General features: G+C 28.1%; 6 protein-coding genes and 1 long non-coding RNA gene across 10 annotated transcripts; 3 read left to right on the forward strand and 4 right to left on the reverse strand.

Moving 5' to 3' along the window:
* Positions 1-2,845: 2,845 nt before the first annotated feature.
* LOC136085562 (uncharacterized) lies at positions 2,846-3,493 on the reverse strand. The gene has a single exon (XM_065806882.1). It carries the CDS (start codon positions 3,491-3,493, stop codon positions 2,846-2,848), a length of 648 nt encoding a protein of 215 aa, XP_065662954.1.
* A 44,194-nt stretch (positions 3,494-47,687) lies between these two features.
* Positions 47,688-95,183, forward strand: LOC100208140 (nuclear valosin-containing protein-like). 4 transcript variants are annotated; one of them, XM_065806013.1, is made up of 26 exons: positions 47,688-47,817; positions 48,762-48,912; positions 49,400-49,479; positions 59,472-59,542; positions 60,281-60,421; positions 60,501-60,588; positions 60,752-60,851; positions 62,141-62,181; positions 62,257-62,605; positions 64,638-64,702; positions 64,819-64,953; positions 65,103-65,322; positions 65,736-65,874; positions 66,725-66,862; positions 77,165-77,219; positions 77,408-77,432; positions 77,568-77,650; positions 79,154-79,276; positions 79,393-79,497; positions 84,342-84,404; positions 86,307-86,429; positions 89,164-89,263; positions 89,388-89,494; positions 94,287-94,363; positions 94,477-94,774; positions 94,943-95,183. In XM_065806013.1, the coding sequence occupies exons 3-26, from the start codon at positions 49,408-49,410 to the stop codon at positions 94,988-94,990; spliced, it is 2,766 nt and encodes a 921-aa protein (XP_065662085.1). In that variant the 5' UTR covers positions 47,688-47,817; positions 48,762-48,912; positions 49,400-49,407; the 3' UTR covers positions 94,991-95,183. The 4 variants fall into 4 exon arrangements, with proteins under 4 accessions (XP_065662085.1, XP_065662086.1, XP_065662084.1 ...); XM_065806014.1 differs by lacking the exon at positions 47,688-47,817 and adding an exon at positions 48,057-48,326; XM_065806012.1 differs by lacking the exon at positions 47,688-47,817 and adding an exon at positions 48,123-48,619.
* A 2,053-nt stretch (positions 95,184-97,236) lies between these two features.
* Positions 97,237-104,683, reverse strand: LOC124810933 (uncharacterized). Its single transcript, XR_010641102.1, has 3 exons — positions 104,236-104,683; positions 103,907-104,015; positions 97,237-97,786 (listed from the first exon to the last, which is right to left on the reverse strand). It is a non-coding gene; the product is annotated as an uncharacterized LOC124810933 (long non-coding RNA).
* Positions 104,684-111,784: 7,101 nt separating this feature from the next.
* On the reverse strand, positions 111,785-112,273 carry LOC136085563 (zinc finger MYM-type protein 5-like). The gene has a single exon (XM_065806883.1). It carries the CDS (start codon positions 112,271-112,273, stop codon positions 111,785-111,787), a length of 489 nt encoding a protein of 162 aa, XP_065662955.1.
* A 2,639-nt stretch (positions 112,274-114,912) lies between these two features.
* Positions 114,913-116,238, forward strand: LOC136085564 (uncharacterized). Its single transcript, XM_065806884.1, has 2 exons — positions 114,913-115,395; positions 115,513-116,238. Exons 1-2 carry the CDS (start codon positions 114,913-114,915, stop codon positions 116,236-116,238), a joined length of 1,209 nt encoding a protein of 402 aa, XP_065662956.1.
* A 9,613-nt stretch (positions 116,239-125,851) lies between these two features.
* Positions 125,852-127,177, reverse strand: LOC136085565 (uncharacterized). The gene is made up of 2 exons (XM_065806885.1): positions 126,695-127,177; positions 125,852-126,577 (listed from the first exon to the last, which is right to left on the reverse strand). The coding sequence occupies exons 1-2, from the start codon at positions 127,175-127,177 to the stop codon at positions 125,852-125,854; spliced, it is 1,209 nt and encodes a 402-aa protein (XP_065662957.1).
* A 2,631-nt stretch (positions 127,178-129,808) lies between these two features.
* On the forward strand, positions 129,809-130,297 carry LOC136085566 (zinc finger MYM-type protein 5-like). Its single transcript, XM_065806886.1, has one exon. The coding sequence runs from the start codon at positions 129,809-129,811 to the stop codon at positions 130,295-130,297; it is 489 nt and encodes a 162-aa protein (XP_065662958.1).
* Positions 130,298-144,179: the final 13,882 nt, after the last annotated feature.

A 144,179-nucleotide genomic window follows, 5' to 3' on the forward strand; every position in this document is an offset into this window, starting at 1 on the left:
CTATTTGTCAGTCGATGTAGCAGCACTCCATTGCAAATCAGGCTATAAGATAGTCAATCTAACAACACTCCGTGCATGATTTACAGTAAAAATAAATAAAAATAAAAACATTTTATCAAAAAAATAAAAATAAAAACATTGTTCATATTATTAAAAACAATCAGAATATTTTAAAAACATTCAGAATGTTTTTAAATCATTCTGGTCAATTAAATTTGCGCTTTTTTAAAAAACGAATAATTTGTAATTAAACTTATTTTTTAACTTTCTGACAACACGCAAATGTTGGACAAAAGTCAAAAGTAATTAAAGGTGACGTATTTGTTGGCATAAGAATCATTTTTTTCCTTCCGTACTCCCAAATGCAACAATCTCTCTCTCTCTCTCTCTCTCTCTCTCTCTTTTTTGCTTAAGTTTGCTTAAATTTGCTTAAGCACATCCTTTGTTTTCAATATATACATTAGCTGGTACTCTTAACTTAAAAAAAGCTGCTCATAAGTTTAGCATGCTGATTCTCTTTAAAGCTTTTATCTTTTATTGCTAAAAAAAATTGCAAAATAGTAAATTAAACTCTCCTTTTTAATATAATATTAAAACTGTATTTAAAGTAATATTTTGTATATAAAAATTTTGCTATGATATAGTGATTTTGAATGTTTGTTTTAAATTCATTCATACTTCTTGTTTAGTTTTTGTATAAAAATTTGCCATGGGAAAAAAAGCAATTAGTCAAGAAATCAAACAGCGTATTATTGGCCTTAATATGGGAGGTTACTCTAAAAACCTCGAAATTTAAAGCGTGTTTCACCTTCATGTGTAACTAGAACTATTGCCAAATTTAACGAAACTGGTAGTACTGCTGACAAAAAGCGCTCTGGGCGACCAAGAATAACAAGTACAACTGATGACAATTCTATTTATAGAATCGCCAGAAAAAATCCTAAATACTCAGCAAAACAGATTGCACAAGAAATAAACCTGGCATTAAAAACCAAATATCAAGAGAAACCGTTAATAGAAAACTAATAGACCATAAACTTTGTTGCTGTTGCTGCCAAAAACCATTATTAAAATCATCAGACCGTTTAAAACAAATTAAATTTTGTAAAACACTTTTAAAAATGGGTGACTATGAATTGTTTTTAGCGATGAATCAAACTAGAAGAATTGTTTTTAGCGATGAATCAAACTACACCATCCTAAATCGTCAGAATAAAGTAATTGTCCTTAGGCACCACAACAAAAAGTATAATTGTTGCTTTATAGTACCAAGGCTACAAGGTGGAAGTGGCTCAGTTGGTATATGGGATCGCATCACATATGATGGCCCAGGTATACACATGTTATACAATGGTCAAATGGATCAACATAGATAATATTGACACTCTTGAAAACTATTTAATGCCTACCAAAGACATTTTTTTTGGTAACGAACCTGGGTGGATGTTTCAACAAGATGACTCTCCATGCCATAAAGCAAAATCTGTAACAGGATGGTTTGAACAAAACAATATCAAAATACTTCAGTGGCCAGCTAGATCACCTGATCTAAATCCAATTGAAATTGTTTGGGCTGTGCTAGACCAAAAACTTACAAAAGAACCAGTAATTTCAGATAATGATCTAAGAGAAAATTTAAAATCATCATTTAACGGTTTAACAGTTGAATATTGTCATAAACTTTTTGATTCTATAAGAAGAAGATGTGCATTATGAATAAAAAATAGAGGTGGTCACAAACCTTATTGAGGTTTGGCCTAAAAACCATTTAAAAACTAAGAATGCTAAACTTATGAGCAGCTTTTTTTTTCTTATTTTATATATGATTAACTTTTGACAAAAAAATAACAGTGTTATTTCATTGTTTTTTGTTTTTTTTTATATTCCTTATATTCTAAAAAATAAATTTTGCATTTAAAATAATGAAAAACTAATTTTAACTTCAACTTTTTAGGTTTTTTTTTAAAAAAAGTAAATTTAATTTGGCTGCGTGCTAAACTTTTGAGCAGCACTGTGTATATATATATATACATATATATATATACATATATAAATATATATATATATATATATATATATATATATATATATATATATATATATATATATATATATACATATATATACATATATATACATATATATGTATATACATATATTTACATACCGTATCATCCCAGATAAAAGCACTGGGCTTATAATTCATTATTAAGCCTTTTTTAGACTGATAATCGGGTGAAAATATATCCGGGTGTATAACAATTTGTGTCAAAATATATTAACAAGTTTTTATATTTTTCGGGTATACATGCAGTGGCGTACCTAGGGTAAATAGCGCCTGGGGCAAACATCGATATCTCGCCCCTCCTCCCCCACATAAAGTTCTTAATTACACATTTTTAATAAATGATGACACAAACTTTTAATAAAACTTTATTATTCATTATAAATAAACAATTTGTTTATTTTTATTATTTCATTTATTTAACACCCAATGTAATTTACAAGGTAAAAAAGAAAAATAAGAAAGTTATTTCTCGTGATTTTCACTTAAGAATTTTTTCTTCCAGAATTTGTTTAAAAATTCCTCTTTGCTCTTTCGCATTCCAGCACTCTATTGCATGTTTCAAAGTTTGTTCAACTTCGGAGGGAATTTCACTTTTAGAAAGTGCTATTTTTATCTTCTTTTTATTTTGAATTAAGTTTTGAAAATTTAGCATCCGAAAACGGCATAGGTCCTGAATATCGCCAACAAACGAATGTTTAAATAAGGGGTGTTTCAGTTGTGAAAAGATAATGTCTGCGATAAGATATCTGATGAAAAGATAATGTTATGTAACATATATTACAAATTTATTTTTCTAGCTTTAATTGCTGCAAATTTCTTAATAACATTGTCAAAATTAATTTCTTCGGTATTTTCTCGCTTTAAGCTTAGTAAAGCGAGATCACAGAGACGGCTTTGGTCCATCGAAGTTCTCAAGTAAGAGTTAATCAGTCTAATTTTACTGAATGTTCTTTCACAACTAGCTACAGACACAGCTATTGTTAGCAATATTTGCAATGCTATACGCATATTAGGGAAAACATTTTCGTCTCCATATTCAACTATAAACATAAGTAGTTGCTCGGGACTTGATACTTTTTCCTTACAGCTAGTAAGCAGCATTCTACAGTCCAAAATTTCTTCGTACAGTTCTCGTCCATCCACATCAGAACTGTAGACTTTGCCAAATTTTTTACATTGATCTTTTAAGTATTTGATTTCCGTATTGAAGCACAACTCTTCCATATCAAGAAGAAATCCAAATTTTTCATCAATTTCCATTAATCGAACGCTTCTTGTTTTCAATTCATTAAAAAGACGGTCAACAGTTCCTTTTATTACCCTTTCCATTTCTTCTTTTGCTGTTAACCCAACATCTCTAGACATTTCGCCATCCATTCTTTTTTTTTCTTCTTTGACGTCTTGCAAATTCAACACCCCATTCATTGCAAATTTAAACTCCTTCTTTTATTGAGTCATTAACTAAGACTTCTCTCTTACTTTGGAAATAATCTTGGAGCGATTTCAAATCTAAAGCTGCATTATGAAAGTTCATTTGACGCGCTTTCATCTACTATAAAGTTCTGAAGAACTTCCACTATTTCATCAATGTAGGTGTGCACAGGTTTTACTGATTCTGTTTTGGCGCTCCACCTGGTATCGGAATCGGACTTCAAAGTAATAGGCACAGCATCTTTAAGTTTTTGCCATCGCTGAGTTAATCTTACATGATCATTGTTGAGTTGATCATGTACGCCTACCAAATTAAGACTATGATTGTCACAATTGACAAATATGGCAAGGTTGTTTTTTTTCTTTATTCTTTGATGCACACCACTCTTGTGGCCAGCCATAACAGCAGCATTGTCATAGCATTCTGACCTGCAATTTTCTACATTCATATCGTCTTTTTCTAATTGATCCGATATTGTTTGGGCTAAGCTAGCTGCATCCTTATCACTGAGTTGGATAAAGTCATGGAAAGATTCTTTTATATACACTGTTTTTTTCTCGAAATTGATCTTGACATAACTAACTACCTCAGACATTTGTTCGCGATGGGCTAAATCTGGAGTTGAGTCAAACATTAGCCTATAATACTTTGCTTTATGTATCTTTTCAAGCAAGTTAGCACGAACAGTGGATGCTATGATGTAAACCAAGTAAATTTCCTGAGTTAGCATTTGATTGAAGTGATTCTCGTTGTCCTCGCAAAGCTAAATTTTGCATTGCAAGGTATTTGATGCAGTGCAACAGCCTTTTTAAAATATCACACCACTTTTGATTTTCTCTTTGAATTTGTTGTTGAATTTCTGCATCAACTATTCCTCTATTGTAAAAAAATTTCTTTCCAATTCTTTCCATTGGGTAAAGCATTGTCGGTGGTTTTTTGAACTTTCATGTACATTGATTCTCTCAGGTGCTTTCCAATGATTAAATCCGCTTTCTTGTTCCAAACTAGATTGGTTTTCGCATTTTAAAAAAAGAAGACAGCAAAAACAAAAGGTAGATTTTTTGGAAGGCGAGTAAACCAACCATGAACGCATCACTTGCTCACCGTGACCATTTCCTAACTTTTAAAGAACCAAGTTTTGTTCATAGAACAATTGAGGTATTCCATGAGAAAGTGGGACAGGCACGTAACCCACCATCTCAGATTTTCTTCATACTTTGTAAAAATGGTCACCTATATAACATAGACTACCTTGCAAAATTTTAGCACTAGTATTGAATAGGTTTTGGAGATATTGTTATTTTAAAATCAGCAGTTTTTAGCAATTTTTTTATGTTTGGCGGTCATTTTGATTTTACTATAGTTTTTGTTTTACAAGTTACTGTTCAACTAAACATGTAATTAAGCTGAAAATTAGCACCAGTATAGCTTTTAGGACGAGGAATCAGAATATGACATTTGTTTTTAATGAAAATATTAAAAACTATATCAAAATTGGGATTGTACTTCACCTACAGATATTTTTGAAATTTTAACAAAGACGGAAAGGAGGTCTGGTAAACATGGTAGGATTAATTTTTTGTAATTTTTTTTTGTTTTTATTAAAATAGATATTTTAATGAGTGTTTTCATGCAAAATTTAGAGGTGGGTATTTTGAAATTTTTTGTAAAAATATATAAGTAATATGTGAAAAAATGAGCTTGATAGGTCAGTGTTCATAATTTTTTTAAAATAATTGACATTGACAATTTCCATTAGTCATCAAGACTTAGTATTGTTCTGATATTCTACCAGCTGTTGTTTCTTCACTGTACCTAATCATTAAATTAAAAAAAATATATAAAATAAAAGTAAAAAAATAAATAAATACATATTATCATATCTAAAAATACTAATGATAAAAGTTTTTTCCATTTTTAATAAGTGTATATGTCTGTGTATTTTGCGTTTATTTATAGCTAAATAAAAAATTGAAAAAAATAAAATGAACAAGATTTTGTGTACAGTTGGTATTTTATCAAATGATCAATGTCATAAAATGGTGCACACGAAATCAATTGGATTGAAAGATTTATCAAGCTATTCAGAGAGAAATAGAAAATTATTATTATGGAGATCAATATATAACGTTAATGTTAAAATCTGTTTACATCATGAGCAAAATTTTACTTAATGGCTTGCAAACTCCCAGAAAATTTGCATAGACCCATTTAAAAGGCATGAAACTAATACAAAAGGTAAATTTATATGTTTTTAACTCCTTGTGCTGTCTTTTTTACAAAAAATACTTTTAGTACTCTTTCAATTAGCTTAAAAAACATTAATTTTTTCATTTTATTTCTAACATTATTGTATTATCTAAATTATTATTCCCTAATTTTGGCAAATTTTATTCATTAATAATATATTTATAGGTGGTTTGCGAGAAATTGATATTCAACTAGCAAAAAATATGTGTTCAATTGGTATCGAAACAACACCTGGTTTTAAAATGTGTCCTTTGTGTTGAAAAGAAGTTGTAAAAAAAATAGATGATTGGTCTACTTTACAGGACCACAATAGTGAAGATGATTTACTGGAACAAACATTTTTTGATGAAGATATAGAAAATGCACAAGAAAAAGAATTTATAAACATCAGTTTTGATAAATTAGACGTATCACCAGTAAAATTTCATGGGGTTCCGCAACATGCTAAAATTTCTCTAGGGAAAAGAAAATTAATGCAAGCTACTGATGTTATGTCAAAAAAGCTATCAGTTATCCTCAATGTTAACGTAACAGACCTGAAAAAGGATGTTACTGAGGAGCCCAATGTTGAACATCAAAAGAAAGCTGAAGATCTAGATAAATTAATACTTTCAATGCAAGAAAAGCTAAAAACAGCAAATAGAAGAGAAAAGATTCAGATTTTAACATTGGTTCCAGATTCGTGGTCTTTAAGGAAAGCATCTGAAGTATTTAATATATCAAAGTCAACCATAACTAAAGCAAGAAAACTTAAATTTGCAAAAGGAATATTAACACTTCCAGAAAAAACTAACATTGTTAGAATTGAATTAAATATCATTGATAAGGTGGAAAGCTTCTATTTTAATGATCAGTTTAGTCGGCAGTTGCCAGGTGTAAAAGATTTTGTAAGCGTATCCAAAAATAAACATGTATTGAAGCCATTACTTCTTTGCAATTTAAAGGAATTATTTATCGAATTCAAACTAGAGCACCCTCAATCCAAAATAGGATTTTCTAAATTTGCTCAGTTAAAGCCAAAATGGTGAATTTATGCTGGTCAAAAAGGAACCCATGCTGTTTGTATATGTGTAATACACCAAACCTAAAGCTTATGCTTAGCGCAGTTAAATTGGAGAAGAATTACCAAGAACTTATTGAGAAGATTGTTTGTAGCAGAGAGTCAAGGGAATGCATGGTCTATAGATGTAATTGTTGCCCTGGAATTCAAAATATTATAAATTATATAACTTCAAATCTATTGCAAAATGAAGGATAATTTGAAGAGAATGACAAAGTGGATGAAGATGAAATAATCGAATACAAACAGTGGAGTACAACAGATAGAGCAGAGCTTTTATGTTACACATCTACAATAAGCGAATTCATTGAAAGTCTTAGTGAAAAACTTGATAGCATAACATCTCACTCTTATATTGCTAAAGCACAAAGTAAATATTTAAATACATTAAAATCATCTATACCCATAAATGAAATTATTATTTTGGTTGATTTCGCAGAAAACTTTAAATTTGTCATACAAGACGAAATCCAGAGTTACCACTGGAACCAACAGCAATGCACACTACATCCTGTAGTTATTTATAACAAAAACGATGAGGGCGCTACTAAAAGTCAACCAACTTCTTTATGTTTTATATCTGATGACTTAACACATGATGTTGGATTTATTTATTGTATAGTAAAAAGAACTGTCCAATTTGTACAAGAAATATTTCCCAATACCACAAAAATCCACTATTTCTCTGATGGTTGTGCTGGCCAATACAAAAATTGCAAACATTTTTTAAATTTATGCCATCAAGTTGAAGATTTTGGGATGCAATGTGAATGGAATTTCTTTGAAACATCACATGGAAAGTCGCCATGTGATGGCATTGGTGGAACAGTTAAAAGACTTGTTTCATGTGTTAGTCTTCAATGTCCAATTAACTTACAAATTCAGAACGCTGAAGAAATGTTCAATTTTTCAAAAGATAACATATTTGGCATCCACTTCTTTTTTTTAAAAGGCGAAGATATTTTATCAGTCCGTAAATCGTTGGCTCTCCGATTGAATAATGCAAAGACTTTACCTGGTACAAGAAGTTTCCACCAATTTATTCCGCAGGATGCATTAAGCATAAATGTCAAAAGAGTCTCTGAGCAGGAGGAATTTAATCTAACATTCAACCTTACAGGCTCAAATCAATATCTTCAAGAAATCATTGCAGGAAAATATTATATCTGCAAATATGATATGTTTAACTGGGTTGGTTTAGTATTTGAAGTTGATGAAAGAAATGAAGACGCCCTTGTAAAATTCTTGCATCTTCATTTACCTAACACTTCATTTTACTGGCCAAGTAGAGATGATTGTTGTTGGGTTCCTAAGCCTCATATTATAATTATGATAAAAAAACCATTCTCTTCAAGAACAGGGCACATATACCAGATAGACACAGATGATTTTCCCAAAATCCAATCTTTAAATTAACTCAATCATATAACACCATTTTTCTTTTATAAGCAATTTTCGAATTATTCAGGCGCAAGTTCTGGTTTTTTATTGACTAGTTTTTTATTTAAAACATGTATTTGTTTGATTATTTTGACTCAATAAATGTAGTATACATTTATTATGAATTTTTTATTTTAACTATTATTAATGGTTTTTTTTTCTTATAATTGACATTTTCAAAATAAGCAACTTCTTAATAAGTAACATAAATATGTACTTTTTCATTATAATTTGTTTAATTATTTATAAAAATCCTCACAAAACCCACCTCTCAATTTCGTACCAAAAAACTCTTTAATATATCTATTTTAATAAAAACATAAAAAAACTCTCAAAAAATTATTGCTACCATGGTTACCAGACCTCCTTTCTGCCTTCGTTAAAATTTCAAAAATAGCTCTAGGTGAAGTAGAATTCCAATATTGATAAACTTCTAACTGTTTTCATTAAAAACAAATATCATATTCTGATTCCTCATCTTTAAAACTATGCTGGTGCTAATTTTCAGCCTAATCACATGAATAGTTGAACTGTAACTTGTAAAACAAAAACTATAATAAAATTAAAATGGCCGCCGAACAAAAAAAACTGCTAAAAATAGCTGATTTTAATGTAACAATATCTCCAAAACCTATTCGATATCAGTGCTAAAATTTTGCAAGGTAGTCTATGTTATATAGGTGACCATTTTTACAAAGTATGAAAGGAATCTGAGATGGTGGGTTACAAACCTTAAATAGTTGTCACACTTTCTCATGGAATACCTCAATTGTTAGTCGGCAGAAAAGGACCTTTTCTGACGTTTTGGAAATGTTTAAAACCATGTTTAATAATTTCACTAAACATAAGAAATCCGATGTTGTGTTCTACAATAGTTTTAGGTATAGGATATTTAATAACTTGGACATTTTTCGGATATCAAGTCTTTATCTTCAACGTCATCAATCTTCATTTCTTTGTCAAACTCAGGCCCAACTTCTGTTTCTTCAGAAGTAGCAAGGATTTTGGAATTATAACTAAAACTCTCTGCATTGCCATCAATAGATGTCGCAAATAATTCTTACTTGCTTGAACTTGACCCATTATCTTCTAATTCTTGAGGCCTTGCGCTTGCAGAATTTTCTGGATTATCTGAAAAATTTTTGAAAAAACATCTTGAAAACTTTGCTGCTTTTTTCTTTTTTCTCTAATGAACGTCATTTTCGACCTGCAGCCCCACTTTCCTTCTTTTTCTCAAAAGAACGATTTATGGTTCTCAGCTAATCATTTTTAAAATTATTAAGAATTTGCTATATATAATTGACAAAAGCAATATATTTTTTAATTACCTTAATATATTTCAACAAAATATTTTAGAATATATTTGTAGAAGATGAATCCAGTGATTCAGAAGGCGCCCATGCAGGCAATACCAGGCGCTAGTGTGTATTTCAGTTTTGATTTATTTAAGGTGGCTCACCCCCTTTAAATCTAACTTTTTATTTATAAATGTTAAAAACTTGTTTTTTGTTTTTTATATAAGAAAATTATGTTAAAACTTTAACTTTTTAAAAGAAAAATGAAATTTGCATTTTTTGATGCTGAATCAGCATAATTTGTCTAAAATCTTACCTTAGCTAAAACAATGATATCTTGACTAAAATAAGGACTAAATATACCATATTTTGCCAAATGGTAGCTAAATAGTTGCTCCAGGGCTGGAACTAAAATTTTTTCCAAATGTTAAAAATAACTAAAATGGCAGCACTAAATGTGCAGAAATTGATTTATTGCCTGTGTCAATCTGACAAACTACATTCAAACTAACTTTTATACTTGAAATATTATAATTCTAGTTCCAGTCCTCATAAATAAGTTAATAAATATTCTGTGAAAATTTGAAGATAAAAGCTTTATCCAAACTGAAGATATTAACGTTTTCGTGAGAAAAACATCAAAATAACAAAGTCTTAAAAAACACATTTAAAATAAACAATCATAAAAACGAAGATTTTTTTAAAATAAAAAGTTACTAAAAACTGCCACTAGCGTAAGAGTTCACATCATCTCTCTTTTCCAATGTCTAAATAGCCTTTTTTTATCGGTCTTAATAAAATTTTTTCATCAATTATTATAAGTAAAAATATCATATTTCTTAAGAAATATAATATTTTGCAGAACATTTAAAAAGCATAATAGATCTAACACTAAGAAATAATTCAAAACTTCAAGTGGAAATCTTCAAGAAGTTAAATGAATGAACTAGTTGATTACACGGTTGCACAGTGATCAGGAATAACTTAAAATTAGGCCAAAATTAATTTTGTCAAAAATATTTATTCAAAACTGCTGAAAATTTACTCTAAGATGTAAAAAAAGTAGACAAGGAAAGAATATTTTAAAAAGAGTTAAGTATGGTCAGGGGTAGCAAATTTTACTGGGCCCCCCTCCCCACCACCTTGTCCTTGTGCAATTTTTACTAATTAAGTTTTAAACTAATTATTATTTTGAAAACCAAATCAAAAATTATGAAAATAATTAGTACCCCAAGGATCAATACTAGGCCCTCTCTTATTCTTAGTTCATATAAACAACTTAAGTAATGCATCAATGAAATTATACCCAATTATGTTTGCTGATGATACAAATCTCTTTCTTTCCAACTATAGTAACAAGCAACTTTATGCTGACATGAACTTTGAATAAAATAAGATAAATGATTGGTTTCAAGTAAATAAACTCTCATTAAACGTTAAAAAAACAAAGTATACATTATTTTATAAAAAGTCGCAAGAAGTAAACCTTCCCCTCAAACTACCAGATCTTTTTTTAAATAATAAAGAAATAAAACAGTAAGACTCTTTAATTTACTTCTCTTTAATTCATTGTTTTATCAGTTATGCCAATATTACATGGGGCAGCACGCAAACTACTAAACCTAAAAAAATACTTAGTGTTCAAAAACATGCGTGTAGAATTATATACGGAAAAAAAAGAAGGGAGCACACGAAACCCTTAATGCTTGACATGAAAATGATGAATATTTATGAAATAAATATTTATCAACACCTAATTTTTATGTATAAGTTTACAAATAACCTAACTCCAGTAAATTTTAATTGCAAGTTTAAAAAAAATATAAATGAAAAGTATTTCCTTAGAACAAACCAATCAAATTGCTTTAAATTGCCTAAGAATCTAAACAAGTTTACAGAGTGTTCAATAGCATTTCGCGGACCAAAAATATGGAACTATTTTAAAAAAAAAGAAGCTAAAAAAGATAATATGGTAAAATCATTAAACTCATTTAAGTTGCTAGCAAAAAAACACATTTTTAATTCGGAGGAATTACAAGAACTCCGTTAACTTAACGGCGTTAAGTTTTATCAAAATAGTTTTACTTTTTTATTCTTTGAAAAATTAATTGTACATATCTTTTGTAGTTATTTATGCAATGGTGTATATATTTTAAATCCTTGAGTATTTAAACTTGAAGTTTTTACATCTTACTTTTATCTGCAGTTTATTTGAACATTTTGACGACATTTTATTTTTTCAAGGGGCTCTATGAAAAGATTGTGGTGGTATTTTATCACCCATATCTTCTTTGAGTCCCGGTCTGTTTTTTAAATTGTCTTATTTGTTTATATATTTTATTACGTGATAATCTTATGTAACTTATTTTATTGAACAGCAAAATATATTCTAAACTAAAAAAAAAAAAAAAAAAAAAAATTAGTTAACATGATCTATACGTTTTATATTTCATCTAAATTGAAAAATAAGCTTTAAAATCAATCAGCATTGTCTTATTCATTATGTTCATATACATCTTTGTAATCTATTTCCTCAGTAACTAATTCATAATTTTCTTCATCTTCGTCTTCATTGTCATACTCATTGTACTCATTATCAGTTTCATTATCACTGTGGATTTCGTCAATGGTATTTTTATTTGATTTTTTAACATGTTCTAGAGCGCTCATTGATAATTGAATTGTTTTAACTTTACTTTTATCTTGAGAAATTATTATAGTTGATATTATTGGATCACTTGCAATAAGAAGATAGTGAAGTTGGTCCTCAATTGTATGGAGTCTTGTATCTTTTCTTGAATGGTGAAGTCTGAATTGTATGTTATCTATATTTTTAGATTCTTGAGCTTCTTCTGAATATAATCCAATTGCAACAAGAACTTTGAAATTATTTCAGAACTGTGAAGCAATAACTTATGCATAGATACATGCATATAAAACCAATTATATTTTTCACAATAAAGCTTTGCTGTTTTAGTGCAATATTCACTGAATTTTATTGTATCTATCTCATAACTTGAATTTATTATGTTCAAAATGTTTGCTAAACGTTCTATTAATTCTTTATCTATGCCTGTAATAGAAGAAAATAAATCAAAATGTTTAAATGCTCGTCTGGCAGTATTACCATCATTTGAAGTTCCAGAACCACCTTGCCTAGGAAAATCTACTTATAACCCTAGTTCTTCGATGAATTTATTTTGTATGATTCGTTTTTTTTTCCACAAACTTCTTTGTCGTCATTACCACGAATTTGCCATTTTTTTATTTCAAGTCTGTAAGAAATGTGTAACAAACATTCAAAACACCTTATCCGATCATGCAATGGAGAAAGACCTAATTCAATGTTATCTATATTAGAAGTTGGAGTTGGTATTGAGCGACATGCAATAGAATTCATTTGTTTAGGAGTAGGTGAACATATATTACAAACTTGTTGTGAAGAAATTGAGCATATTGCATTGGCAGCCTTACCGTCAATCATCGTTAATTTTAAATTAAATTTAACTTTAGTTACAAATACTTCTAAACCATTTATCAACTCAAACTCTGAATCCTCTCGTAAACTTATTTGATTTTGAATATATTCTTTTTCAAATATCAAAATAGCTTCTGTTTCCTTTAAATATTGAACTTGTATTGGTCGACAAAATCTAATTGACGATGGTTTAGAGTTTGTCCAAACAGAAATGTTTCCAAATGAAAGATCCAAAGGAACAAAAGTGGTACTAAATAAATCAGAGTCTTTCGAACTATCATTGTCAAATTTTTGCTTATATTCACTTTGACCAAATGCACCATCAAACTTTCATTTACAACTTAATATTCCTTTTGTTTTATCGTTATTCTCTAGTTGCATAATTTGAGTTATGATTGAATCAATTTGAAAAAAACAAATTATTGTGTGATCAAGAAAACTTTGAAGTTTAATTTCAGCACTTTGCTCCCTAAATATAATGCCATCAGGATAGCATTCTTTTCTTGCTAATAAAATATCACTATACAAAGGATATACATCTGCATTTCTTTCCTTAGCAGTAATCCTTATTTTCTGATAAGCTCTTTGGGACAAACCAGCTCAGACCATCAAAGCCTAACCTTCTTTTGGAGATAATTTTATAATAGGCTTTTCATTTTTAATCATATAAGCTACTTTATTAGGTTGACTGGGAGAAGAAACCAATTGGTTTAAAGTAAAATACAGACTATAGCATTGACTTTTACTTGAACTTAATATAGCAGATAAAATCAACTCGTCATAAGTATAGTTTGTTCCCATTTTTTCACTCTTTCTTCTTTTTGTTCTGCTGCTTGATTGTTCCCATTCAAGGCATTTTCTTCCGAGTGTTTTCTTTTCATTTTGATACGTTATGTTATTAAAAGTTGACGCAATGGAATGTTCTTCTAATTTTTCTAGAATAACTAGATCTGATTGAAGCCAACTTGCTTCTTTAATTTCAAAGCAATCACATTGTCGATTATGATTATAAAGTTTCTTTTTTAAGTTTTGAATAAAATTTTCCATTATTTTTAGTATACTTCTATATTGTTTAGAAGTACGCAAGTCTGTCTGATTAACTTCCAAAATGTAATCAAAAAGTTAATTTTGAAGCAATTCATTTTTATCGACTAAAACTCTGTCTTTAATAACTAAATAAAGCTGATGTTTAATAAACTTAATATTTATTTTAAACTAAAAAGAGAGATAAATTATTTTAACTTTAGTATGCATATATATATATATATATATATATATATATATATATATATATATATATATATATATATATATATATGAATATATATGGAAAGTGGAAAAACCGGCGTTGTCACATTTAAAAAGTATTAAGAAAGTATTTATTGATCATTAATAAAAGTCTTTATTTAAAGCAAATGAAACTAAGCAATTTAAAAAAATTTATATTATAATTATTTTATTTAAAATTTATTCAAAACAAAACATTTTGTAATTTTTTATACAAAAAATTTTTTTTCTTTGCTTTAAATAAAGACATTTATTAATGATCTACAAATACTTTCTCAATACTTTTTAAATGTGACAACGCCAGTTTTTCCACTGAGGTCTTCATATATATATATATATATATATATATATATATATATATATATATATATATATATATATATATATATATATATATATATATATATATATATATATATATATATATATATATATATATATATATATATATATATTCTACAACAGAGATAACTACATAACCTATGTATTAGAATAAAATAAAATTAAAAATTTTGTTCAGACGTGTCAAGAAAAAATCGCAAAACATGAAAGTTGCTAATTTTTTCTATAAAATAAACTTTTTAAAACTACATTATTTCCGAATGGAGCAAGTTGGGGCAGCTAACTTTTTTGATTTCTTATAGAATGATACAAACTCTCTTTAAAAAAAGAACTGGCTTCGTGAAGAAAGTTTAAGGTAAAAAGTCCTAGCACCATAAAAAACAGTTTAAAATCGTTAAAAAAGCATTTTTCAAATGCATTTTTTACAACTTGTATAAATACATATTTAAATATTTTTTATAAATTAAAATATAATTATCTATTATCTTTGCATGTTATAAAAACTAAAATAAAAAACTTTGTATATAGGGAGAAAATTAAGTTTTAATAATGATAAAATTTTAATGATAAAAAAAAGCTGTTTTCGATCAATTTCTAACGTATATTAACGTTTAAATATATTATTTCAGTATTTATTTTTTTATACCATTAGAATCATAAGAAACAGTAGAAAATAGTTAGCTAATAACATTATTAAAATTACGCTACTCAAAAAACTATATTTTGGCCAAATTTTAAGTGTCTGAATCACTGTGGGTTGCTTTGGCATTGCTAAGGAGTAGGAAAGTGCATTGACAACAATAAATGTATTTTTTGTTACTTTTAAAGCACATAATATTAAAAATATATTATGAACTTCGTACTTCAATGTTCAAAAAAACATAATTGGAAAAAAAAAAAAAAATTTTTATTGATTTTTTAAGGGAGTGAGCCACCTTAAAATAAAATATAAAATTCTGTCTTACTTTTCTTTGTTAGTTTTATTAAAAGTGCATAAGTTGCACTCACTTGCGCATAAGTTGCACACACTTGCGCAAGTTATAACATAAACTAATAAAGTTTTAAAGTCTGTTTTAAAACTTTAAACTACTTTAAAGTTTTTTTAAAATCTTAAATTTTTAAAATATTATATAAAAAACTATATAAATTTAAAATTTTAAATTTATTTAGTTCTCGCTTATTGTATCGCAACCAAGCCTCTTTTGCGCCCCTTTCAGGTTGGCGCCCATGGCACGTGCCCTACCTGCCCTACCCTAGATACTTCACTGTATGCATGAAAGATGTGACAAAAATTTCAAAAATGATATATATATATATATATATATATATATATATATATATATATATATATATATTATATATACATATATATACATATATATTATATATATATATATATATATATATATATATATATATATATATATACATATATATACATATATATATATATATATATATATATATATATATATATATATATATATATATATATATATATATATATTATATTATAATATATAGAGATGTATTATATATATAGTATGTACATGTAATATACATATACTACTTTATTGCATAAATTATAAAATAAAGCCTCTTACCGAAAATAGTAATCGTCGTCTTATCTATTTCTGGTTAAACTTCCTATGCAAAAAAATTTCACATAAAAAAAGTTTTATAAAAGTTTTTTGTAGAAAAAAAACTGGCCCATCAGAGCGTAACAAAGATGGGTTATAACCATTAATATTGTGTTTACGGGTTTTTAAAATATCGTTATTATGGGTTAACCAATCTTTTCTACGTTCTATTGGCAATAATTATTGCCAATTTTCATAAGCAAATAATGATTTGCTTATTAAAAACTTCAGTTGTTAACAACTTCAGTTGTTAACAAGCAACTATTATAATTATAATAAGCAAATTATAACTTGTTTAATAACTTCTTAAGTTGTTTCCTAGTGGAAAACGTTAGTGAATTTTTCCCTCCCTCTCCCTAAAGAAAGAAAAGCCCTACTGGGTGTTGTTTAATTTGACATTTAAACGAAAATTTTTTCATTTCTTTTTTTTAAAAGTCACCGATATAAAAGACATCTTTTATACGTATGAAAAAAGACGTACAACCGATCGATATCTTTTCAACCTCTTTATTAAAGACGTCTTTTTAAAAGACGTCTTTTCCACGTCTTTATTTAGGTTAATTATAAAAAGACATAACAAGTCATAAAAAAGATGTCTTTTATTCGTCTAAAGATATCTTTTTTCCACTGGGAATGTCCAATCTGGAGCATTAAATGTCTTATGTGGAGTCTCGCAAGGATCGATTCTTGGTCCACTCCTTTTTCTAATATATATAAATGACTTCTGTAACTAACAAACTCTCGAAAACAAAGTATATACTATTTCATAAAAACAAAACAAGAGGAAAATCTGGTGTGGCGTAATAGTGTCGCAAAACTTTGATTGTCGCAAGTTTGATTGTTGAAAATGTGAAAAAGGAATAGTGTCGTAAATTTTCGCATGATTGATTATCGAATAACAGAATAAGCAATAGCGTCGCAAATAAATTTAATGAATAGTGTCGAAAATAGAAAAAGGAATAATGTCGCAAAGGAGTTTAACGAATAGTGTCAAAAAGAAAAAAACGGAGTAGTGTCGCAAATCAATTTAATGAATAGTGTCGAAAATAAAAAAACGGAATAGTATCGCAAATGAATCTAAGGAATAGTGTTGAAAACAAAAAAACGGATGGTGTTGCAAATAAATCTAAGGTAATATCTTTGTTCAAATAGTTTGACATTTTTTTTGTTTTAAGGTATTAAATAATTTTTGAAGATTTTTTAAGATCTTTTGTTACCCATTGTTATTCTTAGACGTTATTAGACTTTTGTTTGCTTTATAAAAGTTACATTTTGGGAAGTTTTTATCATAAACTTCAAATAAATGTTCCTTAAATGAAAAAACATTTGTATTGTTTGTATTATTTGTATAAAACGCTTTTTAACGACCTGTTTTTCCTGTAGTATTGAATCGGTATTATTATTCGAGGGGTTCAGTGTAAAAGTGGTTTAACCCAAATTTTAAAAATTTTCTGGGAAAATCACTCCCAATAATACATTGAGTTTGTAGTTTGTTGTGAAAAAAGTACCAAACCCCAAAACCCATCTATACAGTGCAGCTACCCAGTCTATAATCATATTTACTTTAATAGAAAAATAAATTTTGAATTGTGGAAAAGTTGTCAATTAACATGGCAAAAATAAACAGTTCAGATTTGGAACACTTTCTAATGAAAAAACATGTACTTTTTTATTCATCGTTATATTTTTTTTTTTGCCGTATACATTTAATCATACCGTAAACATATGTAACTACAAATAGCAGGGGTAAGAAGAAGACAAATTGTCTCATCGCCAAGTCCCTTAATATATACCGTAATACAAAATGATTAAAAATAGAAGTCGTAAAATATAAAACGTATATAAAACGTTTATAAAACGCATATAAAACGTTTTTATATAGAATTTACATTTAAAAAAAAGCTAGAAGTCGTAGGTCTTAAACATCCGACTTTAACTAAGATAATCCACAAACAAAAAAAATTTTTATATAATATAACAAATAATGTAAAAGTAATGCAAACAAATGTTTGCAATTGCAATTAAAAAAAAAAATATTACAAATAGACAAAATATAAATACCATAGTAAAATATTTAGTGTAGCAAATTTTTAAAAAGCATCCACGCAAATACTCATAATCCTGAAACTTTCTTTTTAAACCAGTATATACCTTGAAAGATTTGGAGTACATAGTAAAATTTTCATAAAACGTAAATTTTTAAAAAAATGGAAACTGAAGCAATAACAATTGACATAATTTTTTCAAAGTTTGCAAAGTTGATAATGACCTACGTTGGTTAGGTTTATCAGTACCAACCCGCAAAATTTGTTGCAGATTTGAGTATTGAGAATCAATATGTTGAAGAAAACGCAAGACCTATATATTTAAAAAACAGAACATACTATACCTATAGTATGTTCTGCTTTTGGCATTTTTCAATAATATTCCTATTTTCACAATTTCGGTTTATTTTATATTTCGATATTATTCTGGAAAGTCCCTTTTCGAGAATATTCTCATTTGAGCTATTTCGATCTTATTCTATAAACTATGACTGAGAAATGGAGAAAATGCCTAAATAAAAAAGGACATTTTGAGGCTTTGCTAACAGACCTTTTAAAAGCTTTTGATTGCATTCCGCATGCTTTGCTTATTGCTAAATTGAATGCATATGGTCTCAGCAGAAACGCATCAAAGCTCATTCAATCGTATCTTACAGAGAGTAAAAATAAATGATTGATACAGCTCTTACTCTAATATTTTGTTGGCGTTCCACAAGGCTCAATTTTAGGCCTATTACTATTTAATATCTTCATAAGTGATCTATTTCTATTTTTACCCAATGTTGATGTTGCAGGATATACTGATGATAACACTTTATTCAGTGCAAAAAATGACTTAAATTCTGTCGTGAGTGACCTGCAAAACGCTGCATTCTTCATGATTTGAAAATAATGGTATAAAAGCTAATCCAGATAAATATCATATTATTATTAGTAAAACAAGTTCTCTTAAAGTTAACATCTGTGATAGATAAATAGTCTCATCTGATAATGAAAAATTACATAGTAGAATGTTTAATAATAAACTTTCCTTTGATAACCATGTTAACAATTTATGTAAATCAGTAGGTCAAAAAGTTAACGCGCTCTCCAGACTCGCTTCTTTTATGTCTCTGAATCAAAGAAAACTTATACTTAACACTTTTATTACATCTCATTATTCTTATTGTCCATTAGTTTGGTTATTTCATAGCAGAAAACTTAACAATCTTATTAACAGAATACACGAAAAAGCCCTTAGAGTTGTATATCAAGACTATCAATATCCTTTTGAAGAACTAATTGTAAATAATGGTTCGAAAACTATACACCACAAGAATTTACATGTATTGATTACGGAAATTTTCAAACTCGATGTTGACAATATTTTCACAATATCATGACAAAACGTTTATCGCAGCAAAAACGTCGAATGGAACTTATACACTTCTAAACGTGAATAATTTTTTAATTAATTGCTTATAAATCATAGTTCTTATATAAATATTGATCAAGATAAAATTTTCTACCCAACCGTATAAAGTTTATAAGATTTTAGAGGTCTCAAAATGGACCTTTTTTGCCCTAAAATTGCCTAAATGAGATATTACCGTAGCGCAATCAACTGGATTTTTTTTTTACGCCCACTCAAAGACTGTGCACTTTCTCTCTGCCAAATTTCAGCATTATACTATTTTTGTCTGGGTTTGACCCTATTTTTCGCTATTTCTCTCCGATTACAATTCCATTTTTACTATTTGCGACACTATTCTGTTTTTACTATTTGCGACGCTATTCTTTTTTTATGTTTTCGACATTATTCCGATTTTACTATTCGCGACACTATTCCTTTTATTATTTGCGACACTATTTCTTTTTTTTGTTTTCGACACTATTCATTAAATTCTTCTGCGGCACTATTCCTTTTTTTATTTTCGACACTATTCGTAAAATTCATTTACGACACCATTCCTTTTTTTTGCGACATTAGGCCTTTTTAATATATTCGACACTATTCCGAAATTCATATTTCGACATAATTCCTGTTACCCGGAAATCTTCCTCTCAAGTTGCCTAACCTATTTCTTAATGATAAACTAATTAAAAAGCAATCCAATATAAAATTGTCTATCAGCATTTAATTTTCATGTATCGTTACAATTACAATATCTCTCCTAAAGGCTTTCATAACAAGTTTGAATTAAATAAACATGAAAACTATAGTCTTAGAGCAAATATGTTAAACACATATAAACTGCCTCGGATAATTATTAAATATTCGTATAATAAATAAATACTCAGAATATAACATTTCAAATCTTTGTTTTTTAATTTATTTTTCTTCAATCTTTACAAATTCGTAATATATCTTAGAATCTTTACAGAGTAAAAAAAATTAAAAAAAAAAATCACAAAGTTACGTTGTACAAAAAATATATAAAATAAAACTGTAAAGTATTAGAAATTACTTCAAAGAACGCGGAAAACTTGCAGAAGACAGACGGTCTTGTCATCAAGAAACCACATGTGTTACTAATATTTTTGGGTACTTCAATTTAGAATAAGTTTATATTAAAAAAAAAAATGTTATCAGTTTTCAGCAGAATGAAAATAAAAATACAAAATACAAAAAACAAAGAATGGAGACAAAAAGAAGTTTTTCATTTTTTTAATTCTATTTCAATACACGTAAATATAAGTAGGTACACGATTTGCTAAATAGGTAATATATAGTCGTTCAAGTGTTGATAAATAAGCCTATTATTTGTTTTTGCATTTTTGTTATTGCTGTTGCTTTTGAGTTATTTAGAGTTTTTAGAGTTATTAGTGTATACATTGGTTTCGGAACAAAGTTAGTTTTATGCATAGTTTTAAATGCGTCGGGGTTAATAAAAATTCATAAAGTTGTTATTGTTCAAAATGAGATCTTTTAATAACGTTTTCAGAGCATTTAAGTTATTCGATTTTTCCAGTTGAATATTTTTGGATATTAATTTGTTATATAGACAAGGACCACGGTACGAAATGGAAAAGCGCGAGAGATTAGTTTTTTTAAAAGGTACATTGAAGTTTACCGTTCCTCTGGTATGGCATCTATTTTTGCTATTTTGGAAGAAATTCTTTGAAAAGTAAGAAGGAACAAGTCCATGTTTATATTTGAGCATAAATAACAAATTTTGGAATATATTGATTTGATATACACTTGATGCTTTCAAATTTTTTAAAAGTGGCTCAGCATGAGAGAGTTATTCCTTATTAAAAACTATTCTTACCGCATGTTTTTGTTTTTGATACAGTGTGGTTAGTTTGGATTTATGAGTACTCGCCCATGCAACATTAACGTATATATAGTAGCTTTGTGTGAATGAGAAGTATAGGAACTTTAATTTATCAGGAGACAGTATAGAACTAGCTTTGTAGAGGATACCAATGTTTTTTGATATTTTGGTATTTAATATATCTATATGTGATTCCCATGAGATGTTCTCATCAATAAGTATCCCTAGAAATTTTGTTGCTTGGGTTCTCTCTATTTCTTTAGTATCTATATTTAGCAAAGGTAAATTGGGTGGTATTTTTTTAAGGTGTTTATATTTAAATGTATTTGGTTTTTTCTGTGTTTAGCGATAATTTGTTAGATTTTAACCAACTGTTTATTTTTTCAAGTTCAGTAATTGTAGTTTCATAAAGTTCTGAAATTGATGAGGATGCATAAAATAAATTGTCGTCTGCGAACATTATGACATCCAACTTACTTGAGGCTTTAGGAAGATTGTTTATGTATATTAAAAACAAAAGAGGTGCAAGAATGGAACCTTGGGGGACACCGCATTTTATTTTGAGTAATTTTGAAAATTTCTTTTCATGAGCAATAACAATAACCAATCTATGAAATTTAAATATTTCATAGATTGGTTGTTTTATCACCGGAAATCCAATTACAACTTTATAGCTACAAATGTCGTCTATCCCAGGGGCCTTATTTGTCTTAAGCAAGTTTTTTTGCAATTTCTAGTTCTTCATGGTTTAGTCCAGAGAAACTATTTAAACAGAAAAGTTGGTTTGTGATATAGATTTCGAAGGAGATATCAGGGCATTGAATTTTTGAAGCCATGTTAGGGCCTATGCTTGCAAAAAAACTATTGAAGTTTTTCAGCGATAGAAATTTTGTCGATATATTCAGTTTCGTTAAGTTTCGATAATTTTATCGGGTAAATAATTTGATTTTGTATGGTTTTTACCTATTATTTCTTTCAATATGTTCCAGGTTTTTTTAACATCACTTTTGCTTTTTTGTAGTTGTTTTGAATAGGGGAGAGTGGGGTATTGGCGAACACCTAAGCGGGAATGCAAATTAAAGACACCAGTTATACAAAATTGATCATATTTATTGCTTATCAATTAGTTTAACTACTCAGTCACAAACCCTCAAAAGGAATTTTTAAAAATCTTATTATAAAATAAAAATTTATGCCAGAAATAAAACCATTGGTGTTCGGAATTACCCTGCCTACGTGGGGTAATTCCGAACACATTGGGGGGCAATCACAAGCACTGTTGTGTAATAGCGAATAAAAAGCTAATTGTAATAACTAAGTTTAAAAACTATATTATGCAACAAAAACAAAAAAAAGGAGTGACTTTATTTCCATAGAAGCTACAACAGAGTGTTACTCAAGAAAAAAGTTGCATAAAATTATCAGAAAAATTTAAAATCAAATTATAGTGAACAACATCCGCAGCTTTATTACACTACTGCGCGTCTGGAACTGAGCATAGGATCCCTTCTCAGCAGGTAAAAAAAAATTGTCGAATTTATTTTTTTACAATGCTGTTTTGACCATGTTCGGAGTTACCCCGCGTTCGCAATTACCCCACTCTCCCCTAATATATTTTTTTTGAATTCTTTCTAATTTTTTCAAATAGATTTTTGTATTCCTTGTATGTAGTTAAGTTAGTTTCGTTTCTGTTTTTTAAATACTTGATATAGAGTTTTTGCTTTGTTTTTGATGATTTTCTAATCCCGTTAGTTATCCATGGGCAGTTTAAATATTTTAGCTTTATTTCTTTCTCTTCAACAGGGAAATGTTTATTGTAGTAATCTAGAAAAATATTTATTAATAAATTGTATGCGGAATTTGTGTGTCCAAGGTTACATTCTAGATACACTTCATCCCAATTTACTACCGATAGCGAGTCTTTAAAATTTTTAATAGAGAACTGATTGATTTTTCTTTTATAAATTTTGGTTTTAGGATTGTTATAGGTTCTTCCCAGTGGGCACAGGACGTAAAAAAGACGTCTTTTAAACGTCTTTTGAACGTTTTGGACGTCTTTTGAACGTTCAAAAGACGTCTTATTTAGGTCCTGTGCCCACTGGGTTAAATCTTGAGATAATAAAAAATAAATAGGAAAATGATCTGATATATCGGTTTTAATAATTCCTGCTTTTAAAGAGGCTTCTAGAAATGTATTTCTTAATATATTGTCTATAGTTTCTAGAATTGTATTTGTTAATATATTGTCTATAGCAGAGACGGAGGTTGGGGTTACCCGAATAGGTTTGTTGATGATTGGAAGGATACACAATTGAAATAGATTATCAAAAAAGAGTTTAGTAATCGCATTTTCTTTGTAGTTTAGACTGTTAGTATTTAAATCCTCTATAAAGAAAATATTTTTTCCCTTGTCATTTATTTTGAGAAAAATTTTATTTAAAAAATTTGAAAATATAATTATATCACCTTCTGGTGGTCTATAGCAAATGGAAATTATAACATTTTTTAATTTTTTACCCGTTATCTCAATAGTAAAGACTTCGCTATCAGTATCAGAGATGGAGAGGTCTTGTCTTACTTTAAACACTTGATTATCTCGGATATACGTTCCAATCCCTCCTCCCCTTTTGTTTTTTTTCTTTCAAAAGATATTAGTTTATAATTTGGAATTTGAAAATTTGAGTTCGTTTGAACTGATTCATCAGAACACCACGTTTCGGTTATGCAAATCATACTAAATGAGTAACTGCAATCTATTAGAAAGTGTTTTAGTTCATCAAAATTTTTATTTATACTTCTTATATTTATGTGTATTGCAATAAAATTATTTTTTGAAGTTTCAAGTTCAATTTTAAAAGTTCCTGTTTCAAAGTATTTCCAATCAAAATTATTTCTGTGAAAAATTTGCGCATCAGAGTCGTAAAAACTATTTAGTAAAATATTATTAGCAGTTTTGATGACGTTCAACGCAGCCTTTCAAAATCTTTTGTTTTGTTTTTGTTTTCGTTAGTTATTGCGTAAAGTGCAGTAAATTAAAACGTGCTAGCATAATAAAAAATGTACAGAACTATTTCACAAATCTCGATTAAGTATTTTGTTAAAATTAAAATTATTTACGAAAATCTCTGACGAATATTTTATCATATTTGATAATAGCAAATTTACCTTTCTTTCGAAATCTTTTAACATCTTCCCAAAGCATTTTTCTTATTTCCATCGTTTCGTTCGCGTATTCTTCGTTAATGAATATTCCGGTTCATTTGAGCTTTTTGATAGCGTTAAGATTTTATTTTTATTTCGAAAGTCTAGAAGTTTAATAATTATTGTTCTTGGAGATTTGTCTTCATTTATTTTCCCAATGCAGCGAGTTCTTTCAATTATTACGTCTTCAGAGATTCCCATTTGTTTCTAAATAGATCTTTAACTTTCTTTGCACAGTCATTCCAAGATTCCACGGGCAACTCAGTTAAGCTTTAAGTCCTAAAGTATGGAACACCTTTCAAAAGGATTTAAAAGTATGTTAAATTCGTTAAGTTCATCCAAGTTTATAACAAAAAAAGAAATTTTTAAAACTTTAGAAATGTTTTTGGGTAATGTTACTACTCTACTTTTGTTTGTTGCTTAGCAATCTTATTTACGAATTACGCATTTTATTACGATATTTATTACGATATTTAATTGAAATCTTATTACGTATATATTTTACGAAATTTTATTACGTATTACATTATTACATATATTGAAATTTTGTAAAAAGAGCTCTATGAAAAGAATAAAAAAAATATTCTTTTTTTTTTATGAAGTAAGAAGTTGTAAAATTATTATGTTATGTTAAAAGAAAAAAAGAAGATCTACAAGGAAAAACTATAGAAAATATTTGGCTACTATTATTTTTGTTTTATATGGAATAACTTCTGAAAATTTTATTCAAGTTTTTTTGATTTCTTAATTTCTTAAACGAAAGAAAAAGTTCGAGTTAACCGAATAAATTTGTGGTAAAGGGACGAAAAAATGGTTTGACTTAACAAAGTTCGAGTTATCCGAGGTTCAACTTAACCGTTAAAGTTTTAATAGAAATCAATAAGAAAACTTCAAGGGACCAAATAAAACAGTTCGAGATAACAAAAGTTTGAGGTAACTGGTGTTTATAAACCTGATCAAAGGAATGACACCAAATAATTACAATAATAATATCAATTTTAAAAATAATGATAATAACAATAATAACTTTATTCATTAATAGAGCAAAAGTAATAACAAAAAAAAATAGTATTTATAATAATAAAAATAGCAGTAATAAAAGTAATAACTAATAATGACAAAATCAATAAAGTTTCTATAAAAATAGTAAGAAGAAAAAGAAAAAGAAGAAAACTAAAAGAAGCTATTAATGATAAAAAATTGAAACAAAATTTTTTTTAGAATTTATTTAAATTTATTTTGTTTTAAATAAATAAATGAAAATAAATCATTTTAAAATTTTAATTTTTCAAACTCATTCACAATCTTTTAAAAAAATCAAAGCAACAAAAAATACATCAAAGCTAGTATATAAACACCCCCCCCCCCTCACCAGCTTTTTTGCAATCAGCACATATTTTTTTGCATTGTTTTTACAAGATTGTTGGAGATTTTGTTTCGAAACCTTTTCCAAATGGTATTTAATTCTTGCTCTAGGCTATTTATGGATTTGCACTTTGAATAATTCGTCAAACTTTAAATCTTGTTAAAATTGCCACTATTCGTTTCGATCAATGAAGATGTCAACTGATGGCACCGTGCAGTTCTCTAGCGTCTCTATATATGTATATTGATTGATTCAATCTGTATAAATGTTGCACACTCCTACTCCGTTAAATTTAAAGCTTGCTCAAATATCAATACTCCCGCTGCCACTTTGCAACCTCGGTACAACAAAGTGATTGCTATACTTTTCCAATTTAAATCTTTTAATAAGAATTTTTTTTTTTGTTTTACTTATTATTTTAAAGTTACTTTCATCACTAAAAATAACTTGCTTCCACTTCTCCAAAAACCACCTGATTCTCCTTAATCTTGTGAGCCGATCTCTGGCCGTCAACATATGTTTTCTAATAGCTGCATTGACATCAATTTTTTTTCCTTAATAAAATATTTTTAACTGTATTTTGCACAACAAGTTTCTCATGGTTTTCTATGAATGCATCGGGGAGTTCACGATTGGCTCTAAATTGACGAAATATAAGACTATTTTTCTGATCTTGCATGACGTTGGATGCCACCTGTTGTTTATATGTCTTTAGAGTATATCTGACGCAATTTTCTGAAATTTTTAATTTTCTTGCTACTTCTCTACTACTGAGTCATCTTTTATACCTAATACTTACTTTTTTTGTTTTTCATCGTTTTTCGTTGGGTTTTTTTCCGACCTATTTCTACGCATAATTACTTTTAAATCTTACCAAAATATTAAAAAAAGGCTTTAAATGTGACTAAACTGGTCATCATAAGTAATTTTATCCGACTTTTTATAGGAAATTGTCAAACTAATATATAAATTAATATAATAATTATGAATAACAGTAGAGTTGACAAAAAAGTAGAACGGAAATCAATTAAAAAGTGCGCCAATTTTTTTTTACAATCTTTTCCGGTATGTTTTCTGTATTCCTGAAAAAAAGTAAACTTTTAAAAAAAGTAAGTAAATAAATACTTGTTATTGGCATGTTAGTTGTAAATAAATAATTTTCCAGTCGTTCAAAAAATAAAATTATGTCTTTAGGAAATATCGATGGGCTTTTACGATGTTTTCATGCATGGGGGATTCTAGAAACAAAATAAAGAAAAAATAAAATTAGGAGTTTTTTAAATTCATAAAGCTAAAAATATTTATCAATAATAATGTAGACAGTAGACAATTTCTAAACAATTTTTTATTTAAATTAAATAAAAAATTAGTACGTTGTTTTGAAACTTCAGCATTGGCATTCTAGCAATTTCCGTTTCAAACAATTTTTTAATTTTAATGTTAAAGTTGTCAAAAAAGCCTTAAGTTATTACTATGTATACAGTATTGGACAAAGCATTTCCAACCAACATCGAACAATGCTTAAAAGTGTTCCTAATTTTGCATGTCTTAAAAACGAAACGAACTATACTACCACAGCAAACAGTTCAGGAGTCTGGAGTCATAGCATGCCATGACATGAACAATCAGCTGACAGGTGACAGCACACAGGCAGAATTTCGTTGACAAGTGCCATTTTGCAGCGGACAAAACAAGTGCAAATTTTTTGGTTTGTTTCATTATCTTAAGTCTGGTCCATGTCAACGTCACGGAAGTTTTTTAATAACTAAAGGAAGTATCCAGAAGTTTCCAGAAGCATGCAGAAGTTTCCAGAAGCTTCCAGAAGTTTCCAGAAGAAGCATCTGGAAGCATCCAGTAGCATCCAGAAGTATCCAGAAACATTCAGAAGCATCTAGACGCATCCAGAAGCTTCCAGAAGCATCGAAAAGAAGCATCTAGAATCTTCCAGAACAGATTCATACAGGTTCATTTTACTGTATAAGAGACATGTAAATCGATATGTAATTCAGTCAGTATATGGAAGTCAATCAGTCAGTGTTATCAAGACAGTTTATCAAAGTGAGTTTTATCAAAGTGTTTTATCGAAGAACATCAATACAAGAAGTGAAATACAACTAGTGTTTCATTACATCAATACAGTCCACATCCAACCAAGACGTTGTGTTCCAAAGAGCATTATTGTATCATCACAAGGTAAATGTAACACGGTAAGCCATGAGAAGCGTGATTATTTATTTTTATTATTTTTATGACTTCAAGTCCAAAAATGGATCCCGACAGTCTTGGATTGGAACTAAGAAAGAAAATTATTGGCGAATATGTAAGTGGAATGTCACAAAAAAGTATTTGTGATAAATATCGCGTGAAAAAATGGACCGTATCAAGACTATGTTCCAAATATCATTCTACGGGGAAGTTGGCAGCAGATAACAAAGGTGGAAGACCGCGTTCCACCACTTCTAGAGAGGATTCTATGATCGTCAGATTCGTCAAGAAGGATCCCTGGATATCATCAGTTGAGATACAAAAGCAATTAGAGCTGCCTGTATCGGACCGAACAATCAGACGACGTGCTGTTGAAGCCGAATTGTTTTCTCGACGCCCTGCAAAGAAACCGCTGATTTCACTAATAAACCAGAAGAAAAGACTCCTGTTTGCTGCATCTCATATTGACTGGAATGTGCAGAAATGGCGAACTTTCCTGTTCAGTGATGAATCGAAGTTCAACATCATTGGAAGCGATGGCATTTGCCGTGTACGTCGACTGGCCGGAAAACGCCTCGATTTACGTTACTGCCATAAGACCGTGAAGCATGGTGGAGGCAATGTAATGGTCTGGGGGTGTTTTTCTGCTAACGGTCTAAGTCCAATACATCGAAACGATGGAATAATGGACCGTTTCATGTATAATAATATCCTGAAAGATGTTATGTTACCTCATGCTGAATGGAATATGCCAATAAATTTTTTTTCAGCAAGAAAACAATCCGAAACACTGCAAAAGTAGTTAAGCAGTGGTTTCAAGACAACCACCTATCAGTGATGGATTGGCCGCCTCAATCTCCGGATCTCAACCCTATCGAGAACCTGTGGGAGATTGTCAACCGCAGAATTAATCGTGAAGGTGTTCGTAATAAGGATCAACTGTTTGAACAAATCCAAAAGGCCTGGGCAGCAATTCCACAAAGTTTCATTGATCACCTGATCGAATCTATGCCTCGAAGATGCAATGCTGTGATCGACAACAAATGATTCACCACGAAATATTGATAACGATAACAACAGCTTGGTCAACAGTTTGTCGAGTTGCACTTGTTTTGTTCAGAAGGACATCAACTTTTTTTAATACTTTTGATTAATTTATTAATTTTCGTGTACAAATAATGAACTTTGTGATGAATAAAACTTGAAGAACTTTGTCTCTAAACAGTTACATAGTTATTTCTCTAAATTGAAAAAATGCATCACTTTTATATAAAGAAACTAAATTAGCATTATTTGGTTGCACTCGTTTTGTCCGATACTGTAGTTTGACCCTTTCCGTTTCAGTGAAATATTATAGCTCTTTGTTATCATTTGTTAAAAATTAATATGTATAAGATTCTTTTATTTTTTATTTTTCATGCTTTGAATTTTAAGAAATTTTTTTTCTACACAAAATCTTCAATTTTTTTTCTGAAAAATATTTTTAATTTGACCTCTAAATCCATGGCACGTCTTCTAGATGTAATTGCTAGAAATGCGATCCCAGGCCTTGACAAGGGATGTCTTGAGAGGCCCAGTGTTTTGGGATTGATGGGATTTTGATATTTGATATGGTATTTTGCATAAGTATCTCACTGAAATTTAGCCAACACCGATTAATGTAGAGGATTAAAATCTAAAGTTTACTAAGCCACCAATTTTTCGGCCAGAAAATTAGCCCTCTTGGTTGATTCTTTGTATTTTATCGTAAGTTAACTCTATCCGTAGTTTAAGATAACTCTAATGTTAACTGATGTTCAGTTTTTCCCCCTGTCATTCTTTAACGAGACCAAAATTTGTTTACTTTTTTAAATCTGTTAGGTTTATTACTTTCAGTAAGTAACAATAAGTATCTTACTGAAATTTAGCCCACAATGATTAATGCAGAGAATTAAAATCTAAAGTTTACTAAGCCACCAATATTTTGGCCACAAAATTAGCCCTCTTAGTTGAATTTTTGTATTTTATCATAGGTTAACTCTATCCAAGGTTTAAGATAACTCTTATGTTCACTAATGTTCAGTTTTTCCCCTTTTCTTTCTTTAATGAGGTCAAGATTCGTTTGCTTTTTTAAATCTGTTAGGCTTATTACTTTCAGTAAGTAACGTCTAATCTGTTCTGGCTAAAGATCTTGCCCTAGTATCGTTTATTTTAAACATTGTTATCCTCTTTTATTTTTATTTATTTTTTATTTTTCCATTTTGTCGTTTGTTAAAAATTGCAAAAAAGAATTTACATTAATAGAAAATCCTGGCCGGAGCAAGAAGAAGACAGACTTGTCTTATTACCGAGTCCCGTTACATTGTCGTTTTCAAACGTTTTTTAAAATTTACATAATTAATAAGTGATAAAATAAAACAGTATAAGAACTTACAAAACTTCAGTATAAGAACCTATAAAACTTCAGCAATAAAGTAAATTTTTGCTAACAATCTTCCAACGGAATAATTTAAAAATAAAAAATAAAATAATACAAAAGTAAAGATAATCGTGATAGGTATTAATCACAAAAAAATTGCGTTAAGTTTTATTAAAGTATTTATAAGTATAAGCAGTATAAATAAGTATTTAGGACTGATTAATAAATATCAAAAAAAAACTTGAAACAAAAAAGGAAAACAATTAGTAAAAAAAAAATCTAAATTACATGATTTATTAATTCAAAACTTTTAAATTGTTTTTAAAAAAGATATTTGAAATCTAGTATATCGAAGTCCATGTTTAGTAAGTGCCGTTTTTATACACCCTTAAACTTTCCAATGTACAGCTTAAAATAAAGTCTTGTTTTTCATTAAAAATATGAAGAAAATTTTTCCAAACAAAAGGTCCCCGATATTGAATTTAGTACGAGCCTAACTTAAGCCTAATAACTCTTCCTTTTTTCCGTTCAACATTTCCACATTCGATAACCTTTTTTTTACTCTTAGAACAGTGTTTTTGTTGCTCCAAGTAGCCTCGGCGACCCTCTTGGGCGCCATCCTGGCAGCATATTTTAAAACCCGATACAGGCTCATACACTCTCAAATTAAAAGCAATTGTAAGCAAGAGCTAATTTAGATTGCCTTTAGTAATGTATCGTAATAAAAGATTACAAATCATTGTAACATAATAAGCTACAAGAAATTAACCTTTACTTAATGTCCACAAGTGTGTTTTGATATAGTAAACTGGTTACCAAAAAGAACAACTATCAACTTACCACACCTTTATGAAAAACTAAGTGTAAAAAGGTAGAAAGAAAAATTGCAAACATACAAGTTCATGTTGTTGTTTACTTCAATTTCAAAAGTCAATACATGTAAAGCACATATTTATTGATATATAGCTTTTAACCTAAACAAAACATTGGTTATTGTATTCTATAATTAATAAAAAATGTTTACCCTTTGATAGCAACTGATGGTAAATAATAATAAATAAAGCAACGAACTTTGATAAATTTTATATTTATTATGCTAATAATTTATTTTACATTATATACTCCTGAAGAAAAAAAAATATGTCTGCTCTAGAAAAATGAAAAAAAAACTCAAATAAAATGTATTCCGTATTTCCAAAATTTATGAACAGTTTCCTTATGTAATTTTTTTTGGTATAACTAATAAAATCAAGTGTGCTTATTTTGAATTTTTGTGAATACCTCTTGCATAATAGTATTAAAATAGAGATGTGTGGTGTTTTATTTTGAAGTAATATTAATAAAGTTAATTTTGAAAAGTTTTTTTTATTACAATAATAGCCATAATTCACTCAGCTTAAAATTTACACTTTGCGTACTTTATCAGTAGTCTGATGCAACTGCATCTACATTTTGTATCGAGCGTGCTTTATGAGCACGGGCATTACATTTGACGAGAAACACATTTAGAAATCTTGCAAAATTGCACACATACAAACTCAAATTAAATATTTCAAGAGTTTATACATACAAAACGTATTTTATAATAACATTCTCATTGCACGACAACTGATTTTGCTCTTTTTTTTTTGTGATGATTTTATTGTCTTTTCTTCATTACTTTTTTTTCATTAAAACTTTTAATTTTAACCAATTAGCTTGGTTTTTTGAAATCTTTTTTTTTAAATTATTACGATAAAAAAATGCCATAACCATTTGCATTTTTTTGATGCCATAATCCACTTTTATTTGGTTAACTTATTTAACTTCAATACTTTTCTTACTTTTAATTTAAAAACTCTAATGTTTAAGTCGTTATAGTTAACACATAAATCAATTTATAAATAAAGTTCTTCATAGGGTTACCAGATGTCCGGTTTTTACAAAGGAGAACACAGTAAAAAAAGCTATTTTTACAGTTTTGGCGCTGATTTCTCCTCCGTAAAAACCGGACGTCTAGTTCCTCACCAGTAGTCTCCTAAAACTGCATATAATCTTTGTATGCAAAAGTACTTCACCAGTAGTCTCGTACAACTGTATATAAACTTTGTATTTGAGTATGCTTCAAGGTCAAGGACATATTATACGATAAACAAATTTGTAGATCATTTCGAATTTACTTTAACGCATACATTTTCTTCCATTTTTTTTTAAATTAACAACAGATAAAATCTCCATCACCAAGATAAACTTTATTGAAATTTTGAAATTTTTACTGTGAAAATTCTCTTGTAAAAATAGATTTTGATACCTTATAAATACTCTGAAGACTTATAAAATAAATTGAATTTCCTGTGTTGATAGTAACACAAGACGAGTATTGGTTAACTTAAGGTGGCTACCCACTATTTAAAAAAAATATTGATAGAATCGCTTTTTTACCTCATACTTAAACATTTTAATAGCATTGGAATCAAAACAGATAAAAAAATACAAATTTTTCATATTTTCAACATTACGTCATTAATTATGTGCATAATTAACTTAAAAACAGCATATTTTTCAACAAGGATAACTAACTGCCAAATTTTTCAAATCAAGTCAAACTTTTCAAAAACATTGTTTATTGTATGAACTATGTGCTGAGTCAAAAAAAAATTATATATTTTTTTTAATGCACTGGAATTTGCAATTTAGTGTAATGCTTAAATTAAATACCAAAATAGCCCAAGTTACCCAAATTTTTATTTAAATAGGATACCATAGTGTAAATATTTTTAACTCAGCACATTCACCTAACTACATTTTATCTCTGTAAAAAATTTCAAAGAAAAATATTAAACCAAACTAAAGATATCTTTGTTAGAAGATAGAAAATTTTTAAATGGAGAAAAACACACAAAAAAATAAAATTAAGTCAAAAAATGGCATACAGTTTAAGTAAAAGAACCAGAGGCATAAGATTCAACCTCATTTTTATTTGTTTTATCACTGTAACCTTTTTTAATTGATCTTAGCTTTCTTCTTCGTTTTTTGGCTGGCTCTGCTGACTTTTTGTTCATCTCTCTAACGCCTTTAACATTAATATTTTGCAGTCCTTTTAAAGTATACTTTTCAGGTACAATACCGATCTTTAAAAATATAGGGAGTAGTCCCTGGGAATCTTCATTAAAGCAAATAACAGCAGATGCTGAAGCCATCTCTAATGAATCTTTTCCTGTAAGAACTCTTTTTGAACATTTGGTGCATATCATACCATTCAGAGATTCATTTGCATTTTGTGTTTTACCATGCAAACATTTTTCCAGGAGCTTTTCGTTTGCAAGATCCTGATATGAAAAGATTGATTTAAGGATATTTACAACTGCTTGAGGAATGGTTATGTTAGACTTATAAGTGTTTTTGCCTGTAGCTAGGTCTTAGTTATATTTGCACCAAGATTTGGCTCCTTTCGGACAAAGTTCATGACGTTTGTTTGAGTCATCATTTTCACAGCAATGAAAAATGATAGCACCAATTGCTTTTTTCATTTTGTAAAGATTATCTGTATTTTGGCATATTGCTAAGCCATAATAATTCTGTAGTCTACTAATTACTTTGTCGGTAAGGCGTCCTTTACCTGCCAAAGGTTTACCATCTGTTAACAGTTTACCATGATAGTTTATTCGCAAAGTTCTTAGCCGTGCACCACATCGTTTTTGCACATGCCCTACACATTCTGCTTTTCTAATTTCAAAGCCTGGATAAGGATTTGATGTAACAACACTTTGGTATGACTTGGTATCTCCATCACCAATGTAGGTAGTGTATCGAAGTTTTCGATTATTTACTGAACGACCAAAGATCTTTATTGCACCTTCTACCTGCATTGCACCAGAGCTGCCCACATGGTTGATTTTGCAGTTGTGTCCAAATTTCCACAAATTGCAGTCAGCTGACCCTCGTTTCTTTTCCCATAAACTGCAAGACCTACAGAGTTTTGAAAGAACTTCAATGTCAACACACTTTCCATTAGATATTTGGGTGACTACACCATTTAAAGATGTATATCCACAACGTTGCTATGATCCATCTGTACTTGCAGATACATTGACAACTGTATCTTCATGGTAGTTATCATTGAGTACATTTTGTCTGATTTCAAATGCAGCATTTCTCATTGATTTCTCTGCTACATCAACATATGAATCATGCAAGTTCTTGTGTGCAGTCTCAAATGGTTTTGAATTCATGGGTGGTGGCATATTCATAATAGAGCAAAATCTTTTCATTGCAGTAAAACTGCAACCTATCTCACGAAAAGCCATTATTAATCTGTAGTTTACTTCATAAGATTTTGGACCATTTTTTAAATGATCCTATAATTGGTTTAGAAGTTAAAAAGTTTATACTCCAATCACATTCATTGCAAGAGAAAAGAAAACTGTGAGCAAGTCCTTTTTTATTTTCCATGTCGTGAAAAACTTTGATTGCAGCTGTGCAGTTTGGGCACCGACCAATCAAACTAAGTAAATTAAGTCTGAATTAACAATCATCATTGAACTAACACTGAATTAACAATCATCATCTGAAGTTACAATCATCATTACTAGCTTCCTTTTGAATGTTACTTTTAAAAAAGATAAATCAATTTTGTTAAACGAAGTTGATGCATGTGAACTGTCGATAACAGGACTTACAGTTACTTTATTTAATGCAACTGTTGGTGTTTCATCTGGAGTTATGTCAATCTCAACAGATTTTCTTTCGTAAAATCGTCTTTTTTTTGCTCTTACCTTCTTATATCTGTTTTTAGATCCCATATTATAATAATATTATCAACATAAATTCTTAATAACACTGGTGAACTCAACAAGATATTTTTAAAACAAAAATTACTAAGACAAATATGAGTAGGTACAAACGGCGGGGCGGAGCGGATCAGCGGGGCGGATCATTTAAACGGTACAAACGGCGGGGCGGATCATTTAAACGGTACTTAAGCAAATCATATTTCATAAAATAAACACAAAAAATACAATTTAGATATAGTTTAATTTCATTTAAAAATATAATATTTAGAAGATTTTTGCATATTATAATTTTATTGAATTTTATTATATTTTATAAATTTTATGAACTCAAAAAACAAAGTGACCCTCCAATTTATATCCGCACAAATATATTAAATGATCTGCCTAATATTTTGATTATTTACATCAAACTCTATCAGTTTAAATGATTTTCTTACCAAAAACCAACGTGATCCACCAATCATATCAAGCGATCCGCACATTTATATTAAATGATCTGCCTAATACTTTGATTATTGGGATCAAACTTTATAAGTTTTAATAATTGTTCTACCAAAAACAACGCGACCCGCCAATTTATATCAAGTGATCCACCAAATTTTATGAAGTGATCCGCCAAATATTTTGATTGTTTGTATCAAATTCTATAAACTTTAATGATTGTAGTACCAAAAAACAACATGATCCGCCAATTTGTATCAAGTGATCCGCCAAACTTTATGAAGTGATCCACGGAATACTTTCATTGCTTGAATCAAATTCTATAAATTTTAATGGCTGTTCTACAAAAAAACAACATGATCCGCCAAATTATATTAAGTGATCCGCCAAATATTTTGATTGTTTGAATCAAACTTCTTTAATCTTAATGATTGTTCTACCAAAAAACAACGTGATCCGCCAATATGTATTAAGTGATCCGCCAAATTTTATGAAGCGATCCGTCTATTATTTTGGACGTTTGAATCAAATTCTATAAATTTTAATGATTGTTCTACAAAAAAACAACATGATCAGCAAATTTATATCAAGTGATTCGCCATATTTTATGAAGTGATCATCCTAATCTTTTGATTATTTGAATCAAACTCTATAAATTTTAATGGTTGTTTTACAAAAAAACAACATGATCCGCCAATTTATATTAGGTGATCCGCCAAATTTTATGAAGTGATTCGCATAATATTTTGATTGTTTGAATCAAATTCTATAAATTTTTATGGTTGTTCTACAAAAAAACAACGTGATCCGCCAATTTGTATTAAGAGATCCGCCTAATATTTTGATTGTTTGAATCAAGCTCTATAAATTTTAATGATTGTAGTACCGAAAAACAACGTGATCCGCCAATTTATATCAAGTGATCCGCCTAATATTTTGATTGTTTGAATCAAACTCCTTTAATTTTAATGATTATTCTACCAAAAAACAACGTGATCCGCCAATTATATCAAGTGATCCGCCAAATTTTATGAAGTGATCCGCCTAATATTTTGATTGTTTGAATCAAACTCTAAAAGTGGTAATGGTTATTCTACAAAAAAACAACATGATCCGCCAAATTATATCATGTGATCCGCCATATTTTATAAAGTGATCAGCCTAATATTTTGATTGTTTAAATCAGACTCCTTTAATTTTAATGATTGTTCTACCAAAAAACAACGTGATCCGCCAATATGTATTAAGTGATCCGCCAAATTTTATGAAGCAATCCGTCTATTATTTTGGACGTTTGAATCAAACTCTATAAATTTTAATGGTTGTTCTACAAAAAAACAACATGATCAGCAAATTTATATCAAGTGATCCGCCATATTATATGAAGTGATCAGCCTAATCTTTTGATTATTTGAATCAAACTCTATAAGTGGTAATGGTTGTTCTACAAAAAAACAACATGATCCGCCAATTTATATTAGGTGATCCGCCAAATTTTATGAAGTGATCCGCCTAATACTTTGATTGCTTGAGTCAAATTATGTAATCTTAATGGTTGTTTTACAAAAAAACAACATGATCCGCCAATTTATATTAGGTGATCCGCCAAATTTTATGAAGTGATCCGCATAATATTTTGATTGTTTGAATCAAATTCTATAAATTTTTATGGTTGTTCTACAAAAAAACAACGTGATCCGCCAATTTGGATTATAAGATCAGCTTTATATTTTGATTGTTTGAATCAAACTTTATAAGTGGTAATGGTTGTTTTACAAAAAAAAAAAAACATGATCCGCCAATTTATATCAAGTGATCCGCCATATTTTATGAGGTGATTAACCTAATCTTTTGATTATTTGAATCAAACTCTATAAGTGGTAATGGTTGTTCTACAAAAAAACAACATGATCCGCCAATTTATATCAAGTGATCCGCCAAATTTTATGAAGTGATCCGCCTAATACTTTGATTGCTGGAATCAAATTCTGTAATCTTAATGGTTGTTTTACAAAAAAACAACATGATCCGCCAATTTATATTAGGTGATCCGCCAAATTTTATGAAGTGATCCGCATAATATTTTGATTGTTTGAATCAAATTCTATAAATTTTTATGGTTGTTCTACAAAAAAACAACGTGATCCGCCAATTTGGATTATGAGATCCGCCTAATATTTTGATTATTTGAATCAAACTTTATAAGTGGTAATAGTTGTTTTACAAAAAAAACAAACATGATCCGCCATATTTTATGAAGTGATCAGCCTGATATTTTGATTTTTTAAATCAAACTCCTTTAATTTTAATGATTGTTCTACCAAAAAGCAACGTGATGCGCCAATTATATAAAGTGATCCAGCAAATTTTATGAAGTGATCCGCATATTATATTGGTTGTTTGAATCAAACTCTATATATTTTAATGATTGTAGTACGGAAAAAAACGTGATCCGCCAAATTTTATGAAGTGATCCGCCTAATACTTTGATTGTTCTACCAAAAAACAACGTGATCCGCCAAATTTTATGAAGTGATTAACCTAATATTTTGATTTTTTGAATCAAACTCCTTTAATTTTAATGATTGTTCTACCAAAAAACAACGTGATCAGCCAATTATATCAAGTGATCCGCCTAACATTTTGATTGTTTGAATCAAACTCTTCAAAGTTGAATGATTGTTTTACAAAAAAAAAACAAAAAAAAAAACGTGATCCGCCGATTTATATCAGGCGATATACCTACGCCAATTTTCAATTTTAAACAATGAGGTAGCATACCTGAAGGAGTTAAGCTGTTTCATAACTCAACAGGAAAATAATTTCTTTCATTAAGGTCACCAGTATCAATTTGATCAACATTTTGATAAATTTTGACCTCACCCGGCAGATATTGAAGCACAACTTCATTGATTGATAATGCAGATTTAATGTTTATTGCTTAAAAACAAAATGTGTCTTGACAATACAAAAAAAAAACAAAAACGCAATGTATTAAAACCATATAGAAATAATATTAAAGTTTACCTTTTATAAATATTACCCGTAAAGAAAATTATTCTTATCTTAATTGTTTTGAATTGGATTTCATGTCACAAACTGTTAGAATATGATCAATAAAGTAAATTTCAAATCTTGATAATTTACTAAATTTAAACCATACTTCATCAGTTGGCAAACTAAACCAAAGTAATGATGCAAGGTAGAAGAACGCGGTAGAACTAAAGATATAAATATTATAATATTATAAAATAATATTATAAAAAGTAGATTGTAAAATAGATACATGACATGATAAAATTTATAACCAGTAAAATATATTTCTACCAGCTTCGGATGACTAAAACAAAACTAAATAACTGTTAAATATATATATATATATATATAAATATGAGGTTCTTCTTTCGGAGTTATAGAGTTGAGAGAGGGTTGTAACCACAAAAAAGCAGCCTCCTTTACTGTAGTGGCCTTCTCGGTCTTGGAGAGGGGAATAATAAAAAAATTAAAAAAATATATATGTGTATGTATACGCATATATATATATATATATATATATATATATATATATATATATATATATATATAAATATATATATATATATATATATATATATATATATATATATATATATAATATATATATATATACATACATATATATATATATATATATTATATATATATATATATATATATATATATATATATATATATATATATAATGTTTGTGTAATCTACAAATAGAGTGCTTAATGTTCTTAAAGAACAGAGTAATAATAAATTAGTAAAAACACTTATCTACTTTTCTACAACAATTTGTTTCGTCATCGGTAGGCTCATGATGGTGATACAAATTGTTAAAGAAAATTATGTAAGTGTTTTTACTTATTTATATATATATATATATAATATATATATATATATATATATATATTTAATAAATATATATGTATATATATATATATATATATAAATATATATATATAAATATATATATATATATAATATATATATATATATATATATAAAATATATATATATATAATATATATATATATATATATATATATATATATATATATATATATATATATATATATATATATATATATATATATATATATATATATATATATATATATATATATATATATATATATATATATATATATATATATATATATATATAATATATATATATATATAATATATATATATATAATATATATATATATATAATATATATTTAAGGATTTATTGGGCATTAGGTGGAGGCAGTAAAGGTCTTGACATATCAAAGGTTTTCCATAAAGAATTGCATGCTTCTTCATAAGCTTTCATCATATGTTGCTTTTGAGAAAGTTTTTTAAATTATTGAAAATGTGAATTTTAAGTTATCCTTGAAGGTCAACAGATCTTTCTCTTTGCCAATAACCTCTGGGGTTCCACAACCTTTTATGCTCGGTCCAGCATTATTTCTTTCTTCTTCTATATCAATGATCTTTTGGACAATTAAATAAAAATCTAAAGTGGTTATATTTGCTGATGATCTTGCCTTTCAACAATGTCGCATCCTATAACATCCATTATCATATATAACTCTCAACACTGTGTTAACTCTAAACACTGTTTTTACTCTAAACACAGTTATAACTCCAAACAATATTATAACTCTCAACACTGTTCTTACTCTTAACATTATTCCAACTCTAAATAGTGTTATAACTCTAAACACAGATCAAACTCTCAACACTGTTTTAACTCTAAACACTATCCCAAATCTAAACATTATTCTAACTCTAAACACTATTATAACTCAAAACATTATTCTAACTCTAAACATTATTCTAACTCTAAACACTGTTCTAACTATAAACGCAGTTATAACTCTAAACACTATTATAACTTTAAACACTGTTCTTACTCTAAACATTATTCCAACTCTAAATATTGTTATAACTCTCAACACTGTTTTAACTATAAACACTGTTCTAACTCTAAACACTATGCTAACTCTAAAAATTATTTGAACTCTAAATACTGCTTTAACTATCAACACTTCTATAACTCTAAACACTTTTCTAACTCTAAACACTATTTAACTCTAAACGCAGTTATAACTCTAAACATTATTCGTACTCTAAACATTGTTCTAACTCTAAACACTGTTCTAACTCTAAATACTGTTCTAACTCATCTAGTCATTCTAGTAAAAATTTCAACTAGTTATTTCAATATATTAAAATTTACATTAACAAATATCTTAAAGAATAGTTGAAAGAATCTGAAAAAGTTTTCTACAAACATTTAATGCTTTTGTAAACTTTGCGCAAACTTGCCTAGTACTCTGTAAACATTGATTCGGATAGACCTACACAAGAAGAATGAAACCATTCATTACAATTTAAACACTGAATCATTGAGTCTGTCGATTTAAAAATGCTACGACACACACAATACAAAGAATATTTTGAGGTTCGAACTACATTTTTTCTAACAGTTCTATAGCTATCAACAGGGAACTGTGTTATTCTGTAATTTTCAAGACACGTCAGCAAATGTTGGCGCATCAAGTCCTCCCTGTATCTAAAGTTACAAGGATCTTTTCCTAAACACAGAGTAACACAATTTGCTATTGCGTAAAAGCCACACAAAAGATCTTTCTGACGGACTACATTGCTTATGTTAAGCTCTATTTCAACAGACTGTAAGCAGGCAAATTTAGAAATTGAGTAAATGCAGTCTTTACTCGGAATGAGTTGCAGACTACAATAAATGTTGATTTGACTATCTTTAAAATGGTGGTTAGAGGCAGTTACCCAATGTCCTATTGTTGAATCATTAAAATGTCCTATTGTTGAATCATTAAAAATTTGAACAAAAGCCCTGCTAGAAGCATTACATAGACCAGCAAAGCCCAGAATTGGGTCTTCAAGACCTTTAATGTCTGGAAATTGGTGCTTACACAATAACATTGCTGCAAAAATAACTTTATCATTGAGAAGCCCCATTGGATTTAAAATAAAGCTTCGATCAGCATTGGTGAGATTCAAATTTTCAAATTGAAGCCATGTCTGCACATCTGCAGTAACCATTGAATTTGTATCATCACAAATTAAAATAGGTGTTTCAAGTGTAGTTGGTTTCATATCTGCATTCATAACTGATGATAAAAATGGAAAATTTGATAGAGAATCTTCAGGCGTTGGGACACATTTATCATCAAATTTCACTCTCTTTTGCATCCTTTTTAATACACACAAAATAATAGAAGAATAGTAGAAATGTAGGTAACATTGTTTACAAATATAATAGAAGATAAAAAAAGATGGATAACACCTAAAAAGTTAAAATGCAAATAAAGTTATTTACATTTCATTTTGAGATAACGGAATCTCCGTACTTAAACTTGCTGCAGAGGAAAGGATACCAACATGCAAAGTTTGAGATGCTAAGTCAACACTTTGATTCATGCTCCAACCATTTAAATTTCTAATGTCAAGATTGGCAGTTGCATCTGGTGCAGGGATAAAACTTGAATCGTCTTTTCTTGGCATCTTACATCCTGATTTTTTGTCACCTTTTTTACTAAAAATAATAAAAATTTTAAAAACTGACATTTCTAGTGTAGATAAGATGTTACCTTATTACATTCTCTTTTCTGGGATGTAACCCGAAAGACAAATCAGTCTATCATTTGAGAATTTAAGTCACTTGTTCCTTCTTATATACCTATAAACATATACAAGCATATATAATATATATATATATATATATATATATATATATATATATATATATATATATATATACATATATATATATATATATATATATATATATATATATAAATTTATGTATGTATGTATGTACGTATATATATATATATATATATATATATATATATATATATATATATATATATATATATATATATATATATATATATGTTTGCATACATAAATAAATTATTATATAATTAAAAGTTTAAAGATAAATAGGACAAGTATATGTATTAAAAATAATATCAGAGCTCCAGGTTTTAACTCCTAGTGACCTTATAGTTTTGCCAGGATCACTTACTTATTTAATCAAGTTAGATATTAAGATAAATCACATTTGTTCGAAACATATAAACCAAAATGTCATCAATGATTAGAATTTATACTTGATTATATATTTTTAACTACTAACATTGTACTCGGAGATGCTAAATATTAAATATTTATTTAAATTTTTACCCCATTTATCCAGACTTTATTTAGACCGCCTCATGTTGAATAATATTGCAGATTCTTTACTTATATTCTTAAAATGTTTCCTCGTTTATTAGGATTATTTATTTATTAGGCACCTCAGAGTAATTTAATGTACCGTGAGTTACACCGCAATTTAATCAAATTTATGATTTTTCGTTCACTACATTCAACTCCAATGCTGCGTTTAACAGCTAGTATGTGACAACACATTGTTGAAGAAGGACACGTGCAGTTTTCCTTTGGATACAGCTTCACAACATGCGCATTTCCGTCAGGTGCAGAGACTGTAAAAACTTTAAGGCTCGGAATATGTACAACATTAAATGTATTAGAAAGCACACATATTGATGGAGGCATGAGTTGCTGCATTGGTATATTGGCAGCTGCTTGCAGCTCTGCAATAACAAGCTCTGGGTTCTCTACTTTTGGTATGTCATCTGTGTTATCTAAATTATTTAAATTTTCAATTTAAAACATTATTAAGTTGTGAGAATATCGCACATTTGTAAATATTTACTAAATAATTATAAAATCCAAGGAAAAAACAATTACAAATAAGGTTTTAAGCAAACAAGTATATATATGCGACATACTGATTAGGAGACTGCTGTCAATGAGAGTGTAGGGTCCAAAACCACTACAACTCCGCTTAATTTTTGTCAAATAGAAGGTCTGAAGGCGATGCATTGCAACAACCATTGAATCAACAGACACTTCTTTCCAATCCTGAAACTTTTTAATGACAGCATTTAGTGATTCCGATACATTATTTGTAATTATATTATCTGTTAGACCAACAAATCTGAGGTGACCAATATAAAATATTAAAATACGTGAGTATAAGTGGTCAGAAAAATAAATTGAGAATGCTTCGCTCCAAGAAGGTCTCAATGTATCAATTTTAACTTTTAAACAAATCTCACTTTCACATCTGAGAAGTTCCTGTATTTGAGATTTGTAAACAACTATTTCTGCATGACAAGCACTGCGTTTTTTTAACCAAACCTCAATATCAGACAAAATGTGATTGGAGCAAGATACCATATTTCATTTTGGTAACACTTTTTTTATTGCTTTGCTAATCCCACTCTCACCGTCTGTTACAATCACAACCTGATTTAGAACTGGTAATTTTTTTTTTAAAGATTTGAAGAAACTTTTATGCACAGTATCAAACTTCCTATCATGTAAAACAAATGCTACAGGCATGCAAGGCTTCTCAACAAAACAACTTATTTTAGCCACTAGAATGGATAAATAAAAATCTCCTAAATTAAATGTTGTATCATATGAAAAAATTTTTTGAGAGCACATGACAATTTGACTGATTAAATTTTGAATTCCAAACAAAACCGACAAGTCAGGATAAGTGGATATGGACCACACTAAGCCTGGAATCATATATGCCAGTTCATGTAAAGTTAAAAAAGATTCAGTGCCTAGTTTCATACTAGCCGCTTTTACACTACGCATGTACTAAACTGAATTTCTTGGTTGAAATTGTATATATTTGCATATACAATAAACAACCACAATATTTACATGCAATATTACTTGGCAACAAATAAGGAGAATTTAAACTTTTGTGTGAATTAAAAAGAGCAAGTGTAGCCAGAATCACCAAAACATGGTTTAACAACTCATTAACTGTACAGTTAGAAGGTTCCACAGTATAAAATAAAAATAGATTTGGCAGGCAAAAAGGTTGAAATTGCTGGAATTATCGGAATTCATCATGTAAATTAAGTGACAGTAATCAGGACAACCAAAATTGTTGAGTTAAAAGAACAAAAATATGCGCAAACAAACAAAGTTTAAAACATGCAGAGGTAACAATAAAAAATACAGCTGAGAACAAACCAAGTTTATACTGAGATAATAATTCATTATAAACAGAATAGAAAATTTATGGAAAATATTCAGGGTGTTAGCCAGCCTAATCATTAGCCAAATGGCACTGAGTATACTGTAGAAATATTAATGGGTTTAAACTTCCCAAAATTTAATATCTTTTTTTTTTAGTAGTTGTAGTTGTAGTAGTAGTAGTAGTAGTAGCAGTAGTAGTAGTAGCAGTAGTAGTAGTAGTAGTAGTAGCAGTAGTAGTAGTAGCAGTAGTAGTAGTAGTAGTCCTGGGTGCCCTCTTTTTAAGAAATTGCTAAGCTCTGGTGCTACGAACTTTGCCTTCATGTTACAATATTGCCCGCGTAACAATATTATGTTGCACGGAATGCTCTCATCTTACTCATGTTAAGTTACATAGTAACATGAGGGCATTTGTCATAAAACATATTTATTTTAAGATAAACGATTAAGGGAGCAAATTGGTCAATTTAAAAATGACAAAGTTTGATGTATTAGTAGAGCGATTAAGATTGATATAGTAATAAATTTAGATTAATAATAAAGTTAGAACGATAACATACTAACAAAAATATATTTATGATGAACATACATGCAATAATATTTAAAATAAATTGAATAATGATATTGACAATATATTAATTAATTAAGATTAATAATAAAGTTAACTAATACCTTAATCTAACTTTGTTATCAACAATAAACACAAATTTATTGCTACCTAGGTAGCAATTACTCTGTGTTTATTGTTAAATCAACAATGTTATTGTTATAATGTTATAAACTTTTTGTCGGGTAATTATACTAATTAATAATACATTTGAGGTCCTCAATGATGTAAGTTCTATGCTTTTTTTGGTACTCTAATTAAAAGAGATTTATAGAGATAAAGTATAGAATCAGGAGTAATAAAGTGGCAAGCATGATAAAGAGATACAAAGATCAAAAGTAAGATCTGATCCTAGAAGATAAAGGGTAGATGACTCATTACGTACATTACTGTTCATAAATGTAGGAAGATCTAGATTTTTGTGATAAGGATTTGCTGAAAAAATTTAGTCTTATCTGAATTAGAGATGATTCTTTCTCAAAAATAAGAAAAAAATATTATTATTTTATTTTAATTGAAAAACCATAAGTTTAATTTTATAAAAAAGTTTTAAAAAATTATAACTTTGAAAATATGTCTCACCCATTTTAGCCCTTGATGTTTGGGTTACATGAGGGCTCCGAACCGGGACTATAGATATATTCTTGTTTATTATAAAATATATTCCTGGCTAACACCCCAACATTGCCACAAGTCAGCAAATGTAGACAGTTTCAAGAACAAATTAGACAAATAATTAGTATTAAAAAAATTAACTTAATAAGTTTTAATAGTAATAAAATTTTTTAATACAAAAAGTATAAAAAATTTAAACAAAAATTACTTTTGGACTTTTAACCCTTCTAAGTCTTCTAAGTAGTTTTTGTTTAAATTTTTATTATTTTTATTAGTATATACCTACATTATCAAAAGTGAGTTGTCAAAGTGAGTTTTTAATTCATTCGCTGTTAACACATTGCTAAATTTTATATACTACTACTAATAATTGTTTTTAAGCAAGTACAATGAAAGTACATTGGTGCTCACATTTAAAAATCATAACAAAGATACTTTTAAATAGCATGTATAAAGGTCATTTAAAAATCTGCAGATTTTTTTTAATATTATGTCATACATAGCATAATATAAAAAAGACATAAGCATGTAAGTTTGCTATGGAGCCATTTCACAATAATAAATAAATCTTCAAATAAATTATAATAGGAAAGACAATTTTTACCTTCAAAAATATATTGCATATTAAATGATATCTTGAAAATATTCAGCATAATATTAAATGACATTTAGATGACCATTCAAATTTATCAATAAGATATCTTGCTATACTGTAGCATAGCCTTAAGTAAAGGATAAACAATGCCTAAGTAAAGTTGGATATTACTTTAAAAATATTTAAAAAATAAAAATATATACAGCCTTGTAGGCTACATGTAGGTCTACATTGTAGATTACAAGTATAATTACTTTAAATGTGTTTTAAGTAAAATCTAACTTTACTTAAGGCATAGTAATTGATTTTCACTAGTATAACCTAATAACTATGCTTTATACTACATTATGCTATTTTAGTATACAAATATATTTACAAAATACAAATACTATAAAAGTATACTAAAATACTGCTGCCTAAACTTTACCATGATTCACTTGTGTCATACAAGTGTCAAACTTCGCCTGCCTTAGGATTATTGAGAGTAGTCGGTCTATCTTCATTATTGCTCTTGGCAATAAGATTTGCAATAAAATCTATCTTAAGATGATTTAAGCAACCTGTCAAAACTGGAGTAGTCATTTCTTTAAAAAAAAATTTAGCAATATGTTTGCTAAGGTTGAATTCGATTGCAGAAATCTAACTATTAAAAGTGCCGTGTTACTTGAATAATCCGCCCCGCTGATCCGCCCCGCCCCGCCGATTGTACCTACTCGACAAATATGTGGTATGATTTTAGTACTTTTGGCAAATGGCATTTAGCTCGGAATTAAATTAACAGTGTAGATAACAACCTGGTTAAGATGCAGTAAAATTTGTGAGAAAAACTGTCGCTAAGGCCGTTGCTATGGAATTTTTTAAAATTTTAGAAGTTTGCCCCTTTTTAAAAAACAAAATTAGGGTAAGTTATAAAACTTTTATACCATTGTTGTACGTTATTTATTGTTTACAAAGGTTAAACCTTCCACAAATAAGAAAAAAAAAAATTTCACTTTTTTTTTATTTTTTCAGATTTTAATAGTGGGTAGCCTTAACTTTGAAATTTATTTCGAAAACTGGTTTTGATTTAAGTATTTTTCGACCAAGACGCACTTGCCTCTTTTTCAAAATCAGCGAATCAGATTGCTCATATTTTTGCCTATTGTGAGCCTGTATAAGGTTTCAAAATATGGCACGGATATTTATTTAAGAAAAAATCTTTTGCATAGTTCCATCATTATCGGGTCCCATGTGCAATTTAATGCCATCACATTACACTTAATTTTAATAAGATCTGTTCAATCAGCCTTAAATATTTAGATGATTGCACGCACAGCGCTCATGATGCATTCATAGCATTTCATAAGTTATTTTTTTGTGATGCATATAAATACATCATTTTCCTCCCTATATCGTAGTCTACGACGTAGAGTAATTAATTTGTCACGTTTTGTCTAGGATTACTTTCTCTCTTTTTATATTCATTTTTTTCTATTTTACTTTTTAAAAAAATAAGTTTATATTAAATTAAAATAATGCTTCATAAAAAAACAAAAAACGATCAAACATTTTTTAGTAAAGAAGCTTAAGCAGAGGTCTCAAAATACTCAGGGTGAAAGGTTTTCATAAAACTCTGGCCTTCTATAATGAAACTATAGTCTCTATAACATTTAAATGTAGGGTAAATAAGTATAGTTAAAAGAAAATGACTTCCACTTTTTAATGTATTTTTTTTGTTTAGCAGGCATTATTAAGTAACTTTTGTTATAAATTTAAAAGGTTGTCTTTTAATTAAGCGAGAAAAAGTTGCATTAGAAGTTGACATTTATGGTTGATGTTGTTTCGATACTTATATTTCTTTTTTAGGAGTAGACGGATCATCATCAGAGAGTGGTATTTGAAAGTCAGTCATTAATATTAAGTTCTTAACAGTGATTGATTAGTCATTGCACTATTTACAATCAGATGGTTGGTTAGACAGTCTTTAAGTATAAGAGAAAGTTAGAAGTTTTTGAAGGTAAGAGTATTTCTTCAATGCCAGAAGTTGTGCTAAATGAAACCAATCTGGTTTTGTATACAGGTGTAATAGGATGATATATTTTAAAGCAAAGTGGCTTGTTAAACATGAGTGTCTAATTTTAAGTGTTTTTAAACTTTTTGCAAACTCTTTTTTTATATTCAAATGCTGTATTACATTTACGTTTATGTATATAAATGCTCAATATCAATCTTTGTTGAAAATAAATAAAATAATAAAATTAATAATAGTTCAATTATTTATTTAAAGTTTGTCAGAGTTTATATTTGTTAATCATAGCTAATTATACTCACCTCTTTTTATTTATAATATTTTAAAGACAATATTAAAAGGTATTTGAAAAAAAATTAGCCCATCTAAGAGAAAAGAGAACTGATAATATATTAATAATATATTTATTTATCTATAATTATTAAATTTATTTAACTTTTTATTAGATTTTTAATTTTAATTACAATTTTTTTAGTTAAGGAAATGCAATTCGATAAGGTGCAAAAAAAAAAATCATATTTTGTTGATAGGAAATTCTATCCAAGATTAAAGGAGGTAAACAATTTTAACTTTGTTTTGTTTAATTGTATATATATATATATATATATATATATATATATATATATATATATATATATATATATATATATATATATATATATATATATATATATATATATATATATATATAAATACATACATACTTTTTGCTGACCTAATTCCATACAGTTTTTTTTTGCAATAAAAAGAAGAATACAAAGAGTAATAAAAGAAAATTTTCATGTTTATTAAAATTAAAATTGAAGAAAAAATCTCATTTAATTTTTAAAATATGTAATTTCAAACTTATATCCATACTACAATAACATGATGGAATGTTATTAATGGCCAATACTGTATATATATATATATATATATATATATATATATATATATATATATATATATATATATATATATATATAATATATATATATATATTATATATATATATATATATATATATATATATATATATATATATATATATGTATATATATAAATATATATGAAAAAAATTATCAATATTGAACAATACTACAAAAAGTTATTGCATTTTAAGTACCAAATTTTTGTTGTATAGATTTCTTAAAGAAACTGTGACTAACTTTTAAGTTTTCTTTACTTAAAATGTCATAACTCTGTCATTTCTTATCAAAATACATACAACTTGGTATCAAAAAAAAGGTCTTACTAACAACAATATGTATAAACAAAGGGTGTATATTTATATATATATATACATATACATATATATATATATATATATAATATATATATATATATATATATATATATATATATATATATATATATATATATCAGAGGTGTACACTTTTGGTCGCTTAACAGTACCAGACAAGCAAATTTTGTGAAGGGTAACTAAAAATATGCAATCGGTTGCTCTAGTTTTTTTTTTTTAAGTTAAAGAATTTTATAAAAAGAAAAGTAACTATCTAAAATAATAATAAAATTATATTTTGAAATTCACAGTGTTTAAGTTTGTTTTCTGCATTTTCTATTATTGATTAGAACATAAGAAAATTGTATGAGCATTTAAGCATATTTGATAAAATACTTCCTAAATAAAAACTAAAAAGTTTTATTGTTTAAACAAAAATATTATTTTATTTTATTTTTTTACAAAATTTATTTAAAGATTTAGATATAAAGTAATAGAACTAAATTTACCCCCTAAAAAAATATTTTGACAGGCCTTGTTAAGAAGCGTTTTTCAGCTCGCTTTTTTCATAAATGTCAAAAGCGTTCAGTTAAGCGAAGACTTTTTTGTAAAATATAAATGCTGAAAGCGTTCAGTTAGACTAGAACTTTTTTTTCGGAATATTTAAACTATGTTTTAATGTTGTCTATGTGATGTTTATTCATAAAATATAAGGCCATTAAAAAAAGCATCTAAGCGCAACTGAGAATTTGAAACAAATTGTCTTTTAAAAAAAACATTTATTTCAAAAGACTTTAAATTAAATTTAGTTTTGAAGGAATATAAAATAGTAAAATTTTGAATGTAAAATTTAGTTCAAAATATTGGGTTGGGGAATAAATTCGTTCGGTTTTTTTCAAAGAGGATTATTTAAAGGATTTGTTTGTTGTTGGGCAAAGTGTTTGTATTCATTAGACAGTGCCTTTTCTGCTCTACAGAACTGTGTTATTTTTTTTTCAAATATTTTTAGTTTTTCCTATTTTATATTTTTTATATTTCCTATTTTCCTATTCCTTAGAAATGGAATCCCCAGGTGGCAAAAATCAGCATTTTTAACACCTACTTTTCTTCGCTTTTCATCGCGATCAAAAAGCAGCTGGAGCCGCTTGTGACATATGCAACATGTATGGAGAAGGTGTCATAGGTGAGCGCGCTGCACAGAAATGGTTGGACAAGTTCAAAACAGGGAGTTTGACCTCGAAGACATACCTTACAGCGGACAACCCACAGAATTCGATGAGAAGCATCTCAAGGCATTTTTGAAGGGAGAAGGTGGCTAAGCAAGTTGTGAATTGGCCGAAAAAATTAACTGTGATCATAAGGCGATCGTCAATCATCTTCACTCAATAGGATTTGCCGAAAAGCTCTGAGCCTAGGTGCCTCACAACCTTAATTAAGTCAATAAAAAAAATCGTCTTCAAATCGCTGCTCAACATCTTTTTTTTTGTACCGAATCATTATGGGAGATGAGAAATGGTGCCTGTTCATCAATATGAAACAAAGAAAGGAGTGGGTGACCCCAGGAGACACTGACACTGAGAGTCAAGCAAGATCTCCACCCAAAAAAGACCATGATCTGTGTTTGGTGGGACTGAGAAAGCATAAAATACTGTGAAATGCTTGAAAGGAACGCAACAGTCAGCAAGGAGCTCTACATTGCTCAACTATGCCGCTTAAATGAGACTGAAACTAAAAAGACCTGACCGACAAGGCCAAGTCATCTTGCTCCATGACAACATGTAGCACAAGTTGTCAAAACTGCACTCCAAGAGCTCGAATGGGAGGTTCTTCAACATCCACCGTACTCTCCGGACCTTGCGCCAACAGATTATCACCTTTTCCGCTCCTTGTCGAATCAAATGAGGGGTGTTAACTTTGACGGCGAAGTGGACCTCAAAAACTGGCTCAACAACTTCTTTGACACCAGACCAGGCGATTTTTTGCGAAGCAGCATCAACAAATTAGTCGAGAGGTGGGAGGAGTTTGTAAACATTAATGGCGAATACATAATTGATTAATTTATTGTTTTTTGTTTAAAGAAAGCTCTTTGACAAAACCGAACGAACTTATTCCCCAACCCAATAAATGTAAAATAGTTTCACAATTTTTATTAAGGAAGTTTTTTTTTAATTGTCTGCTAACTAAATTAATAAATAAAATGTCTCTCCATTATAGATTATGATAGATTATTATAAGCGAAAGGAGATTAAAACCTTTTTTTCTTATAAAAAGGGAGAAGTGCTTTTGTTTAAGAGAATTCTTTTTATAAATGTATTTTTCGTTTCTGATTAATTCATTGTGTAAAGTCCTTTTGACATAATACGTTTATGAACATAAATTACGTTTACAAATATCTTATTGGTAACTGATAAAATCTATTTTTAAATCTTTATATCTATAATCTTTATAATCTTTATTAAAAATATGTAAATATGTTTATAATCTTTATTAAAAATATGTAAAATTATTAAATACGTATATATTAAAATAAATAAATTGTGATAAACAAACAAAAGATTATGTTAAGTATAAGATAGTTTTAAGAAATAAATCATAAGGAGATATAATCTTATTCAAATGCAGAGTTTAGGTTCTATTAATAATATTTGTTAAATTAGTTTAAATAATTTTTGGCGCAGTTTAAAATTAAATTTAATTACAACGCAATACTTTAAAATACTTTCAAAATATGAATAATTTTTAAGTTTCTCTAATAAATAATAAATCTTAATTACAACTCATTAAAAGCAATGGGTTTTAAAGCATTTGTAAATTAAAGTTTTAAAGCATTTGCCAATTGTTTGTTTTATTTGTCAATGGATTGTTGTTGTAAAAAAGAATGCATATTTTTTTGATAATTTAAGCACTGTATTCAAGCGAAAAACATAATGATGTATGCTTTATCTGAAATCTAATGGTATGTGCTTTATCTGAAAGTAGAAAAGTGATTGTTATCTATAGTTTACAATATTACTTTTATTTGCGCAAGTTATTTCTAGTCTACTCTTAGCCCTATAATAAAAAATGACAATAATATGTAAGAGATCCGCTAAATGCAAAAGTTTTTATAAATAATAGAGGCGGGCAAAAAAAAAATTAACAAACTGGTTACTTTCAGTTGCTCTTCTGGCAACCAACCAAAAGTCCTAGTGTACACCCCTGTGTGTGTGTATATATATATATATATATATATATATATATATATATATATATATATATATATATATATATATGTATATATATATATATATATATATATATATATATATATATATATATATATATATATATATATATATATATATATATATATATATATATATATATATACACACATATATATATATATATATATATATATATATATATATATATATATATATATATATATATATATATATATTAGGGCCCTGCAAATCTGCATTTTTAGTTTCTAATCTAATTTCGAATTGAAGCGGGTCTTGATTTATAAATTGAATCACGAATCAAGTCAGCTATATGAGGAAATCCAAATTTAAGTATCTTTTTTCAAAATCTTTTTTGCCTGGAATAATTTTTTAGCTGTTGTTTGGAAACAGTATTACAATTACTTTTGGTTACAATTACTTTACTCTGATTTAGTTAAAATCATTCTAATAGCATCTTAGAGTTGGATATCTGAAAAAGCATTGGATATCTGAGTATTGTACTCACAAAATAAAAAATATATATAAATTAGTAAAAAACACTTATCTAACTTTTTTCTTCAACTTGAAGTTTCACCATTGCTGGATCACCAGGAAGAGTACTCTTCCTGATAATCCAGCAATGGTGAAACTGCAAGTTGAAGAAAAAAGTTAGATAAGTGTTTTTTACTAATTTATTATTGCTCTGTTCTTTAAGAATATTGAGCACTCTATTTGTAAAATACACTAACATAATTTACATATATATATATATATATATATATATATATATATATATATATATATATATATATATATATATATATATATATATATATATATATATATATATATATATATATATATACACACACACATATATACATACACAATATCAGGCTTAGACAAAGCATGCGATCACATGCTGTAACTAAACCATCCTTATATATTTTTTTCTTTACAATTTGACCATGCAGGTTTTGATATTTTAACAATATAACTAGTATAAAAAAAGTTGTTAAGTTATGAATAACTTTTAATCATTGATCTTTTCTTAAGTTTTTATTTTACGTGAAGGCTTTAATTAAATTAAAAAAATGATTATAGTGATTGTTTAAAATAAATGTGTTTTGTGTAAATTAACAAATGTTATATTTAAATTTTTTCAATGTAGGCATTTATTTTTTATGACAAATTTAAACGTTTGAAACTTTTTTTTCATGTCTTTCTAAAAATCTTTTGAACGATAATTTTTTAAGCTCCTTCAAATTATGAATAAGTTAAATTAAATCTTCTGTTGCAATGGAATGATTTAATTGCTTTATTTTTTTTATATTTTTATAAAGAATTTTTTTTTCTAATACAATTAAAAGCGTAACAAAAAATAATTTTTGCTCTTGAGTTTGAGTTTTTTGAGTTTTATTTTAGTGCTTATATATATATTTTTTTTCGTAAGGAACTGTTTTCTTTTTTCATAATTTTTTTTTCAAATTTTTGTTCTAGTTTTAGTTTAGCTAGCGTTTCTTTTATCAGCGCATTTCTAAAATGTTTAAAAATTGTCTGAATATCTAAACAGTCTTGGTCTGAATATCTAAACTTATGATGACTTTTATGACTGGGTTTGGATAGATGAAAGTAAAATTAATATATTTGGATCAGATGGTATACAGGGATTATCTTTCTCCAGATATATCCGGAATTCCGGATCTTTCTTTCAGCTTTTAGTTTTTCCTTATTTCAAAAAAGTCTTTCCTAAATACAATATTAAATAAATATTTTTACAGCATATATGTTTCAAACTTTTCAAGTCATTACCCATACAAAAGAGAAAGATTAGTTTAAAACCCATTAGTTTAAAGTTAAATTAAGACAAATAAGGGGGAAATGAATTCTGGATTTTTTACGAAATCAAGACAAATATGGGGGAAAAGTTTTCTGGATTTTTCAAATATGATCTAGATTAATCTTTGGGTATAAAATATACTTGGGGAAAATCCAAAATATCTTCTTCGTCCTCTTAAAGTAGTAACCTCATCTTCTGTCAATAGTAAACTTCACTTTATTGGCTACTTTTAATTTTATGGTGTCACTCATTTTTTTTTTGCTTTTCATCAAAATCTTTGTGCAAAAGTTTCATTACATCACTTTTGTTAGCAGAGATTTTAAATCCATCTCAATCTATTGACTGGCGAATGTATTTATTTCTGGTTATTATAACCTATAATTTATAGCTTGAACTAAAATGCCATTTGTAGCCAAATCAGAAACAATATTTTGAAGCTTCTTTTGGGCAAAGAATTTGCCAACAGTTTTTTGTCTCTTCTTGCTTGCTCTCTCATCTGTTAGTATGATTGATTCTGTTGCCTTATCTAAACAAAGTCTGTGACTTTTTAAGTGATTTTTGAAGGTAGTTATAGAATTTCCTGAGAATTTTATAATTTTGTTACACTTTTTTGTTGACACTGTCCTTCCAACTCTTTTGTAATTGGATTTTTTCATTTTGTTGTGTATATCCAGACTGACATTGCTAATAATATTAATAGAAAGTAAGGATATTAAGTAGTCATTTTACCCACCCTTAAAAATTAATTCATAACTATTAACTACGCATTTATTTTTAAGTCAATATAAATAAGAAACTGGTACTAGAAACATAAAGAAACTTTTCTCTTAGCAATTGTTAATTTTTAAAATATAAATAATTAAACTGTTATCTGATAATGTCCGAATAAAAAAATTCAAACATTTTCAGGTTTTAATGAAACTTTATGCAGTTAAAACTCATTATAATATTGAAATAGAATTTAATTATTATGCGAATGCATAAAAAAAGTTCCAGTTTTTAATTTTTGTCACTTTAATTTCAATAAAAACAGTAAAAAAAGTCATTTAAAAAAAAGCTGTTTGCTGTTTTTGTTTTTCATAAAAAACAGCTTTTTACTGTTACGGTTAAACAGTGTTCAGAAACCCCACTTGCAAACGAAAAAAAAAGAATTTTGTAATTATACTTAGCATGAAAATACTTTTGAGTTAAGGAACTTAGTTTTTAATGAATAAATTTTAACGAATGTTTATTATAAACAGATACAATTCAAATTATTAAATATACTTATATTGTTTTAGTTGAGTATTTTTTTAAGTTTACACGATTAAAATATTGTGTGGAAGTATTTAAAAAGTTTTTTTGTTTTAAGAATAATTAACAAAAGAGTTTGCATAATTAAGACTTTTATATTTAATTTAATTTTTTTTTTTAATATTGATAAAATTCAAAAAAAAAATTTAATCATTAAAAACAATTCTTCTCTATAACTCTGTGTTTCTTTGTAATTTGTTTAAATGTAAACATTTTTACGATAACATAAAACATTATGCATTTCCTAGCAAACGCGTTCTAACTATGTATCAAAAATATGCTCAAAACAGACATTAAACTTTTTTATATTTTTATATAACGCAAGTAAAAATGCTAACCAACATAAATTTAAAAAATACTTAAAAACCTATATTATTCTTTGCTAGTCAAAACAAAATCCCTGTTTAAAGAATTAACAAGGGTTTTTGTTTATCAATATGTTAATATTTTTTGTTTACTCCCCAAAACTTTAAAAAGAAAAAATCATTATTATTTTTTATTCAATAATGATTCAATAACAATTAATATTCAAAAACAAATTTCAGAATTCATATATATATATATATATATATATATATATATATATATATATATATATATATATATATATATATATATATATAAATTTATAAACAAAGAGGTATAACTTTTTATTTATCTATAAGTTTCACATCCATCATCCAAGGCAATCATCAACTATGTAATTCAAAACAAGAAACAAAAAAACTGTTAAAATATAAAGCTACAGTGCAGTTTGCTTTGTTGTCAAAAAAAAAAAAAGATAAGAAAAAAAGAAAAATGTAAAAATGGCTGGCTTATATTAGTACTATTATCATATATTAAAAGGAGAAATTTTGCATTTATGTCTACATTTAGATACCAACTTATTCTTATTATTTAATAAGTTAACATTGATGTAAAATATTATGATGTACTTTTCATATAGTCAGGTTGCATTGTTTTATTGTGAGATTGTAAGATCTGCAATTGTTTACAATTTTAAGTTTACCAATTTTGGTAGAAACATTTTTAATATATGGGGGGTTAAACCAGATTATATTGCGCTTACAGTTTTTTAAAAGAGGTTGGATGATTTTTGGAATATAATTAAGTTTAAGTTTGTAACCAGAATGTTTAAATGCATCCTGATACAAATGGGCAGAGTTTTGAAAAATAGCTTCATTAGATGAATTAGCTGAAAGCCTTAATTCTTTAAAACTAAGAAGTTGTTTTAATATGCTAAGAGGGTGATTGGAATCAATATTTTCATAATTTAGTTCATCATTTGGTTTACAAAACAATCTAAAAGGTTCGTCATTGAAGTAAAGTGTTACATCAAGGAAGTTATTTACATCAAGGAAGTTCACAACTTTTATGTTGCATTTTATAGAGATATAAGATTGTTATTTTGAAAAATTCAAATAATATGTTTATTATTGTATCCATGCATTTTTAAAAACCGTTAACTCATTGTCTTGGCATAAACCAAAATCTGTTTTTTTATAATGCTAGGGTAGTTGGAAAAAAAAAAATTTCAGACAAAGTCACATACCTTTGCCCTGTCAAAAGCACTCATTGCAATATCAAAAAAACTACTGTTCTTTTTAATTCAGGTGGCTCATTATTAAACAACAACAATTTTCGGAGTTGTTTATCTTTGTTTTTAATTGTTACATATTTCTCAGCAAATGTGTAATTCATAAAAATTTTTACTGATAGAAAGATAAAAATTAAAAATATCAAAAATTAGAAATTTTTAAAAATGTTTGTTTTTAATACCTTTGAACCAATCTACAACATTTTGCGTGCTTTTCAATTGATTAAGATAAATTTTTTAGCTCAGCGATAACATTTGATAAAATAAATTTACTGATTTTTCCAATTTCATTTTTTTGCTTGATTTAAAAAGCAGACAGTAGGTTTGTTTAAAAAATTGTCTTTATGATATATATAACCTTTAAAGTGATAAAGCAGTTAGATTTTGTATTAATTTCCGTTCTGTTAAAAACCTCATGATTTCTTAACATGACTTTTCCCTCCATATTTAACAGGCTATTTCTTTGCGACTCGGATATTTTATAGAATGTAGTAATTGAGTTGGTAAGCAGTTAATTGCATTTGACTCTAGATAACTAATATAAATTTGATGTTTTATTGGCTTGTGTAAATATTTTGTTTGACTTATTATATTATTTTGACATGCACTGAAAAGCATTCTTTTTTAGGCTCTTCGATTTTTTCTAATAACTTTAATCTGTAGTTTTTTTCTGATGGTAAAGGAATGTTTTTGATAAATTAATTAAAATTTACTTTCTCCATTCTTTAAACAACTTGAGAAAAGTCTCAACTGTTGAAGAAAATATTATATTATAATATATTTTTTATTTGCAAATAAAATACAAAAACTCTTGTACACATAAGAGAACTTAATAATAAATAAATAAATTAATTTATATTATTTAATAAAGTGCTATATATAAATATATATAAATTTATAAACAAAGAAAATACAACTTTTTATGGAACTAATAGTTTCAGGTATAAAAGCAATCATCAGCCATGTTATTCAAAAAAAAAAAAAGTTTAAAATATAAAGCTACAGTGGAGTGTGCTCCGTTGTCAAAATAATAAAAAAGGAAAAATCTAAAAATGGCTTCCTTATCACCTGTATCATATTTTGAATAGAGATATAATATCGTATTTTAAATACGATATTATATCTCTATTGCCATACTTAATTTCTTAGAGGTAGGCATCAGGCCAAAAAAATTAGATACAAAAGTTTTTCTATAAAATACAGAAACAAAGTCAGCGATTTTTTGATGACCTCAAACACTTCTAGGTCAGCATGCAAAATTCCAACCCAAAATCCGAGGCCTGTGTGTTATATATATATATATATATATATATATATATATATATATATATATATATATATATATATATATATATATACATATATTTAGTTATTAATCTAATTTTTCAGTATATTGAAAATGGAAGAAATTACTCTTCAGATGTTGATGACATAGTTGACTATTTACAGACATCATTTCCGTAAGTGATTTTTATTTTTCTGTCAGTGTTAAAGTTCTCAAACTTGATAACTTCAAATAAACACTTGCTATGCTTTATTGTTTATTAGTGGAATGAGAACAAGTTATATGTAAGATTTGTTATACTAGAATTGTATCAAATAATAAACATTTAAATAGTCTATATAGTCTAATATAGTTTTTGTTCTCTCTTATATTCTCATTCTTTAGCTTATCACATTAACAGTCATTGCTACAACGAATGAACTTTTATTAGTATCTGATATAGTTCCACATGCTTACAAGCAATTAAAAATGTCGATATTTGCTTATGTGTAATAATAAAAATTGAATATTGAACCAATATTGTTTTAGCAGAATTCAACTTATAGTGACAACCTATGGTGATAACTCATGGCGACAATTTATGGTGATAAATAAACTCTTGCTATGAAAAAAAATTCAATTACCATTTTTGCATAGTGTTCATATGTAAAGACAATCTTAAAAAGGATTCTTTTTTAAAATAAAAATAACTAAGCGTTACCAACTATCAACAATTTTTGATCACCCTTTTTAACAAAAGGGTCAAAGTATGTTGAGGATCAGCTGCTATTCCACGTTTTTTTAGTCATTGTTTCACTGTCTTGTATTTGTAGCAAAAACTTTTTTCATAATCATAAATTGATTATTTTGATTTCTGAATATTATAGTAAATTTTTCTAAATTATTTATTTACTGAAAAAATTTTGTTCTTTAGAGAGTATTCAAGAAAAAAGCGAAATGCTCTTAAACATTCTGTCCAAAAAGCATTAAATGATAATCTTGAAATGAGCAAGACAGACAAATCTTCATTTCTTGAAGAAAAGCACTTAGCAAAAAAGTTAAAAATGTCAAGAAGGTTGTGTTATTCAAAGTCCATTACATTTTCAATTATAATTATAGAGTTGATTCTCCAAAATACTAATAATTTTTTATAGTGATGATCATTTCTCAAGTTATTTGGATGAACAGCTAAGTAATGATAGTGAATCTAGTATTGATGAGAGCATGTTGGTTGAATTTAAGGTTTCTTTATAAATTTTATTTTTTATTTACGAGTCTTTACAAGACCCAGTATTGTACTGATGTTTATCATCAAAGAACTAAAATCTTTTCCCTTTTCTCAGCCCTCTAGTTGCAGCAACTTGGCAAACTAATATTAGTTTTGAAACTTTAATTTTATTTTTAGGATAGCAACTACATCAATAGTTCTATGCAGAATCTTTATAAAACAACTGTGCCCCCACCTTTAGCGCAAGCAACTACATCTACACCCACTTACAACAACAGTATAATATTCTTTTAATTTTATAAAGTTAATTTTTTTTTGTTAGTTTATTTTAATTAATGCAATAATAAATTAGTTCCAATAAACAACATTAGATGGCTACCAAAGTTTCTCCAAGGTGCTGTTTTTTACTTTAAAACAATTTACTTATTTTAAATCAACTCAAACTATCCTGCGAGAGAGGTTTTTTTTTATGTCATAAAACCACTTGGATGGTTAGAACTGACACATCTAAAGTCAAAACTCATTGAGAATAAAATGAAAACTTACAGCTCTACTACAATGACATCAATATATTATTTCCATGCACCTGGTTATTTATCATCTGGTTATTTATTTATCATCTGGTTACTTATTTATCATCTGGTTACTTATTTATCATCTGAAGCTATTAGATTTTGATTTTTTAATCTATTTTTTTTTTTAATTTTAAAATTTAAAGCAATAATAGTGCAATATCACTATGATGGATTGAAATTTGAACAATTTTAAATTGCATTTTCTTAAAAACTACTTATCAATTCCTAAAATCTTTTTTAATGATGTGTAACTATTTAGTTTTTTAAAACAACTTATCAATTTTAACTTTTTTTTTAATGATGTGTAAATATTTAGTTTTTTAAAACAACTTATCAATTTTAACTTTTTTTTTAATGACGTGTAAATATTTAGTTTTTGTTTCAACAACAAAAGCCTCAACTTTTTTGACATCTAAGTAGTTTAATCATTTGTAAAGTACTCCCCACCCAATTCACAGTTAAGCTTTTTTAACACTATTTGCATGTTTACCTTTTTTAGTATTCCCTTAACTATTGCCCAGTTAGATTTAACGACTTGCTGCTCATGATAACTTGATAGATTAGCGTTCTGTGGAATGGCATTAACTGTTTTTTTTACACCAATTTATTACTTTTTTGAATTATGAATTAATGCAAGATCTGACCAAAATATAGTTGGTTGTTTATGCTTTTTAACAAGAGGAAGAAGTCATTATTCTAAGCATTTAGTCTTGTATAGATCTGACGTCAAAGTTTGATTTGTTATAAAATAAGAGCTCTGAAAACAGATTTATTTTCTTGAATGTATTTAAATCTATCAGAGACATAACACTTTGAATGATAATAGAATCGATTACCTTGAAGCATCAAGTGATCTTTTTTAAAGTAAGTTTTACTGTCTTCTGAAAAGTTTTTTTCTGTCACCAATTATCAATTTAAAGTTGCCTTAATTTCAACCAATCATAGTGATTTTACTATAATAATTTAATACAACTTATTTTATTAAATACAGAAAGCGCTTCAAAGTTGCATACTGATAAAGCACAATCCAATGTAAGTTTGTTTTGTATCTGAACATATTTGTGTATCATATTAACCTGATTATGTAACATATTTTTAAAATTTTAGGTAGACACTAATGATGTTGAAAAAGTGAAATTACTACCTAAAGCTAATGGTCTACCAGAAACCCGTAGTCTACCACAAACTAACCAATTAATAGATTCTTCTATATCTGTTTTGTCAAAAAAAGCTCTGGAGTCTAATGAACATGTTTTAATTTCTAGTAACAAAATAATTTCATTACAATCTGAGAGTGATCCATCAGTTCTTCCAAAGAAATTATTTGAGAGTGATCAACAGGATCTTCCTAAAAAATCTTTAACTTCATTACTTGAAACTAACCAATTGTTAAAGTCTAACACTCCTGTAAACTCTGTTGTTAAATCTACAAGGAAGTCTGCAGTAAAAGAAAAAAGTAAAAAAAAAAAAATTATTTTATTCTTTTTAAGTTTACTTAAAAATTAATTTTTAATATAGAAATGGTGTATACAAATTAACTATAAGTTTGTAATGACATTTTATTGAAATAAAATTTTAACATTACAAAATTTTATTGACACTTTAATGAAATTTTGTTTACATAAAATTTTAGTGACATAATTTGTCATTACAAAATTTTATTAACATTTTAATGACATTTTGTTAACATTTTATTGACATTTTGACACTTAGTTGATATTTTGTTGTTGCTTTTGTTGACATTTTGTTGACATTTTGTTGACATGTTGTTGACATTTTGTTGACATTTTTTTGACATGTTGAGATTTTATTGACATTTTAATGCCATTTTACTTTTAATTTTTGCAATAAAATTTTGTCCACATTTCCGCTTCATTTAAGATTTCAAAATCATTTTTTTATGATTATGAAACATTATTTTATATTTTTATTTCAATCTAAGTCTAATAAATAAAAATATATGAAAATTAATTTTTCAAGTTTTCTGAGTTTTCTGAGCTAACAAAGGCCATTATTTCTTATGCAGTTTTATTTTTAATTGATGTAAAATTAAAAAAAACTAAAACTAAAGTAGTCGACAAAATAAATGTTTTAAAAATATGCATATAGTATACAATATAAATGTTAAAAAAATTAGTTATTTTATAAGTTATATAAATGTTAAAAAAATTAGTTGTTACATAATTTATATCATATTCAGATATATTATTTTAATGAAATATAAATGGCAGTCACGATGAATGTGATATTTGTGTTTTTAATATATTTTTAATAAAAAAAATAACTCTTTTACTTACCATGTTATACTTTCTTTGGCCTTTTTTGATTATTAGCACTAAATTATCTTTTCGACTTTTAACCTGATAAAGAGTTATAGAAAAGTACAACAGTAGCAGTTTTTGAGTACAATAACATTGTATGGATTTTTTTGATACATTCAAAAATGCCATATTTATAAATATATATATACATATATTATGATGTATATACTTTTTGTTGTTGTCTTTCAGCAGTTAAAGTATATGAAGAATTTATTTTAAATTAATATGATTAACCAATCCTGTTATCTTGTAAAGCTATATTATTTATGTTTTAATACAACAATCTCCAACATCATTTTATAGTGCAGGATATTTATGGTATTAAATGTAAATAATAATAAAAGTGACTTTAGACTTGTTTCTTTATTTCAAATAAAAAATATCAGTTTAATAATTTTTTTTATCTGCTGTTGAACCATGATTTAGATTCTAAATTGAGTTCTACATTAAGTATTTACATTATGTATTTTATGTATTTACATTATGTATTTACATTTTAAAATTTTTCTATTGTATTTTAGTAAAGGAGTTTAAATAAAATTATTAATTTTGATCATAACGTAAATAAAAAAAAACTTGACAAAAAACAAGTTTCAAATTTTTATCACTTTACAACTTTAAACCCAAATTTTTGTGCATTTCAAGAAAAAAATTATTTTTCTAGGTTTTAAATAATATGCTCTCGCCATTGAAAACAATTTGGCTGATTTTTTTTTTCCATTTTTTAAAAATCTAATTATTTTGATTACAGTAAATATCTGTTATCAGAATAAAACAAAAAATTTGGTTAAAAAACTGAAAAACCATTTACGTAATCCATGCATATCACATCGCAAGTGTTTTAGCGTTTTGACTTTTTTTTAATTTTTTTTTTGAGAAAATAATATGGTATCTTGCACTATATAACTTTATATGGCTCATGTGTGGCTTTGTGTATTCTTCACAAAAACTACACAAACACATTTGTTCAGTATATTTGATGCACAATTAAAATAGTACTAACAGCGCCAACAACAAAAACAAAAACAACCACAAACAACAACAACGACAACAAAAATGTTAATAAAATAATATTTATAATAATAATAATAATAATAATGTAAGTAATAATAACAATAACTATTATATTGCATTAAAATTTGATAAATTTAATTTAAATGATTTTAGAATTTGAGGCATTTACTTCAAACATTACTTTTAAAGACATTGGTGGGTATGAATCCGCTTTAGAGGTTGTTTTTTTAATATTTTTTTATTGATATTTTTTTTAATTTTATTATCTTTTTGTACTTTTTTTTTTTCTTTTTGCAAGTGTTAATAAGAATACTTTACTATTTTTTTTATGAAGGATGTTAGTAAACTACTCCTCCATCTTAAACACCCAGAAGTGTTTTTAACCCTAGGAATTAAACCACCAAGAGGATTCTTATTACATGGTGCACCAGGTTGCGGTAAAACACTTCTTGCAAATGCTATAGCAGGGGTATATTTTTTAATTAGATGTTATAGTGTACATACATTATATATATATATATATATATATATATATATATATATATATATATATATATATATATATATATATATATATATATATATATAATGTATAAAATTTGCATAATTATTGATTAGGAACTGCAAGTACCTTTCTTTAAAATTGCAGCTACTGAAATTGTCTCTGGAATAAGTGGAGAATCAGAACAAAAAATAAGAGCATTGTTTAATGAAGCAACTGCTGCTGCTCCAAGCATACTCTTTATTGATGAAATTGACTCCATTACACCAAAGCGTGAAAGTGCAGGAAAAGAAAGTGAACGGCGTGTTGTTACACAAATATTGACATGCATGGACGGTATTTTTAAAATATTTTTTTATTACTTTTAATATCAAAGTATATTTAGTAGTTTACATTTTAGTAGAAAGTGAAAAGTTATCTTTTTCTAATTTTATTTTTCTTATTATTAAATTTGTTTTTAATTTTTCTAATAAATGTGGTTTATTTGATTCAATAAATTGTAATACAATGGAGTAAACAATAGAGTTGTATAAACTGCACAAAAAAAGTATAATACACAATACAATTCAATTAACTAATAATTAACAATTGTTTCAAATAATTACACATTTACTAGTTTTCATTACAATTAACTAGTTACAAAATTACATAAAAATTAATACACATAAAGTACAGTTTTTTCTTTTAAATTTTATTGTTTGTTAAAGTATTAATTTGATTTTTTATTTTCTTTATACTTAATTATTTAGAATTAGCTCATGGTGATTCTCATGTGTTAGTGATAGGTGCAACAAATCGTGCAGATTCTATTGATCCTGCTTTAAGAAGAGCTGGACGTTTTGATCGTGAAATTGCAATGGGTATCCCTTCAAAAGAAGCTAGAGTATGGTATAAATACACATTTAAAATTCTAGCAGTAATAAAAATAAAAATAAATATATTTCTAGCTAAAAGTTAAACTGAAAGTCCTTTTTGTTTGACATTTGAACTTTAGATTGACACCACAAGTCACATTGTTGCCAAATTTTTACTTTGAGGGTGGTCAAATTGACTAACCTATATATATTGTATTTGTTCACTCAGTGGATTATGATTTATAATTATTTTATTATGATTGTGATTTTTTAGGTATTTTTTTTATCCTAAATTAAAAGTTGGGTTTATTTGAAAAAAATTTCACTTTGTTGTATTATAAAGACTAAGTGTACTATGTACTAAGTGTACTTAGTTTAGACATGGTCAAAATATTCAAAAATTAAAGTAATTCATACATCCTTCTTGATATCAGTAGCAAACAGATCAATCCTTTTGTCAAATGTTTTAATTACTTTTGCTAAAGTTTTTTCTCATGCTTCTACAGTATGCATGTCCACTCAACATTCCAAACTTTCTCACAAAATTTTTTTCCAGAAATGTTTTTCTTCTCCACTCTTGAAACTATTTAACAAGTGATTATTTGAATTATGTTTTCTTGCTTGATGGAAATCAGCATACAACATTCCCAATTTTTAAATATCTGATTCTATTAAATATAATCCAATTATTCTTTTTTTATTTTTATTTTATTAATATGTTGAAAATAATAATTTGTTTAAGAAGATTTTTTTTGGAAACTTTTCCACTAAAATATTCCTTAAAGTATTTCAGACATTTTTATCACTAGTAAATATAAATAAATAATATATTTAATGAAAAATTTTAATTAAATCTATAACTAAAGATGTTTTAAATAATTTAGTATTCTCAAAGTTATTTGTCGTGACATGCGTTTGGAGGCTGGTTTTGATTTTGAAAAGATTGCAAGTCTCACTCCTGGATTTGTTGGAGCAGACATGCAAGCCCTCGCTCGAGAAGCTGCAATATGTGCAGTTGAAAGGTATTCTTCAATATTTTATATATATATGTGTGTATATATATATATATATATATATATATATATATATATATATATATATATATATATATATATATATACACACACACACATATGCGCATATATATAGCTCTCGGAATTAGAGTCGGCAGTTAGGTCAACATTTGGCATTGCTGACTTAACTGCCAACCTAAAAGTGTTTGAGGTTGGCAATTTTTTTGCAGAACATCTTTCTATTTTAATGTTGTGTTTTTGCATCTTTCAAAAAAATTTATAAACTATCTTTTTGGGTCTCAATACCAGTATGTTCAATAAGTCTCGTTTCACTTTTGAGTCTATAGTATGCATCCTAAAACTCCTTTTCCAAATTTTACTGCTAAGAAGTTCCATTAAATACAGTTTTTCAAAAAACTGTTACAGTTGTGTTATGAAATGCATTACAAACTTAATTTTTAAGTGTTGGAGTAGAAGCTTATATTGGTTACTGTTTCCAGAAAGGTTTTAATGATCTTTTTCAGTTTGCCATAGTTTTACAAATTTCATGGTGCTTTTTATGTTCTAAAAATCTGGTAGTCTCTGCATTGTGCGCATTCTGTACATGGCACTCATTATGTGCTCACTCATTTTTAAACCATTACATAGATGTCTAATTTTGAATTGATTGTAGGCTTCTTTAAAAGAATACATAAAAATCTTCTTGCCGCAAAAACGAACAAAACCCTTCTTCAACATCTATAACATTATTGGCATCACAAGCACATGGTTATACTCTGCTGATCTCATTTGATTCATAAAAAAGACTGTATTTTGCACAAGGAACTATCAAATTACTTGTCTTGCTTTTTCTTCAGAATTTCTGCTTGTTCTTTTGCCGACTTTTCTTGAAGTTTTGTTCTTGAATCTAGAATTTTGTTCTTTAGCTTCAGCTTCAGCTTTAGCTTTATCCTTATGATCTCTTTAAATCTTCTATAGCTTACAAATCACACTTACCTGATTGAATTGGTTTAATATTTAAAATATTAGCTAGTTTAGAAAACCTAATTTAAAACACTTAAAATAGTCAAATCTTTTATGAGAGTTTCATTTCATAGGTTTCCTATCCCAATGAAGAGTTAAATAATCTTACTTAACATTTGTTTTAAGTTCTGTCATAAAATTTCTGCTTATGTGCTCTTCGAATTGTATTTATTGTCCACATCTTTTGCTTTAACACCTAAAAAGTTTTAATACCACCTAAAAATTTTTAGGGCTTCTTACACTTCTCAAGAAAAAAAGCAACAACTTAAAGCCAAGATAACAGTCTTCACTATTAGCTGTGCGTTTGATAGTTTAGATCTGTCAATTGTTAATGTTATCATTGGATGACAAAGTTTCTTGGTAAGACCTTATTGATATTATGTTACACAATATCTTCCATAATCAAAATCTTCTATAGATGTTTTAAACTTATTTACTTTATAACAAGTTTCAGGAGAGCTATGAGAATCAGAACACTTCTAAACTAAAACAAAAAATTATTTTTCAGTCGAGCCACTATTATTTATGCCAACACTGAAATCAGTTTCTTTATTATTAAATTTTCACCTCTCTTCCATTATCATTTTCATTATTATTATTTTTTCGTTTTCTATTTTTTATAAAAACTAATTCTAAAAGTTTATTTTTCCCAATTAAGGGTTGCACTTTAAAGTAAAAACAACATGTTCAATAAGCATGGAGAAAAGTTTAAATAAAAATTATGAATATACTTTTGACCTTCCAGTTTTAATTCCACTTTTGCAAGCTGCAATCCAGATTACGCTTTTTCTTCATATTTACATCTTATTTTTTTAACATATTCTTTCTAATTTGCTGAACTAGTATTAAAAAATTGTTTGGTTTAAAATCACCCATAATTTGTTTGAAACCCTGAATAAATCTTTTTTTATTTAATTTACTTGCAAAGTCTAAATTTTCCATTTAGTCTTTGCATGCCATTTATCATGTAGCTTTACCTGCTGCAGCAAAGGAGTGCCGCTACATCGACTGAGGTTTTGGCATTAGGCAGCAATCTTTTCTTTCATTATTCTGCGTTTTTTCTTCTTTTTCTGAAAATGCCGTATAAATAAATGTAACAAAAATAGGGAAACTCTATAGTATATATATTAGGTAACCAAAAAAGTTCGTGCGGGTTTTGGTAATTGAATTGTTTTTAGCATTTTTTACAACACCCACGTCGCACAAGGCAAGTAGCTTTGTTGCGTAATAAAACGCGTGTGTCACGCGCAGTTGCTGCATATATAGTGTAGGCTTGTAACGAGCTTACAGGAAAGGTTTTGTGTAAAGAAAGGATGGCAACCCAACCAACAATTATTCGATCTTGCTTACTTTACGAGTTCAAACTTGGAAGGAATGCAACACAAGCGGCCAAAAACATCTGCACAGCATTTGGAGAAGGTACAGTAAGTGAACGCACAGCACAGAAGTGGTTTCAGCGATTCTCTTCGGGAGATGAGTCCATCGAAGACCTGCCGCGTTCTGGACGCCCATTGTTGGTTGATGAGGATGAACTGAAGGACGCTGTCGAGTCTGACTCCAGCCAAACTTGCCAAGAACTTGCAGTGAGGTTTGCTGTGAGTGTTGAAACCATCCGCCTGCATCTGCATGCGATTGGGAAAGCGTGGAAGCTGAGTCGGTGGGTTCCGCACAAATTGTCGATCGACAACAAGAAGCAACGGCTTACGATCTGCACATCACTCTTATCACGCCACAATGTTGAGCCTTTTCTTGATCGTTTATTGACATGCAACGAAAAATGGATTGTGTACAACAATACCAAGCGTTGCTACCATTGGTTGTCCCCCGATGACCCCATCCCAAAGACACCCAAGCCCAATCTCCACGAGCGGAAGGTTTTGCTCTGCATTTGGTGGACTACAGCTGGTGTGGTGCATTACAAGCTGCTCCCAACAGGCCAAACCATTACTGGACTGGTCTACTCAGCACAGCTGCAACGAGTTCACGACCTGTTGCTTGTAAAGCAGCCTGCACTGGTGCACAGGAGAGGAGTTCTGCTTCTCCACGACAACGCGAGACCGCACACCGCTCGCGTGACTCAGGACAAGCTCCAAAGCCTTGGTTGGGAGAGTTTGCCTCATCCACCATACTCGCCAGACCTCTCCCCTACTGATTTCCTTTTTTTCCTTTCCCTGGGAAATCATTTAATAGGACAGCAGTTCCGAGACCAGGACGCGGTTGAAATGGAGTTGAAAGCTTTTATAGACTCAAAGGACCGAGAATTTTTTAGAAGTGGAATAAATAAGCTTGTTTTACGTTGGGAAAAGGTTTTAGATGCTAATGGTGACTATTTTGATGAATAAATGTACTTACTTTTGTCGTTTTGTGTGTTTTTATTATATACGGAAAAACCGCACGAACTTTTTTGGTTACCTGATATATATATATATATATATATATATATATATATATATATATATATATATATTATATATATATATATATATATATATATATATATATATGTATATATATATATATATATATATATAAATATATATATACATATATACATACATATATAATATATATAATATATATATATATATATATATATATATATATATATATATATATATATATATATATATATGTATATATATACATATGTATATATATACATATGTATATAATATATGTATATATATATATATATATATATATATATATATATATATATATACATATATTATAATCATATGTATATATATGTATATATATATTTATATATATATATATATATATATATATATATAAATATATATATATATACATATATACATACATATATACATACATATATAATATATATATATATATATATATATATATATATTATATATATATATATATATATATATATATATATATATATATATATATATATCCCCAAGTGCTGAGGCAAGTTGTGTTCATGTTGAAGAAAATATTTTTAAAAAATATTGGGCTAAATTATTTGATTAAAACTAAGTAATAAATTTATATCAATAAAACTTAAATTGTCATTTTAGTTAAAGCTTGCCTTCTCCATTTTTTATTGGTTCTTGCAGTTTTTATCATATACGCTTCGATCTGCAGACTGCATCATTTATTTAATGTCTGTAGTTTCAGTATATGATGTCAATGTCATTTTAAGATATGGAAGTATTTCTTGTCTGACAATCAGAAAATCATTTATTTAATTATTCACTAAATTCTAAAAAATATTAATTACACAATTAAAAATAAAACAATATATTTTGTTCGTCACTTGTTATAATTAATTTTAAGTTAATATATTTTTTATAAAAAGTATTTTATAAAAGATATTATTAGATGTTACATTAGTGTAGATGCTGTATTGCTCTAATTTTGAGATGCGACTGTCTAGGTAGCTGGTTCAACTCTTCTTTCAGAAACTATTTAATTTGAAATATTTTATTCAAAGTAGTTTTATATTTTATAAATATTGTTGTTTATTTATAGTTACATCTCATTATATTGTTGTTAATTATAGTTTGTTTAGGTAGTCGAGTGTACATATAGGAACAATATATATACTAAGTTAAACAAAATTTTGTCACTTTGAAATCTTCAAGTAGAATAATAAAATAGATAATACAAATTTTACAAAATAAATGTGATAAAATATATTCTTATATGTACAACCCTCGGAATTAGGGTCGGCATTCGGCAATGCCGACCTAACTGTCGACCTGAAAATATTTGAGATCGGCAAAAAATTGCCGACCTCGTTTCTATGTTTTATGGTTAGACCTTTGTATCAAATAATTTTTGCCGACCTGATGCCGACCTCAAAAAGATTGAGGTCGGCAAATTATTGCCGACCTCATTTTTCCTAATTCCGAGGGTTGTATGTACAAATAATATATATTTCGTTAATATGTGAAAGTATGCTAAATTTTTTATATAAAAATCTAGATTGATTTTAATATAAGAATCTAGATAAAGATACAGATTTATACTTACAATTGAAGAGCGTATTTCCAAATGGCGCCAAGTCATGTTTTTATTGTTTTGAAAAAAACTAATTATCATTTTTTTAATTCATACTAACATTGTTAGATTTGTACCTTTTTCCATAAAGAAGTCAGGTGTTAAAAAAACTTAATTTTTGAAAAAATAGACTTAGCGCAATTTAGAAAAATGCTCTTCAATTGTTAAAAACAAGTTGTGCTACTAAAATCTTAAAACCGAATATATTACCTTATTTTTAATTGAATCACAAAATACGGGGATTTAGTCAAAATTATACAAATAAGTATGATTTGCTGATTGTGGCAAAAAAAAGTACTTTGATATCTAAAAAAAATCCACAATAAGGTCATATACTGAAACTGTTATGAATTAAATGCGCATGAAATAAGTTATGCAGTCTGCAGATTGCAGCATATGTTATAAAAACTTATAGCACCAAGAAAAAAGGCGAGCTTCAGCTAAAATAAAAAATATTAGTTTTACTCACATACATTTATCATTTAGTTTTAATCAAATTTAGCACAAAAGTTTTTTCTTTATATTTTCTTTAATATGAACACAACTTGTCTCAGCATTTGAGCATCTCTTTAAGTTTTCTGTAGTTAATAATACAATAATACAAGGCTTAAGTATTTAATAAACTTAGTTAGTACTGTTTTAGTTTTGCAAACACTGCGCTATTTTAAATATTGATTAAAATTTGTTAAAAGTATTTTCAACATTTAATAACGAAAGTTAAAATCTTAAATAAAATAGTGTAAATAAAGTAAAAAATAAAAGTATTCAAGACTTAAGCGTATCCCAAAAAAAAAAGGTATCTTCAAATAAGCTCTGGGTTCGTCACTTTTTACATCATCAAGTTCCTTGCTTGTTGCTCTAAATTCTAGATTAAAATAACTGAATTTTCCAAAACTCTGGTTAAGTTTTCATCCATTGTTAAACACTAACCATAACTTGTCTGTTATTAATGGAGCCAAACTAGGAGGTTCATCTTTACTGAAGTTGAGGCTTTTCAATATACTTGGTCCATTAGCAGGCGCTCCAAAGGAAAACTGTTTCTCGGACATCTTTGTAATCTGTTTCTTGGTGATATCACCAAAAAACTGTTTACAAAGATGTCCAAGTGATAGTTAACATTCTTTATCTGCTAAAGAAAAAACTACCAAAGTGAGATCCAATACAGAGTACATCTGAGAACGAACTTGCAATAGCTCGAGAGCCAAATAGGTTCCATTCTTCAAACCTTTTTATTTGCCAGTAAGCTTCAATACTCTAATAAATAATATTAACTAACATTTTAAATCTTTTTAAACAATAACTAGCTTTCTAACTTATAAATAATTAAAAAGCACAAGAGAAGAAAAATAAATAAGATATTAAAAAGCACTCTGTATAGAGAAGAAAAATGAATAAGATATTAAAAAGCACTCTGTATAGAGAAGAAAAATAAATAAGATATTAAAAAGCACTCTGTATAGAGAAGAAAAATAAATAAGATATTAAAAAGCACTCTGTATAGAGAAGAAAAATAAATAAGATATTAAAAAGCACTCTGTATAGAGAAGAAAAATAAATAAGATATTAAAAAACACTCTGTATAGAGAAGAAAAATAAATAAGATATTAAAAAGCACTCTGTATAGAGAAGAAAAATAAATAAGATATTAAAAAGCACTCTGTATAGAGAAGAAAAATAAATAAGATATTAAAAAGCACTCTGTATAGAGAAGAAAAATGAATAAGATATTAAAAAGCACTCTGTATAAAGAAGAAAAATAAATAAGATATTAAAAAGCACTCTGTATAGAGAAGAAAAATAAATAAGATATTAAAAAACACTCTGTATAGAGAAGAAAAATAAATAAGATATTAAAAAGCACTCTGTATAGAGAAGAAAAATAAATAAGATATTAAAAAGCACTCTGTATAGAGAAGAAAAATAAATAAGATATTAAAAAGCACTCTGTATAGAGAAGAAAAATGAATAAGATATTAAAAAGCACTCTGTATAGAGAAGAAAAATAAATAAGATATTAAAAAGCACTCTGTATAGAGAAGAAAAATAAATAAGATATTAAAAAGCACTCTGTATAGAGAAGAAAAATAAATAAGATATTAAAAAGCACTCTGTATAAAGAAGAAAAATGAATAAGATATTAAAAAGCACTCTGTATAAAGAAGAAAAATAAATAAGATATTAAAAAGCACTCTGTATAGAGAAGAAAAATAAATAAGATATTAAAAAGCACTCTGTATAGAGAAGAAAAATAAATAAGATATTAAAAAGCACTCTGTATAGAGAAGAAAAATAAATAAGATATTAAAAAGCACTCTGTATAGAGAAGAAAAATGAATAAGATATTAAAAAGCACTCTGTATAGAGAAGAAAAATAAATAAGATATTAAAAAGCACTCTGTATAGAGAAGAAAAATAAATAAGATATTAAAAAGCACTCTGTATAGAGAAGAAAAATGAATAAGATATTAAAAAGCACTCTGTATAAAGAAGAAAAATAAATAAGATATTAAAAAGCACTCTGTATAGAGAAGAAAAATAAATAAGATATTAAAAAGCACTCTGTATAGAGAAGAAAAATAAATAAGATATTAAAAAGCACTCTGTATAGAGAAGAAAAATAAATAAGATATTAAAAAGCACTCTGTATAGAGAAGAAAAATAAATAAGATATTAAAAAGCACTCTGTATAGAGAAGAAAAATGAATAAGATATTAAAAAGCACTCTGTATAGAGAAGAAAAATAAATAAGATATTAAAAAGCACTCTGTATAGAGAAGAAAAATAAATAAGATATTAAAAAGCACTCTGTATAGAGAAGAAAAATAAATAAGATATTAAAAAGCACTCTGTATAGAGAAGAAAAATGAATAAGATATTAAAAAGCACTCTGTATAGAGAAGAAAAATAAATAAGATATTAAAAAGCACTCTGTATAGAGAAGAAAAATGAATAAGATATTAAAAAGCACTCTGTATAGAGAAGAAAAATAAATATGATATTAAAAAGCACTCTGTATAGTGAAGAAAAATAAATATGATATTAAAAAGCACTCTGTATAGAGAAGAAAAATGAATAAGATATTAAAAAGCACTCTGTATAGAGAAGAAAAATAAATAAGATATTAAAAAGCACTCTGTATAGAGAAGAAAAATAAATAAGATATTAAAAAGCACTCTGTATAGAGAAGAAAAATAAATAAGATATTAAAAAGCACTCTGTATAGAGAAGAAAAATGAATAAGATATTAAAAAGCACTCTGTATAGAGAAGAAAAATAAATATGATATTAAAAAGCACTCTGTATAGTGAAGAAAAATAAATATGATATTAAAAAGCACTCTGTATAGAGAAGAAAAATAAATAAGATATTAAAAAGCACTCTGTATAGAGAAGAAAAATAAATAAGATATTAAAAAGCACTCTGTATAGAGAAGAAAAATAAATAAGATATTAAAAAGCACTCTGTATAGAGAAGAAAAATAAATATGATATTAAAAAGCACTCTGTATAGAGAAGAAAAATAAATAAGATATTAAAAAGCACTCTGTATAGAGAAGAAAAATAAATAAGATATTAAAAAGCACTCTGTATAGAGAAGAAAAATAAATAAAGCCATACTAGCTATTTCTTCCATGTGTTTTTCATTCATATTTGGGATTTCATTCATAAAAGGATATAGTTTCAAATAGTATAAACCTTTTTCATGAATCTAAAATGGTGAATTGTTCATATAAGTGAAATTTAAACCAATTTGATGATAGAACTGTTAAAGTAAGTTGAGCTCATGACATACTTTTATATATATTTTTTTTGCTTTTTTATTTCCATTCTTTATAGTTTTTGACATATTTTAAATTTGTTATAATTATTAATTAAAAAAAAAAAAAAACAAGTAGGTGATATTCTAATTTTTAATCAAAAATTAATAAAAATATCACCTTAATATTTTTAAATTGATCACATTAAAAAATTGAATAGCACCTTATTTTCGATTATCCATTGTTCAGGTGTTATTCTTTACAGTTCCTTAGTTTCAGCACGTATAGTGTTCGAGTTTTGTTTTAAAACTTCAAATAGTTTGTTTTCTGGACCAGAAGTTTTACTGCTAGGGTAAATCTTTTAGAAATGTGCCCCTCAAATACATGATGACTTTATGGAATTAGCAATAATAGGAGTTTAATTTGTTGAATTAATCTAGTGCAAGTACTTTGCCAGTATTCTATATTTGCTTTATCTTCTAATCGAAAAAATTTCATAAATTCAACAATAAACAATAGATAAACAATAGCCTGCTTTTCATTAACTTCTCAACAAGTCTTTATTGGAGGAATTCAATGTAGTTTCGTTTTCCCATTATTCCTTACCAAAACTGTAATTCTTTTTTTAATTGCTTTCCCTCTGTTAATTCATAATTTTTCTTTCAAAGTCATTAGTTATCATTAGTCATTCTTCATAAGTTAATCTGATGTCATTTTTATGTTTTTTCGTATTTCTTTTACCCTGGCAGATATGTATTTTGAAGCTCTATATGATGTTGATTTAGAACAATTTAAGTTTGCTACAGAACAATGAAACTACTAATCAATGCTGTATGATAATGGGGATGTAATACCCTCTACCACTGCTGTATGAGTGGTAGACTGAATGATACTTATAGGTAAAAAAAACAAAATTTTAAACTTTAGGATGCTCATTAAAGTCAAAGTCTGTTTCTTTGCCTAATTCATCTTTAATGTAACTAGATGAAAATATATAATTTTATTCTTATATCTCTTATTCTCTGCTTTTTTTACTTCCTCCTACAGAATGCTTATATCATTTACCTTCAAGACTTTTATTTCCCTAAGCTGGTCTTTTAAAAAAGCAATATCTTCTCCTTTTTTTTTTCTTTCAAACATATCACAAATATGTTCTCCATTTCGAAATACTTTATTCACTATTTCTTTAAGAATATTAATTAATAGGAATATTAATTATTTGTAGCCAATAATTATTTTTAGTTATTTCCAAATGCAATCTTTAGCGCATTCAAATCATCTTGCTAATAATACAGTTGCAAGTAGTAAATGTGTTATTTTTAGTGCATTTAAATCATGTTACTATTAGTGCATTAAAAATCTGTTATTTTAAATGCATTCAAATCATGTTACTAATAATTTAAAATATTTTTAGCGCATTCAAATTATGTTGCTAATAATTTGAAATATTCTTAGCGTATTCAAATTATTTTGCTAATAATTTAAAATATTTTTAGTGCATTCAAATCAGATAATGTTGTAAAAGCATTGTTTCCAAATGAGTATTTAAATGTAAGAAGTATTGTTTAGTTTTTTATTGACATTTTTATTTTTAATTTTGCAAGTGTTAATTTAATAAAGTCATTTACTTAATATTTATCTTTAATAATTGATGTTCTTATCTACTGATACTCTCTACTTTTTATCTACTGATGTCTTTATCAACTTGTTGTCTGATAGTTAATTTTTTGTTGTTTTAGAATAAAGATGTTTCCATCAATAAAAGTATGTTTTAATGATGCTATCCTATAACCAATAAAAAAAGTTTAATTTATTATTAATTATTTAGAACAATAGAAAGTTATCAATTAAACTGAAAAAAAACAAAATCCATAATACTCTCATTTAATTTTTATTTAGAGCATTCAGTGTGGCTTCAACAACAGCCTCCGTTAAGTGATGCACAGTTATCTAATCTATTCCTCACTACTCATCATTTTGAAGTATTTTGAAATTTTCAATATTTCTTTTAAGTTAATTTAAAATTATTCAGGTTATTAAATTAAAATTATTTTATATGTACAAACCAAAGCCAGAGAGAAAACACCACTGTGGTGTGGACTATTTATTTTTATCTATTAACTTCTAAACAGAAATTTTAACAAGGCTGCTTCATTCAGAAAATTGACATAATTGCTGGTGATATTGTGTGATCTTTATACCTTTTATCATCTGTATAATTTTAGGATTATGTCTAGTTGCTCTTCAGGCAACTAAAACATAGCTAATGTTTTAATTGGTTTGTTCTCTATGAGCATTTGTAGTTCCATACCATTCCTATTATCAATCCACATTTTATCATTGTTTTTAGGTGGAGAAAATTTTTTATCTATGCCACTAATGACATTGTTTAAAAACAAAATGTGTTCTATTTTCTTCATTCAAATTGCGCTAAAATTTATTGTTTTTAATTTTGTTTACAAAATTAAAAACAATAATTTATTTGATGAACAATGAAAATAATGTATTTTTACCAACTTTTTTTGGTGCATCCTATCACGTGCATTTGTTATATCTAAGGTTTTGCTATTTGATTCTTGAATTGTCAGTGTAGCAACTTTTTTGAATTCTTAATAAGTTTTAACATAATCTTTTGAATTCTTTATAAGTTTTGTCTTTCAACACGACACAATAATGTACACATGGACAGCACAGTTTTGCTTTGAATTTTAAATATCCATATTTTGCTGTTATAAAAAAAATAATTTAATCTAAATATTTATTCTAGTGATGATCACAAGTTGTGATCTAAGTATTTAATCTAGTGATAATGTGATTTAGTGATAATAGTGATCTAGTGATAATAGTGATCTAAGTACTCAATCTAACGCTTTATTCTTTTTATTTAATCTAAGTGCTTGAGTTAAGTTTCTAGTACTTAAGTTTTTTATTTAATCTAAGTACTTTCACTTCATTCTTTTTAGCATTTGCTACATTCACTACTTACAATATCAAAGTTATTTTAAAAATGATTACATTAATATCTTAAAATATGCTCTAATCATTTTCTAAGATTTTTAACTTGTTTTTACCTTACAACACAGCACTTTATGGTATGTGTTACTTTACAACGCAGGACTTAAGGTATTTAACCTTATGTCTAATCATTTTAAATATTAATAATTATATTTTGAGAGTAAAAGTATAATGATTTGTATTTAAAACGATGTTTTAAGCAGAGGTGTTTAGTGGGTGCTTAGAGGAAGAGTGTAGTGGTTAATTGACATTTCAACCAAATTTACATTGCAATCAATAAGTTCTTTGTGGTTCTTAAATTTTCTTTTTCTTGGTCAAGAACACAAGGGATAAAATAGTAGCTATAGTAACTCAATACTATTTTTATTTATTTTTACAATTAACTTTGTATTACTATATTAACTAACAAATTTATTAAGTTTACAATTTATCTAAATATTTCTTACTTTACAACAGTTTATTTTATGTAGCAAGCTTTGCCCCATGTACAACCTTCAGCAAAGCGTGAGGGGTTTGCAACTGTACCTGATGTTTCTTGGAAAGATATTGGAGCTTTAGAAGACATCAGAGAAGAACTAACAATGGCAATTATGGTAAAAAAATGTTTTATTATTTTTCCTTTTTTTTTTTGTGTAGATTTTATTTTTTTGTTTCTTAATGCTTTTCATATTCAATTATAGTTTTATAAATTATATTTATTAATCAAAAGGCACCCGTTCATAATCCTGAGGAATTTGAATCGCTAGGACTTGTTACCCCTCCCGGTATATTATTAGCTGGTCCTCCTGGCTGTGGAAAAACTCTTTTAGCTAAGGTTTGTTTATTTATTTTTCTTGACAATCAGGAATTAAATTTAATTTTATTTAATTAAAATTTAATTTAACTAAATTTAATTGAGGAGCTAATTAAATTTTATCTTTTTTGGAAAACCACAAAAACACAAATTAATAGACTGGGATGTTTTTAAAAACATGTATATATACATATGTATGTATGTATGTATGTATGTATGTATGTATGTATGTATGTATGTATGTATGTATGTATGTATGTATGTATGTATGTATGTATATATATATTTATATATTAGGGTGATTCAAAATTTTAAATTAAAGACTTACTGAAACTGATTATGAGTTTGAAGCAAATCTGATGATATTTAGTCGTTGTGGTAATTATGGTGATAGCTGGTCGAATTTTCCTTTGGCAGTCCATATCTCGTGTTTGCAGTTACCAGGCAGGAACTGCAAACTCAAGATCAAGGACATGTATAAAGGTGTAATATTTTTTCACATTTTGTGTTTTGTTATTGAAGTTGTGTTTTAAGATTCTAAAGTCATTATTGGCTTTTGCAGCGGAAATTTTTTAAGATTTTTTTGTGTTTGTTTATTGAGTGATTGGTGCCAAAACATTGTATTTATTAAATGGAAACAACCTTGCATTGCATAACGTTAAGCTCCATTTACCAGGTTTGAGTCCAGGTGACAATGCTATCTACATTAGGTTGCAGACGAGCTTTGTTTACAGTGATTTTAAAAATGCTTAAAATTTTATTGTTGTCCGCAGACATTTTATAGATGCTTTCGCTCCTGACATGTTTGGTAACCTTGGAAAATGCTACTGGTAACTTGTCTCCAGTTGGATAAGGTATTACCAAGAAGGTTGCGTTAGGGTCTATTTGAAAGAAAAGTTTAAATTCAGTTAAGAATTTTACTTTTGATTCCATAGGTTTTTGGAATAGTCTTCTGTGAGGGATGTTTAAAGCTTCAGAAAAGTCAAGAAAAAAAGGCTTTGAAAGCAGATAAGTTTTTGTGAACGAAATCATAGTTGAAAACAATGAAGGGTGTTAAAGCGGTTGTGTGTTTGATTAAGGGTGGTAGAACAAGGCACGAATTAACCAGATCAAGCTTGCCAGATTGCAAAAATTCATGCTGGAAAAGCAACAAGTATACTGTAACGAAAATAGCAAAGTTTTTTCAGAAGACTCTCACAACTATTACGTTTCAAATATTATTTGTATAAAACAAATGTGAATCCAGGTAACACAAATACAGGATAATAATACTTATTGTTATATGTCAAAATCATAAAAAAATTTGATTGCTTAATTTGTAGGATCTAATGGTTCAATCATGAATATTGACTGGAACTGATTGTTTATTATATTGGCAATGAATTTCAATGATTTTTAACATTTTCAATTCAAGTAAAAAATAATATAGTTTTACCAATTATAATTGAATAAAAACTTGCAGATTACAGCAACAGCTGCATATTGTTGAGCTGTCTTTTATAGTTCCATCTTTGTTGCAGTTGAAAATTATTTTATGTGCAAATCTACAAGAAATAGTAGAAATTATTTCTGGTCTTCATCATTATGGTTGAATGTCAAAGTTGAATGTCATGATAAAAGCAACACCTTTTTCCATTCAATCGTTCTGTGCATGGTATTTAGCTGGATTGGTTGTCTACTCATTTGGTTTTTTTACTAAAAATTATTCTGCTTTTTATTAGATAGAGAATTTGTTTGCCATTTTTTAGAATAAGTTTGAAGAATTTTGCCGTGGACTTTGTTACATAAGCAGGCAGTGGTATCTGATGGTCATATGACTTTCTATCTAGTTGCTTGAGACCCTTCTGCTTAGACAGATGTTGTAAATTCTTAATCATATCTTTTTTTGTATTATATTAACACTGGGATCAAAAAGGCCACACCGATCTAGTTCTCAGAAAAGCACCAAAGGTGGTGATAAAATACTTTTGCCGCAGCATCTACAATTATATGGTTTGAATATTTCTGAATCCTGCCTAGAAATTTATTATCATTGAGAGGTGCTCATTCTGCCAGAGGAGCTTTATTCCAAGAATACTCATAGATAAGTGTGACAAAATGGATGTTTCTGATGCCTTTTTTAACAATGTTATCAAACAACAAATTTAACAATGTAATCAAACAATAAATTTATGTTAAAATGTGTACATTTTCAGACATTATATAGCCCTTGCCATCCATGATGTATTATTTGTAGCATCAAGAGCCCGAAAAAAAAATCCATTGGCAAGAATGGTGATTTGGTCCACTTTCTGTTTTCCACTGGCCTTATCTCATAGAAGTTTTCTGTTCCAGTGCAGAATGAGTGAATCAGAAAGAGTGAATAAAGCTTTATCAGCATTAGTCATAGCTTCTCAAATATCTTGCCTTGCCAGACAGATTGTACTGCATGACAATGATAGCTTCTTAACTTTATGCCTGAGAGACACTGTTTCTAAAACACTGAGAGACACTGTTCTTAAAAAAAGAGTGCACATCGATCTGAGATATTGACATACTCAAAAGTTGGTACAACATTTGAATATAGGAATGTCTTCTTTATCTTTTTTGTTAACTGTCAGCATTAGAGGAGGATGCGGTTTGATATTCTTCATCGTTGTCACATGAGGAGCTAGAGCAACTGATAGTTGTTCATTCTATTGCTTACAAAGCAATTTTTTTTTTACATCGTCTTTTGTACAATTTACATCGCCTGCCAGCGATGTGAATTGTACAAAAATTTGAGATAAATCTGGATCTTCTTGCACTATTAAAAATGTTTTATTTTTTTTATTTTTTATGCAACTTTTATCCTTTGTTGACAAGTAAATATTTTTAATTAATTTTTAATTTTTTATACAACTGTGTGCAACCTATGTTGACAAGTAAAAGTATTCTGTGAAATAAGTTTTAAAAACTTTCATATGACATCTGTCTAGGTTATTTGTTCTATTCTTTTTTAGAAGTTACTCATCATCAGCTTCTTGACTTTTCATTCAGCGTTGTCAACTAAATTGTTTCTATCGCATCAACTGTAGATCAAATACTCTTTTTTACTTTTTTTTTTTTTAAATTGGTGAAAGTGTCTCCCCTTATTATTGATAGAGAGACGTCACCCTAATCAAATTGCAATTCCTTTGCCAATTCTTTTAAACTCTAAACTTGAATCTGTTGATTGCTACAAGTACCTAGGAATCCTGAACAAAAATCTTAACTCGGATGATCAATGGATAAAAGTTCATAATAGACTTAAGTCAGTACCCTACTTACTAAAGCACATTAAAAATTGGTCACACTCAATTAAACCTACTTCAAATTTACAGATCCTACAGCGCCCCTATACTCTCGTCTTGCAATATTGCAGCAAAAAAAGAGCTACAACTATTTCACAAACAATTATTCAAAGTTATTGAGATCGATGCCATAAACTCACACTAATTCAATATCTGTCAAAATATGGTAGAGCTTATTGATTAAACAAATATAAAATTACTTAAGAAAATCCTATATAACCCAACACATGCAATAACTTCAAAACTATCTCAAACCACAGGCAGATTTCCTGACAGATTATTATATAAAATCAATACTGCTAACACTACATTGTATCAAAAAACGTTTGTTCAGAAATATTTATGTTTACTACAAGATGGTATCGAAAACCTATTCCTTTGTAAGTAATTCACTGTCTGTATATCTCACACTTTTTAACCTAAGAGAATAATACTCCAGATATATTATGAAGAAAAAAGTGTAAAATTCATTTATATGCTATGCAATTATAAATAAATACTTATAAAATAAATAAAATAATATATATATATATATATATATATATATATATATATATATATATATATATATATATATATATGTATATATATATATATATATATATATATATATATATATATATATATATATATATATATATATGTATACATATATATATATATATATATGTATACATATATATATATATATACATATATACATATCTATATATATAGAACCATTAGATGTTGTCCGAAAGTTTTTTCCATATTTTGTTGACAAAAAGTAAAAATTAAAATGCAAGACCGGAATTTTTTTTTTTTAATAATGATAGACTGCCTGCCCCAACCAAACCCTCAGTCGATGTAGCAGCACTCCCTTGCGGGTCAGGCTATTTGTCAGTCGATGTAGCAGCACTCCCTTGCGAGTCAGGCTATTTGTCAGTCGATGTAGCAGCACTCCCTTGCGAGTCAGGCTATAAGATAGTCGATGTAGCAACACTCCGCGCATGATTTACAGTAAAAAAAATAAAAATAAAAACATTTTATTAAAAAAAATAAAAATAAAAACATTTTATTAAAAATAAAAACATTGTTTATATTGTTAAAAACATTCAGAATGTTTTAAAAACATTCAGAATGTTTTTAAAAACATTCTGGTCAATTAAATTTGCGTTTTTGTGGTTTTTTTATATAACAATTAATTTTTAATTAAATTAATGGTTTTGACTTTCGTCCAACACGAAAATGTTGGACGAAAGTCAAAAGTAATTAAAAGTGACGTATGTGTTGGCGTAAGAATCACTTTTTTCCTTCCGCTCTTCCTAAAGCCAACAAACTATAGATCTATATATATATATATATATATATATATGTATATATATATGTATACATATATATATACGTATATACATATCTATATATATATATATATATATATATATATATATATATATATATATATATATATATATATATATATATATATATATATATATATATATATATATATATATATGTGTATATATATATATATATATATATATATATATATATATATGTTTTTTATTTTAGGCTATTGCAAATGAAGCTGGAATTAATTTTATTTCTGTTAAAGGTCCAGAGCTTTTAAATATGGTTAGTGATGATTTTCCATTGCATTCATTGTTAAAATAATAAGTTAATTAATATAATAAATTGTATAACTGTTAAAATCAATCCAAGTATTAAAGAATTGGTAGAAAAGTAAAATACTTTTAAAAGTTCATCTCTAAGATTTGGTTCAGAAAGTAATAGTTATTAATGTTTTTATAATACTTTTAGTTAATAATAAGTTATTAATAATTAATTATAAAATTAGTAATAATTATGTACATTTATTAATATTATTATTTATATAATATTTATAAAATTTGTATAACAGTTTATAACAATAATAAAATATATGTATATATATATATTTAAACATCTACACTTCCAACAAGGCTGCAAGCAACCACTATTAGAGTTTGAAGTTACTGTAAGAGAAAAGATAAAGTTTATAAACCAAGATAACGATTAACAGAAAACTTTAAAGATTGCAAATTATATGAATCAGGAAAAACAAGTTTTAGGAAACGAATTCCAAAGAACCGATGTTCAAAGAATAAAACTAAACAGTAAAGAATTAAGGAGCACTTAGGAACAGTCACAGTAAAAGAACAAGACTTCATTGAATGATGTGTAACACGAGAATAAATTATAGTAGATGGCTCAAAATAGGCTAACTTTTTAGAGAAGCACCCATTCTAGTATTTATAGAAAAGAGAAAGTGAAGCAATAGAATGTGACAGTGGTTGAAGGTTGGCTGTAAGAGTTGGTTCAACTGTGTTTACAATGCGTTTTTGCACCTAGTCTGAAAGAGATAGGGCATCATTCGAAGATCCGCTCCAGATATGGTAACAGTATTCCATAAAAGGTTGGATTTGAGATTTGTAGATATAAAGAATAGAATCCTGAGTAAGAAAGTGTCGAGCACGATAAAGAAATGCAACCTAGCAGATGGTAATTTTGCAATGGATTTGATACCAGAAACTTTAATCACGTTGCATAATTTTTTGTTATTATGTTTTAATAGTTTTCTAGTAGCTTTTATTAATTGTTTTTATTATATTTAATTTAATTTTTTATGTGTTTAATTTGTATTTAATGTTGATGTTTGTGGATTATAAAATTGTATAAATTCAAATGAAAATTTTATATGAACAGTTTTAATTTACTATAAAGATTTTTTAATTATTTATTTTATTTTCAGTATTTCTTCTGTGATAAATCTTGGCTTTTAATGTAGTCAAACTATTTTTAAGTTTATTGTGTCTTGTTCTAATGAGTTTGAACTGTTATATTATAATTGTTTACAATTCATTTGGGGATAAAGTTATACTTTGTTAAAAAAAAATGTATATCTGTATATATATATTATATATATATATACATACATACATATATATATATATGTGTATATATATATATATATATATATATATATATATATATATATATATATATATATATATATATATATATATACATATTTATTTTTAAAAATAACACTATGTTTTTTATTCTTGACATGTAAATTTTCGTAAAATTTATTTACATTTTCAAAAGATTATTTTACAATAAAAAACACTCTGAATAAATATTAAAAAATAAAAGTCTTTACAGAGAAATATTAACAGAAAAAATTACACATATTAAACCAATATATTTATTAATAATAAATAATAATAGTAATAAATATATTGGTTTATTATGTATAATTTTTGTCCATTAATATTTCTCTGTAAAAACTTCTATTTTTTAATATTTATTTCAGAGTTCTTTTTTAATGTAAAATAATCTTTTGAAAATGTAAATAAATTTTACGAAACATGTCAAGAATAAAAAACATCGTATTTTTTTAAAAATAATTACTTATTTTATGCTATTACGATGTTAAAGATATATATATATATATATATATTTTATTTTAATTTAATTAAAGTTTGTTTAATTCAGTATGTTGGAGAGAGTGAAAAAGCTGTTCGCCAGGTTTTTCAACGTGCAAAAAACTCAGCACCGTGTGTAATATTTTTTGATGAGATTGATGCCCTCTGCCCAAGAAGGTCTGAAACTGGTGATGTATGTGTTTGTTTTTTTGTTTTTTTTATATATTTTTTTTAAATCAGAATTTGTAATAATTATATGTGGTTAATCAAAAACCTTTATCATATTGCACTGTGTATATAAAATGCATTTTAACATTTTGCTCAAATTGTATGTATACAATATATTTTAGCATAGATACTAACCAGATAAAAATATACAATATATTGTATAATTTGCGTAGAGAATATATTTTTAATGCAATTTTTTGAAACAGATAAACAGTAATCTAAAAAATAACTTTATTTGATTAAACGAAGGATTGAAGAGTTATTAAAATACTACTGTGTATTTAGATCTTGATGGTACTATTGTATTCTACTCTTTACACTACAATAGTCCAACACTTTTTTCAGATGGTACTATTGTATTTTTCAACACGTTTTTGAGGGAAAAATAAAGAGTAATGCAAATGAAAAATGAATATTAATTTTTCTTTGTTTTTTTTAGGTTATTACTTCTCAAAAAATTTTATGCAAGATAAGTTCCTCAATCATAAATATTATATATAATGAAAAATATACACTGATGTTCTGGAAGGAAATCCTGGTAAGATGTATAAAGGACGAGATAAAAACTACTGAGTACTTGTAGTGAGATAAAAACCATGGAGAACTGGTAGTGAGATAAAAACCACGGAGTACCGGTAGTGAGATAAAAACCACGGAGTACTGGTAGTGAGCTATTGCAAAAGTAAAATTATGATGAAAGTAAGAAGGTGCAGAATAAAAGTGACAATAGAAAATGTAAAAAGTAATAATTAAATTATCAAGATTAACATAAATGTAATTAATTACAAAAAATTATAATAAAATACAAAAATTAAAACAAAATTTTAAAACATGCATGATTTGCAATCAAAACTTTTTGCTATTAACATGCTATTGTAAAGTTTAGCTCTAAAAAAATAAACTAATTGCAGTTTCAAGTTGTTATAATGGCAATAGGATTAAAAATTAATTGCTTCATGTTTTCTTTAATTGATTTTGTGTTTAGAGGTATTTATTAAAAGCCATGCAGTTCATTAATTGGTCCAAATATTTTCTGAAAGCCAACAAATCTTTTTATCTTTGTATTATGTCATAGTTGTTGTCATACTGTTAAAATTAGTTAAATAAAGAAAGAACTACTTGAGAAAATAAAATTTTTGACATATTTATTATTTATTCATTAATAATAGTTCTTGTTTATATTAAATGTTTATCTATAACCAATCCGTTTTATGTACTTAAACACTTATCAATACCTATTTAAAAATAGCAATAAATGTTTTCAATGAAAGATATATTTTTATATGTTTAGATATAAAAACAAGTTTTGTTTTGACAAGTATAAAATTTTGACTGTAGTGGTCAGAACAGAAAGTATTATGAATATGTCAAATAAATCAACCCCAGTCATCACTTTGATAACATCTGAATATAATATAATTATGAATGTCACTTATTTAATCACTTGACTGAAACCCACAAATTTATTGTACTCCAATTACTTTATTGTCCTAGAAAAGAAAGTTCTGTGTAACTTACACCACATTGAGCAAACACTTTAAAGTTCTATTTTTAAATTTTTTTGGAAGGTATTCCATCAAAGTATTCTAACTCTTGTACAGAATATTTTTCACATACACTTGATATCTTCTGGCTCAGTGTTTAGACTATTTAGCATTGAAAAATGTTTTGCTTTTATCATAGTAATGTAAAACATTTTAATGTCATTGAATCTGTTTTTATTCATAACATCAGAAACTACAGAAAGAAAATATTAGGACTATGTGAAGCATTGGGACTAAATCCATTCTGATTAGAATGCCAATTTATTAGTTTAACTCTTCTTTTGTTATGTAACAATTGTATTTTTTTCTGTTTGGCTAATATGTTTTTAGAATCTACAATGTTCTTTAGCAACTTACAGACTACACGACTACAGAAAAAACTTTAAAAAATAACTCATGGGTTTATAATCAAAGAATCATATACCAGTTCAGCCCTCAGAATTTAAGGTTGGCATTTAGCGATGCCAACCTAAAAGTGTTTAACGTTGGCAAAAAAATGCTGACCTCCTTTCTATGTTTTATGGTAAAACCTTTGTATCAAAATTTTTTTTGCTGACCTCATTTTTCCAAATTCCAAGGGCTGCAGTTGATGCTATAATAAAAATAGTTTTTTAATAACTTATATTAAAGTATCATATGTTCGTAGGATTATCCAATAAAAATAACTAATTGAATATTATCCAAATCACAATATGGTTAAAAAAATCATTTTTTATGTTGAGTGTGTACAATTTATTACTTAGGATCAAAATGGTATTGAGATAAATGTAAAGCAACAAAATAAAAACTTTGTTATTTATACTGCAAATACGCACTACCAGATTTAAGTATTTGTAATGGTTCCAGTTAGTAGTGAATGCATTAACACCCAAATGTTTATAACTCTTAATATTGTGAATAAATTGAAGAATTTGTGAAACAAAGCATCCAGTTAAAAAAGCGCAGTACAAATTTCACAAAAAATTCTGTACATGTGGATATAACTCTTTATTTTAATAATCTCTTTGTTCGCCTTCGGTGCGAACATAATCTGTTACAATAACTATGGTGTATACAGTTATTTGTATCTTGTGCAAAATTCTTACTTAATTCAATAATTTTTACTTAATTCAATAGTTTGCTTTTGAAAATATTGTTAATTGTACTTTATTTTAGTCAAGTGCAAGTTCTCGTGTTGTTAATCAACTGCTTACTGAAATGGATGGATTGGAAACAAGGAAAAATGTATTCATTATGGGAGCTACAAACCGACCTGGTAACTTGTTTTGTAAAATAAGATTTAGTGAGAGAACACTGTGAATAATTTTTTTAAATGTTTTTGTGATTTAAGAAGAAATAAATGTGTTTTTTCAATGTTTTTGTTTATTTTTAATTTTTAGATATTCTTGATGCAGCCATATTACGCCCAGGTCGTCTAGATAAATTGCTATATGTTGGTCTACCTAATCAAATTGATCGAAAGAAAATTTTAAACACAATTACAATGGTCTGGTATTTTTATGTTTTTTGTTTTATTTTTTTTTAATTAATGTTGTCAATGGTCAATTACAGTGGTGTGAGAAATATAAAAATAAACAACTTAAAAAGCATAAAACAATGGTTTCATGTAAAAAAAGTTGTAAGTTCTTTGTATTGTTTAATTCAATTATTTCATTGATGTACATTTTGGTTTACAAACTTTTCAACACATTTTGCTGTGAAGTTCCTAATTTTAGGAACATTTTCTTGATTTTAGTTCATATGGGGACCCCACACATTAATTCATTTCATATGGGTACCCATCCCATACATTGATTCAGTTCATATGGGGACCCCATACATTGATTCAGTTTATATGATGACCCATCCCATACATTAATTAGTTCATATGGGGACCCCATACATTGATTTAGTTTACATGGGGGCCCAGCCCATTCATTGATTCAGTTTATATTGATTAAAGGCAAAATAAAAGTGACTTTGCATTTTTTGCAAAATTTGTTCGTACTGTTCTCTGTATGCTGCTTATCCTTATATTTTGAATTAAATTTATATCTGGACAGCCATTAATTAAAAAAACTTTTATGTCCTATAAAGATAGGACATAAAAGTTTTTTTATAAAGGCTGTCACCGATATTTCCATATGACATTTTTTTTTATATCTTCAATTCCAACTAAGCTGCAAGCAACCACTATTAGATTTAAAAGTTACTTGAAGAGAAAAGATAAAGTTTATAAAGCAAGATAACGATTAACAAATGACTTAAAAGATTGTGAATTGTATGAATAAGGAAAAAAAGAAGGGAGGGAATTCCAAAGAACTGATGTTTGAGGATAAAAACTGGATGAATAAGAATTTTTGGAGCACTTAAGAACAGTCACAGTAAAAGGCACAAGAGACACCAACTGTTTAGAGCAGCACTTATTATAGTATTTATTGAAAAGAGAAAGAGAAGCAACATTACAAAGATATGACAATGGTTGAACGTTAGCTGCAAGACCAGGTTCAACTATGTTTACAATGTGTTTTTGCCCCTTGTCTAAAAGAGAAAGGGCTTTATTCAAAAATCCGCTTCAGATTTGGCAACAGTATTCCATACAAGGACAAATTTGAGATTCAATGACTAGGATCAGAAATAAGACCTAAGTCGAGTAGAGAAGGTTAATGATTCAAATTGTCTGGAAAGCGAATTGGAAAGTTGACTATTTGTGTTAAAGATTGAGAAAGGCAAAAGTCACTGACACTGAAGCCAAACCATTCAGTGTGATAAGCATTGACTGTAAATAGAAAGGGCTTGATCAATTTGAACAAAACATTCTTAAGATAAAGGAGAGCGATTTAAAACAAAGAGAAAGGTGATAGAGTAAAGTGGTGCCAAATGAAAGCACATAAAAAATACAGTCTGTAGATTCAAACCTAGTTTCCCTACAAATGGGTGAATTCTTACGAATGTAAATGCCCAGGCCAAGCGTGTGACTATTGGAGTCTATGAATCAAAGGAAGATACCCATCAACAATAAGATCACAAGATAAGAAAGCTGAACTCAAATTATTCTCACAAAGACCAAGTTAATCTGGTGAATTTTGCAAAAGATAAGACTCAATAGGAGAAAAGTCACTTCGAAGGCCATGAATATTAGTGAATGGTAGATTTAAAGTACTTGGTGATGAAGATAGTTTTTTGTGTTTTATAGTTTTTATACTTTAGTCATTTTTTAAACTGCTAAAAGAACTTGACTTGAAGCACAGATAGCACTCAGTACACTCTCTAACAGTCCAAGTAATTGCTTCATTACTACTAATAAACCCTAAGCTGTAACAAAGGGCTTCAATTGTGTCTTCAACAATACACACCAAAAGTACAAACAGGGACATAGTCCATGCGCATTATGGCACTGTTAAGACTCTTAAGTCTGTTAAGATACTTTTCAGCTGTTAAGATACTTTTCACTGTTAAGATACTTTTCAGCTGTTGATGGAATCAGCCTCTCTGAGAGCTAGCACAGTGTTCTGGAAACCTGACTACCAGCTGGCCTCAGAGCCATAAAACCGAGTTCTAAAGTTGCCCCCTCATCAGGAGATAATAAAATGAGTTACCTAGTCATAAAAAAAGAGACATAAGGAAAACCCATGCAATGAGTCAAGAAGATCCAGCATTTGTCATCCTAAATTGGAAACTTTCTGCTAGCTTTTGCCTAAAAAAAGCAAACCCTACAAAGCAGCAGGGCATAGGGTAGGTAGTACAGGTAGTACTTATATTATACCAGTAACAGGGTGATCAAGATGATCCTGAACCTTACCTGACTAACACATGACTATCTAAAATCCAAAAATTTTGAATTTATAGGAAAAGTGCATAGCCCTGCTAATGTGATAGAATTACATTAAATTGAAGATTTTGGTCTGAATTTAAAAGATTGTTTTACAGTAAAATCTTTAAAAACATATAAAGTCTTTGATCAAGAAAATTGAAATGTGCTCAGATCAGCCAGCAGACATTTACAAGAATGAACACTGTTTTTTGTCATAGAATGAAAAACTTATAATTTTATTTAGACGTTTTTTGTACTTTTCAAGTTATTACATTAATAAGTTATATAGTTTTGAATTTTTTAAAATTTTTAGTTATCTCATATTATTGTAAGAAAATATTAAATTATTTAGGGAATCTTTGTGTGATGGTAAATCCAAAATTAGAGCAATACCATTTTTGGTGACAAAAACAGAGCTAAAAAATTGTTCAAAAGATCCATCAGTTTTGCTAGTAGTGCATTGGAATCATAACATTTGACTTTACAAAAAAATAAAACTGGGTAGAACTGACTGTATCCACTAAATCTTTCTCTCTAGAAAATAAATTTTTTTAATTTGCTGCATCATATATACAAGAAAAAGCCTTATATTAGGCATGAGTAGTCATATTGGGAGTTCTTTTGAAATGCTTTTAAAAAAAAAAGTTTTTTGGAGGCTAGTTTCCAATTGCTAAAGATTAAATCTTTTTTTTATTGTGAAGTACTGGAGCATGTAATAAAATAGATGAGCTTAAGTAATAATAAATTACAAATAATATGCTGCAATGGTCGAAGGTTCTTGTGAATGGGGAAGTAGTTTCTACACTGAAACATTTTTATGGCTGTTAGTTAGTATCTAATGAGTTGTTTTGTCAAGTATTATGTGATACAAGCTCATTCAGTTGCAAATGGTATTATTAATTACAAATGGTTATTAACTATATCCTTAATTGCAAATGGTTATTAACTTTAATAAAGCATTCTTTAAACTTAAATTTTTTAATTTTTTTTTCTCCGCAAATTTTATAATAAGCAGTTCTTTTTTTGGTGTATTCATTTTTTTAATTATTATTAATTTTTTGTATTTATTTAATTACTATATATTTATATTATTTTATAATTATAATAATTATATTATATTATTGCATTATTATATTATTGTGTTGTTGTATTATTATATTAAGTGGCATGTTCTGGCTCAAAACTGTGCTTTTGAGTTAGTAATTCAACTTTTGAAAGATCTGGACTACATATGACAAAAAGGGTTAAAAATCTAATGAAATTTGTGCTATAGAATTATGGTATTTAACATTCAAACAATAATCAAATATAGGTGATCCTCAGTCTGTTGAAGATGCTTGGTTTTTTGATTATTCAATAGTGACTTAACCTTAGTTTGTGAGAGAAAAAAATCTACTTGGGTAAGATAGCAATATAAATAACTATTAAAAACCCTAACATTATTATGCTTTGATGTACTTCTCAGCTGGTTGCTAGTCATTTTTTTTTTCTTGCACTAAATTAATCGAATTGTGCAGATGCTATTATGACCAATTTTCAACAAGAAGTTGAGCCAATTTCAGTCCTAAATAAAGTTTTTTGTGATGGCACAAAATAGTGCTTACTGACTGCAACCTACCTACTCCCTTAATAATCTCCATCCAGGAAATTGCATTTGGTTTTATAAAGCTTCAGCTTGATTCCTCTTACTTAAACCTTAATTTGTTTATCACAAAATACAAAATCTGTTTAAAATAAATATAAAAAACATTAAGTGTCTTGATGCTGCTTGGTATACGAACAATGTTGGTGCTGCTTTGTATACAAATACTCCACCACAATCATTACAACTTCACAAGGAAGATAAAACAACTTCACAAGTAAGATAAGACAACTTCACAAGTAAAACTTCAATAAAAAGATGAAAAAATTGCCGCCAAATCATAATCAATCAAACCCACCAAATCAATTTGCTATTTTAAGTAAAAATAAGACAGTTGCAAATTGCTATCTTACCAAATCAGGTTTTGTTTCTACTAACCAATGAAGAAATCACTTTTGAATAATTAAAACAAGCATGTTCAATAGACCAAAGACCACCTACTGTTTGAAGCAAAGACCACTCACTGTTTAAAGCAAATCAAGTTAAACAGCATTTTTCTACTTCACACATTTTATTAGGTCGTTGTTTTTAACTCACTTTTTTATATTCAGCCTAGATCTTTAAGAGCCGGTGAAAACTTTTAAAACAAATAAAAAAACTTCCATACTTCCATGATCTAGAAATTAATCAGATATGAATCTAATTCAAAGTATAAGGATATCTAACATAAAGAAAACTTCACAGCACAAGTAAACTTGTAAGTTAAATCAATGTATGGGCTAATGGCCCTGAAATATTTCACCATTCACCATTTGTTTAATAACTTTTAAAATAAATAAAATTTAATTGGAATCGAATGTAATGTATTTGTAAGTAATATAAATATTTTATTTTTATCTAAAGAACGGAACAAAGCCAAAGATGGCTGATGATGTTACTATTGAAGTGATTGCTTCAGATCAGAGGTGCGAAGGATTCAGGTGTGTATATATTTTTATATACTTTTATGTACAGATTTTTTTTGTATGTGTAAGTGTTTATGTTACGCAATATGCATTAAAACGAGTACAAGTTTTTTGAATTATGGTTGCAGTGGAGCCGATTTGAGCGCACTTGTACGTGAAGCTTCCGTTACTGCCTTAAAAGAGTTCATGAAAAATAGTTTTAAAACTAGTTCTACATCTGTCTCAAATCCATCAACAGGTAGTGATGTTTTAAGCAATGGTTACGGTGTTGAAGAGAAAAAAACAAGCGATGTTAGCGATAGTAATACCTTTTTGCCGTCGCACCCCATCAACACTTCCAAAACTGAAGAAACCAAAAAGATTCTTGTATCTCGAGCTCATTTTGAAACAGCATTTGAAAAAGTTAAACCTTCAGTTTCAGGAGCAGTAAGTCCTTTTTTTAAGATTATTTCATTTATAGTGTGTTGAATCTCTAAGTTTTTTCATGTGTGCGTCTACGCTTGTGTTTGTAAAAATTTTGAACGAATTATATTTATAAGAATTCAACAAAACCAATGGATTGAGCTTCAGATGATTGAGAGATTTTTTGTTTAGGATCGAATATGGTATGACGATATGAAAAAGAAAAATGTACGAAAGTGAAAAAAAAAGAAAAAAAAATTCGAGTTGTTTTTTAAAGTTTTACCTCGTCTAGAGTTGTATTTACCTCGTATAGAGTTGTATTGCGATATTATGAAGAAAAATGCGTGAAAGGTAAAATAAAGAACAGTTTATGATTTCTATAAGTAAAATATCAATGTTTTTTTGTATACAAATGTTAAAGTATCTTTCATTGGATTGGTTAGCTTCTTTTTTATCGTGCTTGTGGTGTCCACAGTAATAGAATGTCCTACATTTTTACAGAATTTTCAACCTCTCCTCCTGCTAATGTGCGCTTTGGTAATGTCCAGGCTCTAATACATTAATTATATATTTCAATATGTTTTTTTAATAAAAAGAAAACCCACGAAGTAGATATATGAGCTTGATATTATGTTACAAAAAATCCTTTTAGTGGGATACACCCATAGGTTTTGAAATAAATGGAAGAAAGTTTTTCTTATTTTCAATTAATATTTAAAAATGAGTATTGCTGGTTTTAGAATTTTGTATGCATAAAAAGTTTTTGCTTGTTTGAATCAACAGTATGTGTAGACAATTTTTTCTGGTCAAACTAAACAGTGTGTATGAAATTTTTTGCCAAAAATTTCTTTTAAAATTAAAAAGAATAAGTTTCCCCAAATAAATTAACTTCAGTTGAATTTTATTTTTCTTATTTATTCATATGGTTTAGTTTATGCTTGCTTCTTTTAATTACATTTTTAAAATTAATTTTATATAATTTTTTGTTTGCTGATTTATACTTCACTACGTGCAATTGAATTTTTTTTATGTTATTAAATTTATCACGCCAAAGATATGTCGAATCCTGGGACCATCTTTCCTCATTCATGCAAATAGACTTTTTCTTGGTGATGGAGTTAGGGAGCTACCTCCATTTTGTTAGCCTTACTTTTGCAATTATTATTTTTTCTATTTAATTATATATTATTTTTTTATCTAAACTTTATTTTATCTAAAAACTTTATATATTTAAAAAAAATTTATACTTATTAAAACTCAAAAAGATATGGAGATAATAAACTTTAAAAATAGTTATTCCTTTAATTTCAAGAAAACATTTTTTTTGTCTGTGTTTTTGAAACAATTCTTATTTTTTCAATATGCGGACAATATATAGATTTTTTTTTGTAATCGATTTTAAAATCCCTAACGCTGATTGTGTTTAATAGTCATTCAAGTAAATTAATTAGAATTATTTGATTTATTACAATTAAGTCGTAAACTAATTGAAATTTATTTGTTTTATGTATTTAATTCTATATACATAAAACAAAATCAACACGAAATTTCTACAATTGTTGGAAACCAAGCTTAAGAAATGATTCAAAAAATTCGAATAATTTTTTTCGAATCGAAGCAGCAATCGATTCGCGAATTGAACCGAATTGATTCGTAGGAGCCTAGTTTTATTATAATAATGTCTATTACTACATTTTTAAAAATTTTCACAACTTTAATTAAATAAACATATACACACGTATTCAATTAAGGTATTGGTTTGTTCAATATCCAGATATTAAACAAAGTGTTTTAAACAAAATTGTTTTTTTTGGATTTTGAACAAAAGAGATCTGAAAATTCTGATGAGCGATGTCAATTCTATTTATTTTATACTTTATTTATAACTAGGTAATTCATAAAAATCACCTAAAAAAATATTTGTACTAAGTTTAAAAACTTGCTAATCTGATTAATTACGGAATAAAACTTACTCTAAGCCATCGTACCAATTAAAACCGACCAAAACAACCTCACAATAATTCCTCACATTTACTTGTTAGTAGTTTACTCGATTATACTTAGACAGGTATTTTTAAAAAATTTTCTTTGCTTAAGGAAAGTTTCGAACAATATTTCAACCTTATTTTAGTAGAGTATTGCACTCTATCAGATTTTTATCATTGTACAATATTTTCATTATATATTATAATTATATATATAATTTAATGATGATTTTGATCCAATAAAAAGGTCTTTTTTTCGTGGAAACATTTTTTTACAAGTTGATAGTAATTAACACCTCATTCTTAACCAACTCATTCTTAATCCATGTCGCAAAACTTGCCCAGAAGTTAGGTTTGAACCACGGATCCTTTGTTTCTGAGTCAAGTGCACTACCACTGCGACACGACTGCTCACTTAAGCAATTAAAAATGAATCAAAATGTCCCTTATTAAATTTATAATGTATTCGTCTCTATTAAATAAATAAAAATAAACTAAAAGTAATTATTAATGGACGTTATTAACTAAATCTTTACTAACTAAATCTCTATAATAATAACTATAAAATTATTAAAAGTACAACTTTTATTTATTATTCCTTGTTAGCTTTTAAGTTGAATTTTATTGTTTTACATTTGTTTAATGTAAATAAATAAAATTTAAAAAAAAATAATGGTTTTAAATAGTCTAATAGTTTAAAATAAATGATAACAAACAAAAAGCAGTTTAAAACAAATAATACATTTTTTACAAAAGTTTCAAAATATGGCCGACGACACGGGTTTCGAAGTGGAGGGGCACTATTGTCAATTTCTAAAAAAAGTCCTCTCTATCTGAAATTTTCTAAAAAAAAAAAGGTCCTTTAGAAAAAAGAGGGGAGGGGTACGTGCCCCCTCCCCCCGTGTTGTCGGCCCTGCAATTCTTTGACGCTTTCCAAGTTAGAAGGTTTTACAATTCACTCTTGGATAAATTTTTGCATGTCAAGCTTTATGTTTAGAGTTATTTTTAACAATCTTTTACTTCCCACTTCCAGATAAAGTAGAATTTTCACCTAAAAACCAAAAAAAAAAAGTTTCATCAACATTACCTTGTAAAAAGTGTTCCATGCGTATTTGAAATAAGTCATGTTAATGGTAAATTTCAAAAAATTACTAAAATATTACATTCAAATATAAAATTGTATTTTTTTTTTTTAATCTTATAAGAAAATATAAAATAGAAAAGACGTATAATAGATTATCTGAAGGGTTAACAAAGCAAATATCATTTAAAACCGTGGTATAATTATTTTAGCGGTAAGTTGATAGGGCGTCTTTGGGTTGAAAAAGGAAAATTTGAAATGTAGTTTGTATGATTTGTAAGCTGTAATCGAAGTGGATTACACTCTTAAATGTTGATTGAATAATTACGCGGTATATTAAAAATAATGTTACGACGAAGAACGTTTCTTCAAAAAATGTAATAAAGCGGTAAAAACGACGTATCTTTGCAGCTATACAATATATAGCTATAATATATTATAACTCTTTGAATGAAAAAATATAAAAATACAGTAAATTTTCTAAAATGAATACATTTATCTTGAGGAAGAAGAATACATACGCTGTCTAACTGTCAATTTGTTTTATGTTAATATGTTTTTCTTAATCATCTCGTCCCATTCTTTTTTTTAGGGCAGATTGTACTTACAACATTGCAAGAAAAGCGGAATAAACTTCCTCATTAAAGGTTCTTTTGTGATGCTCTGCAATTGGACAGTTAGGTCTTTTTTGAGCACTCTAATTACTAGAAAAACAACAACAACAACAACAAAACTTTAAGTTCTATCTATGAGGTGTATTTAAAAATTTTTTCATGTTATTTTTACGTCTTTCATAAAATATTGAGCGTGGTTGTTTTACTATAAATAATTTGTTAAGCAGGTTTTTGTAAACAAACATTTTTTTTAAAAGTCTTTTCGGTTGATATCTTCCCTATATCATATTACCCTATATAGTTTTAACAAAAGGTTTTTTCTAGCGTTTTTCTGATTGTGGTATATACAAAGTATATTGCGTTTTCTCAGCGTTTGTTAGTCTTTAATCCATCATTTACTTTCTTTAATTCAAGATTCATTTCTGAATTTAACCACTTAATATTCATAACAAACTCTAAAATTTGAGTTTCCTAAAGTTTTGTTTAGAAATTCAAAACTTTACATATGAAGGAAAAAATGCACTTTTTGAATATAAAAACTTTAATTTTTTTTTTTTATATTTGGGTATTCAATTCACACAGTTCTTCAGAAATCTAAAATTCACACAATATATTCACACAGTTCTTTAGAAATCTAAAATTAAAAAAATAACATTTAATTCTCGATTTTCAAATGCTGCAAACTTTTTGTCACAATTTAATTTTTTGAAGTAAATACTGAAAAGTACAAAATAAACCAGCTCATTTAAATTTTATGGATCTATGAATTAAACTTCTTACATTAATCTGATTTGGGATTAGATTTGGGATTAGATTTGGGATTAGGTTTGGGACTAGAGTTAAAAAATTTAAATAAAAGTATTAAAATAATAAAAGTATTCAAATAAATAAATTATTCAAATAATTTTGATAAGAAAAAATATTTTTGTTGTATTTATTTAAACTAATATTTATTAGAATATAAAAATTTATTTGAATAACTATTTTTTAGACTATTGTATACTATAATATATACTATATTATATATATATATATATATATATATATATATATATATATATATATATATATATATATATATATATATATATATATTTATACTCCTACATCAACAAACAAAAACTAATAAAAGCCTTTACTCAGACCCATAACAAAACATTAATGCCAGATTTTAAACCAAACACTCAAACTATATCTTATGTTAACAGTAAAACTCTATTTAGTAATACTGAAGTAGCCACTCTACTGTGCAGCTTAGACAAATCAAAACTGCCTGGAGTAGACCAGTTACATCCTATTGTTCTTTCAAAATGTTATAAAAACCTGAGTTTTCCATTATCTTATATATCTATGAAATCTTTTGAAACAGGTATTGTTCCCTCGCTATGGAAAGATGCAAATATCTCACCTATCTTCAAGAAAGGATGTAAACTTGAACCAATAATTTACCGTCCAATCTCGTTGACTTCAATTCCAAGTAAGATCATGGAGAGATTAGTTAGAGAATACTATCTATTCACCAACATGGATTTGTTAGTGGCAAATCTTGTGCCATGAACCTCTAAGAGGTGTTAGATGTAATTACAGAGACACTAAATCATAATTTTATGGCTGTCCTAATCTTACTGGACTTTTCCAAAGCTTTTGACAGAGTAAGCCACGAACTACTAAATATAAAACTTAATGGCAATGGGTTTGATGTAAAATTATTTGCTTGAATTTCTGATTTTTTAAAAAGTAGACGACATAGAGTAGTCTTGGGTGGTGTGTATACTGACAGGGCGAAGGTATCAAGTGGGGTACCACAAGGATTGGTTATTAGACCACTACTGTTTTTGATATATATAAATGACATAATAGAAATAGTCAAGAACTTTTGTAAGCTTTTTGCAGATGATAGTCAGCTCGTTGCTACGATCAAAAACAATATGGATATCATATCAGTTCAAAATGACCTTGACGCCCTCATAGACTGGTCCAAGCTATGGGAGATGTCCTTCAATATTGAGAAATGTAAAATTATAAAATTCGTTGAAAAACCAAGCAAAAATCTAGATAACTGTTACTTCACTCTGAAAGACGATACTGGAGCTGATCTTAACTTTGAAACAACAAAAATTGAGCAAAATCTTAGCGTAATTTTTAACAATAAACTAAAATGGAACTACCACACTAGACATGCAACAAATAAAGCAAATATAATCATAGGTATGCTTAAGCAAACATTCAAATCTAGGACAGGGCCTATTTTTGTTAGATTTTTTACAACCTTTGTTCAACCTCATTTGGAATACTGTGCATCTGTTTGGAATCCTTTTCAAATGAAAGACATAAGGGCTCTAGAAGCCGTCCAGAAAAGAGCACTAAATTGGTTCCAGCTATAACAAATTTAGATTACAAAGCCCGTATAACTTATCTCAATCTACAAACTCTAGAACAAAGAAGGCAACGAGGGGACATATACAATATTTTAAAGCATTCAAGGGGTTTAATGAAATAAATTGGTTTCATATCGATGCCATACCACATTCCCTTTTAGCACAAGGACCTGCAAGTAATCTTAGAGGCTCTAAATTAAGACTGTCAAGACAATTCACAAGAAACCAAGCTAGATTACTTCTTTACAAACAAGATTGCATTCTTATGAAATAAGTTGCCAAATCAAGTTATCGACTCAAGAAGTGTCAACGAGTTCAAGAATCGATATGGCAAGTTTATTGTCGCCGAATAGGCATCTGCTAAAGTCTGCTAGACAGACTTCATGAGAAATTTAATTTTATTCTCATTGCAGATTATTGTATTATATTATATATATCATGTTATATATAGGGGAGAGTGGGGAGAAGTGGGACGCGAGAGAAGTGGGACAGCCTGAAATTTCTAAATAGGAGTGGTGCCTAATTACTGTTAGTTAATGTAAACAATTAAATTTCTTGCCCTCTATTTAGCAGAAATTGCTTTATTTCCCTGCGTGCGATAGAAGCTTAAATTTTGAAAGGTATCTCAAAAAAGGGTTTACATTGGGGTGAAGTGGGACAGAAAAAAGAAATATTTATGCCCCGCTTTTTCCCGTCGCCATCTGATTATTTCGATTGGTGAAAGCTCTTGAACATTTTTATGTCGATTAGATGATTTTATGATTTTATCTGTTTTTATTAAATAATTTGTGTTAAAATGTTGTTTTTAATTCATTTGTTTCATTTTTACTCCCATTTGTACCACTTTTCTCCAATGGCACGGTTTCTCTAAAAGCAAACACTTATATATTTAGTTATAATTGGCTGGAAACCTAAGGGGATTGAATCAGTGCCTAAAAAGAAGGTTTATTCGTAAAAACTTGTTTGGTTCAGTTAATACATCAAATAAAAAAGATATTGCAATTACCCGAAAAAAAAATTTTCGTTTCTCCCCATTCTCCCCTATATATATATATATATATATATATATATATATATATATATATATATATATATATATATATATATATATATATATATATATATATATGTATATAATATATAAATATAGTACAATATATATATATATATATTATACTATATATATTTTAATAATATTTTATTAATATATTTAAAATAATACTATATCATTTTTAATAATAAATATTTTAAATAATAAATAATATAGTATAATATATATATTATACTATATATATTTTATACAATAATATATGCATGCATAGCTTGCTAGTAGATAGCTATAGCTTTTAAATGAAAAAATACAGTACTGTGCAAGAGAAAGTAGCACTTAAGAGATTTTTAATATATTCAAGATAAGATGTCAAACAAAATGAAATTAAAACGAAAATATAGGTACAAACATATTTTTTATTAAATTGTGTAATATAATACAAGTTTTATTAAAAACATTTAAATTTATGAGTATACATAAAGACTTAATATTTAGTGCGACCACCTTTATTTACAATAACATCTTGGAATCTTTTATTTATACAGGTTTTCAATAAATATGGTGGGGATATTATACCATTCTTTTTTTAGAACTTTACAAATCTCATTTACATTCTTTGGCAACCTTTCCATCTTCTTTCTGTCTAAGTAGTCCCAAACATGTTCGATTATATTCAAATCAGCGCTCTGAGAAGGCCAAGGCATGGTTTGAAGCACTCCTCCGCTTCCAGATTTGACAAACAATTTTTAACTAATTTGAAAGTGTGTTTGGGATTGTTATCCTGTTGTAGGACAAAATAATCCCCAATCAGTTATTATCCAGAAGGCACAGTATGATTATGTAAAATATTTTTATATTTATCATCTGTAAGCTTTTCTGTTATTCTAACAATGCCCTCAATCACTTTTATTGAAATACACCCCCAAACTTGAATATTCCCTCCACCATGTTTGATAGTTGATGATAGACATGGCTCCTTCAATGCCTCTCCCTTTCTTCGCCTAACATACTGACGTCTATTCGTCTCAAATATTTGAAATTTAGATTTGTCTGTAAACAGTACCTTGTCCCATTGATTTTTTTGCTACTCTTTGTGCTCTCTGGCGAACTTTTATCTTTTTTTTTTATTACCTTTGCGAAGTAATGGTTTTTTAATGGCTACACAGCCTTTTAATCCAGATTTTATTAAAAATCGTCGCACAGTAGATGCATGTACTAAAGTTCCACTAGCTCTTTTAAGATCTTGAACTAGTTCTGCGCTTACTTTCTTGCGATTTTGTGGCGCTGTTATTTTTAAAAACTGATAATCATGTAGGCTTAACTTCTTGGGGCGACCAGACTTCTTTTTATCCAATTCATCACCAGTTTCATTATATTTTTTAACTATTTTTTGAACTGAAGCTCGCAAACAATTCACACGTTTGGGTATTTTAACTTGACTATAGCCCTTTTCATGTAAAACAATGATACAATTTCTGTCATTTATTTTTATTTTTGGCATTTTATTAGTACCGAAATTATATTATTAACAAAATCATTACCTAAAATAAATAAACATAACTTTATTTAAAACAATATCATAGTTTAATTTAATAAAAACTCAATAATATTTACTTATACTTATTTAAATGTACATTTTTTAAAAAATTTCTTTGGTGCTACTTTTTTTTGCACAGTACTGTTGTAGCGAATTAAGAAAAAATAATAATTTGAAATAATAGTTAATTATAGTTATCTAATTGCCTCACTTAACTCTTTATCTAACTATTCACCCCGTTCAAAACTTATATAGCAAACAATTTTGTATTACTATCTTTTATTAAATTAAATCATAACATGGTATTTAATTTGTTTAAATTGATTGAAAAAATTTAAACAACAATTAATTTGACTGAATTTGAAATAATTAATATAATTATCAATCTCTTTTCAATATATAACAAATATTCTTAAACTTAACTACGAATTTATTTAGAAATATTTTAAATATATAGTTTGTATTAGAAACATTTTAAATATATAATGTTATATCTTTTAAAAAACTTACAAAAAAGACCTTGGTGATTGACAGAACAGTTGCAATAATAGCTGTTTTCCGCATACATTGGTATGCACGTGCTGTTGTTTTTACAAGGCGATCTTTCGCAAGGAATACTCTAAACAAACAAAATTAAAAAGTTACAAATGCATGGTTGACGATACCAGGGGGAGAAGGAGGGATTGGAGCGGGGAGGGAGGGGGAGGGGTGTCAAAAGGCGCGTGTGTCCTCCCCCTCCCATTTTTTAAATATATTTTTATTATATATCAGTATATTTTAAAAATTTAAACCAATTTTTAAATCATTTTATTTTTGAACTGTATATCTGAATATTTTACCTGAATACTTGCGTGAAGCCATCCATCACTATGCTGAATTAAATTAGGAAAAGAATATTTGTTTTCTGATAACAACTGGCATTGAAACGTCTTTTGATTGTCTACAAAGATATTGTATGATGTGCAAAAAGTTGTTTGGACGCACTTTTGCAAACATAACGACTGATGCACTACGTTTATATTCATCAAAGGAGAGTTAGTTACTAAACGTGTGTTATTTATCCTTTTCATCGAAACAAAAGAAACTTTTGATTTTCCATCGTTATAATTTATCGAAGACGAAAACTTGTTTTCGCTCACACCCAAAAAAAAATTAAAACCAAATATAATTAAAATATATTCGAATCTTAGTTTCCAAAACATAGTTTTTGTTTTTATTGTTTGATTATTTCTTTGCCTAATACATTGTATTTTTTTGCAGTAAAAATAATTTATAATATGGCGTGTATTTTTTCTAATGTTGTATAACTTATAAAAAGTTATAAATATTCAATTAGTTCTTAGTTAATACAGTTACTCTTATTGTTTCAATATATAATTTAAAACTGGTTTTAAAAAATGCTTTAATTTTTAAAAATCTAATTCAAATTTATTTATTAGAAGATTCAATAAATGGTTTTTTGAAATTAATGAGTAAACTCGGACTTCGAGTTTACCGTTAGCTTGCGTAATTTGAATTTGTTACCTCGAGTGTAAATATAGTTGTTTATATAAAGAAACTTGATGTATTTAAGCAAACTTAATTAGCGCAATCTAACCAGCGTTATTTTGTAAAAACAATTCAGCACTAGAGATTTCTCAAGCTTTTCTTCCAACTTTTTAATATGGACTTGGATTCGAACCCGGACCCGGACTCGGACTGGTTCCGGCACATCTCTAATCGTGGACACAAATCACCGTTGCTCATCTTAATAAAATAAGAAATTCTTGTTATGAGGAATATGTGAATTTTTATTTTTCTCAACAAAATAGCGTATTAAAAAATGATCTTTATATAAAGAGCCAGAAAGTAATTCCGCTCTTTAGAATATAACTTAAAAGCTAAGTTAGCAGTATTAAACCAATTTTCAATAAATTCCATGAGTACTGCTTCCATTTAACAAATCAATGACATCAATATGGAATCTGGTGAAAAAAATTGGGTATTTGTTTGAACTCTAAACAAATAGCCTCCGTTTAAGTTATTGGCCCCCGAACCATGCTTATTACCTATTGTAATATCCATTGTTTTACGATTAAGCACAACCTCACACTGTTGACACAGAAAGAAAATTTTTATTAACAAGCTACCCGTATGCGCTTATACAATAGTTTTTTCTCATAAAAATTGTAACAGGAAATCTAAATGATTATTATTATCATCATTGTTATCTTTTTGTCATCAAAAAACAAACGTTGTTTAGTTTAAAAAAATCTTGTTAAGCTAGTTTCTTTTGTTCATTTTAGAAAAATGCACATTTAAATAAATAATGTATATCCAATACAACACTAAAATCTGTTTCTATAAGGCAATTGCTATAAGAGCGCCAGTTTCTAATGACAACGGCATTAAAAGCTAGCTCTATATAATATGGTATTCTGGTAAGCTGCCAAAGATAAAGCGTTCTGGTAAACTGCCTAACAGTCGGTCAGTAGTACCAACCTCCTTTGCTCCAAATAGTTCCAAAAACAAATTTCTAAACAATTTTGGTTGAAACGAAATTTGCAAACACAACAAAACCCTTCCCAGAGAAGCTCCTGACACAATTACTGTATACTAATCATTTTTGAGTGTTTAGATTAACTTTCATTTTTCAAAATGCTCCTGCATATGTCTATCCGTTAGTTTTAGTGCAAAATGGATAAAATTGTATTTGTCTACCTTCGAATGTGATGAAATGAGACTATATTTGGAACATTAAATACAGTGGGAATGGCATTATAAAGAAGACGCTTCCTCTCATTGTTTGTTAAATAATACATTGAACTTTCAAAATTATTGCTATACAAATGAAAGTCAAAAAATTTTCCATCAATATCTCCTTTTCTAAAATAGAGAATCCCACTGCTAAACATTTTTGTTTTTTTAAATTTTTATATAAACTACTTATTTGTACATTGATTAGCGTTCAATTTATTTACATAGTTATTAAGGCGCTATCAGTAGTCCTGACGGTCTTGTGACAGAGCACCGGGGAATAGGATTTAACTATGAAGTTCACGTCTCCTTTCTTACCAATATTACTTATTGGTCCGGAGCCCTATAAGCAACATTGGTAACAATTTTAAAATAAATAGAAGTAAAAATAATGATTATAAACTCAAATCAGATATCATACCAACAAGTATATTATACCTACTAGGCATTTAAGTACATACCTATTTTTGTCGTCTGAAAACAACAGAATGAAACAACTTTATAGTTATTCCACTAGTATTTGTACCTTTAACTGCAGCACATTTAAAGGGAATTGAAGAGCTTTATTTATTAAAAAAAAAAAAACGCTTAACAAAATAGAAAACTATGCAGAGTTTCAGCTGATTTTGTTTTTATGAGGTTATTTCTATACTAACATCCCAAATACATCACGCGTACACTCAAAACAATGCAAATTACAAACAAAATAATATAAAAAAGAAAAAGTCAAAAGATTTTGTTTACAACTTTGCACCCGTTTGGAAGGTCAATAACGCGTGCAACCATGGCTTTGACCTTAACCTACTCAGTATGACAAATCCTTGTTAGCAGATCAAGACAAATAAAAATTGCGACAAAACGTATTTCGTAGAGTTTCATGATTAAGATCATCTTGATAACCTCATTTGATGAAAAATTCACGACGGCCTAAAAGCGCTCACAGAGGGCTCCGCACCGTAGTGAGTCTGTGCATCACGCTCAACTCAATATATTAGTCCGTTGATCTGCAGGAATCCTCAGTAGTTTTTTGATTTTTAAATTATGCACTACAATCAGGTGTTAGACATGTTTTCATTAATGCTATATCTATTTTTAAGTAAAAATAGATACAACAATATAGAGCTAAGAATTAGATATTGAGTACTATAACATAAAATATTGTACTATGACACCTATTATAAGTTTATGATGAACTATTGTTTCATTATAAAATTTTATATTTTTATATAAATTTGTTAAATCAATACTAAATCAAGCTTTTTCAGTGTCTTGTATAGGTTTTTATTCACTGCCTTGGATGTTTCTTCTGATATAACACTAAATGGGACTTGGTGTTACATCCACTTTGTGAGTCGGAATCTGATTATATGAAACTTTATTCCTAGTGAAATCTTTTACTTTATTCCTAGTGAAATCTTTTTTTTTAATTTGAATTTCATGCTACATTTTTCTAATAAATGCTCTTATATCGAAAGATATTACTGGCTTAACATAGGAACAGCTACAAATTCATAAAGTACATAGCTACAAATTCATAAATTTCACAAATACAAACTCATAAAGACTAATCCAAAGTAACGTTATTGAACAAAATTTTTGCGTATCGAAGCACTGCTCAAACGGTAAGTTGACGATGTCCGGATTCGAACTCATTTTACACAACCTTACAGGTTCTAAGATTTCGTTTGACGCTCTAATCATCTGAGCTATGAGGTCACTAATATGTCAAGCATTTACATCATAAACAGTTTTAAGAGAAACAAAGACTTCAAAACCTTTTTTTTCTTCAATTTTAAGGCTGTATAAAGTTTTATTTCAAAACAACTTTCAACAATTGAATCAAGTATAACTTAATATTATCTTGCTAAAAATAATAGTACTAACATACTTGTGTTTCTTAACATTATGTAAACTGGTGATTTAGTCAATCTTTTCTTACCTGTAAAAAATAAATCAAATAAAACTTATTTTACAAAGTGTTGTTTTTAATTCTGATTCACAACAAGGCTGCAACCAACCACTATTAAGTTAGGAGTTACTAGAAAAAAAAAAAAAAAAAAAATAGTTATGGAGCAACAAAAAGGTTGACAGAAGTTTAAAAAGTTGTAGGCTGTATGAATCAGAAAAACGTGTAGACGGGAGAGAGTTCCAAAGGGTTGAAGTGCGCAGAAATAACTAGACGAAAAAAAGTTTTAAGAAAACGGAGGGACAGATTCGATAATAAAAATGAGAAGTTGCTGAAAAAAGAATCAAACGAGAATAAATTTTAGTTGATGGAACTAGAGTTGATAGCTCCTTTGAGCAGCCACCATGATAGTATATATATAAAAGAGAAAGAGCAGCTTTACAACGGTGGAAGAGAGGTTCAAGGTTGGCAGACAGAGCGGTTCCAATTACGTTTACAATATGTTTTTGGATTTTGTCTAGAAGTGAAAGAGCATCATTAGAAGAACCAATCAAATAAGACAACAGTATTGCACACAGAGACAAAAATAAAATTAGCAGAGGTAGAGAATCAGGAGTAAGAAAATGGCGAGCACAATAAAGAGAAGCAACCTTAGCAGATATGCTAACTTAGCAATTGATCGTATACATGGTTTCTATGAAAGGTCACCTTAAACAATAATGCAAGGAGACATAAAGAAGTGGACTCAGTGAGAAAATTACCATTTATTAGTATAGGAATGTTGAGAGTATTGCAATTGTTGTTTGCAGTAAATACCTAGTTTTGTTGGAATTACAATTCACAAGCCACTGCAAGCTCCAATCTGTTACAGTAGTGATACCAAATTCAAGATTGGCTGTCTATTTAAAGCAATTGAAAGAGAAGACTTTCAAGCAAAAAAACTAATTTGGATGTAAGATTATCAGGAAGATTATTAAAGTGTTGCGGCTGTGGCGCAGTGGTTAGAACGCATGCTTTATAAGCAGGAGATCCAGGCTCGAAACGAGCTTAGGACATACTTTCGCGTCACGGTAAGGAAGGAGGCGTGAACTTCCTGGTTAAATGCATTTCCGCGGTGCTCTGTGACAAGACCGTAAGGTTTTCTTGGGGCACCAAACTAACAAAAAAAAAAAAAAGTAAATAAGAAACAAAACAGAATTAAGGAGAAAACAGTGAGGCACCCCAGAAGTTTCCGGAAATGAAGAAGAGTGTTGGCCTTCAAAGATGACTTTAAAAAAGCGGTCAAAGAGAAACAACTTGATTTTGAAATCTCAAAAATTTTACCAGATGCATCATACGAAGCAAATTTATGAAGAAAATCAGCTACCCAAACTTTGTCAAAAGCTTTGTCAAGATTTGTCAAGAGCAATAGCCACAGCATTTAAATAATAAAATAATTAAGTCACAGGAGTTAGTAAGTCAGCGGTAGAGCAAGAATTTGAGATAGCTAACCTCTAGACACGAAGCATACTCCAAACAATTATATGTTTATATTTATGTAAAATAAGGATGCTTTGCAAAAAATTGTCCCTCAGTTTGAGCTGAATTGTATTATTGAAGTGACAGGAAGAGCGTGGCTATTTGGTTCGATATAAAAATGAGAGAAATAGTTTTTTGCATTTATCAAGTTTATAATATAAACAATTAATTTCGGCTAAATAAACCTATTTATTTTTTGAGTTTTAGTAAAAGAGAGGAAAAGACGACTGATGAAACTGACCTAACTACACTCTAATATCCTAACTAGAGACATCATTTTGCAAATATTGTCACAAAATCATTTAATTCTAATTTGAAATTATGAGGATAATGCAGTTTTAGAATTTAAATTAATAAAGTTTCAAAAAACTTAAAGGTTAATAAGTACATTTTTAGGATACAACTATTGATACAAAACAAAACTTTAATTTTTTCTCTTGCTTTTTACACTTAGCGTTGTACAATATCAATATTATTATATACCAAGTGACCAACTGAGTCACTAAAGCTCATATTTGGAGTGAGGTCTTCTCATATTTTCAGAAAACTTGAAGTACCAGAACTTGAAGTACCAGAAAAGCCAAAAAAATAACAAAAGTATTTTGACGTTAAAATAAAAATTTACAAAAAGTATTGACAATATTACATATTATTACACAAATTTTGATAAACACAATTTTAAAGATTATTTAATTAGAGCATTTCTATTTTTTTTAATGCTATTTTTATTTCACAAGATAATACTTTTTTTTAGATTGAGTTGTTCATTTACATTATCAATAAAAAAGCATTTATTTGTTGCTACTTTTTGACTATCTATGTTTTTATTCTTTGATAAGTTAAATATTTATAAAAATATTTGAGTCACTATTTTTATTTCTCCTACAAAACTTCTCGTAGGTGCTTTGGAATCATTTTCCTCATTATAATTTCACATTTCATCGTATACCCAAAGATCATTTTGTAGAAAGGCAATTTTGCGAAGCGAAGCGAGGTACAATAACCTTTATAAAATTTTTTGGTTTTATTTGTAAAGGGATATTGCAAACAAATTCCAAAACAGCATTCAACTTTCACACCAGTGCTGATAATATGGAGCGTTGTCCCCTATAATATGAACGTGCTGATGAGCTTCTTGAATCTGTTTAATGGCTGAATTGGTAAAAACTCGTGATCCTTGAACCATCCTATAATCCATCTATTTTTCCAATATATCCTAGAAAACGTCAAAGTTCGTAAAATCTAAAAAATTAAAAAACAGCGCGCATATATATAAATAAAACTTCAAAATGTCAATCGGGCTAGATTTTTCAAAGTTGTCCATCATTGCGGCAGCTTGATATTTAAAGCTTGCCATTTCTGACTGGAAATCGGAAGAATCTAAATCTGCCTTGTCAATTTGAGATAAATTTGCAGCTTTTTTCTTGAGTTCATCCACTGAACTTTTAGAGAGTGAATGCCCACTGAGGTAGCCAAAATCAGAGGATACAGCAGACATCAGCCTCAAACCGCCACTCTATTTGTGTAATAATGCTGTCAAACACAAGGTTGCACTGAGATCCGAATTCTGTTTCTGCTGTGAGAAGGTGAGAGTCATCTTCAGCTTCATAAAGTGCTATTTGCTTCACTTTGCGCCTCCTCTTAATTGGAAAGCCACCATCAATTTCGCTCTGGTTAGCTTTTTCTGTGGCATCTTTGATAATATTGTCCACCCCAACATCTCAAAAATTCTGAATGAAAGCCTTCAACCATTTCATTTTTTTTTACGGCAATGTCAATTGAAATGGTTTTTGACTGAAGCAGTTTGTTTTCCCGGTCAATTAGAGAAAGAATTTGACACCAGAAATCCAACAAACACAAAAAACTGTAATCAATATGAATGAGAAGTTCTTTTGCACTGCTAACTGTGACAGCATTTGTCATTGGATTGTAGATAATGGATTCCAAAACTTGAAGATCATCTTTGATTTGTCTGTGCAATGGTGCAATTGCTTCTAAAAGTAGGATGTTGTGGTTTTTTTTGCTTTAACGGACGCAATGTGTTCAGCCACTAAAGGATAATAATGGCTAATCAACTCAATTAAGCTCAGAAAAATGCCACTGTTTTGTTGACCAATGTCTTCTGTTATTCCCCGAAGGGCAAGATTGTTCTTGGCACAGAAAAAAATTGCATCAACAATCACTTTTAAGATATCTCTCCGCCTTTTCATCTCTCCACTAATAACTCTCTACAGATCAGAATTCAGGGTGTTTCCTTCCTTGAGGTTTTTTTCAAGAGTTTTCCGATCAGAATAGCATCTTTGGTGTTCATTGTTGTTTTCATGCTCAGGAATTCTTGGGTTTAGTTTTTTCCAGTCACAAAACCCTTTAGAAATTTCTAAGAAATTGTTGGTTTTTGTTGTTAAAAATAACAAACAGCAAAAGCAAAATAAAGAATCTTTTTTATTGCTGTACTGCAGCCAAGTGCGAAAAGATTTTTTACCATTGGGATGAATTTTTTGATACCATTTTGAGCTGAAGTGTCGCATTCTGTTGTCAAAATCACACAGCGTGTTTGGGAAAAATTCTCTTTTGTCTTGCTCTGACCTATGCTCAATCAAAAAGCATCTTGTTTTGTCAGTTATTTTAGGCCATGTTGCTGGATCCCTATGTTGAAAATTTTCTTCCGAGGCCACTGGAATTTCTGAGATTTCTGAATGAAGTTCATCCTCGTCCATTTTAGCTGGGCCTGAAAGCTAGGCATTTTCATCTTCCCTGGTTGGTTCTGAATCAGTTGCCCAAAATTTTTCTTGACTTTGGCTGATGAAAATCTCCTCTTCAATTAAATCCAAATGATGATCTGAACTCAATTAAAGTCAATTATAGGATCTGTTGAACTGTCATTAATTTCAATACAAATATCCTCTGAAATAATTTGTTTCTCCACTGAGTTTGTTAACAACCACTTTTTGAAACAGTTTTGTAGTTTCTCGTCACTTTCTTGGCGCTGTTTTCTTTTCTTCTTAAATTCAGCACCAGATAACTTTTGGGTTCGACTCATAATAGAATTATAATGCTCAAAAGTTATCAAAGGTATATTAGTGTTATAGGGCGCTTTTTTGTTCAGTATATGAGCTTTAATATTTAAGAGTTTGTGTCAAGAGGCGGAATTTTAATTAATTTTCTGTTCAACAGCAGCGATGCCGTGAAAATTAGTTTCATAAACTGATTATTGTTTTTTTAATTTATTAAAGTTTGCGCCCTCCCAATTTTGGCGCCTCAGGCCGCGGCCCGGCCGGCCCCGTCCTTGGTACGGCTCTGTATATATATATATATATATATATATATATATATATATATATATATATATATATATATATATATATATATATATATATATTTTATATATATATATATATATATATATATATATATATATATATATATATATATATATATATATATATATATATATATATATATATATATATCCTTAAATACTAGGTACATGAATACATGGAAATTTTAAATTAATCAAACACTAGATTTTTATATATCATTGAAAAGGTTTTCAATTCAGTATTTTAAAGGTGAAAAAGTTATCAAACTCAACAATTCTACAAAAAGTTATGGCATTTTGAGTACCGAATTTTTTATATATGGATTTCTTGAAGAAACTTGCATCAAATTTGAGGTTTTTTAACTTAAAACGTCATAACTTGGTCAATTCTTATCAAAATACTTACAACATGGTATCAAAAGATAGGTCTAACAAAGTGCAATATGTATATACAAAGGATGAACGAAGAGCGCTAGAGGGGAGTCTACAAAACTTTTTATTATATTGAAAAATGTAAATTTTTTAAAAGAAAATATTATTATTTAATTGAAATTTATAATCATTATTTGTATTTTTTAATATATTCTAACAGAGTACCACCAAATAGGATTCGGATACTTTAGGTTGATAGGCTTAAGTCCTTTTGGCTTCGGGCGCACTCTCTGACCCAATATCAAGATTATTAACTTGTATCTTCATATCTAAATGCATGCAATTTAGTATCAAAAGAAAAAAAGGTTTTAGGGATAAACACGTAAAAAGAGTGCAAGAGGGTATTATTTGGAAGCTCTACACCTCTCACACCTGGTAGGGTGGGTTAAAACTTGAGTATTATTTTTTTGTAATAATAAATAGTATTTATATAAAACACAAATTTTTCATAAAAAAATCAAACTTTATACAAAAATTAATATACAAAAAGATTTTATAAAAGTATCAACTTAATAAATATATACATACACACTATACATACACCTATCAATAAGTGTATATAGATTCAGCTAAGTGAATCTGTATAAACTTATTAATAAGTATATTTATAGTTGTTAATAACTGAATTTCTGAATTCTCTGCCATCCCTTCTACCACCAGGTTTGTATTTAAAATGACGCAGGTTTTTACCTCCGTTCTGGGCCCATATGCAAAAAAACGCGCGGGACAAAAGCAAAAAAACGCGGCGGTGGTGTACTTATTTATATAAAAGAAAACATGTGTTTCATTATTAGACCTGATATGAGTATCTCTGACGACAATATTGAGGTTTTAACAATAGAAATTAAAACCGGTAATTCTAAAAATATACTTTTAAGTTGCTGTTATTGCCCGCCATCTGGTAAAACCGAAAGCCTCGCATCATTTTTGTGTAATGACATTTTAAAAAAAGATTTAAAGGAAAAAAAGTTTCACTATTTCATAGGTGACGTAAATTTAAACTGTTTTGAATATCACACTAATAACAACATAAAAAAATTTTATGATAATTTATTTCAAAACGGTGCGGTTCCATTAATTAGCAGACCAACAAGAGTGACAGCTTCGTCAGCTTCTATAATTGATAACATTATAACTACTGATATTTTCAATAAATTTCTTAAAATTGGTATTATAAAAAATTTCTGACCATTTCCCGATTTTCTTCTCAATAAATATTGTCCCTAAATTACTACCACAACAAAAACAAATTTTTACCAAACGTTTTTTTAATGAAACAAGTTTAAAATCATTTAATGAACAGTTATCCTTAATTAGATGGACAAATATCGACTTTAAAAGCAAAACATAGTCTATGACACATTTTACAAAACCTTTTTTGATATCTACGACGCAAATTTTCCAAAAAAAGAAATATGTAAATCTAATAAAAGTTTAAAGTCACCGTGGATAAATAAGGACATAAGGAAGTCTTCTAAAATAAAACAAAAACTGTATGTAAAATACTTAAAAACAAAAACAGATGAAAGCAAAATTTTATACAAAAAATACGCTAAACAATTCGAAAGTCAAAAAAAAGCTGCAAAAAAAAATTATTATTTAAATATGTTAGAAAAGCATAAGTTTAATTCAAAACGCACGTGGCAAATTTTAGCAGAAATTACAGGTAATCGCAAATTAAAATCGTGTTCTTTGCCTAAAAGTTTAAAAATTAATGGTAATAATGTTGATGACCCAAAAGAAATAGCTAGTGAGTTAAATAAATTTTTTGTATCTGTTGGCCCAAATTTATCTAAAAACATTCCAGACATGCTAAACCCTATAATTAATTGTGTTTTTCCACTTAAAACAAATTTAAATGCTTTCGAAGTATCATTTTTAGAATTTGGAAGTGCCTTTAAAATGCTAAAATCTAATAAAGCAGTAGGTCCAGACGACATCAGTGGAAACATAGTCATTAGTTCATATAACAACATAAAAGATATTTTATTTAAGGTTTTTAAATGTTCAATAAATCAGGGAATTTTTCCTGAACAACTGAAAGTAGCTAAAGTTACTCCTATATTCAAAGGAGGTGAACTAAAAAATGTAAATAATTATCGTCCAATCTCAGTTCTTTCTGTTTTTTCTAAAATATTTGAAAGAATTTTATTTAACAAAATATTTAATCATCTCTCTGTTAATAATATACTTTATAACAATCAGTATGGTTTTAAAAAGAATAACTCAACTGAACACGCAGTAATTCAACTCACTCGATGCATTACAAATTCCTTTGAAGAATCACAGTTTACTTTAGGCGTTTTTATAGACTTATCTAAAGCCTTTGATACCATTAATCACGACATTCTCATAAAAAAACTGAAACAATATGGTATCACCGGTGAAGTCTTGACATTATTAAAAAACTACTTAAAAAATCGTAAACAATTTGTTTACATTGATGAACCTACCCCTTCAAATGTTTTAGAAATAGCCTGTGGAGTTCCACAGGGTATACTTGGACCACTATTATTTCTTATTTATATAAATGATCTATATAGAGCCTCTAACTTAATGACAATAATGTTTGCGGATAATACCAATCTTTTTCTATCCAACAAAAACATCAATCATTTGTTTCATGATATGAATATTGAACTGAAAAAAAATTCAGACTGGTTCAAATCAAATAAACTTTCGCTAAACATTGAAAAAACCAAATATATTCTCTTTCATCCAGTTTCAAAAAAGCATATTCTACCATGCAAAATGCCTGTGCTTATTCTTGATAACATTCCTATAAAAAGAATCACGTACACAAATTTTTTAGGTATCATTATAGATGAAAATCTTTCGTGGAAGTACCATATCGATAACTTATGCCATAAAATATCCAAAAGTATTGGAATTCTTTATAAATCAAGAAGTATTTTAATGAGACATACTTAAATTAAGTTATATTACTCTTTGATACACTGTCATATTAGTTATGGCAATGTCGCGTGGGGGAGTACGCACAAAAGTAAGTTAAAACCTCTCCATTGTCAACAGAAGCATGTAGCACGTTTTATAAATTTAAAAGATCGTTTTACTCATGCAAAGCCTCTTTTATTTAACATGAACAATTATTAATTCTTAAATATTTATGAGGTTAATATTTTCAACGTTCTTTGTTTTATGTTTAAATGTAAAATTAATTTATGTCCAGTTTCTTTTAGTGATTTATATTCATGTAAAGAAAAAAACAAATATATACTCCGAAATAATAATTTTATACGACAACCAAAATGTAAAACAAATATCGGCAAATCCTGCATTCCATTCCGTGGAGCATTTTTATGGAACAAAATAGTCTTAAAAAATTTTGATTTTACTCATGAATGGAGTTATCCAGTATTTAAAAAAAAACTAAAAGAAATAATTTTTAAAATTGATGACATATTTCTTTATTTTTGAATGCTTGGTTTTTGATGGCTTCATAAGATAGCTTTATATTTTAGTTTTGAATATATTTGACCACTAACGATATTTATATTTTTGTCAAGTAAAGAGTTTTTATCTTGTAACTTTATTTTATTGTATTTAACGTTCTAGCGGTTCTCGATGACAAGACCTAGTAGTCTTCTGCGAGTCTCCGCGTTCTTTATATTAGAAAAAATATATATATTTTAGTATTTATATTAGTGTTCGGCAAAATCAAATATACGTCAAACCTTTAAAGATTTGAATTTGAACTGTTCTTTGAGGGGATAGATTTGAATTTGATTTGACAAATATCTGGAGGATTTGGATTTGATTTTCAAATATTCACTTTGTTCTCAATTTTTGCGTTTGAAAAAAAAACGCCAAATTTTACAGGCCCGCAAACATATATATCACTTTATTCCGGGGTCTTTGCAGTGGTTTCCGGAATGGCGGTCGCCTTTAAATAACGTAAAAAAAAAAAAAAAAAAAAAAAGAGTTTTTAATTAAAGTTTGTTAATATTAAAGAGAAAGGAAAGAGCATAGAGAAAGAAAAAAAGAAAAGAAATGTAAACAAAGTACAAGATTAAAAGAAAAAACGTAGAAAAAAATATATGTAAAAATCAAAAGAAAAAATTGCAAATACAATTTAACCACAATAAAAATGGAAAAAGTAAAACAATAACGAATCGAAAAACATTCATTGCAAGAAACAATCATTCGAAAAAAGAAAATAATAAAAAAATATAATAATGGCTTGCTTGAAAGCAAAGAATTTTTTTTTTTAATTTTATTAATTTTCTGTGCGTTTTTGTATATTGTCTTGTATGTTTGTCTATTGTTTGTATTTTCCGTCGTGTATTCAAATTCAAATTTATTTTAATATTCGTTATTCTTATTTTCATTAATTATTTTTCCTTGTTTTTCATTATAATACTTTGGTGGAAATCTCGATCTGACAAATATCCAAACCTATTCAGAATGGCTAGAGATTACCTGGCCATTCCTGCTACATCTGTATCATCAGAAAGGCTCTTCTCATTAGGAAAAAATCTTATTACTGACAAAAGAAATCTTCTCTCTGCAGATACCATTCAAGCTTGCCAGTGCTTGAAGTCTTGGTTGGATTAAAAAGAATAAAAGAAGCTGTAATGTGTGAGAAATAGTAACAAATGCTGCAATATGAATAAAATTTATAGATTCAGATAACTAAAATTAATAAATGAAATAAGTTAAATAACGTTCAAATATACATCAAATCTTGGAAAGATTTGAATTTGATCTAAATTCAAAATAGGAAGATTTGAATTTGGCCATTTCAAACATTTGACGCATATTTGATCAAACTATTTGAATTTGTGCCGAACACTAATTTATATAATATATTTTAACGATTTATTTTAACATGTAACACGAGTTTTATTCAGATTGTAATAAAAAGAACAAAAATAAAAAAATAAAAAATATGCGGAAGGCCCTTATGGATTTAGGCCCAGGGTGGCTTTGGCGCCAAACCAAGAAATCACTCCTAGACAAGTCTATATTTAAAACAAAAAAATTATATGAATGTTCGAAAAATTAAAATTAAAAACAAAAATTAAAACACAGTAAAAAACTTGCCAAGCAGATCTTGGTTTTCACTCTGGGTGCCTGATATCAGTGATGACGTAGATGAAGTTGGTAAATTTAATTTTTTAAATTTTTAATATGAAACAAGTTTATTAAAAATTATAAATAATAATGTTCATTTAGTAAAATCCATTTAAAAAAGCAAAATTGCAACAACATTAAAATATATCTACTAAGTTCCTCTCTTTGCGTCTCTTATCTTAATTGCGTCTCTTACCTCCTATAGTGTCTTTGTAATAGAAAGTGAGAAATATCTTTTATATTATCACTTCAAGACAACTTGCACAGCATCAAGACAAGCAGAAGTCATTTTTTTAAGCTGGTTATCAATGAAGCTTATACGAGTGTTAGTGGTTAGCAATGGAGCATATATTGATTTTAAAATGTTAAGGGCAAGAGTATTCCCCAAAAAATCTGTTATTCTGCAAAACCAAGCAGCTGAATTAGATTTACAATTTGTAATTATTAGCAAAACTTTTTTCACTAACTGACTACCAAAAACATGATCAAAAGTTGCATCCTCAGATAAAACATAAAACTTTTTCATTCAAGACTCAGTAGGGAGTTTTCCAAACAATGTAAGCATGCGCATTTTCTTTTATGGCAGTTTTATTACAAAACGCCCCTCTTAGGATTGCTTGCAAACTTTTACATTTTACTGTTCCAATAGCGAGGAAATGTTTAAACTCACTGTAATGCTTCGTAAAAATGAAACAAGTATGAAAAAGAATATGAAGCCGATTTTCACGATATCTAGGAATAATACTTCGTAGTAGAGTGTTTTCATCTAAAAAATTTACAAACCCTTTTGGATCACCTTTGACGTCTATAAACCTCATTTTGTTCATGGCTAAACCAATTTTAACTGCCATACAATCATTTCCAAATAATTAACAACTCTCACACTCAAGAGACTTTAATGCTGAGCGACATGAAACTGCAATTGTGTCAAAAGGGTGCAAATGGCAGTTCAGCTCATTTAAATTTTTGCCCCCAGGTTGCACAAACTTTGCTTATAGTAAGATGGTTGACTGCAACTCTGTCTGACATTGTGTAAGATAAATTTTCAATAATCAAGATACGATATTCATCAAAGCTACTTTGATAAAAATCTGAATAAACAAATGCCATATAATCAATTAAAGTGCATATATGACTTTCATAATCAAATGCTGATCCTCCTGGTAACATATCTAGAGCAAACACAAGACATTTATCTTTAGATGTTAAGTTAATGCTAATAATGTAGACACTTTCTTGTGTTGCAGCATCAAACCCAAGAATAAGATTATTATTATGCATAGCCCACTTTGCTGCTTGCAAATCTGAAATACTGCCAAGTTCACGAGCTCTTCGCTCAACAGTACTTCGATGAGGAATATTATTAAAAATAACACCCATATAATGCCCTATTTTGCTCATAAGATATGAAATGTTACCTGTTGGTATATTACACAACAACATACTATAAATTATTATTCTTATTTGTAATGAATATGTTTTTTCATCTTCTGGCATAATTATATTTCTTTCCTCCTAAATTTGGAGCAAATCATCCTCCAAACTTGCAATTACCCTGTTACTTGTCAACAGCAGCATTATGCTTAGCTTTGAGTTCCCTTAACTTATGCTTTTCATTTAATTTTAAAGCTTTTTTTTTCAACTTTAAAGTGACGAATCTGCTCACTGTAATTTTAATTTTTTGTGTGTGTTTTTTCAGATCTGGTATTTCTGCCCTTAAAACTTTAATTTTTTTTTTTTTAACATTTTGTCTTAGAACACATAATTGATTTGGCATGCTGTTTAATTCAGCTTTTAATAGCGCTATCTTGCTCCGAGGTTCTTTGTAAGAGTTAGTAAACCGAGAAGACAAGTAAGATAACTTACTTTTTAGTTTTTGTTTTATAGGGCCTAATTGCTCTCTAAATATATGTTTAGTTACGTCTCATTTGCAATAACCTGCAGATGTTAATGTTCAACCAGTTAAAGGAGATAAAACATTCATATTGGTATATGAAACATCTGAGAAGCGTGATGATAATACAATATTAGACAAACTTGAAATATGGCTTAAGAGAGGTTTATTGAAAAAGTCAAAAAAACGCTTACTTTCCTCAGCCCTGCTAAAATTACTAGACCAATTTAATGACTTATTTACGAGACTCCAAACCTGACTTTTACATGTTTCTAGCTTAAAATATTTAGTGACTTGTTGAGATGTTTTGAGAAACGAATCACTATTTTTTGTAAATAATAAAAAAATATGTCAATTTCTACAAACTGTATTACACTCAGTATTAGTGTCAGTGCATATTTGCGACAATTCAAAATTATCAGTTAAACGCTTAATGCATTCACCATAAAACACAAACTTTGTTTTTGGCCCCATGATAGCAGAAAAAAAAATTTAATTTTTATAAATAAAAAATAATATATTTAAATAATGGTAAATATAATGACATTACAATTGCTAACTACATTACAACTATTTAGTACAATTAAATAATCTATATCCAACATCGTTATTGTTATTACTCGTACATTTGACCCCTCCTCACTGCGAGTGTATCGCATTATTGAAGCTTAAAAAGTTATATAATAGCTGTATAATGTTAAGATGTCTGGGTATGCTTTTTTTATGAAATTCGAAAGGTAGTAAAAAAAAAGTTTATTAAGGGTGGGAGAATATATTAGAAAAATGAACCAGCATTCCTTTGATATATACTTGATGTCCAAACAACAACAAATTTTTACCTAATTGGAGTAGAGTTTTAACGTGTCTGAGTATGCTTTTTTTTAATGAAATTTGGCAGGTAGTAAGAAAAAAGTTTATTAAAGGTGAGAGAATATATTAGAAAAATGAACTAGCATTCCTTGATATATGTATATATCAAGTATACTTGATGTCCACAAAACAAGCAAGTTGTTAACAACAATCAAATTCATAATAAATAAAATTTTACATCAAAAAATCCATGCAAAATTAAAGTTCCATAATTCTAGTATTCAAAATATATTTTTTAGTATTCAAAAAACTGAGTGTAATACAGTTTGTAGAAATTGACATATTTTTTTATTATTTACAAAAAATAGTGATTCGTTTCTCAAAACATCTCAACAAGTCACTAAATATTTTAAGCTAGAAACATGTAAAAGTCAGGTTTGGAGTCTCGTAAATAAGTCATTAAATTGGTCTAGTAATTTTAGCAGGGCTGAGGAAAGTAAGCGTTTTTTTGACTTTTTCAATAAACCTCTCTTAAGCCATATTTCAAGTTTGTCTAATATTGTATTATCATCACGCTTCTCAGATGTTTCATATACCAATATGAATGTTTTATCTCCTTTAACTGGTTGAACATTAACATCTGCAGGTTATTGCAAATGAGACGTAACTAAACATATATTTAGAGAGCAATTAGGCCCTATAAAACAAAAACTAAAAAGTAAGTTATCTTACTTGTCTTCTCGGTTTACTAACTCTTACAAAGAACCTCGGAGCAAGATAGCGCTATTAAAAGCTGAATTAAACAGCATGCCAAATCAATTATGTGTTCTAAGACAAAATGTTAAAAAAAAAAAAATTAAAGTTTTAAGGGCAGAAATACCAGATCTGAAAAAACACACACAAAAAATTAAAATTACAGTGAGCAGATTCGTCACTTTAAAGTTGAAAAAAAAAGCTTTAAAATTAAATGAAAAGCATAAGTTAAGGGAACTCAAAGCTAAGCATAATGCTGCTGTTGACAAGTAACAGGGTAATTGCAAGTTTGGAGGATGATTTGCTCCAAATTTAGGAGGAAAGAAATATAATTATGCCAGAAGATGAAAAAACATATTCATTACAAATAAGAATAATAATTTATAGTATGTTGTTGTGTAATATACCAACAGGTAACATTTCATATCTTATGAGCAAAATAGGGCATTATATGGGTGTTATTTTTAATAATATTCCTCATCGAAGTACTGTTGAGCGAAGAGCTCGTGAACTTGGCAGTATTTCAGATTTGCAAGCAGCAAAGTGGGCTATGCATAATAATAATCTTATTCTTGGGTTTGATGCTGCAACACAAGAAAGTGTCTACATTATTAGCATTAACTTAACATCTAAAGATAAATGTCTTGTGTTTGCTCTAGATATGTTACCAGGAGGATCAGCATTTGATTATGAAAGTCATATATGCACTTTAATTGATTATATGGCATTTGTTTATTCAGATTTTTATCAAAGTAGCTTTGATGAATATCGTATCTTGATTATTGAAAATTTATCTTACACAATGTCAGACAGAGTTGCAGTCAACCATCTTACTATAAGCAAAGTTTGTGCAACCTGGGGGCAAAAATTTAAATGAGCTGAACTGCCATTTGCACCCTTTTGACACAATTGCAGTTTCATGTCGCTCAGCATTAAAGTCTCTTGAGTGTGAGAGTTGTTAATTATTTGGAAATGATTGTATGGCAGTTAAAATTGGTTTAGCCATGAACAAAATGAGGTTTATAGACGTCAAAGGTGATCCAAAAGGGTTTGTAAATTTTTTAGATGAAAACACTCTACTACGAAGTATTATTCCTAGATATCGTGAAAATCGGCTTCATATTCTTTTTCATACTTGTTTCATTTTTACGAAGCATTACAGTGAGTTTAAACATTTCCTCGCTATTGGAACAGTAAAATGTAAAAGTTTGCAAGCAATCCTAAGAGGGGCGTTTTGTAATAAAACTGCCATAAAAGAAAATGCGCATGCTTACATTGTTTGGAAAACTCCCTACTGAGTCTTGAATGAAAAAGTTTTATGTTTTATCTGAGGATGCAACTTTTGATCATGTTTTTGGTAGTCAGTTAGTGAAAAAAGTTTTGCTAATAATTACAAATTGTAAATCTAATTCAGCTGCTTGGTTTTGCAGAATAACAGATTTTTTGGGGAATACTCTTGCCCTTAACATTTTAAAATCAATATATGCTCCATTGCTAACCACTAACACTCGTATAAGCTTCATTGATAACCAGCTTAAAAAAATGACTTCTGCTTGTCTTGATGCTGTGCAAGTTGTCTTGAAGTGATAATATAAAAGATATTTCTCACTTTCTATTACAAAGACACTATAGGAGGTAAGAGACGCAATTAAGATAAGAGACGCAAAGAGAGGAACTTAGTAGATATATTTTAATGTTGTTGCAATTTTGCTTTTTTAAATGGATTTTACTAAATGAACATTATTATTTATAATTTTTAATAAACTTGTTTCATATTAAAAATTTAAAAAATTAAATTTACCAACTTCATCTACGTCATCACTGATATCAGGCACCCAGAGTGAAAACCAAGATCTGCTTGGCAAGTTTTTTACTGTGTTTTAATTTTTGTTTTTAATTTTAATTTTTCGAACATTCATATAATTTTTTTGTTTTAAATATAGACTTGTCTAGGAGTGATTTCTTGGTTTGGCGCCAAAGCCACCCTGGGCCTAAATCCATAAGGGCCTTCCGCATATTTTTTATTTTTTTATTTTTGTTCTTTTTATTACAATCTGAATAAAACTCGTGTTACATGTTAAAATAAATCGTTAAAATATATTATATAAATTAGTGTTCGGCACAAATTCAAATAGTTTGATCAAATATGCGTCAAATGTTTGAAATGGCCAAATTCAAATCTTCCTATTTTGAATTTAGATCAAATTCAAATCTTTCCAAGATTTGATGTATATTTGAACGTTATTTAACTTATTTCATTTATTAATTTTAGTTATCTGAATCTATAAATTTTATTCATATTGCAGCATTTGTTACTATTTCTCACACATTACAGCTTCTTTTATTCTTTTTAATCCAACCAAGACTTCAAGCACTGGCAAGCTTGAATGGTATCTGCAGAGAGAAGATTTCTTTTGTCAGTAATAAGATTTTTTCCTAATGAGAAGAGCCTTTCTGATGATACAGATGTAGCAGGAATGGCCAGGTAATCTCTAGCCATTCTGAATAGGTTTGGATATTTGTCAGATCGAGATTTCCACCAAAGTATTATAATGAAAAACAAGGAAAAATAATTAATGAAAATAAGAATAACGAATATTAAAATAAATTTGAATTTGAATACACGACGGAAAATACAAACAATAGACAAACATACAAGACAATATACAAAAACGCACAGAAAATTAATAAAATTAAAAAAAAAAATTCTTTGCTTTCAAGCAAGCCATTATTATATTTTTTTATTATTTTCTTTTTTCGAATGATTGTTTCTTGCAATGAATGTTTTTCGATTCGTTATTGTTTTACTTTTTCCATTTTTATTGTGGTTAAATTGTATTTGCAATTTTTTCTTTTGATTTTTACATATATTTTTTTCTACGTTTTTTCTTTTAATCTTGTACTTTGTTTACATTTCTTTTCTTTTTTTCTTTCTCTATGCTCTTTCCTTTCTCTTTAATATTAACAAACTTTAATTAAAAACTCTTTTTTTTTTTTTTTTTTTTTTACGTTATTGAAAGGCGACCGCCATTCCGGAAACCACTGCAAAGACCCCGGAATAAAGTGATATATATGTTTGCGGGCCTGTAAAATTTGGCGTTTTTTTTTCAAACGCAAAAATTGAGAACAAAGTGAATATTTGAAAATCAAATCCAAATCCTCCAGATATTTGTCAAATCAAATTCAAATCTATCCCCTCAAAGAACAGTTCAAATTCAAATCTTTAAAGGTTTGACGTATATTTGATTTTGCCGAACACTAATATAAATACTAAAATATATATATTTTTTCTAATATAAAGAACGCGGAGACTCGCAGAAGACTACTAGGTCTTGTCATCGAGAACCGCTAGAACGTTAAATACAATAAAATAAAGTTACAAGATAAAAACTCTTTACTTGACAAAAATATAAATATCGTTAGTGGTCAAATATATTCAAAACTAAAATATAAAGCTATCTTATGAAGCCATCAAAAACCAAGCATTCAAAAATAAAGAAATATGTCATCAATTTTAAAAATTATTTCTTTTAGTTTTTTTTTAAATACTGGATAACTCCATTCATGAGTAAAATCAAAATTTTTTAAGACTATTTTGTTCCATAAAAATGCTCCACGGAATGGAATGCAGGATTTGCCGATATTTGTTTTACATTTTGGTTGTCGTATAAAATTATTATTTCGGAGTATATATTTGTTTTTTTCTTTACATGAATATAAATCACTAAAAGAAACTGGACATAAATTAATTTTACATTTAAACATAAAACAAAGAACGTTGAAAATATTAACCTCATAAATATTTAAGAATTAATAATTGTTCATGTTAAATAAAAGAGGCTTTGCATGAGTAAAACGATCTTTTAAATTTATAAAACGTGCTACATGCTTCTGTTGACAATGGAGAGGTTTTAACTTACTTTTGTGCGTACTCCCCCACGCGACATTGCCATAACTAATATGACAGTGTATCAAAGAGTAATATAACTTAATTTAAGTATGTCTCATTAAAATACTTCTTGATTTATAAAGAATTCCAATACTTTTGGATATTTTATGGCATAAGTTATCGATATGGTACTTCCACGAAAGATTTTCATCTATAATGATACCTAAAAAATTTGTGTACGTGATTCTTTTTATAGGAATGTTATCAAGAATAAGCACAGGCATTTTGCATGGTAGAATATGCTTTTTTGAAACTGGATGAAAGAGAATATATTTGGTTTTTTCAATGTTTAGCGAAAGTTTATTTGATTTGAACCAGTCTGAATTTTTTTTCAGTTCAATATTCATATCATGAAACAAATGATTGATGTTTTTGTTGGATAGAAAAAGATTGGTATTATCCGCAAACATTATTGTCATTAAGTTAGAGGCTCTATATAGATCATTTATATAAATAAGAAATAATAGTGGTCCAAGTATACCCTGTGGAACTCCACAGGCTATTTCTAAAACATTTGAAGGGGTAGGTTCATCAATGTAAACAAATTGTTTACGATTTTTTAAGTAGTTTTTTAATAATGTCAAGACTTCACCGGTGATACCATATTGTTTCAGTTTTTTTATGAGAATGTCGTGATTAATGGTATCAAAGGCTTTAGATAAGTCTATAAAAACGCCTAAAGTAAACTGTGATTCTTCAAAGGAATTTGTAATGCATCGAGTGAGTTGAATTACTGCGTGTTCAGTTGAGTTATTCTTTTTAAAACCATACTGATTGTTATAAAGTATATTATTAACAGAGAGATGATTAAATATTTTGTTAAATAAAATTCTTTCAAATATTTTAGAAAAAACAGAAAGAACTGAGATTGGACGATAATTATTTACATTTTTTAGTTCACCTCCTTTGAATATAGGAGTAACTTTAGCTACTTTCAGTTGTTCAGGAAAAATTCCCTGATTTATTGAACATTTAAAAACCTTAAATAAAATATCTTTTATGTTGTTATATGAACTAATGACTATGTTTCCACTGATGTCGTCTGGACCTACTGCTTTATTAGATTTTAGCATTTTAAAGGCACTTCCAAATTCTAAAAATGATACTTCGAAAGCATTTAAATTTGTTTTAAGTGGAAAAACACAATTAATTATAGGGTTTAGCATGTCTGGAATGTTTTTAGATAAATTTGGGCCAACAGATACAAAAAATTTATTTAACTCACTAGCTATTTCTTTTGGGTCATCAACATTATTACCATTAATTTTTAAACTTTTAGGCAAAGAACACGATTTTAATTTGCGATTACCTGTAATTTCTGCTAAAATTTGCCACGTGCGTTTTGAATTAAACTTATGCTTTTCTAACATATTTAAATAATAATTTTTTTTTGCAGCTTTTTTTTGACTTTCGAATTGTTTAGCGTATTTTTTGTATAAAATTTTGCTTTCATCTGTTTTTGTTTTTAAGTATTTTACATACAGTTTTTGTTTTATTTTAGAAGACTTCCTTATGTCCTTATTTATCCACGGTGACTTTAAACTTTTATTAGATTTACATATTTCTTTTTTTGGAAAATTTGCGTCGTAGATATCAAAAAAGGTTTTGTAAAATGTGTCATAGACTATGTTTTGCTTTTAAAGTCGATATTTGTCCATCTAATTAAGGATAACTGTTCATTAAATGATTTTAAACTTGTTTCATTAAAAAAACGTTTGGTAAAAATTTGTTTTTGTTGTGGTAGTAATTTAGGGACAATATTTATTGAGAAGAAAATCGGGAAATGGTCAGAAATTTTTTATAATACCAATTTTAAGAAATTTATTGAAAATATCAGTAGTTATAATGTTATCAATTATAGAAGCTGACGAAGCTGTCACTCTTGTTGGTCTGCTAATTAATGGAACCGCACCGTTTTGAAATAAATTATCATAAAATTTTTTTATGTTGTTATTAGTGTGATATTCAAAACAGTTTAAATTTACGTCACCTATGAAATAGTGAAACTTTTTTTCCTTTAAATCTTTTTTTAAAATGTCATTACACAAAAATGATGCGAGGCTTTCGGTTTTACCAGATGGCGGGCAATAACAGCAACTTAAAAGTATATTTTTAGAATTACCGGTTTTAATTTCTATTGTTAAAACCTCAATATTGTCGTCAGAGATACTCATATCAGGTCTAATAATGAAACACATGTTTTCTTTTATATAAATAAGTACACCACCGCCGCGTTTTTTTGCTTTTGTCCCGCGCGTTTTTTTGCATATGGGCCCAGAACGGAGGTAAAAACCTGCGTCATTTTAAATACAAACCTGGTGGTAGAAGGGATGGCAGAGAATTCAGAAATTCAGTTATTAACAACTATAAATATACTTATTAATAAGTTTATACAGATTCACTTAGCTGAATCTATATACACTTATTGATAGGTGTATGTATAGTGTGTATGTATATATTTATTAAGTTGATACTTTTATAAAATCTTTTTGTATATTAATTTTTGTATAAAGTTTGATTTTTTTATGAAAAATTTGTGTTTTATATAAATACTATTTATTATTACAAAAAAATAATACTCAAGTTTTAACCCACCCTACCAGGTGTGAGAGGTGTAGAGCTTCCAAATAATACCCTCTTGCACTCTTTTTACGTGTTTATCCCTAAAACCTTTTTTTCTTTTGATACTAAATTGCATGCATTTAGATATGAAGATACAAGTTAATAATCTTGATATTGGGTCAGAGAGTGCGCCCGAAGCCAAAAGGACTTAAGCCTATCAACCTAAAGTATCCGAATCCTATTTGGTGGTACTCTGTTAGAATATATTAAAAAATACAAATAATGATTATAAATTTCAATTAAATAATAATATTTTCTTTTAAAAAATTTACATTTTTCAATATAATAAAAAGTTTTGTAGACTCCCCTCTAGCGCTCTTCGTTCATCCTTTGTATATACATATTGCACTTTGTTAGACCTATCTTTTGATACCATGTTGTAAGTATTTTGATAAGAATTGACCAAGTTATGACGTTTTAAGTTAAAAAACCTCAAATTTGATGCAAGTTTCTTCAAGAAATCCATATATAAAAAATTCGGTACTCAAAATGCCATAACTTTTTGTAGAATTGTTGAGTTTGATAACTTTTTCACCTTTAAAATACTGAATTGAAAACCTTTTCAATGATATATAAAAATCTAGTGTTTGATTAATTTAAAATTTCCATGTATTCATGTACCTAGTATTTAAGGATATATATATATATATATATATATATATATATATATATATATATATATATATATATATATATATATATATATAATATATATATATATATATATATATATATATATATATATATATATATATATATATATATATATATATATATATATATATATATATATATACAGAGCCGTACCAAGGACGGGGCCGGCCGGGCCGCGGCCTGAGGCGCCAAAATTGGGAGGGCGCAAACTTTAATAAATTAAAAAAACAATAATCAGTTTATGAAACTAATTTTCACGGCATCGCTGCTGTTGAACAGAAAATTAATTAAAATTCCGCCTCTTGACACAAACTCTTAAATATTAAAGCTCATATACTGAACAAAAAAGCGCCCTATAACACTAATATACCTTTGATAACTTTTGAGCATTATAATTCTATTATGAGTCGAACCCAAAAGTTATCTGGTGCTGAATTTAAGAAGAAAAGAAAACAGCGCCAAGAAAGTGACGAGAAACTACAAAACTGTTTCAAAAAGTGGTTGTTAACAAACTCAGTGGAGAAACAAATTATTTCAGAGGATATTTGTATTGAAATTAATGACAGTTCAACAGATCCTATAATTGACTTTAATTGAGTTCAGATCATCATTTGGATTTAATTGAAGAGGAGATTTTCATCAGCCAAAGTCAAGAAAAATTTTGGGCAACTGATTCAGAACCAACCAGGGAAGATGAAAATGCCTAGCTTTCAGGCCCAGCTAAAATGGACGAGGATGAACTTCATTCAGAAATCTCAGAAATTCCAGTGGCCTCGGAAGAAAATTTTCAACATAGGGATCCAGCAACATGGCCTAAAATAACTGACAAAACAAGATGCTTTTTGATTGAGCATAGGTCAGAGCAAGACAAAAGAGAATTTTTCCCAAACACGCTGTGTGATTTTGACAACAGAATGCGACACTTCAGCTCAAAATGGTATCAAAAAATTCATCCCAATGGTAAAAAATCTTTTCGCACTTGGCTGCAGTACAGCAATAAAAAAGATTCTTTATTTTGCTTTTGCTGTTTGTTATTTTTAACAACAAAAACCAACAATTTCTTAGAAATTTCTAAAGGGTTTTGTGACTGGAAAAAACTAAACCCAAGAATTCCTGAGCATGAAAACAACAATGAACACCAAAGATGCTATTCTGATCGGAAAACTCTTGAAAAAAACCTCAAGGAAGGAAACACCCTGAATTCTGATCTGTAGAGAGTTATTAGTGGAGAGATGAAAAGGCGGAGAGATATCTTAAAAGTGATTGTTGATGCAATTTTTTTCTGTGCCAAGAACAATCTTGCCCTTCGGGGAATAACAGAAGACATTGGTCAACAAAACAGTGGCATTTTTCTGAGCTTAATTGAGTTGATTAGCCATTATTATCCTTTAGTGGCTGAACACATTGCGTCCGTTAAAGCAAAAAAAACCACAACATCCTACTTTTAGAAGCAATTGCACCATTGCACAGACAAATCAAAGATGATCTTCAAGTTTTGGAATCCATTATCTACAATCCAATGACAAATGCTGTCACAGTTAGCAGTGCAAAAGAACTTCTCATTCATATTGATTACAGTTTTTTGTGTTTGTTGGATTTCTGGTGTCAAATTCTTTCTCTAATTGACCGGGAAAACAAACTGCTTCAGTCAAAAACCATTTCAATTGACATTGCCGTAAAAAAAAATGAAATGGTTGAAGGCTTTCATTCAGAATTTTTGAGATGTTGGGGTGGACAATATTATCAAAGATGCCACAGAAAAAGCTAACCAGAGCGAAATTGATGGTGGCTTTCCAATTAAGAGGAGGCGCAAAGTGAAGCAAATAGCACTTTATGAAGCTGAAGATGACTCTCACCTTCTCACAGCAGAAACAGAATTCGGATCTCAGTGCAACCTTGTGTTTGACAGCATTATTACACAAATAGAGTGGCGGTTTGAGGCTGATGTCTGCTGTATCCTCTGATTTTGGCTACCTCAGTGGGCATTCACTCTCTAAAAGTTCAGTGGATGAACTCAAGAAAAAAGCTGCAAATTTATCTCAAATTGACAAGGCAGATTTAGATTCTTCCGATTTCCAGTCAGAAATGGCAAGCTTTAAATATCAAGCTGCCGCAATGATGGACAACTTTGAAAAATCTAGCCCGATTGACATTTTGAAGTTTTATTTATATATATGCGCGCTGTTTTTTAATTTTTTAGATTTTACGAACTTTGACGTTTTCTAGGATATATTGGAAAAATAGATGGATTATAGGATGGTTCAAGGATCACGAGTTTTTACCAATTCAGCCATTAAACAGATTCAAGAAGCTCATCAGCACGTTCATATTATAGGGGACAACGCTCCATATTATCAGCACTGGTGTGAAAGTTGAATGCTGTTTTGGAATTTGTTTGCAATATCCCTTTACAAATAAAACCAAAAAATTTTATAAAGGTTATTGTACCTCGCTTCGCTTCGCAAAATTGCCTTTCTACAAAATGATCTTTGGGTATACGATGAAATGTGAAATTATAATGAGGAAAATGATTCCAAAGCACCTACGAGAAGTTTTGTAGGAGAAATAAAAATAGTGACTCAAATATTTTTATAAATATTTAACTTATCAAAGAATAAAAACATAGATAGTCAAAAAGTAGCAACAAATAAATGCTTTTTTATTGATAATGTAAATGAACAACTCAATCTAAAAAAAAGTATTATCTTGTGAAATAAAAATAGCATTAAAAAAAATAGAAATGCTCTAATTAAATAATCTTTAAAATTGTGTTTATCAAAATTTGTGTAATAATATGTAATATTGTCAATACTTTTTGTAAATTTTTATTTTAACGTCAAAATACTTTTGTTATTTTTTTGGCTTTTCTGGTACTTCAAGTTCTGGTACTTCAAGTTTTCTGAAAATATGAGAAGACCTCACTCCAAATATGAGCTTTAGTGACTCAGTTGGTCACTTGGTATATAATAATATTGATATTGTACAACGCTAAGTGTAAAAAGCAAGAGAAAAAATTAAAGTTTTGTTTTGTATCAATAGTTGTATCCTAAAAATGTACTTATTAACCTTTAAGTTTTTTGAAACTTTATTAATTTAAATTCTAAAACTGCATTATCCTCATAATTTCAAATTAGAATTAAATGATTTTGTGACAATATTTGCAAAATGATGTCTCTAGTTAGGATATTAGAGTGTAGTTAGGTCAGTTTCATCAGTCGTCTTTTCCTCTCTTTTACTAAAACTCAAAAAATAAATAGGTTTATTTAGCCGAAATTAATTGTTTATATTATAAACTTGATAAATGCAAAAAACTATTTCTCTCATTTTTATATCGAACCAAATAGCCACGCTCTTCCTGTCACTTCAATAATACAATTCAGCTCAAACTGAGGGACAATTTTTTGCAAAGCATCCTTATTTTACATAAATATAAACATATAATTGTTTGGAGTATGCTTCGTGTCTAGAGGTTAGCTATCTCAAATTCTTGCTCTACCGCTGACTTACTAACTCCTGTGACTTAATTATTTTATTATTTAAATGCTGTGGCTATTGCTCTTGACAAATCTTGACAAAGCTTTTGACAAAGTTTGGGTAGCTGATTTTCTTCATAAATTTGCTTCGTATGATGCATCTGGTAAAATTTTTGAGATTTCAAAATCAAGTTGTTTCTCTTTGACCGCTTTTTTAAAGTCATCTTTGAAGGCCAACACTCTTCTTCATTTCCGGAAACTTCTGGGGTGCCTCACTGTTTTCTCCTTAATTCTGTTTTGTTTCTTATTTACTTTTTTTTTTTTTTGTTAGTTTGGTGCCCCAAGAAAACCTTACGGTCTTGTCACAGAGCACCGCGGAAATGCATTTAACCAGGAAGTTCACGCCTCCTTCCTTACCGTGACGCGAAAGTATGTCCTAAGCTCGTTTCGAGCCTGGATCTCCTGCTTATAAAGCATGCGTTCTAACCACTGCGCCACAGCCGCAACACTTTAATAATCTTCCTGATAATCTTACATCCAAATTAGTTTTTTTGCTTGAAAGTCTTCTCTTTCAATTGCTTTAAATAGACAGCCAATCTTGAATTTGGTATCACTACTGTAACAGATTGGAGCTTGCAGTGGCTTGTGAATTGTAATTCCAACAAAACTAGGTATTTACTGCAAACAACAATTGCAATACTCTCAACATTCCTATACTAATAAATGGTAATTTTCTCACTGAGTCCACTTCTTTATGTCTCCTTGCATTATTGTTTAAGGTGACCTTTCATAGAAACCATGTATACGATCAATTGCTAAGTTAGCATATCTGCTAAGGTTGCTTCTCTTTATTGTGCTCGCCATTTTCTTACTCCTGATTCTCTACCTCTGCTAATTTTATTTTTGTCTCTGTGTGCAATACTGTTGTCTTATTTGATTGGTTCTTCTAATGATGCTCTTTCACTTCTAGACAAAATCCAAAAACATATTGTAAACGTAATTGGAACCGCTCTGTCTGCCAACCTTGAACCTCTCTTCCACCGTTGTAAAGCTGCTCTTTCTCTTTTATATATATACTATCATGGTGGCTGCTCAAAGGAGCTATCAACTCTAGTTCCATCAACTAAAATTTATTCTCGTTTGATTCTTTTTTCAGCAACTTCTCATTTTTATTATCGAATCTGTCCCTCCGTTTTCTTAAAACTTTTTTTCGTCTAGTTATTTCTGCGCACTTCAACCCTTTGGAACTCTCTCCCGTCTACACGTTTTTCTGATTCATACAGCCTACAACTTTTTAAACTTCTGTCAACCTTTTTGTTGCTCCATAACTATTTTTTTTTTTTTTTTTTTTCTAGTAACTCCTAACTTAATAGTGGTTGGTTGCAGCCTTGTTGTGAATCAGAATTAAAAACAACACTTTGTAAAATAAGTTTTATTTGATTTATTTTTTACAGGTAAGAAAAGATTGACTAAATCACCAGTTTACATAATGTTAAGAAACACAAGTATGTTAGTACTATTATTTTTAGCAAGATAATATTAAGTTATACTTGATTCAATTGTTGAAAGTTGTTTTGAAATAAAACTTTATACAGCCTTAAAATTGAAGAAAAAAAAGGTTTTGAAGTCTTTGTTTCTCTTAAAACTGTTTATGATGTAAATGCTTGACATATTAGTGACCTCATAGCTCAGATGATTAGAGCGTCAAACGAAATCTTAGAACCTGTAAGGTTGTGTAAAATGAGTTCGAATCCGGACATCGTCAACTTACCGTTTGAGCAGTGCTTCGATACGCAAAAATTTTGTTCAATAACGTTACTTTGGATTAGTCTTTATGAGTTTGTATTTGTGAAATTTATGAATTTGTAGCTATGTACTTTATGAATTTGTAGCTGTTCCTATGTTAAGCCAGTAATATCTTTCGATATAAGAGCATTTATTAGAAAAATGTAGCATGAAATTCAAATTAAAAAAAAAGATTTCACTAGGAATAAAGTAAAAGATTTCACTAGGAATAAAGTTTCATATAATCAGATTCCGACTCACAAAGTGGATGTAACACCAAGTCCCATTTAGTGTTATATCAGAAGAAACATCCAAGGCAGTGAATAAAAACCTATACAAGACACTGAAAAAGCTTGATTTAGTATTGATTTAACAAATTTATATAAAAATATAAAATTTTATAATGAAACAATAGTTCATCATAAACTTATAATAGGTGTCATAGTACAATATTTTATGTTATAGTACTCAATATCTAATTCTTAGCTCTATATTGTTGTATCTATTTTTACTTAAAAATAGATATAGCATTAATGAAAACATGTCTAACACCTGATTGTAGTGCATAATTTAAAAATCAAAAAACTACTGAGGATTCCTGCAGATCAACGGACTAATATATTGAGTTGAGCGTGATGCACAGACTCACTACGGTGCGGAGCCCTCTGTGAGCGCTTTTAGGCCGTCGTGAATTTTTCATCAAATGAGGTTATCAAGATGATCTTAATCATGAAACTCTACGAAATACGTTTTGTCGCAATTTTTATTTGTCTTGATCTGCTAACAAGGATTTGAATTCTAAAAAACAGCAGAGCAAAACAAACTTGGAAAAGCGTATTGCAGAAGTTGGCCGAAAAAACAGTTCCGTAAATTCCGGATTTACGCGTTCCGAAAACACTTATATAACATTTTCTTTGACAGGCTGTTTCACCTTCTGTATGTTCATTAGGAAGATGATGATGAACCTACAGAAGTATGTACACATACTTATAAGTATATACACATACTTTGTTAATAACATCTTGTAATTTTTAACTGTACTTGTAAAAATATTTTAAGTATAGTTTATATTTATAAAATTATGAGATATACAATTACGTATGTGTATATATGTATATATGTATATATATATATATATATATATATATATATATATATATATATATATATATATATATATATATATATATATATACACATATATACATATATATATATATATATATATATATATATATATATATATATATATATATATATATATATATATATATATATGTATGTATATATATATATATATATGGATATATATATGGATATATATTCATAGTAGCAAGATATATTGGTGCAATAATGGTATAATATTGAGTATCTGGGCCAACATCGGACAACTTATACAATATTGCTCCAATAATGGTCGTTTATCCAATACTAAAATGCCAATATTGGAGCCGTATTGGCTTATATTGGCCAATATTGATATGCTAATTTTGTCTCATTAGCTTTTTAATATTGACATTCTTTGTAGTTACACCCGTATGCAAACAAAATTGTTAAGTAAATAAATTGTCTTGATTTTTTTTCGTTAATTATAGGCTTTTATGAGATTTTTTACTCCAGTAATTACTCTGAGAAATTATTTTTATAGAGTTCCGTAGATTTTAAATCACCTTATTGAAATCTAAAAAATTATCACTATGTATTATAATTTTAGTTTGTTTTAGTTTTACTTGGTCATGTTTTTACCTTTTTAAGTTTTTACAAAGCCACAAGTAAAAATGTATGTAAAATGTGTATAAACTGCTAAGTATTCTTAGTAACTCCAGCACGGAACTCCATATTTGCAAACGATTTGGGCGTTGTTGTATAAGCTTGTTGTATAAGCCTGCGTACACACATGTATACGTGATACGCATGTATATACATACAATATACAAATTTATATACATTTAATGTAAGTTTTCAAAAATAACTTGCATTAAACTTCTAATCTTTTATGTATATATACATATATATATATATACATATATATATGTATATACATATATATATGTATATACATATATATATATATGCATATATATATTTTGGCCCAAAAACCTTAATGACATATGATTTTATAGGTTCCCGCCAGTCAAATATGTGTATAAAAACATATCAAACTTCAGACTTCTGGCGGGGACCTTTATAATCAACTCAGAAAGCCAACTTTACTTCTATATAGTATATTTTGAGCTAGTTATTAATAGTAGGGTAGGACCAAAAAGAAAATTGTGTTTTTTAATTTTCTCTATCTGAATAAAGTATAAAAAAAAACCCGGGTTTTTACATAAAATGACGCATTATTATTTATAATTGACACGGGTTTATTTTTCATATTTAAGCCGAATTCCAAAAATTAATATCAGAACTAAGCATTATTTACCTTTATCTAGAAGGGGGGCACATCACTGGCTTTCCTTTCCCCCACCCTCACTTGATTTCCTTTATTTATTGGAGGGCGGCAATCCTGCAAAAATTATTTAAATTTCATTATAAATTATATTATTTAAAATTACTTTATCTTCTTTAAAAAAAAAGAGAATATAAATATTGGCATTTTGATTCCTGAATATTTTGGAATATTTAATTGTTTCCATGCTAATTTTATAGACGGACATATTGCCGTATTCGAATTTTGATTTCATTCTAAATTCGGTGCGCTTGGGTATGTGTATCTAGTGTTTCCATAACAAACTTTAACAGGTATACCGTCTGTAGTTATATAAAAACTAATTAATGTAAAATACATGTGATTTAAACAAAGATTAAACATCTATTGTTTTATTTATTTTTAATCAAAATACTGTTTAGATTAAATTTTCAAAAACCAAGATGTCGGGATCGACAAGACTTAAAACAAGGGCATATCTTTCTGAAGAAGAGGACTTAAAAAACCTACCAGAAATAGTGTTTTCAACAAGTACAAACATTGCTCTCCACTTTCAGTTTAGAAGATCTGGTGACAAAATAAATCCAACAAAAAAGCTAGCTGTTTGTACCGTTGGACATCAAAGGCAAAGTGTTCTGGTCTTGATAGCTGTCCTGAAAACTGGATTCTATTTGCAGTTGAGAAATCTTGGATAGACGGAGGAAACAATGATGCGCTACTCACTAACCCATTTATAAGGTAGGCTAAACAAAATTTTATTCATATTATAAAAGATAGGTTGCCATAATATAAACTACAAAACTTTAGTCTAATTTAATATTTTATAAACCCTTATCTATTATAACAGGATGGTTATCACTGATCTGATCAACAACGATGAGAATTTAAAGAAAAGTAAGTGTAAAAACTCAAAAGATGCAGGAAAGGCTTGCAAGATTTCAAAAAGAAAGGAAAGAAGGCTTTCTGGATTGTTAAACCAAATATCCAAGATATTCTAAAGAAGACTTGCCTTGATAAGGACTCGTGTAATACAGATATGTGCGGCCGTGGCGCAGTGGTTTTTAAGACGCTTGCTTTATAAGCAGGAGATCCAGGTTCGAAACGAGCTCTGGACATATTTTCGCGTCACGGTAAGGAAGGAGGCGTGAACTTCCTGGTTAAATGTACTTCCGCAGTGCTCTGTGACAAGATCGTTAGGAATTCTTGGGGCACCTAAAATAAAATTAAAAAAAAAAAAAAAGATATGAAATATTTGAGAGATCAAAAGGCCAGTCGTAAAATGACCCTGAGTAAAAAAGACAAACTATATAATTGGAGAGTTGAGAAGAGAGAACAGAGAATATTGAAACATTTACATTTAGTAATTATTGCTAAACAGTTTGCTCAGAGAAACGATTTAACCACAGAGCTTCAGTTTTCCTGAGAAACCAGTGATATAAACACCAGCATAGACTCAGATTGTTCTTTTGATTTTGTCCACCCAGGTCAAAGTAATTACATACCACAGTTAGCTAAAGATTTTTCCAAAGATATTGCAATGACTTCATTTTCCAAAAATATTTCCTCCAGAGATTTGTTGCATGTGTATACAGATTTGGTTTTTAGTTCAGGAGAAAATGCTGTTGACTTTTCACTCTCTCAACGAACTATTTGGCGAGCACAAAAGAAAGCCATCCAGAAAAATGCTGCACAGCACAAAAGGGGGGTAGGGCGAGGTGGATTAAAAAAAGCTGCCTAGGAAGCATTTTTCCCTATAATAACTCACTTTAATGGAAAAGTTATGAAAGATATTAATGATTGGAAAAAAGAAAAAAGAGACAGATTTGCTGTTTCAGTTAATATTGATGGAAAAATTAAGCCTCTTGGAATTCCAGCTATGGAACATGGAACTGGAGCAGTTCAATATAAAGCTTTAGATAATGTACTGGAAGGCTATAGAATAAGGGATTATGCTTTGAAAAAACTGCCTGAAATACTCGAAGGCATTCAGGAACCAATATAAAGTTCAGTCAAAGACAGGAGTTAATTTTAGTAGAGCTTGCCTGCAGGAAGCATAAATATGAGCTACATTTCAAACACTGGAGCAAATTAATTCAGGCAAAACACCAGCTCCAGAAAATTTTATGTTTAAACGGTTTCCGACAAACTGGAATGATATAAAGGAAACTATAGATCTTTCCAATTTGATAGGGTTTGGTGCCAATTCCTAGAATGGAGGAAAAACTTTGGTTAAACTATCCTGCTCCTATGTGGTGCTATGTTGACCAGTTCAAAAAATTTTCCAATTCTGTAAGTAAACTAGATATTTCTGAAAGGGCTGTAGAACTTGTATCAGAGTTTGTGAGCACTGTTTATAATGAGGATGATTGTTAAGAACGTTTACTAACTGTGCAGCAAAGAAGAGACCAGGTCCCTGGGTCAGCATCAAAAGAACAGTTGCAGCTAACCTATGAAGCAATAGGCAAGCAGAGAAAAAAATAGATAATGTGCAATAAAAGCCACTATATTTCATTTTAGTCCTATCCTACTATTAATAACTAGTTCAAAATATACCATATAGAAGAAAAGTTGGCTTTCTGAGTTGATTCTAAAGGTCTCCGCCAGACCTCTGAAGTTTGATATGCTTTTATACACAAATTTGACTGGCGGGAACCTCTAAAATCATATGTCATCAAGGTTTTTGGGCCGAAAGTTATTTTTATATTGGTGGTCAACCATTACAGGTAGGAACAACTACCTGTTATATATTACCTGATTATATATATATATATATATATATATATATATATATATATATATATATATATATATATATATATATATATATATATATATATATATATATATATATATACATCCAGAACAAAAGGAAGTACTTCTTATCCTTGATGGTCATTCAATGATGTTTCATTCATCAATTCATTGATGGTCATTCAACACATACAAAAAATATAGAAGCATTAGTTTTAGTTCGAGATCATGGAATAGTGTTGCTAGCTTTGCCATCACATACTACTCATAATCTACAACCTTTAGATAGGTCGTTTTTCAAAGCTTTGAATTCTAAATATACATTGCCTGTGATAAATGGATGCGAAGCCATCCAGGCAGATGTATTACTCAATTTCAAGTGTTTCAACTTTTTGGAGAGGCTTATGCAAAGGTTGTTGGTATGGAAATAGCTATTAATGAATTTATATACACTGGGATATGGCCAGTAGACAACTCAGTGTTTCAGGAAGAAGACTTTGCACCTTCCAAATTACTCAGAGGAGTTAAGTTCAAATAAGCAACAATCAAAAACTTTCCAAACAGTAAGTAGTTATTTTCTAGCAATAGTTTCTGGCAGTAGTTATTTTCTAGTAAGTAGTTATTTTCTTATATACAAATTGTTTTAATTAAAATTATCCAGTTGTTGTTGGTTATTCAAGTTTAACAATTTTTTCCTTTTTCTTATGTTAACATATCTTTTTAATTTTAAGATTCCAATTAAATAAATATCCATACTTCCAATACGAACTTCAACAGTAAAACAAAAAAAGAAAAATTCCAGTACTACTCTTGTATTGATAATTAGTCCTTATAAAAATGCACTCTCTAGTTCAGTTTTACCAATATCAACTAAAAAGATAGAACAGGGCAGGAATGGTGTATAAAGGCTCGAGGATGCAAATACACCTCTTCAAAGTGAAAGTTGGTTTTGTTACTTTAGTGAAGAAAATATAGAAAAAAATAAGATAAAATGTCTTGCTTGTCAAGGCTGGTGCCATGTTGACTGTGCAGATGTAAATCAAAAACAGAAACAATATATCTGCAACTTTTGCCAAAATAAAGTTTTTATGTATTTATTTTACATTATTTAGTATAACTGTTTTTAAAACAGATATAGTGTATATTGTTTTACATTATTTAGTATAACTATCCTTAATACCTGCCTTCCTCCTCTATCCTAATCCTAGCTAGCTTATTGGTAAACATATAATTTAAATAAAAATTGTACCATATTTGTTGATACCTGTTTTTGGCATTTTCAAAAAGAAAAAAAAAAATTCAAGTTGCACAGAGTTTATTACATAAAAAACTTCATTTCATTAGATTAAGGGCAGTTAGGTGTTATGTTATGCTATATCAGAATATTTCCAATTGCTAATTTTACAAAAACCATTTATTTTAATCAGTTTTTTTAATCCCTTAAATCTAAAATCATGAAATATTTGCGAAGTTGTAAACGATTTGAAATGAAGAAAGAGGTACAATATTGGATTACAATGGTACAATTAAGGATCTAGTTCCCTTAATTGCACTCTTAGCGCTATTTTTTTAATTTGATTATTTGGAACTTAACGCTTTTTAAATTATGAGTTTTTTTAACATCTTTACAATAAACAATCCCTAATTTATGAAATACAATTGAATATCCACGTTTCAACTCTGTAGGTGGCCTACATTATTTAATTTGTTCTTAGGGGGTGTAATATTAGCAACCCTACCCAACTAAAGATTTTTTTGTAACGTTAGTAACTGTTTAAAGTTAACTGACGTCAGCAGTTAAATGGCTACTTTCTTGCTTACGTAAAAATGTAAAAAACAGTCCAAAATTTAGTTTACACTAACTGCCCGTTATCTAAATTATTTCCACTAGGTAAAGGTGAACATTGGAACCTCTGAATTTCAAGAGCTTTGCGCACTTTTTGATCAAATTTTTTTGTTTCAACTTTAATTGTTTTTACATTTTCCCACTTTATTTATTTTGAGCAAAACTTATGGATGGCTATTGCAGACTGATAATGTTTCCCCTCATTTAAACTTTTTAGATGCTGTTGAGTTGATGTATTTATATAGTATAAAAATAATGATTCATTAGTAATTCACTCATGAAACGAGTAAATTGACAATAACTCTATATAACTTTTAACCGCATATTTACAAAATAATAATGGCGATTGGTTTTTTTATTTTAAGTTTGCTTTCAAGGCTGGTTTTACCGAAATTTAAAATACAAATTGAAATCTGGTTTTTCAAAAATGAATGCATTTCAAATTTATTTCTTGCATTACACTTTCGTCAGACTTCAGATTTGAAGTAGAGGAAAGCGGGGCAAGATGGCGAACGTTTTGAAAGCCCTAAGTTATTGCAAAACTATCAGTCATGAAGCAGTAATGCTTTGTCAGTATGTTAATTTTATCATAATGATTCATTCCCTGCATGAATTTTTAGTTTAAAAGTAGAAAGACTTGAAATAAAAATTAAAATAAAAAGTTTATATATGTCATCTGGTCACGTGACCGGGGCAAGATGACTTAATATGCAATTTCTGACTCCAACTTTATAAAAATTTAATAACTACCAACTAATCTAACTAAAGAAACATAAAATAAACACGCGTCAAAAAAAAGTATTCTTAAAAATATTACACTCAAAGGACACCATTCGTTATGAATAACCGAAAGCAAATTTTTTTTGAAGCGAAAAAAGTAAACTTATGCGTATAAAATTGCATTATTAGTATTTAAAAAAGCCATTTGACGTTTTAAAATACAAAGTGTAATTATAGTTTCGTTTTCACTCATTTTTAAGTTTTTTTGTTGAGTTGCTATATGAAAAGCCATCTTACCCCATTCGCCATCTTGCCCCGCTTTCCCTATAACTTGAAATTTCAAGCCCGCTTCTTGCATTCCGAAAAGATATTTGATTTCTCAAGTTTAACTTCAAAACGGCAGATTTTCAAGTATAGCTTGAGTTGAAGTTCGCTTTTTGCATTTGGTCAAGTCGAATTTTAGACTTGAAGAATGACTTCAAATTGCAATGACAAAAAATTGCTTCTGGTATTACACCCTTAAGCAGAACACAAAACGTGCATAAAGAAACTTGACGAGTGAGTAAACACCGCGTCAGAGTTTTACAAAGAACACAAACATACATTAAATAACTTACGGGTGTTTGTGTTCTTTTTTAAAATAAATTACGGGTAATTTACCTTAAAAATGTTTAATTTAAAAAAAAACTTAGTGTCTTTAAACCTCGCCAAGGTTGCAGTTTAATCTAAATAATAAGTTAAATAATGTGATTTTGTTTAAAAATCATAAAACTTTAGTACATTTACACAATGGGACAAAATCAAGTTTTTTGTGCCAAAATTATTTTCATAGCTTTTTTTTTTTAAATAGCTATATTTATATATAAAATACATAAATAAAGTAACGAACATGTAATTATATAATATAATAAAAAATATTCAAAAGTTAAATTTTGGTGAAAAATACGAAGTATTCTTAATGAACAACTTTTATCAGTGTAAACGTTAAAAATATTACTTTTCATTGCTTGCATTTTTCATAAAATAACTTTTTTATTTTTATATTTACAGAACTTATATTATGACAGTAATGAAAGATTTTGTAGGTATTCTTCGGGTACAAAACATCTTTTTTACATGTTCAGTATTTCTTATCAACTGACCATTAACCGAAGACCAATGTTTTGTTATAACTTTTTTTTATTGCAAATTTACATACATTTAATTTAATTGCTATTTACATACATTTAGCATGAGATTTACATGAGCAAATGTTTGGAGGATATTGGAGGATAGTTTATCTGATACCTAATAGCAAAGGTTAGTAGCAAAAAATATATCGAAAACTGTCTGTTGCATAGCAACAGTAATCGTAAAAGTAATCATAAGTTTTTATGCGATGCATAAAAACTTATGATAACTTTTACGTTAAATTTTTTTAAAAGTCTGAGCGAGAAAGACATTGTTAACTAAAATAATATATTTTAAAACGAAAGTCAATAAAGTTAATTTAAAACAATAGTAGCGTAAGAAAGTTGATAAACAAAAAAATGCAAAACAGCGTTTTGGAACACTTGTCAAATTAACGTGTAATAACCGCATAAAATAACGCTTAAATTAATATTAATGTTTTTTTAACTAGATATTTCCTCTAATCAACATGTCTTCACCATTATGACAAATTTTCACGGTGCAATGCCGACATTGATTTTTAGGTATTTTTGCACACTCTGTCCCACTGTGATTTGGATTCATTAAAACCACTACTATTATAAAAATTTCTACTATTATAAAAAAAACCACTACTATTATAAAAAACCGCAATTATTGCTATGCCTAAAAACAGTTTAACTTTTAAGAACTTTTTTTAAATCTTTTTTCATTAAAAAATAATTCGCTTTTAAATATAATTAAAAATGGTATTCAGACGCGATTAGTTAACTTTTTAAGTCTATACTTCACCATTTTTTCAAAAATGTTTAGGTAAAGACATAAAATTTAAACAAATATTTTTAAACGGGATTTTATAAGGCCTTACAAACGCAAGAGTATCAATAAAATGGGTCAATAAATACAAAACAATGATCCTTATATTAAATGTTATTTAAAAG

Source organism: Hydra vulgaris, chromosome 09 (genome assembly GCF_038396675.1).
Source record: "Hydra vulgaris chromosome 09, alternate assembly HydraT2T_AEP".
Classification (NCBI taxonomy): domain Eukaryota; kingdom Metazoa; phylum Cnidaria; class Hydrozoa; order Anthoathecata; family Hydridae; genus Hydra; species Hydra vulgaris.

What these genes read in the sequence shown, in the direction of transcription:
- LOC136085562 (XM_065806882.1), bottom strand. Translation starts at nt 3,493, where the DNA reads ATGAATGGGGTGTTGAATTTGCAAGACGTCAAAGAAGAAAAAAAAAGA.
- LOC100208140 (XM_065806013.1), top strand. Translation starts at nt 49,408, where the DNA reads ATGCAATTCGATAAGGTGCAAAAAAAAAAATCATATTTTGTTGATAGG. An exon ending in GAAGGTCTGAAACTGGTGAT is followed by an intron (nt 86,430 to 89,163) that starts GTATGTGTTTGT and finishes ACTTTATTTTAG; the next exon opens with TCAAGTGCAAGTTCTCGTGT. An exon ending in AACCTTCAGTTTCAGGAGCA is followed by an intron (nt 94,775 to 94,942) that starts GTAAGTCCTTTT and finishes TTTTTTGTTTAG; the next exon opens with GATCGAATATGGTATGACGA.
- LOC136085563 (XM_065806883.1), bottom strand. Translation starts at nt 112,273, where the DNA reads ATGGACGAGGATGAACTTCATTCAGAAATCTCAGAAATTCCAGTGGCC.
- LOC136085564 (XM_065806884.1), top strand. Translation starts at nt 114,913, where the DNA reads ATGTTAGAAAAGCATAAGTTTAATTCAAAACGCACGTGGCAAATTTTA. An exon ending in AAGGAGGTGAACTAAAAAAT is followed by an intron (nt 115,396 to 115,512) that starts GTAAATAATTAT and finishes TATAACAATCAG; the next exon opens with TATGGTTTTAAAAAGAATAA.
- LOC136085565 (XM_065806885.1), bottom strand. Translation starts at nt 127,177, where the DNA reads ATGTTAGAAAAGCATAAGTTTAATTCAAAACGCACGTGGCAAATTTTA. An exon ending in AAGGAGGTGAACTAAAAAAT is followed by an intron (nt 126,578 to 126,694) that starts GTAAATAATTAT and finishes TATAACAATCAG; the next exon opens with TATGGTTTTAAAAAGAATAA.
- LOC136085566 (XM_065806886.1), top strand. Translation starts at nt 129,809, where the DNA reads ATGGACGAGGATGAACTTCATTCAGAAATCTCAGAAATTCCAGTGGCC.